A 124,989-nucleotide genomic window follows, 5' to 3' on the forward strand; every position below is an offset into this window, starting at 1 on the left:
CCTAATTTTTTTGTTATTGATATTCTTAGATTTTAGTTTGATTATTTAGTCAATTCTTTCAAAAACAGTTTTAATTAGAGGTGAAATGTTATAAAGCATCCAAAATATGACTGAGTTTTTTAAATGCATGAACTTCCATTCTTTCCTACTTTATAGTTCTACTGCTCTTAATTTCAAGAGGGAGTATTGCTTACATATTACAAACTGTATTTCCATTCAGGTGTACTCATGTCTTGCCTGGCGGAATGAATTACAGTGCACTGGGTTCATGTTAAAGGGATAGTTATACATTTTGTGAGACGCACATTGGTCTGCTTGAATCAAGAAAGCGGTCAGCTGGATCATTTTATTTTTGCACAGACTGGAAATAGGGGGTCGATTACCCTGGTTCTGTGTGTAGCTAATAAAATACCCGTACCACAACCATTCAAATCCATTATTAAAAATGTCTTTCTGAATCATTGAAACCGCAGGAAAACAATAGGAATATAAATGACAGGATGTGGTTTCACTGGGTTATTTACTGGGTTATGTGGTGCTGCTGCATTGTTACTGCAGGACAGAGGGATAGCTGTTTCTTCCAGCGTCCAGTGTTTATACTAAGAGAAATCATGTGATACAAACACAGCTCTAACAATCTTCTTCACAGTCCAATCTGCTCATTAGAGTTTCAGGAAAACCTCTTAACATATCAACTTAATGTTTGCTTGTTTTTGCAATATTCACATGGGAGTGATCGCGGTGTGATGACTGGAGAGCACGTGTTAGGGTGATTATTAGGTTCAGGAAATAAAAAGGGGAAACACAGATAACCGCTTTAATAATAATAATAATAATAATAAGGCAAGTAGCATCGCTCCTCCAGTTAGGGTTTTATTTTGGCCTCCCGCCCGCTCATTCAAGTTTGTCCCTCGCCGCCATCCGTCGGCCATCCGTCGAAGAAGAAGAGGAAAAAAAAAAAAAAATCAGAAAGCGACGCCGGAGAGCGACGCTTGCCTGCAGCTGATGTACCGTCGGCTCAAAAATGGAAAGCGACACCGCTGTCAGGAGAATAAAACCGTCAGGGACGCAAAATTATGTAGCGCAAGATAACAGCGACGGACACCGGGACCGGGACCGGTGCGGGGATAACGGCTACAGCGGCGACCCGAAGAGGAAACCCGAAGTGAAGCTGTACCTGCTGAGGGAAGGGCTGGCAGCCTCCCTGCTGTCCGTGTTTATTCTGGTGCTGTGGGGACTCGTTCATCTGTCCTTACAGCAGCTCGTCATCGGAAAACCCTGCGGAGACTTCAACGCGGTGAGAGCCAGGTGAGACTTAGTCCCCGCCATCCCTCTTCTCGGGCTTCATGTTAGCTAACCGTCTCGTAGCAGCGGAGCTCCGGCTAACCTTTCTTCCAGTTTAACAACAGACCCGCCTAGAAACCACTACCGGGTGTCACCTCCACCTCCGAGGAAACCCTGCGGTGACTGTCAGGTGTTCAAGCCGGGGAGAGAGGAGGCACAGCAGCCTCCAGCAGCCGGTGATTCCTAACTGATGAGATCTCTGAACGGTGACCGATCTCCTGTCACAAGTCCTGCTGAAATGACCCCGACATCCATAAACAATGAGGTTACCTCATAAATCTGAGATCCAAACTTTAAATATTTTACTTTCATTCAGATTTGGGAATGTTGTTTATATTGTACACCTCCCTCCCTTTTTTTTTTAAATGAATGAAAAAAATGCTTTAAAAGGCCATTTCTGTGCCTTTCTGACAAGCCAGCACAAGGCAAAGTTAGTTGAAAGTGCATTTTGTGATTTATCAGAGCATTGAATGAGGAAACACAGCACACTGACATGTGTACAAAAAACAGGGACCAAGATAATAGATGCAGACTAAAATGGATAAAAATGAATATTTTCCTTTTTATATACATGAAATCAGAATATCTTTGGGTTGTTGAAGACCTCTCTTACAGTTCAGAGCAGTTATTCTGGGTATTTCTCTTATTATATTGTGTAGCAGTGCAGTTGTAAACCTTAATATACAGTTAATGAAGAAATGAGGAAATTCAAGGTAATGGTTGCTGAAAATATATTCCCCAAAAAGACAAAAAAGAAAGAAATTGTAATATTGTATTGTATATTTTAACAGGGTATCCACAAGAATTCTGAAATATGTATTGACATTGTTAATGAATCCTTGTCTTTTAAACTTGCATGAATTGCAAATTAATTTATTTAAAAATGCATCCTGTGCGACTATAGAAAACATCACCAACATAAAAAAGGAACATTTTCAGATAATTGAACAACTTAGTTCCACAGTGCAACAGTCCGTCACTTTTTCACTCCCTGTGTGAGGAGGAGATGTAGGGATTATGGCACTGAGTCTGAGGTCAGCAGGGCTGGGGTTGAGCTCTTGAAAGTGCTGGTTGATGGGATTTACCATCATTTGGCTTGTTGGGCCATAAATGAACGAGGCATGCTGCTTTTGTACTGATTAAGGCTCTGAGCTTTTTTGGTCACAATTATGGCTTTCATGACTCCATGCTTTATAAAACCAGTTTTGGGATAGAAGCATACAATTTTGCCTCATATGTTTCTGTAAAAATGAAGTGAAAGCAGCATCTTTAATGTCATCTGGTAATGCTTTTTCACTTAAAGAAAAAAATACACGCAGCAATGCACTTTGTGATTTGTAAAAGCAGCAAATCAGACAAAATCTTTAATGTCATCTGTTAGTGCTTTTTCATTGCAAAAGAAATTCGATGCAGCAACAGACTTTGAGAGTTTGGGTTTTTGAACAAAAGCAAAGAAAAAAAATTTAACCATTTAAAAGTTGCAATACAAGACATGACTTTGTTGTAGCTTAATGACATGAATTATGAATGAATGCATTATTATTCTCACCACTTCTAAAATTCACTTGCTGGCGGCTATAAACATCATTTAACACAGCAGCCTTTCTACTGTGTGGGCATTGGAACCAGCACTGGTTGAAGAGCTGCAGCAAACCCTGTAAGCAGCTCAAAAAACAATTAAGATAGTATGGGATAAAGCATCTGGTTTTTCTTTTTCAGTACTGTATGAGCTCCTTAGTTTTATTTGCCGTTCTTCTCTTAAAGGAATTTGCAGTGAATAAGAAGATAAAATCAAATTTATGCGGAAAGGCTCACAATCACCTGAGTGCATCTGGGCAGTAGTGGAAACAAGGCTGGGCTGTAAACTCGTTTTGCATGAAAATTTAAATCGCTTTCTCAGTTGCTTAGCCAAACAATTGACTGTGTCAGCTCCAGCTGATGGGTAGCAATCAGAGATTCTTTAATTTACAGTTTATGGGCAGAGTTTATTTGAGCCACCAGTAAAACATTAAGTCATGGATACCATATATACAGGCACACTGTCAGCGAGTCATTGTTTATAACACAAACATTGCATTGAAGGAAATGATTAAAATATGATGTAATGTTGTATAAACAAGCAGACTTGGTGTAGTGCCCATTCAGTTTCACATCAATACAATATATTCTTCTTTTCTTTTCCCTCCTGCTTCACCTCACAATCTAGACGGCACTTGGAGCAGATCACCAGCGTTGGCCCACGGCCAGTGGGTAGTCAGGAGAATGAAGTCTTGACAGTGGGTTACTTGTTGGAGCAGATTGAGAACATCCGGGTTGAGACTGCAGCAGGCCCCCATCAGCTCATGGTGGATGTGCAGCGTCCCACTGGATCTTTCTCCATTGACTTTCTTGGAGGCTTCACCAGCTTCTATGACCATGTCACCAACATCGCTGTCAGACTAGAGCCCAAAGGAGGTGCAAACCATCTCATGCTCGCCAACTGCCACTTTGACACTGTAGCCAACAGCCCAGGTACAAAAAACATTGATCCTTCTATGTGATAAATCTGCAGTTTACATATTCGCTCACATCGAGAAAAATTGAAATGACCAAAAAGCAGAGGACCTTCAAATATTAGCAGCTGAACAGAATATTAATTATTTCCTGTTTATTGTATCATCATATCATTGTAATTCATCAGTTCATATTCTGTAGTCTGCTGTTCCACTTGCCACCATGTACATTGACTTTAATTGCGTGTTGAATGTTGATGAAAAGGTGATAATGGATTTATTGTATTCTCCAAATACTGTAAGGATAGAAGTAGAGCAGTGTGGGAGCTTATGACTGATGATGACTGATAACATTTAATACCATCACAATTTTTTTTCATTCAGCTCTGCTCCTAAATGTGTTGAAGTCATCCAATTTGTCCCCAGGTATTGGTGATGATGATAATGCTCTCATTTGTGTCCCCTGTTATGAACTGTGGTCATGTGGGCAGCAAATAGGGCAGTTTAGAATTAGAAAACTATCCAGCAGATTTGAACCTCAGGTACTTTTTTGTAAATTAGTACAAACAGCTACCTCGTGCTTTTAATAAGGAGTCACTTAGGATGAACAGAGGATATCCAGACTGCATAGTTAAGACATATTCTGTTGATGATAGGCTGCCCAAAGCCATTTTTTTATTGCTCTTGTTTTAATCAAGAAATATTTAGCTTTTTTAGCTTCAACTCTGCCCTATAGAGCACATTGGAGAGAGAGCATAAGTCACACACACGCACCCACACACACCCACACCCACACACACACACACGCACCCACACACACACACACACACACACACACACACACACACACACACACACACACGCACGCACCCACGCACCCACACCCACACAGCTGCACCGCAAAAGGAAATTGACCCAAGAGGTGTGGACCAGGAAGATACACAGGTTTTTATGTCCTCTGCTGCCTGCAGGACTTTGATTTCTTGGAATTACAAACATTTGAAAGTGAAAAATAATAATAAAGAGGAGCAGTGCACTGTCTCGCACATATTTTTGGTAAAATAGTTTGAATGTGCAGCTTGTGTCTGGAGACAGTTTCCCACAGTTTTGAATGTCCAGATTTTTCACTGTTCTACTGTATGTAGAACATCACAGCCAACAATGTTTGTCAAATTAGCCGTAATTACTTCTAAAGCTTGAATTCAAACAAGCTATCTTGTGAACTCTCACTGAGCATTTTAAGAATTAGTGTGTTGCCAACATAAGTGGTTGTGACAGGGGCATGAATGGTGGCCAGGCAGACAGTGAACAGGCTTGCACCCTCACGAAAAAATGCATGCAGTTCAGAAAGCTGGAGCACATGAGTTTGGCTCACTAAGGCTCTGATCTTTAGGCTGTTTTTCCCCTTTCATTACATGTATTCTCAGTCAATTGTGTTCCTTTCCACCAACCTGTCTAATCTCTGCACCACGTGCCCTATTCACATGCTCTTTTCTTTTTCTTCTCTTTGTGCGATTACCACTTTGTGCTGATACAATCGAACAAGCAGCGGGAGATTGGTCATGTTGCATTCTTCGCATGTTTGCACACACAGCCTACTCCCTTCACTCTCATGATCTTTGTGTTATTCTGGTGAACTTCGGAGTTTTCAGCTCAATCATCTATGGTTTTAATTTAACACAGAGCCATTCAGTTAGGACAAATGTGTGATATGAATGTATTTTTCTGTAAACAGCTGATTTTTTTTTTTTTTTTTGGACCGAAATGTGACTGTGTAACTATGAGCTCAGATCGCCTGTATTTTACATGTTTGTATAATTTAACATGCAGACACCGGCTTGCTTGTTTTAGGTGCCAGTGATGATGCAGTGAGCTGTGCAGTAATGCTGGAAGTCCTCCATTCTCTGGCCAACCAGTCCTCTCCTCTCCACCATGGAGTTATCTTCCTATTTAATGGGGCAGAGGAAAATATCCTGCAGGTAAAATGAAGTGACAAGAAGACATCATTCAGACTTAGAGGCTAAACTATTGCACAGATAGATTGTCAGTTTTCTCTTGTCTTTATGGTGTCCACATTTTGTTCGTTTCTCCATCAGGCCAGTCATGGTTTCATTACCCAGCATCCATGGGCCAAACAGGTGCGAGCCTTTATTAATTTGGAAGCTGCAGGTGTTGGTGGAAAGGAAGTTGTTTTCCAGACAGGTAAAGCATTTTGTTAGTGTGCTCTGGTTTTTGTTCCACATGGGTATGTGTTTGTGAAATTTCCAAAATTATAAAAAACTAAATCAATGCAAGTTTGCAGTTATAGACATATCTACATTTTAAAAACTTTGTAGTCCTTAAAGTCACTATTAAATGTCGTACCTACAGTTTCTGCCCTTATGTGACCATTTCTCAGCAGCTTTTCCTTCCTTTTACTCTTTAGGCCCAGAGAATCCATGGCTGGTTCAGGCCTATGTCCATGCAGCTAAACACCCTTTTGCCTCTGTGGTTGGTCAGGAAGTCTTTCAGAGTGGTGTCATCCCGTCTGACACCGACTTCCGCATCTACAGGGACTTTGGGAACATCCCAGGTAAGGCCTGACAATATGAGTACTCTCCAGAAATAAATATGATGATAGTTTCAAATATGAAAACAAAAGTCCAGTGGCTTAGGGATCTGCAAAGCAAAGATGTTTTTATTCAGTCTTTTTCAGTGATTTATGTTTTTAATGTGTTTTATTTACAGGCATTGATTTGGCTTTCATTGAAAATGGTTTCATTTACCATACCAAGTATGACACTGCTGACAGGATCCTGACAGACTCCATACAGAGAGCTGGTACGTAAATAGCCACTTTTGCATTCATACATCACAGGTATAGTGTTCTGCTTTTATTTAGCAGTCATTGCTGATAGATTATGAGAACTAGTGGGTGTGTCTGTCTGTGTGGCTGTGAAGGGCAGAATGGTCACTGCAGCAGGAGACTGTTGTGGAACTGGTGACCCACAATTTTTTTTGGGGTAATTTTCACATTTTTCACAATTTTCACAAAAATCATGCAGGGCATTTGTGCGCTTTCCCCCAATTTCAGACTGCACAGCAGTCTGCTAATCATTTTTTCCCATGGGAACCTGGACATGCATGCATACCAGTCCCAGATTTTTACTGTTGCACTTGCCACTATTTATGCAGAGTCGCCATGTTGCAAAATTATTTTGCTTTGCTTAGCAGAGAATCCAGTCAGTCAGCACTAAAAACCAGTTGGCATCGTTCCTCTCCTCCTCAGCAGCTACTGGACACCTCCCTCTTCTTCTTCTGTTAAAGCAAGCTACCATGAAAGGCATGAATTATTACAGAGAGAAAGCGAGGTTTTAGAGGGAGAAGGTATTTTTAGTCTGTTAAGAAGGAGGCAGTTTGTCCAGGCGAAGAGTAGATACAACCCATGGATAGTGTAGGAGGAAGATAGACTACCAGTTCTGAACTGTCAATTGCTGTGATACATAACCATGTAATAATGCATTGCATGCTACTTTTAAAAACTATTCTTCTGTCTACTGTCATTGTGAAACTCGCAAATATTGAATGCCACATGAACTAGTGTTGCACACTCAGTTGTTTACACTTTTAGTCCACAGTCAAACTACCAGGCGGAAGAACAATGGAGCTTTGTTTGGGGGTGGGGTGTGTGTGTGTGTGTGTGTGTGTGTGTGTGTGTGTGTGTGTGTGTGTGTGTGTGTGTGTGTGTGTGTGTGTGTGTGTGTGTGTGTGTGTGTGTGTGTGTGTGTGTGTGTGTGTGTGTGTGTGTGTGTGTGTGTGTGTGTGTACACACCCTACTAACAGTAGAGACATAGAGGCAACAGCACAGATAAAAGAAACCTCTCACTGATCCTTCGCGTATCCACATTTCTCATCTATATTCAATATCACGATGGTAGCCAATTTCACAGCATGTCCTCTATGTGCCCCCATACACTGGTGTTCAACTATTATGCATGCACACAAATGTTTGATGCCATTCAGGCTATAAATCAGACTTGTTCTCACATACACATCCACCACCAGTCTTTCCTGGAAATGTATGTGAGTCTTTCATCTTTGATGTTGTTTCTTTAAGCATTTATGATTTATGGCCTCGTCTTTCATACATATACTACGTCAGTGTAGTCTGTTCTGCTGAGCAGAGTTTATCTGCTAAGGTGTGTCCACTTTGCAAAGGATAAGGCTTTTTGTCATATTTCCCATTTCCACTTCCTCTCACTGTGGGGGTTAAATTACAAATGCAGAAACCAAAACCCACAATAGAGTAATTTCAGCATTAGTTAATGTAGGTTTCCATAAATTCTCTCTGTCAGACCTGGTTATAAGTCTGGATCATGGTCATCTTATATCCTCTAGCTATCCAGTTAATGTGCTCATATTGAATAAAGCTGAATTCAGTTATTTCTGCTTCATCTCTAAACAATTTCCCTCTGTTTAGGCGACAATATCCTGGCAGTCCTGAAGTACCTGCTAACGTCAGAGAAGTTGGCTGATTCCTCAGAGTATCGTCATGGGAACATGGTATTTTTTGACTTGTTAGGGGTGGTTGTGGTGGCGTACCCTGCTCGTGTTGGCACCATTCTCAACTACTTGGTAGCCACAGCCACCTTCCTCTATCTGGCAAAGAAAGCCTCCCTGCCTGGAAATAGGGGTAGGTCCTTCCCATTTGCTGTGGTGACTGTAATATGATATCATTTCCTGTAATTTTATAGTCTAGTAGCACTTTGTGGGAACCATCCAAAAACGTACACTTTTTTACAATTTAGGGTCTTTAAGAGTCTTCAATCAGCATCCATCTCCCTGTCTTTCAGGCGGTCGCTATGTGTGGGATCTGGCATGTGCCACTGGTGTAGCAGTACTGAGCTGGTTCGTCACCCTGCTGTCGGTGCTGATTGTAGCTCTTCTTGTGACTCTGCTGGGTCGCTCCATGTTTTGGTACAACCATTTCTACTCCTCCATCTGCCTGTATGGGGCTGCAGCCACCGGCAAGATGATCTTCATCCACACGCTCGCCAAGAATCTTTACTATGGGGTAACCAAAGATCAGACCTTTGTGTACATGCAGAACTTTAACAACCTTTCATCCTGTAAAGGGAAATAATTTTACTACAGATGAGGAAAAACTGAAGATGAAGTCTTAAAATTTTAGAATTGCTCAGTGTTACCAGATGTTTTTAAGGCTTGTTTTTAGTTTAAACTGTGCAGCTACACAAAAAATCACGTATGCTGAAGATGACTGCAGAAAGTATGCATATTTTAAACAAAAACCTCGGTTAACCTTGGTCAGTATTGTTTGAATCCTCAGAACTTTATGTATCACTTTCGAGGATGCCACTTCCTGCTGACATACACTTAAACCACACCTAGAAAATAATGTGTGTAACCATAAATCTAGGCTAAAGGTGAGTGTTAGAGAAATATCTGACTGAAGGTGAAACTGAAAAATGTTGATGAGTTTCTATATATCTTCATATCTTGTTTAGTATTTTTTGTTCCGCAAAACTGGTTTCAAATTTTGGTGGAGTTCAGTTAGTTGGATATGATGCTGACTTTGTTTTTATATTTTGGTCAAAGTGCTTTTTTGAGCCTAATATCTCCTGATGTCTCACTCAATCCACATTTAGTGGGCGACTAGAGTGCAAAGAGAAGAAAGGCGGGCAGTTTCTCTTCCTCCTTGGTGATTACAGAACAGCAGCTCTTTGTGTATGTTTGTGTGCGCGCATCATTATAAAACTGTAGAGGTGTCAGACATGCTGTCATCTTCCAGTCACATGTACATACTTATTTGCCTCACAGTGGTTTTTAAATGTTCTTCTCTATTGATTGTTCGTTCGAGGCAGTGTACCAACAGTCGCCTGCACACTGTAGGAAGAGCTAGTTGCAGAAATATCGTCTGCTTGATATTTCATAAATATAAATGGTTTATTTAAAGTTAGGAACTTTACAGACAGTTGTTTTATGTCTGGAGCTGCAGATAAACACACCATGAACTCCATCTGCTCTTGGCCATTTTCCAGGAAGTACACAGACCAACCTTTGTCCCATCCTACATATGACTTCATGTCTCTTGGACTGAAAAACAATAAAATTACTGATGTCTGCAGGAGAACTGCAGATTCCTACAAATTGTTTGGTTGGGGATGATTTGGTATTCTGGGTAGTTTGTTCCTCTTTCCAACCTTTTGCCTTATTTACTCCATCACCAGATAAGTTCATGTGACACAATTTAAATGTTGATGTCCCTATTGGGCTTGTCATGTAGAACCAGGGTTGGCAGCAATGTGATACCACACACTGTATTACTGTATTACTGTTTTTTTTGTGTGTGTGTGTGTGTGTGTGTGTGTGTGTGTGTGTGTGTGTGTGTGTGTGTGTGTGCGTGCGTGCGCATGTGTGTGTGCGCGTGTGTGTGTGTGTGTGTGTGCGTGCGCGCGCAGGGGGTTTCAGTGAAACAGCTGCTTTTTTTAAAATTACTCAACCAAAAAGCATTGTGGGAAACAGGCTTGGAAAGTATCAATAAGTATCTTATTGAGATCTTCCTTGTTTGCTGGTGGGATGGGGAGCTTTATAAATTATTACAGTAAGACTCTTAATCCTAAAGTAATACACGCACAGGAAAAGTTAGTCATAGAGGATTTCCACAAATCCTTGTCATTGGTTTTGTGTTCCTTTTTAGGTAAAATGTTGTTTTTAGGATGCAACAGCTGTCATTGAAAAGTTCCCAGTGCAGTAACTGGGAAGTATCAAGTCACCTCAGTACTTTTTAGTTCCTGGTATCATATCATTATCATCCACATCTCATCTCATGACTTGCCAAAGCAACAGTCAGATTTTTGCTGAGCATATCAGCTGATTCCTTCATCCAAGTGACATAAACAAGTAAGAATTGAAATCACTTCAAAATAATTACAGGAGTAAACAATCCCAGGTTAAGTCAGGAAACCTCACAGTTTGATTTGAGATGAAGAATATTATAAAATCAGAAGCAAATATGAAGAAAAACCTTTGCCAGTTCCTGACGCATTGATGTGTTGCGTGTGTTTGCTATGCAGGGTGTCCGTCTCATCGAGCTGGGCGATCTCTACTTTGATGTGAGCTTGCTCCTGTGGTGCTGCAGCCTGGTGTGGTTGACCCAGCAGGGCTTATGCTCTGCGTATGTGCCCATGCTAATGGTGTCCTTCCCCCTGGCCACCAGACTGCTGCTAGCTAAGGAATTTAAACACAGAGGTAAACACTCAGCATCAGCTACAGAACATGTTTTACGAGTCAGATTTTCACTCCGATGCGAGTGAGAATATGTTATGAAAACTGTGATTTGTAGGACCACAGTAGTAATCAAACCAACACGGTCTCTGTGTTTGACAAACCATTCAGGACAAAAAGGCTAAACTGTCAGATATTATTTAGTAGGTAGCAAAAGTCTTTTTCAAATAAATCATGAAATGGTGAGAAAATGTATCTGAGGAGCATCAAGAGGATCTTAAATTAAGGTGTTATTAGCAAAGTAGAGTTTCAAATCCATTTGCAATGCATTCTTCATTTGATTGCTGTAAATTTATATTACCAAATATTTTAGGCTCTGTGGAGGTGAAGAGGTCATGTCAGGTCTGGATAAAGCCGTCAACATTCACAGGATTTCTCACCAAGAGATTCCACTTCTGTTTCTCTGCAGGAGCATCAGTGAAGTACAGCGTGCTCTATCTGCTGGGCCTGGCATTGCCGTATGTCCACTTCATGTTCCTCATCTGGGTGGTGTTTGAGATTTTCACGCCCATCATGGGACGCAGTGGCACAGAGATACCTCCCGAGGTGGTGCTGGCCTCGCTCGTCACCCTCACGACCATCTTCCTCTCTTCTTTTTTTGTGAGCTTTCTCAGATTATGTACAACAATGAGCAACGCATCTGTAAATATTATTTTTTCCAAGTAGAATTACCTTGAAATCACTTACAGGTAGGACAGAATACACAATTTAAAATTTCTTTGCGGCACCTTTTTTGTTTTACTTACATTAATTTACTTTAGATAAAGCAAGCCAATAGATGTGCATTGGGTCATCAATAAAAATGTATTTCTATGTAAAATTAGCATGTATGCTATCCCTCAAATTTTAAGAAGACCACAGTGAATATTTTTACTAATATTTACTACCTTCTTGTCTCTCAGCTACATTTCATTTACTTAGTACGGAGCACAAAGTGGATCTTAGCTGGTCTTGCCTCAATATTCATCATCATGTTCCTGTTGGTGTCCAGTGGCCTCTTCTTTCCTTATTCAGGAAGTCCAGACAGCCCTCGGCCTAAACGTGTCTTCCTGCAGGTTCAGTCTCACACACACACACAGAAGCACAAGCATCTACACAAACACAACGGAAAAAAATCTCTTGCACATTTAACTGTTGGATGTCATCTGTTTAGTTGTAAAAACGTTTCTTTTCCTCTTTTGCTTTTGAGGACATTGTAGTGGCTGTGTGTGTACTGAATGAGAGGGAAAATGCCTTAATTGAAATGAACTTATCATTTATGACTAACATGGAGCTAGAGACAGTTAGAGGATGGTTTAAAGAATGTGATTAATCCAGCCCTCTACATGCAGCATACGACGAGGACCTTCCACAATCTCCAGGGCCAAGTGGAGAGCCACGACTCGGGCCTTTGGATAAACAGCTTCGACTACACAGGCATACAGCACATCACACCCAACATCCCCGAGATCAATGACAGCGTCCGCACACACTGCCGGGAGGACCGGCCTTTCTGCGGTTACCCCTGGTTCCTGCCGGTGAAGTTCCTCAGCAAGTCAGTAACAGCTTTATAGAGGCTATTTGTTTTTATGAAGGTTATTGTCTTCTTCCTCACCTTGAGTATCTGTTGTGTTTGCAGGAAGAACTGGTATCTTCCTGCCCCAGAGGTGTCTCCCAGCTCTCCACTGGAATTCAGGCTTCTGTCCAAAGAGGAGACCAGCTGGGGGACAATCAAGATGGCCTTCAGTGCTAAAGGTCAGGGGCATGATATATAAACAACAAGCTCTTAAAATTTGCTCTAAAGCAGTTGCTCTCTTTAGAAACTTCAAAGTCGAAACGGATTTCTGACCTGACTCAGTCTGACACTTCAGTTGGACCTGCAATCATAATGCCTCCAGTCTAAACTACTTTGAATTAGGTTGAAAACGTAGTAACTTGCAGCTACTCATCAGTCAGGACTGCAGTTTGGCGTGTTAATTAGCATTAACACTGTGCTCAAGGACTTCAGACTTACATCAAGAACAAATATTTAGGAGTATTTATCATTAATCCCTTGAATCCTTTGAGAGTTGGATTGGAAGTAGTACATGTCCACAGCCAATACAGTACAGAAACTATCTGAAAGCATGTGTTTGTCCTGTCCTGTCTCACACAGGGCCCAGCCACATGTCTCTGTATCTGATGCCTCACCGAGGAGCCAGCCTCTCCACCTGGTCCTTCGGGGACGGGACACCTCAGTTTGACCTGAGCGGAGAATATTTTGTCTTCTATTCCCATGGCCTTGATGCTCCCACATGGAACTTCTGGTTTGAAATACAGGTACTTATTTATAATCAAACAGGCATCCTCACATTTTTTTACTTACTAATAATAACTAACACATATTTTTAGTGTGTTGTTATTCACATGAATTATTTACGCCGTCTTCTGTGTCTGTGGACTGGAAGTAACTCTGTGAAAGCATCAGTGTTTCTCTATGTGACCCTTGAGTTCTAGCTTTGATTCTAGTTTTACCGTCATTCTTTTCATTCCTCACATTTCTCATCCTCTGCCAACATCACCTGCAGCAGATTAGCCTTTGCCTTTGGCAGGACACAGTTGGTCTGTGCTCTGTGTTTGAGTGCATAGTCTGGCTGTCAGGCAAAAACCTTTAATCTCCTCTTTTAGAGGTTTCAATTTCCAAATTGCTTTGAAGATTGCATTAAAACAAAGTCCAAGACTCTTCATCGAGGTAAAGACAAAGACTGGAGAAACCGCTGTTGTCTCAGATAGCTGACTGCACTCTCTTTCTCTCTGTCAGCCTCCCAGGGACCCAGATCCATCAGGCCCTGAAGGGATTATCTCTGTCGCCATTTCCTCCCACTATTTCTTTGGGGATGACCAGAGGACTGCTCAGCTGGAGGAACTCCTCCACAGGTTTCCGACATGGGCTTTTCCTTCATTTTGGGTCAGTACCTACGACATGTACCGTTACTGAGGATAGCACACATCATGGAGGCTGAGACCGAACAGAGCTGGGGGCTGCAGGGACCCCCGAGACAACCAGAGAAAAGTGATATCAAGGAACATTACTGAGGACTAGCCCTGCTGCCTTCTCACTCTGGCACAAACACACACTCTAACACACACTCACTCTCTCCCGACCTGCCTGAGAGACCCCCATCACTGTGCCAGTAGGCTTAGTAGCTAACCGAGCAGGGAGATGTGTGAAGGGATGGCAGAGGTAAGCTGGCCAAAGAGCTTAGAGACTGAACAGCTCACCAACCGACACACTGGCCACCACAAGCCTTGTGCTCTCTCCTGGGTTAGTGAAACAGATTTTCTTTTTGTACTCGATCTGTTGTGCCTTTGCTTTACTCAGTCCCCTCTCACTTTCCCTTTTGCTCGCTCACTTCCTCCTGCTTTCTTTCCTGTGTCACGTTAACGCTCTTGGTGAATGAATAACGTTGCATGGCCTCCTGCTCCCTCCATCTTCATCAGCAAACCACTCAGGCTGCTGCAAAAATAACACCACTACTACTCTCTGCACTGTAGGCGTAGTCACATACTGATGGATCAGTTTGGGAAGGGAAACAAAAGCCTGTTTTTGTTGGACCCCTCTTCCAACTTTAACTGGAAACTTTGACACATTGAAAGTCACTTTTCATCAGCCTGCATTTGTTATATTATGTGCAAGCAGTTTTCGTATTTCGCTAAGCAAGCTGTGAAATGATTTGCAGCAGGTTGTATCTGTGCGTTTGAACAGACCATGCCAGTGATCTGCTCTCACTATCAGAGCCTGGCAGGGAGCACAACACTGTGCCTGTTTGACGAAAACTGCTGGCTGAAATCAAAATGTCAAGGTTTAAGCTTGATAAGACCAGGACTCTCAAGGAAGCGCAGCCTTGCGGTGGTAAATGTAAAGTCCTGTGTTTAAAAATCAACCTTGAGGGAGACTTGGTGGGAAACCAGCAATGCAACTCTATATTTATTAACTGCACCAGTGTCCGTTTGTTCTGTCTCACATGGAAAAGTTGATTAGCTCCATTGACTGTAAGAGTATTTGTGTTCTCTGTGCTACGAGTTGTCTCCACAGCTCTCCTGAATATGTTTTTTTTTTTTTTTTTTTGAGGGGGGGGGGTGATTGTTTTGTGCAACTTTTTATTAATTAATAATCAGTCAATAGAAAAGCTAATTATTCTTTTCTCATCATGAATGATTAGGTGCTTTTATTTCAGCAAAAAATGCCATTTAATTTCCTTCGTGGTACCTCTGGAGACAGCTCATAGTGCTTTCTGCTCATTTTTGTGGCGTTTCTCATTTTTCCTCATCTTTAAAACGAGTATATAACACAAGTATCACAACTACAATCCAGTGAGTATGGCCTGTTCTACACTGTGGGCTCCATAGTTAATGTTATAAGTAACTGTCATCACTACCTCCATCATGAAAAGCTGCCGTCTGACACCACGGAGAAGCGTTTTCACTGGTTGAATGTTATTGTGGGAAAGATTCAGATAACATCTGAGCTTACTGAGTGACGGTTGTTTAAGTGATTAGTGTGTTTGTGGGTTCGCTGGGTCTTCAGTTTTGACATATATTGTGTGGCTGTACTAAAGGACTAGGACGGCCCCTCCCCTGCCTCTAGTTTTACACACTGACAACGTTTGCTCAAACACGAAAACGTCACATAGCTGCTTGTTGGTCTTCCTGACATCATGGCTTCCTCCATATGTGGAATGAGTTTTTATTGAATTTATTTTTCCAGAACTTTGTGAGATTATTTGCACTTACAAGATCAACAGTTACCGCCTTTTGTCCACTTTGTGTGCGATGTGCGCTTTGCGTTGTCATTGTTGTCCGTGTGGCTTCAGTTACTCAAAAATAAGAAATACTGACATGACGGAGGCCTTAAAATTTTGCTTCCAAAGACACACACAAAATGTCTACCGTTGTGGACACAAACATCTCACTGGTCTTAAATGGTGTGAAGTGCCACACTGTACAGCATTTCTTAAAGTCCATCACAGCCTTCAACAGCATTGTTTGGAAACTGATTGTCTGACTATGCTCTTTCTTTCTTTTATGCATTTTGTGTTTTGGTGAATGAGCAAAACACAAAAATCACAGCAAGTGACAAAGTTGGCACAAACTTCGGGATCATACAGGCATCTCGCACAATCTTCTTCTCTGATAAAACTTTCTAATTGTCTCGTCCACGTTGGTGTTACAGTTGAAATTTAACACTCCAGCTGTTTTCCACAGCAAGGAGACAACTAAATGTAGATGAAAATCTTTAAAGGAGGGAAGCTGAAATGAAAAGTCCACCTGCTGAGGAATCTCACGCCAGATGAGCTACTGAATAGCCATAGTGTTGACTATTTTTCCTTAAAAAGCTGAATGATGTTATCAGCAGCCTGCAGTATAATGACCCGTCTTTGAAAAAAGAAAACATAAAATCTGTCACTTTCCTGCTGTCTGTGAGATTTTCAAAGAGATATTTTGCACTTCTGAAGTTTTTTCCATCTCATTAAAAAGGACCACAGCTGTTTTTTTTCCCTCTCTCTTATAACCTTTACCAAAAGTCATACATACATCAAGAATGTCAGTGAGTCATGTTTCAGTTTGATGAACAGAGATCGAAAGAAAAAAATTGGCTTTAATCTTCATGTGCTAAAAACAGCAGAGTGGCCCTGAAATATTTAACGCGTTCCTCCTTTGTGCCAGATGTGCTGCTCTGTAGCTGGACACAGTTTCTGCAGCAAAAACAGAAACACTGAAGAGCTTCTGCTTCATATTTCTGCTGCACAGCTGGCCAGATGTGTCCCATAAGAGATCAATAGATGACGGCTCATCAGTAAACAGGAAGCAATGCATTTCTCAGACATGTCACTAATTAGAGGCGCCTCAAAATAACAGGTATTAGAGTTAAGTGTTGTTGAATGTTGAAAAGGACCTCCAGCTAAACCACACATCCACATATCGGTGTGTGCACGCACGTCTGAGGAAGCATTTATTCTGTAGTATAAAGTATTTCAACCGGAATAGAGTGTCTATGGGAGAAACAAAAGCTTTACTCACAAATTAAAATGACTATTTTTCTAAAAGTCTGTTGGCTGAAAAGCTACCAGTTAGTGATTTCAAACTGTGACAGAAATGTGACAATTTTACTTTGATTTTAGTTTGCAGTTGTAACATTAAGCCTGATGATAGTTGAAGTGAAAATGCTCCTACGCTGTTGGTGCTCCCTCTTCTGAAGACTTCACTGAACACCGATCACTGCAGGACAACTCAACATTGAGAGTAAAGATGTTACTTTTATGGGTAAATTTAATTGAAGATGGTAACTTCTGACACTCTAATGTATTAATACAGTTTGGTTTGAACCAAGAAGCTGAGTAGGCACTCGATAGTGTTTTGTTGTTGAGCGTGGTTTTATCTTAATCACATTTAACAGTCAGTCTAAATTGTTCGCACATATCAACTTAAAAAATAATCTGAAGAGCTTAGATCTATTCCAGCGTGCAAGCTAGAATGTCTTAATGCCTTTTGATGAAGGATGTTTTTTTTTGATAACGGTTTTCTTTTTAACTACACTATTCCAGTTTTCAACAAATTGTTCTTTCGTTCATGATTATTTCTTTGTTTTTTTTAAAGACTGATCATTTTGTTCCACTTGTTTTGACTGATGTGACTGTAACGGTAAGATTTCTCCTCTGAACTGCTGTTTTTGCTTTCTTATTTGTCTGTTAATTGGAATCAAGTGATTGATTTGACTGTTGTGACTGTGATCTGTGGGGTCTTTGTCTCTTGAATTGATGGGATGGTTTTACATTATGCAAAAAGCTTGAATTAAATTAGCAGCTGTACAGCAATTAAAAAGGTTATTCCATTAACATTGTTTGCATTGCCTTCTGTTTACAGCATAGGTTAGAAAGTGTAAAAGAACAACACAAAGCATTTTTAAAAATAATTTATTGGTCTTTATGTACAAGGAAAACAAAATGAAGTAGAAAATCAAACATGAGTAGAAAAGGCAAATGTACAAGAGAGTATCTTTACACTGCATTGAGGATGTCTGCTGCTCTGTCTCAGGAATAACACTACTCCAAGTCAGGAAGCAGGCAATACTTTAAACTGTACAGAGGAGGGAGGGAGCGCTGTCCACCTCTGGGTGAACGTGACACCCAAGTACCACGAGAGACACCTGACTGAACGCTCCTCATCTGCGGAGAAGGAAACCGTAAAATATCTGCAATATTCATTTCCGTAGGAAATTGTCTTATATGCTGTCAGCATTAGTTTGAGCGTTGATGGTTAGGTTTTTAATGAGAGGGAGGGGTAGTGTGTGCGTGTGTGTTTTCCCTCTGCATAATGACTCAATCTCTTAAAACACAAGGCCTCTGGACGTAAAAGTCTTTGGTTCATCAAGTTACCGTGTTCAAGTAAAGCTTACAGCGGAGCAGCGTAGTGTGGCTGTATGCTTGGTCAGAGGAGATGGCTGCATTTACATCGAGTGACAACAGTACATCGCTGACAGCAGCACTCAGCCGCAAAGTCATTCTGCCCTTTTGTGAAAGAGTTTTCTGTTGATACAGGCAATTCATTAAAACACAAACTGTTAAAGAATCTAAATTTTAACAGACATCACGCCCAATTCATCTTGTACACGCTAACAAGAGAGCACAAAAAAAAAAAAAGGATCTCTAAAATATGATTTGGTCTATTGTGGAAAAAGTAAAAGCAAAAAGATGGGGAGAAAAGAAATAGTGAACTTAAAAAATAAAGCTGAGTAACATTTCAATACATTGCACAATATAATACTGGCATATCTGGAAATAAACCTATAGTGCAGTCATGCTCGAGCCAATGCACTTTCTGATTAACTAAAGGGGGAAAGATGACTTATCAGTCAAAAACAAACCAAGCACGCCTCAAGTCAGCAATGATCGTTCAGCTACAATGCCAATAAATAATAACAATAATGATGACTAACACAATAAAACCAATTCCATGTGACGAGAGTCACCAAACATGTCGACACATTATCAAATGGATGTGGTACACACATTTAGAAATACAAAAGGAGGCACCAAAACGCATGCAGAGAAATGGGTCATCATTGTCTCAAGCCGTTCAGGGGTTTGATATGTATGCTGGACTGCACGAAATGTTAAGTCTTTATCAGGTGATGAAGGTTACGTTACACGACAGCTTTTCCATTACACAACCACAACCACGGTGACGACAACATCGGTTTCATCCCCTTCTTTCAGAGTGGTAAATGGATCAGTGATAACACAACTGATGAGGGAATCAAATGGGATGAAACCTACCAAGAGTGAGGATTTGAAAAAACACAAGACTCTTGACCTGCCTCAAAAAGAAACAACAAATGTCTCAGATGGACTCAGACTGTGTGTGTTAAAAGCTGGATAACGTATCTTATGATTTGGTTTTTATAGCACATGTTTTTTCCTCCACAACTGTGACTCTGTTCATGCAATAAATACTGATCTGCTTCGCTTGTTATCTAAAACCTGGACCACATGGAGAAGAGCAGATGCTGATCTAGCTCAGACTCACTCTTTGTGAGACTTGTGGACCTGGACTTCAGCATGTCGGGGCTGGTGGTCAGTGGAGAATACATGAAGGGGTAGTGATTAGTGGTCAGGAACTAGTCAGCGCTCACTTTCTTTAAAATGGGGAGACTCAGGAGGGACGAAGTGTAAGTGATAGAAAAATAATGCTATCTTATACACTTTTACATTATTGAAAAGAGTATCACAAAATATTTTCAAATCGCATGAGGTATGAGAGTATGAAACACCTCTTGAGCACACAAACACAACTGAACACTCACTGTACGCTCAGACACGTGTGACTGAATCTTGTAAATGGTTCAGGACTAACTTTTGTTTGACATGATGCTTTGTAGCTCGGTAACGTGATCGAATACATTCAGGTTGTTTTTGTGTTTGCGTTAAGGAATAGGATGGAGCTTCTTTTTTTCCCATCTGGACAGTGAGGGAAAAAGTGACACAGAAAGCACTGATGCCTTCCTGTGCTGCTGTGCGGCTCAACAATCTGACACAGGTAACCTCATTCTATCAGCAGCTGTCGGACTGAACACTGTCAGATTGTGCTGCCGTGTGCTTCTGCTGGTTGGGCTGTATGTTGCTCTCTTGCTAGCTCGGTATCCACAGGGGGCTCCGGTCAACACAAAGGGCAAATCCTAAGAGTGAATAATACTGACTGTAAGGACCTGCAGGGGAGGTACTACCTGTGCAAACAATCACACACGCTCACACAGTCACACAGTTACACACACACCCTCAAAAATAAAGTCTATTTCCAGTCAGCCGCTGTAGCTCCTCCTCGCTTTCTCTCCAGTGGCCAAAGTTCACAGGTTAGAGTCCAGAGGAGGCCCCTGGCTTCAGGACAAGGTGCAGTCGTAGGTTCCCTCCTCCTCTCCCTGCTCCTCTGTCTGCTCGGGAGGACAGTCCTCAGAGGGTGGACGAGGAAAACCTCCTGCAGGCTCGATGGAGGGCAGGCCCAGGCCCAGGGGAGCTGCTACCCCTCTGCTGTCCTCAGGGCGGGGCACTGCGGCACCTCCCAGCCCTTCGGCGACACCCAGTTTGGAGCTCTGGCTGGCAGGCTGGAAAGCCTCTGGCTGGACCTGCTCACTGGAAGAGTCCAGCAGCTGCTGCAGCTGCGGCTGGATCAGGTTGAGAAATGGTTTGTATCCCAGGCTGAAAAAAGATGAGCAAGTGAAGACAAAGAGTTACTGTGACATGACTTTAGCATCACATTTCCTTTTTATTATAATAAGCACAATGTAGAAACAGTCCAAATAGAATAATAGAAAGAAAGAAACTGAAGCAGCAAATATCCATCTAGACAGGCCTTGTTATACCCACCAGTCAGAGGAAGCCCATGTGTCAACAGCCAATAAACCATTTTGGACACTCTGCACAGTTTCTGGTGGAACTTCTGGACTGTCCAAGAAGGCGATCACCTGCTTGATCACGTTCGCGTCCCGCAAGATCAAACCAATCACTATGCACCACTCCAGACAGCCTGCCTCCATGAAGACGTGGAGGAGGTACCTGATGGACGCAGAGAGGCCCAGCCATCAAATACCTGCCTGAATTAAATCAAATAACTCAGCAGAGGGTGAGCTCACCTGAGCTGGACCTGCGACTTGTGCGGGCCTTTGTTGGCCAGCTCCATGGAGATGTGCTCCAGCTCGGCCTGGCTCAGGCTCAGGGTGGACGAGTTCTCATCCACCATCGTCCAATCACCATCTACCACTGAGCTGGTCTCTGTCAGGTCTGTGGCTGAGCCGATGCTGTACTCCTCCACTAGAGGGCAAGAAGGCGAAGAAAAGCTGATGAATAATTCACTCAATAAAATAGCAGACACAGAACTGTGAGTGAACCTTGCAGATAGAAGAGAGAGTCTTTCATCTGGGAGGGTCTACTGGTTCGGGTTTTTGGGTTGTGTTACCTTTGCTGGTGAGCAATGACAGGAAGGCATCGTGTGTCTGTGGCGAGTGCTGGTTGGAGTGAGCAGACGATGCTGTGTCCATTTCTTTGGCCCTTTGCCCAAGCCTGTCCAGCCAGGTTTGGTTGGTAGGCCCTGTCTGGGGGGGTGCTGTGTCCATGTCACTGTTCAACAGGCTGTCAGCCGACTGTGACTTCAACAGCCGAGTGCTCAGCACTTAGAGAGAGAAAAAGCAGCACGAAACACTTGCATTGAGTCCAAAGTGCGATAAAATGGAACTCAAAATTTATTTAATGTTTGAACTACTTCAGAAATAATTTCATATTATTGTTCTTGACGTCCTTATTGGTATAAATAGTAGTATTTAGAACAAGTGAGTCTTTCTGAGGATCCTTGAGAGCTTGTGAATAAATTAAGACGATCAGGCAGTTAATAGGCTTAACTTCAAGGTTCAACGTGCTTTCAGTAGTTTCCTAGAAGGCTGCTATGCTATGCGTATCCTGTGACTCACCTGTGCGACACCGTCCGTTCTTCAGCGGCGAGTTGAAGCTTCCCACAGGAATAACAGGGAATGGCCAAAGAAAATCCTTATGGAGCTTCTTCAGCGCCGAAACGAAATCATCAATGTGGGCCACACGATTTCGCTCGCGACACAACCAGCCAATGAGTTCAAAGCCCAGCTGCGCCGAGAAGCATCCTAAGTCACGGAGGCGCACCTGCTCCAGAAGATGGCGGGCGTGGCGCCAGAGCATCATATCGATATACATGTTCTCTGCACACTCCACATCCCGACTGTGTGGAATGGAAACACATGGGGAAGGAGAGACGGAGACAAGAAAACATGAAAACAATCAGATGAAAAGTGAAATGTCATAACTCACAATCCCCATTATGTGAGCGTGTGCGTTCATACACTTTAGCAGAGGATCCGGTGGGCATACTGAAGGTCTTCTGCAGGTTGAACTTCCCTGTTGTGATGGAATCTGCTGACTGAGACAAACTTATGCTGCGATTTCTGAAGAACTCAAACCCTCCAGTTGAGCTGGGTTCCTGATAGAAATACACAGACTTTGTTTGATTTTTACCATTTTTATAATAAAAAGTCAAATGTGCTGCATTTTCATGAGTCGCATGTTTGTGATAAATTGTTATTAAATGTTCAAACACACTAGTCATATTATGTTTTTTAACAAAAGGAGGCATAAAGAAATAGGTATTTTTTTGTCTGCAAATGAACAGGAACTCACTTTCCTGAGATGGCAGCTCTGGACATTTAGTGAAAAATTCCACTTGTGTTATTTCTGTGGCCAGGGTCAAAACCAAAAAAAAAAAAAGCCTTGAGATGGGTTTAACTTTCTCACCTGAGTTGTTGGTGTTGGGGGTGGAGTCTCCATCTCCCCTGAGCCAATGGCCTTGAGGAATCGGATCATGTGCCGACAGAGGTCCCACTTCCCCTGTTCCAACGCCGTGTTGAAGAGAAGAGTGGCGTGCTGTCTGCTCACTGCTGGAACCTCCATGTTCTTTATGGGGAGGGAACAGAGGAGGAGACAGAAGGATGGAGATGGTGAAATAAAACTTTTTCAAATTTCTGTCCTTACCTGGAAATGCTTGAGAATCGTATTGAGAAAAGCATGTACCTGTAGTATAATCAGATAAGAGGCTGCTGTGTCCAGGTCTTGAGCCATGAGACATTCCTCGAACAGATCTTTGGGGTTTCCCACAGCAGCAAACAGGTAGTTCCACAGGGCATACTCTGTCTTCCTGGCGCAGTGGACAATGGTTTGAAGGAAGAGAGGGAACTCTGTGATGAATTTGGCCACAGTGGGCAGCAGAGGGTCGGGGATAGGCTCCCGTGATGTCGCCTCTTCTTCCAGAACCACATGCACCATCAGCTCCATGACATGGGGGAAGTAGGGGAGGGAGGCACATGACTGAGCAAGCATCAAAGCCTGTGGGAAGAGTGAAAAAAACAGGGCTCGGGTTATCTGCAGACTGTAAACGAGCTGTACTTTTTTGGTTCAACAGTGCTCAGTTAGTAAGCTGGTTCATCATACCTGCTCACCCAGGTTGCGAACCAGCAGCTGCCTGAGGATGTGGTGGAGGTAGATCTGGGAGGTCCTCTCTACGGTGCAGTAGGGAAACAGTGCCTCCAGTGGCTCTGATGACCCCTGAAGCCCATCATAGAGCACAGTCTCATTGGTTGCCCCGAGTACCAGGGCATCTTCAAACAGCACAGCCAGCGGGTAGATGTTGATGTGGAAGGGCAGCATGATGCGTCTGGAGAGGAAGGAGTGGGGCTTGCGATGGTCTCGGGGGAACAGTGGCAGCCAGACTTTCATGCCAGCTTCACCACATGACAACCACAGGGCCTCCAGCAGGTGGCGCTTCTTCCTGTTGGAGCGACAGGTGGTCCACACATTCTCTACACACTGGGCCAACACGACAGGAGGACAAAATGGTAGCTGGGGGAAAAAGAAAATGATTATCATTAAAAACGTGTAATCAGATTTATTTAATATGCTGCTGTTTAATGAAAACGTGAGGGGAGAAATTATACACGAGAACTACAGAATATTAATGTTCTGACATGCAGTTTCTGAATATGTAAAAGCTGTTGTGGTGTTAAAATGTTTTAACTCACCAGCTTCTTGTTATTAGCAGGTGTCTCCTTCTCTCGTACCTGTGGGCCTGAACGGTCCCTCTGCAGCATGATCAACTGGCCGGCCAGATTCAACATGATGCTTTCAGCCATGCAGGCCTGAAAAGTACACACACATAAAACCTGAATGGACATTCAATATTCAATCTATAGAGACTTTTTGTTTGTGTGTGTGTTTTATGTATGTAACTGCTCCTCTTGTGTTACCTGCTGCGGGGCTTTCAACGTGATGCCAGTCTCAGTGCGCACAGATGTGAGTGTGACTGAGACCACAAGGGCGGGGTGAGGAATGTAGCGAGACATCGACACCTCCTGCAGCAACTCTACAATGGCTGAAGGGTTTGGACTGGGAGAACAAATATGAGTGCACACAGCAGTTGTCAGAATCATTTATGATAAAAGACATAAATCAATCAAGTCGACATGAAAACATCGATTTGTAACCCTAACCCTATTTTATTCACAAGGTGCTTTAAATCTTTGTCTAAGTCAATGCATTCAAAGGTGAATCTCTTTATTTAGGTTGGTTTCCTGGTTCAATATGCTTGATGCACCTGACTGGAAAGTAATTGAAATAGAATAAAAGGTGAGTACAAATATTGAACCAAGCTAAACTCTTAATAAAATTATGGTATAGACAAAGAACTGTGTCTCGTTGGCCAGGGTTAGGGTTAACAAATCTCAGATGTAAAGCTGTCGCCCACCTCTGCCGTGTGATGGATTTTAAGGCAGTGGCTTCAATAAGAAGCTTTTCCCAAGGGAAAATGCAGCTGGTAACACTATTACTAATAATATTTTCACTGCTGGCCGTGGAGTGTGTGAATGAAAGAAAATATGTTGAATGTGCGGGAAAAAAATCCAATCAGCTCTGAGCAGTATGAGCATTTGTTTTGAGTAAGTTTGACATCACAGTTGTGAAGAACTTGAATGAATATCAGACATACTTAAAGATGGAAGTTTTGGAATTAAGACTGTAGATCAAAAAGGCCCACCTGTCATTCCTCTTCTCAATGCTATAAAGGCAGATAGAGCAGTCAGCTCTAAACAGGATGACCATGTCTCTAAAGACATTGAGCAGCAGAGTGTCAGCATGCAGCTTAGTGACTGATGCAAAAGCATTGTCCAGGTTGGATGAGCGTTGATACAGTCTCAACTAAAGTCAACATAGAGAGACATGAAAATCAGACTGAAATACGACTCAATCACAAATAGAAAGTAGCAAATTGAAAGATGTGTGATAAACAAAGACAGACAGCAAGTGCTGTTTCAGGCTCACCTGCTCTTGCTGGTCTGTAAAATTGTAGCAGGCCACCACCACAAAGTCATTCCACCAAGCCAGACCTCCAGTCACCATCATGTTCTGCTCCTACACAACAATACGAACACATTGTTCAACTGGACACAAAAAACCCACACCTGGAAATATTTTTTTTAATTACATCTCTACATGTATTATTTTATATTGGGTTACAAATGACGTGTGCTACAGAAATAGTGGAGATATTTACTGACATGTTCACTGAACACCAAGAACTGGTGTCTTTCCGGTGACCAGTTCTTCACTGAAAACTGTCCTCATGCCACTCACAGTTAATTTTTATTCAGCATCACAAACCTGAGTGATATTTCCAAACAGCTTCCATTTCCTTGTGAATAAGGAGTAGTGTGCAAAGCCCCGCCTCCCTGCTACAGCCATGCATTGGCCTGTTGTGTCTATGGCTGAAAACTGTGGAGACACACACACAGAAAGGAGACAATGTGACTTCCAAGTGTTACAAAGTGTGATGAGTAAAGAAGTGTATTGCTTTAAATCATGTAAATTGGGCTTTATATGTTCACGGCAGCATCCAATTTTCCAATTTCTCCAAGAGTAAAAGGAACATTTAACTCCGTTTTAACTGCATCTTTTTCTCCAGATCAAATACACTATTTAAAAATATATCAAATCAAATTGATAATTCTGCTTATTGGCACACACTTGTGCTTGCAGCATAATTGGCTTACTGAGTAAACATTATTGCTACTGTAAACGCACAAATTTTACTGCTTGTAAAGACTGAGTACACATGTGGCCTGAGAGAGATAACTGTTAATTAATGTTTGGTTTAACCTGTTTGTGTTTTACACACATCAAATTCAAAGCCAGAAATTTGAGAAGGTCAGTGTTGATGGGAAAGGATTTTGATGATTTATCATGTTTACCACAACAACTCTCCTGACACCTGAGCTGGTGTATGAGCCATATCAAAAACACATTCCCAAACTTACCCGTATAGGCCAGTTGCTCTCTAGGTATGTGCTGTGAATCTAGAGGGAAACAAAAAACGTTAAGCAAAATGTGAGTCAAGCCAAACAAGGGCCAAGGCCCCCCACACAATATATTAGATTCGTCAACACTGCATTCTCACCTGGACCACGTGCCAGTGCCTGTGTCCCAGTAAAGTGCTGAGTCCCTGAGAGAGAGAGGAATCGGGGTTGGGAGGGTGGTGCAGTGGACTGCCATCATGAGGGTGTGGGTGTAGGTGTGTGTGCGGGTGCGAGTCAGAGGTGCTGTGGACCTGCGTGGGGTCGCCACAGGTCAGGTAGAGGCGGTCTTCACCATGAAGTAACACCTGCTCCTGGTTACTCTGCACAGTTGAGAGAGCAGCAAATAGAGCATGAATGTTTAGTATGTCTGCATGCGTGTTTATTACTCTGTGTGTGTGTGTGTGTGAGAATGGTTCCCCTAACCGTGCAGGGATTGACTGTGAGGGCACTCTTTATGAAGTGGAACTGCAAAATCCCAGCCTGCAAACAGGAGTGAGGAGGCTCCACCATTTCTACCTCCTGCTGCTCTTCCTGCCTCTTCCTGTCTTGTTTATAAGGGAGCACCCATAGGTGGTACCCCTCTGCTCCCCAGCTCTGGAAAGGATGTCGTTTAAATTTCAGTTTGAGCAATGGCAAGAAAAGTAACAGAGAAACCTTTAACCTAAAAAATATTTTCATATGCAAAACATGTAACGATGAAAAACTCATTATTCTAATTTGAGTGGATGCAATTAATTAATGTTACTCAGGCTGTGTTATTTGTTCTATTTCAATGAACAGCCATTTACTTTAATTAATAAGAGAGTCGAGTGGGGAATTAATTTTAGCGACAAAACATACCCAATACCCAATGCGGTTATTATTTAGGATTTTGATTTGGATATGTTTTATTTTCATTTCTCGTATTCATACACAGACAGTTGGACAGTATTAAAGTTCCACTAACCATAGAGCTGATTTTAATGGGGTCCTTCTTGGTGCCATCAGAGCGATACCTGAGGGAGGGACACAAATAACAGAATTTTAAACCGGAAAAAGGGCAGAATTGCATTAATTACAAATGTGTGTGTATGTCCACCCACGCAAAGTCCTCTCCGAGAGTGCAGATGAGGTGAGCTCCAAAAACACTCCACAGCGATAACCCGCCACACTCCCATGTAACCATGGCAACGCTGTAGTCAGGTGACCAACAGATGAACTTGACTGGGCCTGTCTTGTTATAGATGTCTGAGTAGATAAAGAGTTCAGAAAAGTCAGAACAACTCCACTATTGTTGCACTACAGAAATAAATTAAATACTTTTTTTACTACAATTTAGTAATAACAATAATGAATTTAGTTTTCAATGAACAGCTGATTTCATTAATGTTTCATTACTATGTTATCAGAAAAAAAAACTTTGAATAACATCAAATCGATTACATTTTAGAACATTATTCCTCTCTCATACTAGAGCATGACTTTCAAATAAAACATAATTTAAATCACACAGACAAAGAAATGACGGGTAATAAAACAGACGGAGATCATCCCTGGTAGAGAAAGCTTCTTAAGCTTCTTAAGCACTGATGGAGAACACTATATATATATATATATATATATATATATATATATATACACAACTTTACTGCCTATAGTAGGCAAGAAAAAATGTAAACCGGAGCTTTTGTTCAGAGTGCCTGGGAGACTTGGTGATGGGCCTGTGTCAGCTCAAACCACTAGGTGGAGCTATGGCTTTGTCAACTAACCTGGATGCCCATGAGGAACCCAGCTGAAGGAATGCAAGTTATCTCACAGAGGAATTTGTGTAGGAGGAGTGACATCGTGAGACAGACAAAGAGAGGTGGGAGACATATGGGTGATACCTGGGTAATGTTTTGGGGTCAGCTCCAGTTTGTGGGAAAGCTGCATGGATCCCGTTGTTGTGTCTATCATGTACACCAGCACTGAGCCACTGTAATGAGAGCAGGCACACCTTGTCAACTACAGCACGACTGTAATTTGACCCAATACCTCCAAGTTACACTTCTGTGGTTTGAACCACATCCAGTATTTCCAGGACATTTATTTGGACATGCATGCATGCACATACCTCTATACTAACAACAAGCTTGCAGCATGCATTTGCACTACTGTATGTGTGACTTGCAGAGGCTTATATCTACTTCCTACAGCTGCTGCCAACATATGTGCTAGTTAAATTAACTCATCCACCTCAGTGTTTGAAATCACATCAATCTGAATGAGAGTGACTCGCCTTTATATTTGGATGTGAAATTTTAAAAAGGTCTATGTTCATGTTGTTTTAACAAAGTAAAAAACAACAAAAATGAAAAAGACGAGGAAAGTAAGTGTGGAGCTGTGAGGAAGAGGACTTCCTGCCAAGTTGGCAGATGCAACAATCCATGTGGAGTTTCTGACAAGCACACACTAGGTAGCCTCTGCATACACAAACTGACAGATTCTCACAGTGGACACAGACCACATGGACAATAATTAATCTCTCCAACACACATATGCAAACAAACACACCCATGTTTACTTCCCAACACTATATTGTAAAGATGCAGACAGACAGTTATCCAGACACATACCTGGCGCAGCCAAAGGCCATCAGTCTGTACTTGTTGTTGACAGCCACACAAGTCCCATCAGTGACATCTGCAGCCCACACGCCCTGCAGTGGCTGTACACACACAATGTTTATGAATTTAAAGTAGCTAATTGTGTATATATACAAGCTGGAGATCGGAAGTTTCCTAACTAGAGTCTCCACTAAACATATCAGTTGTGTTTTAATATTCTACACTATGTCTAAAGGAAACTATCAGCAAACAGCTTGGTCAATTTATTATTAATATCCAGACACACATATCTTCATGGTAAGCTCAATACCCACTTTCCAATATCAAGAAAATATTTTGAGACAAAATATTAGAATAACTTGTCCTACAGATACAGTCATTACTACTCAAATCATGCCAAGATAAAGTATTAGCTCCAGGTCTGGTATGGAATAGTCTTAAAATATGAATAACTAACTTGTCTACATGAGAAGCTATTGACTTGAACAATTTTCATTGCCAGTAAGGATATTATTTCTTTGAAAATGGTTATATACACAAGTTCCCTGAGGAAATTAGTGCTGTGGTCATCGACTCAAACTTAACTGAAACAGTCTCTTACTGCTCTTAAAACTTGCACTCAATCAAGTGATACTCCAAATGAATTACATTTTCCCCACACAATATTCTTGAATATGGCTACATAATAGTTCCACATCAGAACATTCAGTTTCTTAGCAGAAACATATACAGTGCAGGCCAAAAGTTTGGACACATTTTCCTATTCATTTGAATGAGAAGGTGCGTCCAAAGTTTTGGCCTGTACTGTACCTGTGTTAGGGTTATTACAAAAAACAAGAAAATGTTATTGCACCAATGATTTCTGTGATTAAAAAACATCTTTGAGATCTTATGTTGTGTCGTGTCGATTTACATAATTAAAAACATAAGCCAAGACATTTATGAGCTTATCAATAAAAAAAATATTTTTCCTTCTGGAAACTGTCCATTTCTAACATCCACAGTGAGTGAGAGTTCTTACATCTGCAGTGATGGTGCTACTGAGCGGTGTGATAAAACCCAGACGTCCATCACTCAGAACCACAGCGAATCCATCAAGGGTCACACAGTATTCCATGCAATGGATATAGACTCCCTCCAGGTCCAGAGAAGGACCACCTACACACACATACAAATTCTGATGCATTCAATGCAACAACTAGACCTAACCAAAAACTGCATTTAGTGATGAGATGATAAAACAACAGTAAAGCAGTTCATCAACATTCAAATTGGTCATAATTTATTTCTTAACAAAAATAAGTCAGTTGTAGTAGACTTGAATCAGTTCTTGTGTCTTCTACAGTTTTTGTCTGCATTCACATGTCTAACCTCGAGCTGACTGCAGGTCCAGTGAGAAGGGGATTGTAGTGAGGCAGATGGCCTTGCGTCCATTGCTGCCTATCCCATCCCAGTGCAGCACATGGAGGTAACCGTCTGCTGTGCAGACCAGCAAATCCTCCTGGAGGGACTGCAAACTGAGGGGATGAACAAAAAAACACGGAAATGTAAATATTGACTGGAAGAAAAGGAATAAGAATTGCGGAATAAGTAGAGAAAGCTATTTTTAAAAAGCAAGGGCGTTATGTAGGACAAGTGGGAGGAGGATAACAAACAGCAGAGTGTTAGAAAACAGTAGACTAGTCATCCCCCAGCTGTGCCCTCTGAGCAAAGCCTGAAGGTTTTACTGGTCAGTTGTGATGGGGCTTAATAGCTGACCATGCCAAGTCTTACTGTCTTCAAAACAGAACAAACTGTGATTGTGTGTGTGTGTGTGTGTGTGTGTGTGTGTGTGTGTGTGTGTGTATAAGTGCTTCATTGTCTTTCAAAAAGTATGAGGTCAAAGACTGTAGATGACACAATAGGAGAACCTAGAGGAGAAAAGTAGGAGTCAGAGAAGAGACATACAGAGAGAAAAAGGGTGTCAGGAAAAGTGGAGGAGGCAACGGCAACGACAGTAGTTTCACAGCAGGAGACACCCACTTATCTCCTGCACAATCAAGCTGTGGCTGTGAATTACTGACAGAGTGCTCTCATTCAGATGACTACTCCGTAATCTACTCTCTCTGCCTACTGCAGACAGCCAAGGAGATGTGACAGATGAACAGGGGGCAAACAATACAAGAACAAGAAGAAAAATATGAACTAGAAAGTGGAGCTGAAAACTGGCAGCATGACAGCTCCTGTCATTCAATGAACAAAGACATCAAGTTATAAGATGTGGAGGAGATAACAGGGTAGGTGTAAAACAAGAATAAAGACACTCAAGAACTGAAACTTGCAAAGACTGAAACCACCACAGAGGAGGGAATTAAGAGACAGTGGACTATCTATCGGGACTCAAGCTTAATTTTTTCTAAATTTTATTCTATTTTGAGAACATCATTTAAAATCATGTACTTCTATGGTAAGGTGCATAAAGAGTCTTTGACCAAAGCGCAGTGTTAGAATGGGAGAACACTTGATATTGATCTATTTTTCTACAGCAAAAGTGATGAAATGCTTTAATCAGGATGATGGCATTTTTTTCTGATCAAATTATTCAATTCAAAGCAGTTTTAAACCTTCTGAGAAAATTGGAAAGGTACAAGTTGATTTTGTTAATGTTTTCTTTTGACTTTAATTGAGACAGAGAGAAAAACCGGAGCACCAGACAAAACAGAAATAAGTCATTGAGTGTAATAAGCGTCTTAGTTCCATTAAACTGATGAAACTGATATAAAGTGAGAATTAGTTCTAAATTCTCAAAATTCGTTCAGAAACTATATGAGGCTGATTTGAATAATTGATGCTGCAGGTTCATGTATATTTCTCTGCAGTATACAACTAAGAATAAAGAGCGTAGTTTCTTGCTGCACTTCAGTTATGAGAAAAAGAGGACATGTTTTCAAATCATTACTCTGATCCAAGTCACACTCTCACACACATGCACAAAATGGAAAAAAAACAAAAAATCAACACATATATATATTTATTTGCATAAAAAGGGAAAGTGAGATCTAATCACAGATGGTCACTCGAGACACGTAGAGATGCATTTTAAAGTGTGAACTGACCACAGTCCACTTGTGATCACATCAACAGATAAGGATATTAACTGCAAGTCTAAACAGGACGAATGAATCAGACACATGATAATAACAGATTATCTACCTGGTGATGGGGGCCTCAAGGTCCACAGGCTTCTTCATCTCTAAAGATAAGGCAGGGGCACATTGTTCCTCCTTAAAACCTGGGGTAACCTTCACACGAGGACTTCCTCTGTGCAAACATAGAAATTTAGCTTTACTGATACAGGAGTAAAAGTGCTGAACACCCAAAATGCAACTACTAAGGCTGAAAGAAAGTTTCCTTGATCGGCCCAGACTTGTCAACCTTTGCTGGTATGCTCTCTAGGAATGTGAGAGGCACACAACCAAAAAGACAGAAAATACAAAGCAACACAGATACCATACACATAGGAATACAACATGGATGCCGGACAGTTAAGAGCATGCTTTCTAATTTGTCAGCCTTACACAAAGAGAGGTGAATAAATAAATTATTTTCTTAATTTAGTTTGGAAGAACTTCAATGGCCTGCACAAAGCTCTGACCTCAGCCCAATAAACACCTTCAGGATAGACTTCTGCAGTCAAGTGGCTTTTGGAATTAGCAATTAGCTTTTAAAATTTCACTACTTGTTATGATTAACTGACCACAGCAAATTACATAGACATCCATAGAAAACTGTCGCAAACCAAAAGATAGGATTTAAAGCTGAAGTGTTTGTATATATTAATCCTGAGTATGTTTAACATCAGTGTCATTTTAATTTGTCACTGGCAACCATAACAGTAGCAAGCTAACAAGGCCAGAATCTACTGTTCAGCTGTAATGGATTCAAACAGCAAATCATTCATGTTGTTAGGTAGCTTTTGCATATAGCAAACCACCAGTTTGCACAAGTATTATAACACAATAATGATGGTTCAATTGCTCTTTGAGGCACAAATTTAGTTGGCTCACTTTAAATAAGCATCTGTTTAGGAATGTATATGTGCTGCACTCACTTTGGATAGACAGGCTCATAGAGGTACTTGTCATCCCCTCCACCCAGCACATCAAAAAGGAGGATGTAGCCTTTGGCAGTCTGAAAACAGAAAGAGAAGACCGTCACAAAAGTAACATATCAGTATATTTGCTCTCAAATTATTGTTTTATAAGACAGGGAGGACGAAAAGAAGAGCATCTCCCAAGAAAGTGTAAGAAAAATGTATTTAAAAAAGTAAAAAAACATTTTATCAAAAGCTCGGAAAATTGTTGAATTCCTTTTTGAGCAAATAAAGAGAGAATCAATGCAAAGACTAGATAGAGTCTTCTCAGTATATTTTAAAATACATTTTTAAATTTTGGTCAATACTATATATTTCCAGTAGTTATATGAACATTATAAAAGTCACAGAAAAACTGCCAACCATGCTCACAACCGATGTCTGGACCCAAAAACTTCTGAAACTTCTGACATAGAAAAATCTATAATTTGGCAAACCACATTTGGAGCACTGCACTACAAACCAAAGATCAGTAAATGGTCTATCAGTACTTTAAGTTATTTCACAGTAAAATTGTTTTTTTTTTTTTTTTTTTATATCTTCTCAATATCATCATATGAGGGATAGTATTTGCAACACAACTGTCATAGTTAAAACATTTGTAGTAACTGGAGATGCTGCTTGACATTCTCCAGTAGCACAGTTTTGAACAGGTTGAGTTGCCTGCTCATTAATTCTGAAGACTGAATTTACTTTGGTTATAAAACAGCACTTACATACAACTGTTAGCCTATTATTATGTACTGTATCTACTCATTGTCTTTATGTGCAGATTTAAACTGCTGCTTTCACTGATGATATCCAAAAGCAAATGTTTTATCATCTTACCACAAATGCTCCAATCTGTGGAGGCGCTCACATGTGAAAATAATTGTAACATCTATATTTGCATGTGGGTACAATTGTGCAGAGGAGTTTTTCCACAACATACACAAAATAAAGCACACAATGATTTCAGGGATACAGCTGAAATTGAGCCTCTAGACTGTAATATGACACGAAACCTGATCTAGATCTAGACTCCCCTGTCAGCGATTACATGCCATGGTTTTGCAGTGGCTGTGCATAAAAAGACTTAACAAAAACACCTAAACTCAGCGTGAGTTCAACACACAAACCATAATTTTAGGATTGACACTGTTCTATTCAGTTGTGCTTCACTTTAAGCTGCTGTTTCTGTTCAGATTTTGTGGCAGGCGCACTGAAGTAACCCTTGACTTTTATAATGCAGTGACAGCGCTGTTGGTAGCAGGCCAACACATCACCACAGCAATGACAAACCCCAAGTCAGAAAGAGGATAAAGCCAGCAGCAACATGAAGCTCGACTAGAAAAGAACCACCGCAGCCAGAGACAGGAGAGGGAGCCAAGACTGAAGCCTGATATAACCATCAGCAGCCCTGGAGAGTCACAAAGCTGCTAATGCACAGACCAAAATGCTTAACTACACAAGTCAATCTTTTTCATAACCCTAACATACTTAAGTGATCTGAATATTGATAATGATAATGATACAACAGTAATGGTAACTGGCACAGTGGTCATTTTGATGAATCATGTAATAGTTGTGGTACAATATTCAAATCTGTCTTTAGCTAACATTATTGTTCACATATTTGTTGAGGCAGACTGATAAAAGGGTCAACATATATGTCAAACATTGGCCCACGGGCAGGGAAGTGAGCTCTGAATATGAACTTTACACTGTATGATTGTTCTTTACAAACAAAGATTTAAAACTTCTAAACACAGTGATGTGTATAAACATGTGAAGATAGAATCACTTCCTTCAAGAAACAATATTTACCCTTATTATACCCTAGATACTCTTCAAACATGTAATGTATGTGCTATACAAACCCCCTCTTAAGAGAGACCCACAGGTTATTTGCAGAAATGTACATATTAATTCCTGAAGGCTTGTGATAGTCTGGTTGGCATTTGGGGTTACTTGGTATTTTGGGAGATGAAGGAAATAAAAACTGGGGGAAAAAAATAAATAAATAAATTGAAATAAAATCAATAAAATTCCAGGGCTGATGCTCTTCAAGCGATAAAAACCTGTACACTGACGTATTAAGTTGAAAAGTCACTGAGGTAGCAAAAATATCGTACCAACTTCATCATCTTCATGCTAGCACTATCATAGATGAAATGATCACAGTGGGACACACATTCTTTACAATGACCTACTTAGCTATTATAGCATAATTCTCTCAAGTACTCTGCATACAAGTATGAGTTAGGACTCAGGAAGCGGCAAACTCAGATAAAACTGAATTTGTTAACTCAACAGGAAATGCTCAGAAGTTTTAAACTGCATTCATTTCCAGATCTGGCTCAAAACAGACAGAAAAGTTAATGGGACATTCACAAAAACAGCAACTTCTCACGTATGAAAACACATTTTTCATCGCTTCACTGCAAAAAAATCACTGGGGGGAGGGAAGTAGGAACCAGGCTGTAAAGATAATTGCATATCGGCCAGTAGAAACTATACATTGTGTACAACTAGTTGTTACGGCCCTAGTGCTGAGGTGTGTGTGTGTGTTAGTGCTGCTCGCTCTCTCTCTCTCTCTCTCTCTCCCCCTTTCCACCCCCACCTCTCCCTCCCCAGCCCAGGTGGAGGCTCCACCCTGGATGCAGATGCTTTGCATTCACCTGGGGAGTGGCTACAGGACGAAATGGGAAGAGAGGTGACATAGTTAAAAGTTAGGAAGAGGTCTTCAATCCCGGGAGCCCCCCTCTGATCTGTACTTGTATACTCGCACATCCTGACAAAACTTCTGTCCCAAAGGAGGGGGCAGGTGGGCTCAGAAAGGAATTGTGAGTGTGAAGCTATAATACCTCAAAAGCACGGCAATTACAGAAGGCAGGGAATCTAGGTGGAGTATCAAAGGTGGGTGAGGGAGGGGTGGGAAAAATTTGAGTGGTGTCTCTCAGCATCTTGTATCTTTCATCTGAACTTTGATCACACAACATACATGAAAGCATTTACACATCCATTCATCTTTTCATGAGACTATGATTAGGTTTACTTGATCATCTCAGATAAGTAAAGAACTGTGGATGAAAGAGATGGGACATAAAGCCGGAAGGCCCCAAGTGAAAGACATCCCCTATCTCTGGGACTTGATCCTGGTGTGTTTACACATGCAGAGATAATGATGCAATAAGTTGTTCATTGTCAACAGAAGCCCAATAAACTCACAGGCATAGAGGTTCAAAATGCCTAAAGGCATAGAGTAAAGTAGAAGTAAAAGAAAGAAAAAAAAAAAAAAAAAGATCCTTTTTGTGTCCAACGCATGAATTTCAAGAGTAAGATGCAATGGTAAGAGTCACAACCAGCTCAGTTTCTACTGCTTGTACATAACCACAATACTAGACAAAGATCTTGCTTCACAAAACATCAAAACAAGTGGCTAGTTTGCTGATTTATGAAGGGCCAGTAAAGCCTGAGATGGCCAGTTCTTCATACTGGACTCATTTATATGAAAATTGTGTTATACATGGCCAGGGAATTACAGTAACCAGATTCTTTAAATGTTATGTAATCAATAACCCTTGCCTTCTTACATCAGAGAGCAAAGAAAAAAAATTCTGCCTTGGTTAAAAATAAAGTAAGGGCAGAGGAGAAATTGACTTCGGTCCAAGTGTACGTACATGTGACTTCTACGTTAATGCAGAAGATGAATATACATGTAAATATGTTCTAGTTTAACCTGATTTCTATTAATAACTTGTGGGAGCAGACAATACTTCTGTAATTATCATCATTTAATGATGCTACAATTACTGACTTTCAGGTGGGGCTTTAGTTGTTGTCATGCAACACTTCCTATTCTTCACTTTGTATTTAAACACCGTTTCGACCAACTGTCACCATTGATGTTTCTTTTGACAGAGGGGCAGATCAAGGAACCAACTTCATGCTTCTGTAAAACACAAATAAATACAACTGAAGAGGGGAAATGCTGACTGGTGGTAACCAATGTAGTTCAGACTTGTAATACTATGAAAGTCTAAAAACATGGTGGTTTCTACTGCATGTTTAAACACACTCGAAAGGTCTACACACAAGGACTTGAAGATATATATGCTATGAATTCTGAAGTGAAGCACACTTTTACAAAATTGTGATCATACACTTCAAAGGCATGAGCAGATGCCAGTGGCTCTTGTAAAAAAACAAAACAGTTTGACAGACATAATTGCAGTATTTCAATTAGGAATATTGCTGTGGGATAGCAGCTACAATACCGCTAATAAGTACAAACAGTGCACTAGCATATTATGGTAGAGCAGAAATGTGTATGTGTGATGTGTATCAGTTGCTACAGTTCTACTGAAAGTGGTCTGGAGGCGCACAGCTGTAGGGAGTCTTAACTGAATGAGCAGACAAGTGATGCATTTCATTACCTACAATTTACTTACTTTCAGTGTGGATTACATAGGTGGGGAAGAATCCCATACAAATAAATTAATTAAAGAAGAAAAAAAAAAAAAACACTCAGTTGAGTGGAATACTTCAGAGTGATACATTGTCTTACACAACAGCGAGGAAATTTTCTGTCAGGTGTTAAATGTTGTTGATCCCATTTGGATGAATTGGTGTTACTGAGAGCAGAAAAGTAAAAGCACCACCCCAAGGTAAAAAAAATATATAAATGATATTACAGAAAGAACAATTAGTAATGTTAGTAGTATAAACATAGATGTTTAGAACTGGTTTAGATCAGAGACAAAAAGTCAGAAGATAGAAAACTGTAAGCTTTCCTTAGTGCTGCTGTGTGACAGTCTAAAAGCAGAGAGGGAACATTTTGGCCTCAGACAGATCCCAAAAGACGCACACGAAGAGCTATATACTAAAAACTATTTCCCTTGTTTGAAGAACTTCATCCTGTCTTGAGTCTCGCCACACAAAAACATCCATCCATCTCATTCGGTCAATTGCTTTCACTCCGTCCTCCTCTCAGTCTCATACACACTCACACTCTGCTAAAGATAGTCATAGCCATGGTTAAGGAGGGTGATTACGTTAGCCTCAAGGTCTGCAGGGTGTGTGAGCAGCCAAACATCTGGGAAACAGCTGGTAATGACTACTGCCTGGGCAATGGTGGTCTTTTTTGTTCTGCAGCCCTGGCTTCTTAAAGTCTGCTCAATCTATAATTAAACCACAATACTAACGAGGGTGTGAAGCGTCATGGGTTCTTGAAAAAGTTCAGCTACCACAGACATGTGCTTTATACACTATGCACTTGGATAGAAAAACTCAGAATCCTTTAACACATGAATTTGCCAGCACCTTACAGAGTTTCCAGTTGCCTTGTGAGACAGACTGAGAGTGATTGTGATACAGTGTGAATGGTTTGTACAGTGATGAGTTCTAAGTTCAAAACATTCACACTGGGAATATTTGTTATTTAGTATTCAAAGACGTCCTGTTTTCCTGCAATTCAGTTATAAACAGAATACTAAAAAGTACTGTTTGGTAATTGATTTGGTGTCAATAAAATGTGTTGACAAAAACAATTAACTATATAAATCATAATATAATGATCCCCTTTTTACAACACTACTCCAGCTGCTGTAAAAAAAAAGGCACCAATATCACTCATGAAATAAGGCCTTCTAGAGCTGGTATTATTTGGTAATGATCAAGACCAAGTTTTGTTGTATTGCTAATACATAATGCATTTTAATGGAGGAGGAGACATCTAGGCTTCATTACAGTTAGTGCTGCAGCTTAGACTTACACAGCAACAATGTTGGCAAAAGGCAGCTTTTTATTTGACAGTTTTTTGAGTCAATACATTTTTTTGACGCACAGCACTGTTTGAATACACTTCACCCATGGACATTAACACAGGGTGAGCCCATAGTTCCAAATATGGACTTTTACTAGTTTTCAGTCAGAGCCTAACACTGTATATTAGGTGCCCTCTTAAGTGAACAAGTATGGCCTGGTATTTTTGGCATCTCCTGCACCTGCTACTTGTTGTGTTTGGCTGAGTGGGCCTGGGATCAGGCCCTTCTTTCCCAGACACATTCATGGCATTCGCTCATGTATTTTGGCATCATTACAACAGAAGGGGATGAAAGCACTTAGACAGAGAGGGGAGAGGGGGAGGCAGATATAAAGGCTCAGAGGTTATCCCCCTATTAATTTCTAATAAATTATGTTGTCTTCCACTTCTTCAGATCAGTCTGTGGATTCTATATTGACATGAACTGGCATCAAAGCATTTGGTCAACACCATAAGAGACCATAAAAAAGTATCCACTGGACATGAAAATTTTGACAAAAAATACTTTTTTCACAGTACTATAATGGAAATATTCTGCTTTATCTTGCTATTTTCCCTTTTTCACAAACTACAGCCAACAAAATGGCTCCAAGGACAAGTGGTGATGTGTTGGGACAAACATGTAGTGCCGCTTGACACAACAACTTCTTTACGTCTATGTCTGTAAAAAGTAATCTTGATAACCCAGCACATCATAGGTGTGGAAAGGAGAAGTCAAATAACATGATATGTTCCAAGGAGAAGCTGCATAACCACAGAGCATTTATTTATAGACTTATGCAGTACAGGAGGTTTGGTTAAAATTTTGCAATCAGAACTAGGTCATTGACCTTTCTTAACAACACTTATCTGTGTCAGAGTGCTCTTTCTAAGATATTCTTTATCAAGGCTGTAACACTGGAGCGTGGTACAACTTTGTTTTCTGGTGAAGGTGAGAGTGAAATGATAATTGGTACAGGATTTACAGCACTTAGACCACAAGCGAAACCAACCAGCTAAATCTGTGAGTCTATTACACACACATGCATAAACTCTTTGTTTATTTAAAAATGTATCCAAAGATAAACTGACTGAATTCGCTAGAAAATCTCAGACTTCTTCATGTTTGACATAGGAAATGAAGCATCCACCCTCATGCTCTGAACTTACAATATGTATTCAAAACAGTAGCTGAACAGGGTTTATTAACAGGGATTACATATGATAAGGGAGAATTACATTCCACCATGAAAATAATTAACATGACATCCTGAAAAAAAGAGAACAGAATCTCAACTAATCCAACCCTGATGTACTCATCTGCTTAAGGAACACTCTGCTGCCTGTAGCCATCAAAACCTGCTGTCTTTCCATGAAAACAACCTATGTTTATGCACTAATATTTTGTGCAAATAGCAAGGCTTTTCCTCTTGACCTGAGTAGAACCTGGAACCTATAAATGTCAATGGATAGTGGAATTTCACTCTTCAAAGCAGGTATGTTCATTTTTTTCCTATACTGTGCTGAAAAATCAACAGCAGATTGATAACAATAATAATAACAGTGGAGATATTCCTGCATCCATAACCCTAGTCAAAATCATTAAGTGGATTTGAACAGCCACAGAGATGATGATCCAACTGGGGGCTGATTGCAGAGGAGAGATCTGGCTACATTAATATCAATAAGCTTGTGTGGGCTTACATGCAGCAACATGCTGGTGAGAACGTCCTCAGTTCATCTTCATGGACGTGAGCATGAATTTTTAAGCTTTGTGGGCTGATAATTTACATATTTTTTTGGTTTTGGCTGCATTTCCAGAGTTTACCCAAGCCCTTCGTTTGTAATGATAGGAAGGAAAATAGGAGGAGAATGTTCATCATTTAAACAGAGCAGGGAAAAAAAAACACACAAAAATGAGGCCCACTTTATCTCCAAATAAGCTGAGATAGCTAGATCTTTTTACAAGTCTGTTGCCAACAGCCTGCCCACAAATCTGACTTTTCAAAAATGAGTTCATGATTCAGGGCAAAGTTGACAGACACCCACCTTACTACTACTTTGTACATCAAACAGACTATCTGGTTTCATTAACAGTACATTTATAACCACAGAATAAAAACAGCCTGTGTGAACATCTGTTTCACTTTGATTAACTCAGTGTCTGACAGAAAGTACTGGGATCAGCTGAGGACCAAGTGTGACACAACAGCGTTGTTTCGAAATGTAACACTGAAGTGTAGGTGCCTTTATTCATTTATCTCAGATAGATCACTGTTATTCAGCGATTTCAGGATGTTACAGGATGGTACAATTTAAAAATTTATCTAAATATAAGTATCTGCACTGGTAAAAAAAAACAACAAACAAACAAATAAAACCAAAAACAACCAACAACTATATACTGATGATGTTTTGTCAAATGCACACTTTAGATGATGGCAATGCATGTCTAAGCATGTCTACCTTCAGGTATCACATTCCTTTTTTTGCTGTCCCACTGCTGCTCACTGTGATCTGAGTATTGTCGGAAAAACAGTTGTGAGCTCCGAGACTGCGTTGCAGTTCTGCTTTCACTACTCCAGTAATACCTTCCTTGTATCAGGAGCAGAACATTAATAAACTGCTGCTAGAGATGTGAAGCCAACACTTCCATTTTTTTTCTTTAAAGCATTTGTCATGCTGTTCTACTTTAATACAGCATAAAAAGAAGATACCTGTGTGCTTTTCTATAACGGAACGATTTTTAAAACAGTGATTGATTACTGATGCCTCTTTCACCCACTGACAGAAGCTAATGATGCAATAAAACAAAGTGTGTGCAAAATGTAAGAGGACTGGTTCATATGACTGAGTGTGGAATGAAAAAGGAAGTGAATAAGAGGTGAGGCACACAATTAGTACCTAGCCAGTCAAAGCCCTTAGATAACACCTGCAATGAGACAGCTTCTTATGTAGTTGCTTTATTTTAACTGTTTTCCCAACTAACATCATCATACTGTGTGTGGACTACTAAGATAATGGAATTTACACTTGAGTTAAAAATGGCCATTAACTCACTGACCCCATACAGAAATGATGTGGGTGATCAACAACTCTTTCTTCCATTTAAACAAGTGGGATGGTGCACCATAGTTTAGCTTGCTGTTCTCGCAAACACTCAACAGTGCAGGGATTATCTTGGGCATAATTTATTAAAAAAAACAAAAAACAAAAAAACAAAAACTGCTTGATTATTATTTTTTTTTAAGTAAAAGAAATTAATAAATTGAGTGCTGAACAAAACCAAAAACCAAATTTTGAGAATCACCCATCATTAATATTATGGAACATATTCATACCGTTTTTGACACCTTGTGACTTCATCGCACTGCAACTGATTTACAACATTTGATGGGTAAAACTTATGATTTCCAAAGGATAACGACTAAACAGCAAACATGAGATAAGACAGTAGTTTGGTATACTTACTGCCACAGCTATCATGGAATCGTCCGATTTCCATTCTGCCTTCTGGTAGAAGCCAAACTGGGCCGCCGCCTTTGCAGACTCGATATAGCTGACTATCAAAACACTGGGCTGTAGGAGGGGAACATGGATATGGGAAAGAAATGAATACTTTAAACATCCTGCTAGTCATAGTCATCCAACTGCCACATCAGAAACCACTTAGCCACATTTCAGTATATTATCACATGAAAATGTAGCATGAGGGCTGTAACGTAAACTTTTTGCCCACAGATTTGGAATGAAATTTCTCTGTTATTGGTCACAGCGACACACAACCGTTTACAAAAACAAAATACATACTCCAATATAGTATCTTCAGTAGAATCGATAAAAGAGCATTATTAGAAACAATGATAACATTTACAGTGACAATTGACATTTGACATTTAGGAATGATGTGCTGAAAGGAGAAGGATACCTTTAACAATTTAACTGGTCAAAGGTAGGTTCACTGACGAAGAAATACTACATATAAGAGCATGTTTTAAAAAATTATGAGACGGCTTTGATAAACTGCTGCTACTAAACTGGAAAATGTTACCTTGCAAGGCTCATTTAGTCGGAAAAGTATTTTTCAAACGCATGTTCAGGCGGCTGTTTATGCCATACAACACAGACAGACAGATGAACACACTTTGCCTGGGGCTGCTGTCCTTAATTTGCCTCTACCCTTGAATCACTATATCAGATATTTCTTTGAATCACAGAACATCATCACAAGTTCATTCCCAGCCCGCAGGCTTGCATTTCACTGCTTGTTCTGTGTAAATCTCATGTTTATGATCAACAGAAAAATAAGAAATGAGAGAAAGTGTCATTTATGATTTATATAAATGTGTAACTTCAACCAGCAAAACGCAGCATCAGTGGATGTTTGAATGAATGTTGAGAAATATTTTATGTAATGTCTGCTGTGCAACATTAGACCTTGCACATAGTCACTGTAATGGGAGAATGGGTTTTAATTATTTCTATCCTTCAGTGTCCCCTTCATAGAATTAAAATTTAATAACGCCAATGATATTTACACTCACTCACTTTTAGACAGAAAGAGATGCTCTTCCTCAAGCCAAGCGAAGAATCACAAACATTTTCCACATTTGGTGGCACTAATTGGAGTGTCATCGTGTAGTTTCGCATTTTAACTTTCTGTTTTGCTTTTTGTTTATACATCTACATCTAATAATGGTATGTTTGCAAGTCCTTCTTCCCCAAAGCACTTTATTTGTTATGATTTTTTACAATAAATGTTTCCATTCATGGATAAGTTGCTGTAATATAAGTATAATGTGATAATGTACTTGCTAATGTTGTGTTCACATTTGGTAAAGTCACAGCATCACTCAGTTCTGCAGATAGGCAGGTTTTTTGCCTATGAATACACAAAAAAACTGACCCAGAAGGACCTGACTTTGTATCACATCTTCACTATAGTAGAAATACTGCCTCATACTTCTGTACTTCTGCTAATCAGTCAAGTTTTAAGAAATATCATTGCAATGTCACCTTCCTGGATTACAGTGTTGAATGATAGTCTGACATTATTTTGCAGAATGTGTAAGAGTGAAGGTGAACTTTGACCATTTTAAATGTCACCACTTAGCTTTAAAATTGCCTGGGCAGACTGACGCAAAGACCTCCCTGGAACGGAGACATAAAAACTAAAGCACATTATTCTAACAGAGCTAAAACTGAAATGGTTTGCAGGGTAAAGGAGGCCCAAGCTCATGCATTTCCCCTGTATTGCCATTTTTTATTCTCAAGCACAATTCCATAGAGGAACAAATTACTCTTAAACAACAATGTGCAAACCATACATTCACATACACCCACAGAACTGCTAGTTTTGACAGAGCCAACTGTGATTATACTGTTGTAAAATATTTTCCCAAACCAGCAAATTTCATCCCTCTATCCCTACACATCTTTAACATTTCACGCTCGGCCCCCCAATATAGGTGTAGCAGGTTGACAGAACAGAACACCTGCAAAGGCTGGGCTGTTTCAGGGATTAGTAATAATGCCATGACTAAACTGAATGCCACTAACCATGAAAGACAGAATATATGATTTTCTTTCACATGCACTTGACCTAGGTATATTAGTAAAGTAAGTAGAGACCAGTATTGACTGTACATTCTGAAACGGCAGTTACCTGCGGGCCGTGACCTAAATGAAATCCAATGCCACAAGACTGACATTATACTGAAATGTGGTGAAATTTGAAATATACTTGTATTGACAATGTATTTCAATGCATTTAGGACAAGAGAGCTTGAGGAAGTGGCACCCCTTTGTTTAGCATTGAGATGGCGAACAGAAACAACTAAATGGATACAACATATGTGAATTGTGCATTATGGGAGGAAGGGGCCATCCAATCAACATTCCTGAAATTACCCTTTCCCTGGACACCTGGCATTCACAGGCAGGTAGAGTTCTTAAAAAAGAAGGGAAACAAAACATGGTCACATCCTGTGTGGACCTCAGGAAATGACATCCATTGTGACTACATCTCAACAATATACAAACCATGTGGAATGCAGACTGCATACAATGTGCTCAACTTGGTTTTCAAATGAAATACCCCCTCCTGCTCACCCTGGCATACAACATTATTGTGTGGATTTTAAAATATCTTGTGAGCAAATAAATACAGTCAGGAGCTGGAGATACTCCTGTCATGTAAATCACCTAAAAGCTGATGTCAGTTGACAGTATGTAATCACAACACTAAAACAAGTCGGGATTTTCTGCACCATCATGCAGAAAAAGCACATTTTAAGTGCATTACTTCTTAAATTGTGTGTCACATTGTCTATAATTTGTTCATATATATATGTGTTACATCTGGCTTTTCTTTAACTTTTCCAGTGTCTCACCTTTTAATTCAGTGGTCACACAAAGATTGTGGCCAGCTACTTCGTGCTAAAGGTTTAAGATATGTTACATCACAGTAACCTCCAGGCCAGCAAGTACAGCAGCTATTGGGGTCTGATGTTCCCGTGGCTGAGCATGAAAGAGTTCAAGATTTTTGATAAAAATCGGCTTTATCTGCCATATCAACTGAACTGATGAGTGGCCAAGGTCTTGGCTCCAAAATTGATACATAGAGCCAAGGTAAAACCCAGTTTATTATAAAATATGTCATTAAAAAAAGTGAATAAGTCAAGAGTGACCTTCAACTACACAGAAGCTTAATTTGGTGAGTTACTGTGAAATATTCTGTCCGTTTTGTGATTCTATGGAGGAAAGAATGAAAATGAAACGATGAAATGTTGTTGCTGGATCAACTAGTTATGAATCATTTTACTAGAGCAGCCTACTGAGCTGCTGCCTGACAGAACAGACCACAGCATGGCCTAAAGACCACTGGTATCAAACACCATTGGGAATCTGACACTAATAATGATAAATACCTAAACTTTGACCTCAAACAACCTTTTGAAGTGGTGTCATGACACATGGAAACGTTTGCCTATAGTAAGTTACTGAATGTACCCGAGAAGATGTACTTTAGATGCCCACGGGAGGTGTGAATCGCCCTCTGACTGAAATCAAAGCATTAATCATGTAAACTTAAATCCCTGACGATCAGGATAAAAGTCCACCAACCCTTTATCATGAGTAACAGGGATAAATTCACGTGAACTGTAGTGATGAATTGTATCAGTCCGTCTATGAGGAAGGCACACGTATACGGATACACTGAACCTGTTGGGAGTAGCAAGATCACCTGTCATCTGTGCTTTATGCGTGTGTGAAGCAGCGTTTGTCGATACACCAGAGTGAACGATTCCAGGATGCTCCTCGCTAATGACACTATTATATTCCGTCCCTGTAAACTAACAATCCTTTCAATCAGACAGATTGCCAAGCAGTCTGTTAATAAAATAATGGCGGTTCTAGCGCGCGCGCGTGTGTGTGTGTGTGTGTGTGTGTGTGTGTGGCAGGTTTAATTCACCGCTCTCACCTTTGCTAAACTGAAAGTGGTGATAAGCGCACTGTTTTTATGTGAGCAGCTTAGTTCGGCAGCACGTCTGAAGCCACAGCTGGTCGACTTACCCGACTGAACCAGATGCTGAGCTGAGTCTCTGACAGCACGGCGAAGTAAAACCTTTGGAAGCTGGGTTGGATGTAGAACGGCTCCTCTTCGCTCCTCAGCGGACAAAGCAGCCTCCGGGGCCAGCCGGTTAGAAAATACATGACGGCAAAAACTCTCCGGTCCTCGACACCGCGGACAGTGTAGCAATGCCCAGATCTTCGGTGCCCTGATTCCACCTCAAGTATTTTTTCAGTCCAAGGGAGTCATGGACGACTCTTTCCGTTAAAACAAAAAACTTTAAACAGATATAGACAGTCCAGTCCAGGCTATCGCTCCATCGATGCCATGCAGAAATTTCAAAGCAGCCGACGGAGCTACACGGCTAACCCCGGGCTAGCTCTGGCTTTCCAACTTGAAGCTAATAAGCTGTCCAAAGCAACGGCACTGTAACCGAAAACAAAAGCAGCCAGGCCCGCTGCGACGCCACACAGCCACAAACGGCAGGCCGTAGCTGACAAACGGGTCGATTAACTTTCACTCCCGCTGTCGTATTATTCCTTACGATGTCTGGTCCACCGGTGTTTAATAACAGCAAAGCGTCCAGTTTTCACTTCTCTGTGCCTCACTGTCGCCATCTTTCCAAGAGTCGGCGATAGTCGCAGCTGATTGGCTGCGGACGAGAACTTTGCGTCCTGTTGACATGTGACGTCATCCATCCGTTAGCTGAAACCACAGGCCAACATGGCGCTGCGCTGACATCTGGTGGCGTCAGAGTAAAATGTCTTCAAAACCTGAAAGAAAAAACATTTTCACCATTATTTTAATAATAGTAATAAAAATAAAACGTGAAATGGCCAAAAAACAAACAAACACCAAAATTTGCAACTATCAGTGTCCCATATCCTGGGGCATGAAATAGTGTGGTGCGTATGTGACTTTAACACGAAGTACTTGTATTATTTCAATTTAAAATCAAATACATGCCTAGAAAATGCGAACAAAAAATTGTTCGCGATGTTTAATTCTTAGTTACAGCCAGGACGTTAGTTTTTCGGGGATTACAAATGGACAAATGGGGACAAAGAGAAGGGACTGATCAGGACATCATACATTAGATAATTATTAGTGTATTAAGTTGGAATAAACTCATCCTGGAGTAGAAATTCTGATTGCAAGAAATCCCACCACTGAGAAGATCACAAAGACCGAGATCTAAAATAGTGCGAGGGGAGACAACACGTAATACCACTGAGGGGAAGCTGGGCCAACAAAGTGGCTTGGATCGTGTGCAGGAACATCTATGCTGGACATGGATTAGAAATCCCCAAATCCCAAATGTAGCACACCAAAGATTTTCTCCCTCTAGATATGAATCGTGACACTTTTGTTGGAACTTGATGGAAAAAGGAAAAAAAGGAAAAAGTAGAAACTTGGTAGAGTGAGTTTAATGTTTCAAATGAGTTGCCTGAACTTTGATTTAACTGCCTAATCCATTTAGAGAGAAAACGATTCAATTAAGGCTGGCAGAAACAAACACACAAACAAAAACAAAACAAAACAAAAAACAAAAAAACAAAAAAACCATTGAGACCATTTCCTCAGTAGGTGGCGGTAGCTTACTTGCAGCTGTCTGCCAACAGCCAGAGAGGAAAGGAGGCGCAGAAGAAGAGCACAGTAAGAAGCATGGCAGCTGACATGAGATTACCAACTCTTCGGAAACCAGTTTCTATTTCTACTTTTGACCGTAAAGATCTAGTCGTCCCCGGCGATGTGATCACTTCAGACACTGGATTCATGAGGTTTGTCCCGGCTGGAGTACCGGTGATGGGTCGGTAGTTCACCGTATCATTGATTGCCCCATGATCTTCTCCTGAAGCAAAATCAAGCTAAATAACTTGGCGGTTTTTGCCACTGCATGTTGTCTTGGCACCTCGATTTTGAAGACAAAAGATCGCTTGCTTGACTTCCAAAATGATTTTAGCAGCTAAAACCTGTAAAAGGCATCAGTTTGATTTGCATACGTGTTTTGCTCCTTCCATTATGCTCCTAGTTTAGCCAGTGACAAGTTCATTAGCTTTGTTCAAAACACAGGCTGTCTGCTTTACCATGAGCTATGAATATAAAAATCCTAAACACTATAAAATATAATAATGATAAATAAATTCAAGGCCGGGTGTACAAAATCTGATCTAAGATAAATGGTGAAGTGGGCATATACCAAGGCTAAACCTTTATCACAGTCATGTTTGACCGATTAACAGTGATTGACATCATATTTCCTCAGGGGCCATGGTACCTATGTTGAAGAAGACAAGTTAACGGCTTCAGTCGCTGGAGAGGTGCAGAGAGTCGACAAACTAATCTGTGTTCGACCACTCAAGACCCGGTAAATTATTAAATTGGTGTCAAAAAGTCGGTTAGTTTAAGAAGGAAGTGAGCTAATGTGTGAACAGGTTTTAATTGGTTAATTTAGTTAGTTTGCAGAACTGATGAGATTGTTTTTGTCATGTATTTGATTGAATTGCAGGTTCAATGGTGAGGTTGGAGATGTGGTGGTTGGAAGAATTACAGAGGTAAGGTGCTCCTTCTATGCCTCTTGTCCTACCTTTGACATTTCCAACATGTTATTCATATTCATAAGACACTTCTATCAAATGTTTTTACTGTGATATGTTCAGGTACAACAAAAACGGTGGAAGGTGGAGACAAACTCCCGATTGGACTCTGTCCTTTTGCTGTCTTCTGTCAATCTGCCTGGAGGAGAGCTGGTGAGATGCAAAAGATTGTGATTCACTGAGAAAAGTAGCCATTGTATTGTATATTATAATAAATAACAGCCAACTGTTTTATTGGTCAAATATTTAATTTGTTTTTCCATTTTAGAGGCGAAGATCTGCAGAAGATGAGCTCACTATGAGGGAATACCTTCAGGAGGGAGATCTCATCAGTGTAATACATATTTCTTTTTCTTTTCTTTTCTTTTCTTTTTTTTTGCAATTTTTAAATAAATGATCTTATTCCTTTATCAATAATGTCTTTGTTGCTTTTGTCCTGTCCTTATAGGCAGAGGTGCAGTCTGTCTTCTCAGATGGGGCCCTATCACTTCACACCCGTAGTTTAAAGTATGGAAAAGTAAGTGTACCCAATTATGTGTGTATATACAACCACTGCTATTTTTGGTCCAGTGACAAATTAATGCATAATTGAGTTAAAAATATCACATTACTATTACGAAGAAATAATTTTGCCGACTGAATACACTAAATTGTAAATGTTTAAATATACAGTGTGGATTTCTGCCAAATGAGTAGTTGTAAAACTATATTACTTGAAATACTGTGCGCTAGTTACTAAATATACTGCTTATTTTTTCTCTGACAATTAGTTGGGTCAAGGAGTGCTGGTACAGCTTTCACCTTCTCTGATCAAGAGGCAGAAAACACATTTCCATAATTTGCCTTGTGGTGCATCAATCATCCTGGGAAATAATGGTTTTGTGTGGTTGTATCCCACGCCGGGACAACAGGAGGAGGAGGCTGGGGGCTTCTACACCAGTTTGGAGGTATGTATAGGATGTAGAAAGTTATTTTTTCTATAAACTGTGAAACTAATAGTGAACCAGTTTCAAAGTGTGGGTGGAATGATTTTTATTGATTTTCACAGTTTGTTTATCTGGTCTTATTTGAATACTGATATATTCCAGTATTTAGGTGAAACACAAACATGATTAGTATTCATCATGAATTTACTCTATCTATATTTCTATTTCCCTCACCTCTGTAATTTAGCCTGTTACTCTGTCAGATCGAGAAGTGATTTCACGGTTGAGAAACTGTCTGTTTGCACTGGCTGCGCACAAGATCCTTTTGTATGACACCAGTGTTCTCTATTGCTATGAGTCTTCACTTCAGCATCAGGTAAGTAGCACTGTAATGACAATAATTCTGCAATCCTGCTGTATTGCATATAAAAAAAAACGACAATGGACAGACAAATTGAACTTTTACTATGCCATCTGGTGGCCATATTGGAAACTCACAGTAATGGGGGGAAATAAAAAGTTGATTCTCATCTTTGACCCTGCTGTTCTACACTGTGAACCAGACATGATTTCCATAATTACTCTTCGAAGTGGGAAAATAATGGCATAATAGCAATTGCTTCTCATAAATGTTCCTCTGATGTAATAAAACATCAGCATATCAGCTCATCTCCTATAATCATGTAATAAACTTAAATTGCAAACATTGTATTGGTAATAGTTGATTAGTTATCAATGTAGATATTAATCTGCAAAGTTTTCATGGTTGCCAATTACAGTTGCTAACCAAAAATAAGCCTGTGCTATAAATTACTGAGCAGTTGACTCATAGTGCATTGGAGGAGCTGTTTTTGCTGTTTCCTGTTGGCCCTAGAAGCAAAATACAAGAATAAGTTTACTAATATTAAGAAGTAAAGCTCCTGGTATGTATATGTTATTAATCAGAATCAGTACGATTTGGTGGTGTTTCAATTACCAGTTTCTTTCAGTGCAGCAGCTCTAAAATTCTCCACTTTGTGCTTTCTGCAGGTCAAGGATATTTTGAAACCAGAAGTGATGGAAGAGATTGTAATGCTGACACAACAAAAGCTGTTGGAGCAGGAGGGTTAGACAACACAAAGCCAAATTTTGACCTTGTCACAAAATCAAGACCACATCAAGCATTTTATGTTAAGGATCTGCATCTTGTCTGAAGACCAACCCAGCCTTTTTTCAGGGAAACTCCAGTTGGATGTTCAACAGTTTTTCGATAAACTGCTGAATGTTGTTTAACTGCTCATGATAAGTATGAATAACTTTTATAATCCTTCAGAAATCACTGGAACAGCTATCATTGAGTTATATAGAGGTATAGTGGAACATTTTTGATACAGTGTATGGTTATCTGAAAACTGCAATAAATTTTCTATAATTTTCAGTATGTCACAATGTGGTCTGTGTTATTGAATCATGAAGAAACATAGGGGAAGAACTTTAGAATAATTTAAACTTAACAGTGGGCTTTAAGTATATTTTATGCAAACTTTTTTCATCACAAGTAACAATTATGCAGCAGGCGGTGCTCTTGATGTGCACTTTCACATATATTATATGCACAAGTGCACTAATTTTTCACTAACAAACAGTGGATGAAGCAAAGCACCAACCAGAGCAACAGCTTGTATTAGTATCAGCGCACATAATGCCGACCAGAAATCACAATCTTTGAAAGATCACACATGCTTGCAAATTACACATCCTCGAAAACCTCTGAATATCAGTAGTGAGTAAATGTATTTCTTATAACAAAGACAGTAAACCAGGCTTTGGTAGCTGTGCCGTTACCTGGCTGTCCCCTGCAGTGCCCTCTCGGCCTCCCAGCAAAATAAAACCTCCGCTCTGATCCCATGTACTAGCCCACGCACGCACGTGACGTCACACGTTACCCCACCCACATATTTCTGTAAACCACCTTGCGTATGAAGTATGGCGGCCCCAGCCACACAACTACTACTCGGCCAAAGTTTATTGCTCAGGTTTTCACGTGAGAGCGATGAATAAGTACGCGGACCGAGGCGTCGGTAACGAAGAGCACGGCGACTGTAAACGGAGGAAAGGGCTTGCAGGAAGAGTCGTCGGTCCGTCGCCGGCTAACTTTCCTCGATTTGTCTTCGCCTCCTTGATTGAAGTGCCTGTAGTCCGGGTACCACAGGGGAAGGAGCTCCGCAAGACGGGAACAGTGGACACGGAAGTTTGAAACAAAACTGATTTATGTGGCTTTGGCTTGCACGTTTGTAAACGTGTTGGACTGCGGCGGCCAGAGATGCTTTTGTGGGGCTTTAAACTGGACTTGAGCGACTTTTAGCCCCGGCGTGTTCACAGGCGACCCAGCAACAGTCAACTGTTGACTGCTCGATGTGCTCACTACCAGCTAACGATAGTTAGCCTCCATGGCTACCTTCAACACAAGCCCGAGGTCGCCAGCTAACAATCAAAATAAACCTTTCCTTGGATGTGTAAGTGTCGGTGCACACTCAACCTTACTCAATAAGTTTGTGACTACCGTAAAAGTTTGAAATAAGTAGCCTAAAGCGCTGCCCTTTGTATGTGTTTTAGAGCTTATTACTCATCATTTAATGTTTTTTGACATTTCCATTGTAATAAAAATCGCACAGGAGCAATTGGATGAAGCGTAACAATAATTAACGCTCTGCTGCTTTTAAATGACCTCCTTTTTTATGTGCACAGTGTAATTGTTTTGACATCGACTACTTTATTGTTTCTTTTATTAGCACTAAATGTCTTCGCTTTTACGTGTGCAACCTTCTGTACTCGGAGGTTTATCGGTGTCATTTATTGTTAGTTATACTATGGGCGCTCATCCTGCAAGCATCGGAGGGAAATGAGGTTGTATACACAACGAAGCATGTGTTGTGTAGTGGCGCACAATACAGATGTACTGACAATGCAGGCTACTCTCAAGTAATAGAATTAATAATCAAACAATAACACACTTATAAAGTTTAGCATATAATGAGTTATTTTACACATTTGAAATTTTTTCGTTTTTTTTTTTTTTTTTATGTTTATCACAACATTGCCATTTTTACTTCACCATCCACCTTTAATTCACTGTGAGGGTTACGTGCAGTTTAAATGTAATTCAGAATCACTTGTGCACTTTCAGCAGTTTCCTAATGCACTTTTTTGTCACTGAAAGTGTCCCCCTTGACGAACTCATCAGTGAATCATTATTGTGTTTTTTGTTTGTTTGTTTGTTTGTTTTTTATTTTTTATTTTACTAGGTTCCTGTGAAATGCTATTCTTTGACCTCTGAAGCACCCCGGCTCCATTGATGCAAGACAAACAGAGGCATACTGGAGTGACACAGATCTGCGCTGGTGGCCCCTATCACCCATACCTCAGGAGAGGACATAGTTAGGGAAAGGGGCTCCCCTCACTGCCTGGGGGGCCAACTGTTGGACGGTGAGCAACTGAGTCCAGCTTGGAGAATCCCGGCTGTGGCCTGGCACCCTGCCCTTATGGGGCAGCAGCCGGGGAAGTTTGTCGGGGACCAGAGGAGACCCAGTTTGCCAGCCTTCATAAAGGGTGGGAAGAGAGAGTCATCACGCCATGGGACCCAGCCCTGTAATGTTTTTGCAGTGCATGGTAAGGACAGCGTTTGCAATTGGAACCAATCCTTTTGACTTGCACCTCTCTTAGTTTTTCAGCCCCTGTTTTCAACAAAGTAAATTACATAATGACTACGAGTACACTGGACTGATCATCAGCTTATAGGGAAAAGTTGATAGTGTTCCACATATAAAAATAGCAAGAATATACAGGCAGGAATGCAACTTAGTGGCTGAATATCAGATTTGCAATCGCACAGTCTGGAGAAGATAAAATATTCACTTTTGTGATTATTTTGATAGCTCATTATCCAACCTATCATATGCCAATAACACAAGAATCGCACAACCCACCTCTTTTCTATCCAGCTTGCCTGGGCCTGGAGACCTTGATTTTTGTCAGCAATGCAAGTTGGTCACTTGACCAAACCAAAATGAAATTTATTTTGTAATACTGCTAAGATTGTGACTTTTTGTGTTGTTAGTAAGGTAGATTAATTGATCTCATGATGCAGGATGCAATAGATGTGGTTCATTCAGACTTTGTATTTGTGTTGTGTAGTCCTGTAATGGTACATCCTCTATAATGTTTTTTAGAATATTTTGCCCTTACAACAACAACCCATTATGGCAATTGACTAATTTCTGATATCAACTAAAAATTACTTAATTTCAAGGTAAATAGGCATGAACAGAGCAGCACTTATTGGAGAGGAAAGTGCATTGAGACTCTGCTTTGTGAAGCCACTATCACTGATGATCTGGAAAAAGAAAGAGAAAGATGAGATGGCTTTGAGCATAGCAAGCAAAGCAAAAGATAAGTCTTTCCCAGTTCTTACCCCTACTCTTTCTAAGTTTGTCTTGACTAAGGAACAGATGGAGAAGAGTTCAGAAGCATTCATTAAAGAATACCTCCACATCTGTAGTATACTGCTGTAGTATGTGGCGTAGCTCTGAAGTGCCTCCTCCTGTGTTTGTGTAGGATGGTGTGTGGTGTGGTAATACAGAGTGCTATAAGATATCCTGAACTTGGCAGAAAATACACAGGCTGTGTGTGAAATCGTTCACCATCGACTATGTAGGTCATTATATAGTGTTTCTGGCAATTTGTGTCGTCTGAATGTCTAGCGAATATTATTAAACCCTGCATTGTGGATTCAAATAATCACACAATACAAAGGCAAAAGAAGAGGCCATGTGGTCACTGTGTCCCACTGTATCAAGGAAACCTCTTTGAAAATGAAAAACTGATCACAGCAAGCAAAAGATTTTTTATTTTTTTTTTAAACTTGGCAAGCCTTGAGAAAAAATTAGTTAAAATGCAGATCGGCTTTGACATTACTGGAGTGCTGTCATCTTGAGACAGTAAAATCTGATTGCTTACACCTGGTAGTCTCTAAGGACAACCCATAGGAAATAATAACATTGCAAAACATAATAAAACAATATGACATTACAATAAAATTCAATAAAATCCAAACAGGATAGTTTAAAAGAGAAATAGATAATGACAACATTGCAAATCATATAATATAGAATAGCATGGTTAATGGAAGAGATGATTTTGAAAGTAGTTTACAAAACTACATTTTATATAAATTTTGATGGATTTGGTAAGCAGATTTTTTTCCCCCTCCCCCATAAATGCACACTATAATTTCTAACAAAAAATGTTAAACATTTTGACACATTTGAAACATCCATTACAAATCCCACTGTCCTGTTTATTTGTTTATATTATATCATTTATATTATATTAAGTATGAAACGGCATGTATAGAACACTGCTAAACTATAATAGAGCCAAAATTGATTGAAAATGATTTCGGAAAATGAAGATCGTTGTCACTGCACTCCTCAGGGAGCCTCATATGACAATGGGCAAAGCTTGCATGCAGCTTAATGTGCCAGGCAAAATAGTGATCCCTTATCCAATGCATGATATTGGCAATGGTGTCTATTTCTCACAGACAACTATCTTGGATGTCTATGACCATGCTCCATACATATTCTAGAAGCCCATCATATTGCAATTTCTGGGCATGGCGAAAAGCCCGCTGTAGCTTCAAACGTGACTTTTAAAATCAGCAGTGACATAATCGTGTATTTTCAGAAGTTTATTTACCAGGCTCAGCTTATGAAATTACTTAGTAGTTCCAAAATAGCATGATGCACAATAGGTTCAGTGAGGACTACTTTTTATCAATTAATAATGACACGAGTGAAAATATTGAGCTTTGTTTTAGCCTTTCTAACTTGCCATTGAAACAGATGCATGCCATGCATCTAGCTAAACTGATAAGTTTACCAAATGTGTCTGTAGAGCTGTGATTGCCTTGGCAGGAGTACTTTCCACTGACTCTAAGTCTTGCATAACACAGAGGGGGGACAGGACAGGGAAGGTCAGAAAAACAGAATGAAAGCCTTTGCCGGTAAATGGATCGAATCTGGCGAAGGGTCAGTGGCATGGGGCATATTTGTTTTCCCTTTCTGCCCGTCTCCTCCTGTGATGAGCAGGTTTGACCATGAGAGGGGATGTGAGTCATAGTGCAAGAGCAGGGTAATATCAACACATGACTTTACATGTGCTTTTTTTTTTTTTAACTTCCTGGTGAGCCCCAGCTAGTTAACACTCAGCTAGCTAGCGTCATGCTGCACATCAACAGTCAGGTTCAGACATCTGCATGCAGCTGACTGGGAGAGAGCAGAGGCAGTGAAGGGCAAGCAAAGACCTGTCTCTGCTCTTGGCACCTCTGTGTACTGTACAGTGGGGGAGGTATGATCTCACTGGCTAGCTAGCACAGATTGTAAGGAGAGAGCAGGGTAGTAGCTCTCCATGCAGAACCGACCACGCAGCTTGATGGATTATGGAGTAAATTACAAGCTACAGTAGGTTACCAAGCCTGGTCTGAGGACAGCTGTGTATTATGTTTACTTCTTGGCATAACAATACATCCTGGGCTTGACTATAAGTGTTCACCTTGGGTAATTGCTGATTCTCAATTATTAATAGCAACTAAAAACTGACATCAGTTTCATACTTTAGCAGCCGTCAATCATTAGTATAACTGCTTTCTTGAAACCTTTCTCTTGTCTCTGCCACATCAGGGCCATTTTGGAAAGGAAAGTTCCAAAGTAATTGAACTGAGTTTAAAAAAAATTCCCACCAAGATGGTGTACCCATGATTGGTGTTGGCATAAACTTTATATTAGTTGGAGAATTTTTCAGTGGCCAGTATTATTTCACTCAGTGAAACAAAACTTTCTACACTTTTGTCAAATATGTGCCCTCCTCGTTTTTCCCTACATTCTGATGTAAACTACGTAGTACAACAGTATGTGACAACTGGCAAGATGAAATAGATGCAGGAAGTGGGGCTGTGCTGAAAGTGTTTCATGAAAGAATAATGCGTTTCATTTGTTTTCCTGCCATTTCAGTGAAAATGGAAAGAGGAAGTAGGAAAACTGAGCAGGATTTGGAAGTTCTAGAGTTGAAAGGAAAGAGGATCTACTTTTAACATCTCTTTTTGTGTAAGTTAGTAAATGATGTCCTGACATTTAAAGAGAAAAAAATTCCATTGCTTCTGTGATACATTTTCATTCAAAAAGAAGAGGGGTTTTTAAAATAAATGTTTCATTTCTCATTAATTCTCTGTGTATATAATCCTTATATGTTGTGCGCCTGTATGATTGGCATTCATGGTAGGAGACAGAAACCTTTTGACTTATCCACTGATTGATGGAATTGATTGTCCTTTGTTCAGTATATAATTGTTTAGATCTAGAGCAAACATCAAACAGCTAACATGCAATAAAAATCTCTGCATCTATTTCTGTGCCATTCCTGTGCCATGGAAGACACCATTATAGGCTTTGGTTGTGGTTTCATATTATATATAACCTCTGCTGAACAAATGGTTATTTTTCATAAAAAGGATGCATTCTGATAGAATAGTCTAACGAAGTCTAACTCCCCTAAGCAAATTCAATCCTATCATGTATCAGTAATATAACACTTGGATGAAAAGAAACCATATCCCAGGGTTCTAACAGTTGATGTATGATTACAGATTTTTTTAAATAATTTTGTTCATGATGCCATTGTATGGGACCAATGGGACCAATTAGCTATAAATCGCCCTGAAACGATATTACTAGTGGAAAGCAATGACACATGGAAATGATGTAAGGTGGCAGTTGTGGCATGTGATGGGCTACTGATTCACTGCATTCTCTCACTTTTTAGTTTTACTCACCAACAACAAAGAGAGAACACTGTCTACCTATGGTTGTCAGCCAGCTGAGTTGTGTTGGAGGAAATGTAGGAACCTCTGGCATGTTGCTTCTTGCTTGGATAGGTATCAGTATGGGCACAACAGGGCTTTTCTTCTTACTCATAAGCTTCACCCCACAATTTTTATCTGGTTGACGCCTGCCGGCTGGCCTGGCAAAGCTTCAAGTATGTTCAAGGCACATTAAGATGTGTGGACGAAGGAAGGTGACACCCCACTAATCCATTGTTTTTATTTGCTGATATCTATTCAGGGTCACGGGGTACAAGAGTAATGTGTACAACAGAAAACAGGAAAACGTATGAAACTTGTTAAAATAAATGGGCATTTATGAATAAATGAAAGTAATAAACCATTTGACTTGCAAATCCGTGGTCGATGTTAAAAAGAGAGGAACATTTTACCTCTTTCTTCATATCTCCTTAGCAACACTTGTATGAAATCTGGAACTTGAAGCTATGATGTCATGTTCAATGAAACTACAATCAACACCAGCAGCCGAGCTTGGAGATGTGTGAACATGAGTGAACATGAATGCATTTTTATCATTATAAGTATCTTAATTTTTGAATGATGGCAGTTAATGTTCTTTGACTTTTTAAGGTAGTGTTCAGGGCAGAGGGTAGACAGTCTGACCCCTCCTCTAATATAGTCTTTCAGTGACATCATTTGATTTGTGTATGTGTGTGTTTCTTGCAGCATCTGTGTTCAACGTGCATGCTGTAAGGGAATCCATTTCTCTTTTAGTCTGTAACTGGCTCTTTCTTGGCTGGAACTTGAGGAATCTATACAGTCTAGACACCAAATCTCCTCCCATGATCCCTGTGGGTCCTGAAGATTGAAGGAGGGGGGGGGCTTTGTGTGTGTGTGTGTGTGTGTGTGTGTGTGTGCGCGTGTGGTGCGAACACCAATGCACATGCCCACGCAGCAGACGCCTCACAGTAATGCTCATTCAGGCCAGCTGTTAGGTCCTTGGTGTCTTGTCCCTCACCATGCCTGGCCATGTGGCCAGGTTAGCGGGTACACACGCGCACCAAGGGCAAGATCCAACTGAAAGGACTTCTGTCTTATCTACTCTACTCCTTAGTCTTGATAGAGAATGGCTAGTCTCTTGTGTTGCCAACCCTGAAGAGTAGAGCACAAGTATCTTAATCCTGTGTTGTGTGTGCGTCTGTGAGACATTTGTCCCTTGCCGCATGACACCTTGGTGATTAGTACTTGTTTCCCCCCTCTCATCAGTTCTTGTCCACCTGGAAAAGAGTCCACTTTATTACCATGCTAGGTGATGACTGGCCAAAACAGCTGTATGAAGGTAGTGGTTCAAAAGTTCCCTCTTTTTTTAACGACTAAAACTTTTGAAACTCTTTCATCATCATCATCATTATAAGTTATATTTGCTGTGTTGAAGCATGCTATGAACTAGATTAATCTATATATTAATTTATACTTGTTTCTTCATTGGAGGATATTATTATGGTTGTAGACCTGTGCTAATGAGCAAAGTCATGCTGTCACAGTTGATAGGAACATTTCAATGTTGAGTGTCTTTGGAATTTACTCTGTTTTAACAAGTTACATTTTGTTGTGGTGTTGTAGCATAAGACTGACCCACTTAGCCATGACAGTAAGTTAGCATGTACCAATACTGAAGCTGCTACATGTGTTTCAACTAATGTTAATTAATACAGTTGCATGTCACAATGCTGTGCATGCAAAAGGCCTGTTAAAGTGTTATGTAATCTGATTAGTATGAAGAGATTACTGTCAGATAATGGACGACTCTTCATATTTCTTGGTGAATCACTTATGTGTGCATGTGATCTGTTTCACCAGAGGTGTATTGAGTAATATTGTCTATTTTGCACTGATGAAAAAAGAGAGTTGAACATAGGGCAAGCCACAGCAGTGGAGTGAAGAATGTGACCTCTTGTGCATTCCTCTCTCAAATAACTGGTGCAACCCCCCCCTTACCTCCTTTGTTTCTTTTCTTTTCTCTCTCTTCGTTCTTTGTGTCTTTCTCATTTTTTGTTATTGTCTCTTTGTTTCTCTGCCCTACTCTTAGTAGTTATTAAACAGATTTTACATTGCTAAGAATAATTCTATAGCCATGGCGAAAAATGGCAAAATTGATCAACTGGCTAAATGAATGAGCTGACAGTAATAGGGCACTCAAAACAGTACAGTTTAAAATGATGAACAGGCAAACACCAGATGTAGCAAAGGTAGATTAGCATGTGGAAGGTGACTATGGATATATCTTTGCTCTCAAGCTGGCTCGCAATTTACAAAAAAACAAAAAAAAAAACAACAAACCTTCCCTCAATCCACACCTGAAACTGGGAAATTAATAGCTACATAGGATTAAGTCAATTTAAAAGAAAAAAATCTTGACTCTAAACAATGGGACTAAGCCACAAACCAAAGCTTTTTCCATATACATATACACAGTGTGTTGCACAGAACAATTGAAAGTGTAGCAGTTGGTTAAGGACAAACAGTCTTGTTGAGTTATTGACTTGTCATCGTGGTTTTTGTTACTTGAATTCATTTAAGCATCTGCAACTGTATATGCTATGAAATCTAGGCCCAGAATCACCCAGTTTTAAAGCTTATTTATCATCCATAATTTTGATTTTCTGTACTTATACATTACAAGTTCATTGCCTTGTTTTAATGTTATCTATGTGTGTATCCTCATTCTTTCCAGTCACTGGGCAGGCATTTTTTATGTTCTACTTAATTGAGATTAAGATAATTATTCATGTAAGTCCCACACTGTGAGGGGACTTAGTTGTGTACACGCACATAAACATACAGTACATACAATGTTAACATGCATGCCGAAAACCTCCAAGTTGTCTTAGGAATGTAGTGTGGGAGCTTTTTGCCACCCAGGTCCATACTCATAGACACACACAACTCACACATGTGCAGGCAAAAAACACCCCCTGGTACCCTACTCCATACCTGAGCAGACAGCCCGCACTTCAGACACAGCTGTTGCTTTTGCTGCAGACAACCTGCTACCTACGATGTAATCTCTGCATTTCTGGAAACGTAGCAGCATTTTTTTGGCCTCTTTGTTCAGAAAGCCTTTGTCCCCTTGTAGATTATAGGATAAAAGTCCATGGGGCATTTAGTTGACCTTACTTCACTTATCGCAGTTCCTCATTTATTTTTTTCTCCATTTATATTGAGCAAAAATAAATGAAATCCTGTCCACCTAGGCATTGTCGGTCCATTACATTATTGTCTGTGTCCCCCCCCCTTTACCAGTCCAGACCATGCTGTACTGGTATGCTCTCCTGTCCCTTTGTGTTGTGTTAAGCTCCTCTTCATGGCGCTATACAAGGGTGCCTGCTCTGCTTGCTGCATCTGGATTCACTTAGACACAAAGAGGAGCCCAAGCAGCTCCACTGCTGCACTTCGAGAGCCTTATAGCCAGAGTCCTCTGTGTGAATCTGTTTCTGTTTTTACCCCAGTGGGCATATGGACAAATGGGGTCTTTCTCTAGGCATCTAGATAGCATCAGAGACACTGATATCTGTAAAAGCAGACATTACATTTACATGGCTCTCTCTGCCCTATTAACTTTGTTAATCTGCTATTTTTTTTTATGGTTAATCAGTAAATTATGACAAAATATTAGTAGAGATTTTAGCGCTAGTTCCCTCTCAATTGTAGAAATGCAAACCTCCCACTCACATATACACATACTTTCTTTGCTTCTTTCCCTCCTGAAAGAGTTTGGCTCTCCCAGTCCACACTCTCATAAAACAATGGAATATAAAAAGATGTGCTATTATGCCAGCACTCTGGGTCAAATTGAGTAGTTAAAATTCTGAAATTACTGCATTAGTACCCACCCACCCTCCATTTAGTTGGTATTCAAGCATACAGCACATTAGTCTGGCCTATCTCTTTTTCTCCTCTTTGTTTTCTCAGAGCTTTTCAAGCAGATGATTAATACAGCATTGTATCCCTGAGTGATTAATAGTCATGTGCATCGGAGCCTCCTGTCTGTTTTCCCAAATTATGAAGTTTGGTTAACATCAATACATCTACGTTTTCTGAAGGTTTGCAGATTATTACGCACCAGGTTTGTCTGAGCCTTCAGCAGTCTATCATGTGGAGAAATTAGAAAAGGTTCTGCTTAGTCACCTGGTTTGTGTTGCCCTATTTTGTGTCTTTCATCGTGGTAGAATGGTTCTTTCAGTCCTGTTCCAATAAGTCGGCTGTGTTTAACGCCGCTCTGTCTCAGCTCTGCGTGCTAGAAGGCCTGCCCGACCCGTCTGTATTAAAGATTGTTGTAAAACTGAGCTGACACTGTAGACTGTTAATAGGTCGCCTCAAATGAGAGGGATTTGGCTAGAGAGAGATTGTGTGTGAGCAGATACACAAGAGCATGCCCATAAAATGGATTTTTATCACAAAATGTGCTTAATGACCTACGGGTCAGTTTCACTATTTCCATGTAAAGCACATTGGGAAAACTGTTTTTGAAAAATTGCAAGGAGAATCAAGATCATGAAAATTGTTTGCCTTTTGCTCTTTATGTATTTGCCATTTATTTCTGCACATCAGCTGGATTAGAAAATATATATATTTTTTTTTTTTTTTTTTTATTTTTTTTAATTATGCATGTTCAGTTTCACTGTTGCCCACATTGGGAGCTTATTACCACTGAAGGCTGATGCCAAAGCTTTTAACCTTGAACCGGGTCAGCCACTGTTTTGTTCTTAAGTGTCTGTGTCTTTTCTCCCTGTGGACAACACTGAGTGGAGAATTATGTGGAACCCTAAACCCTAAACTTCATCTGCTGGTCTGCATGCCCCAGACATTCTGGCTGCATTCTCCAGAGGGCCCTGAATAAACAACCAGATACACATATATCCATGCACCAAATACATGGTACCTGAGTCTTAAATGTCTGAAATTTAAATACACATTGCTGTATCAACTGCTGAGTGAGGCACACTAAACTGTGTAGTGCAGAATCTCTAATAGGAACCTAATGCAGCTTTTTATCTATCTCCCCATCTCCACAAATTTTCTTCCTCTGTAATTTAAAAGCTTTCTCAGTGTAAAAGTGTAATGGTTTTTCTTTTCACTACTTAGATGAACAGAACTTATGCCAAATGTTGGCCAGCTCACATTTCTTAAATTGTTAGACAGTGTGATTATATTTGTTAGCATGCCCGTGTGCATGGAGGAAGTAAAAGATCAAGTAGTGCTCAGACACACTCAAAGACAACATCCTTTTAGCATTTTCGTCATTTGTTATTCCAGCATTAACATGACCATATATTAATTTGTCATACACGATAATAGTTTTTTATGCTTTCAATGCCTTGCCACAAGTCAAAATGTTAATAGCAGATGTCAGTAGCAGTTAATCACATAATAGTATGAATTACTGAGATGCATTCTTGCTCTGTGCTCACTGGTTAAAAAAGAAGGTAATAGGGTGGTTTTTAAGTGATAGTTGGGATCGGAAATATGATGCATAAATTTGTCTTAACATTATCGGCAACATTAGTATAGTTTGAGTCATGACAGTGTTGTTACCCTCTGCTTGAAGGGTTGGAGAACGTAATCAAGAAAGCAGGAAGGGGGTACATGAGAGCAAAAGGGCCAAAAATCATCCCGTGGGTGGATGTACGTCAGCTAACTCTTAACATACTAGGTCCGGATTATAAAACGCAAGCGAGTGATTCTCCTATGAGCTCACTTCCAAACAATGTGCTTCATGTTTCTCCATCTGCAACCTTTTTTCCTCTTCCCTCCTCAGTTTTTATAGCCAGTCTCCTCTTCCCCTCATCCTCTCATCTCTTCAACACTTTGCGACTGCGGTAAGTTAATGGGTCTTTCTCGGAGTTCGAGCAAGCCTGCGTTTCTTCTTAATTGGTGCTTGGGGTGGCGCGTGAGAGGAGCACAAATGTTTGCCATACCAGCACTGCAGCGATGATGTAGGGCCTGGTGCCATGTGACTGGATGTCAGGGTACTGAGGTCATTACTTACAAAGCCACTGAGACTGAGCCATGATGAAGAATGCCCATAGATGCTAACAAAAGCACCACTGCATGCACCAAATATACAAACGACTCATATATACACACGACTAATATAGATATAAATAAGTAGCATTAGGCCACTCCCTGTACAATCCTTGATATTGATATTTATTTTCCTCTGACTTATTCAGTCACCTCTTCCTGCATGTCAGGTCATCTCCATTGGCCTGATTTGACCCAGTCTGGCCAGGCTAAGTACTTTTAAAATTGACCTCCAAACATGCGCTAAATTTTATTTGTTGCAATTTGGTACACCTATGAGGTGTTAAAGGTAGGCAGTCAACCAAGAAATGAGCTTGCCAGGTATTGTGTAAAGAAGAATTTCTGTGTAGTTCCACCTTTTGAAAACTGAATGCCTTCTCGCATTCAAAGTATTTTCCCAAGTATCACTGTTGTAGCTATGCAAATAATACAGGCTATCATAATCATTAGAACAGCTAATCTAAACAAGAGCTATGGCTGAGTGACAGTTTCTACATAAGAGTTCTTTCTTTCATCAACCAGTCCATGAATTCACAGGTTTATATCTATCTTTTTTTTTTTTAATCATGCATGTTTAAAACTCTCTATACATTCTTATATTTTGATCCTGAACAATCTTAAGAGCTCTTAATGAAACTGGTTTGTAAGAGCAGCCCACTGCTCAGATGACTTAATATTAGTATTATTCATTCTCTTTTCTGCTTTCTTATTTCCCCTGCATTTCTACTTATTTCCCAAGAATTTGGATCACCCATCAAAGCTTGACATTTTCTTTACCAGGTGAAGTTGTTTAAAAGTCTCTGTGGAGTTTAGTCCAGTGAATGTTCTTAAGCAGCAACTAGATTTGATGGGCTTGAGTCCCCTTTTGTCTTGTCCTTTTCTTGATTTCAAATGACTCTAAAAGTCAGTATGCTCAGTTTATTAGTAGGTCTGCCAAACCAACAACAGTTGATTAAACCTTATCCGCACGATCTGTGAATGAGAGGTGTTGATTCAACTGTATGGTTAATTATATTGTTAAAGAATGAGGTCTTTTCATACTGTCTTTGCCCTCACTGGTATAAAAGAAATAGGGGCAATATTTGATTTCACTTTCATATTGCATTCTAAACACTTTGCACGTTGAAGTTATTTATCTGAGCCACAGGGAAAAATAAACTTGACACTGGTTTCATTTTTTGTTGTAGAACCTCCCTGGGTTCTAAAGTTGGGTGCTTTTGCTCCCTGATTGGAAACTCCAATGGTCAGCCAGTAAACTGGACTAGCACTCATGCTATTTGCATGGTGTCATCAAAACTAGCCTCCCACCGGAGTGTAATTACCTACTTGACTGGACTTCTTATCTCTGAAGTCAAACATGGACAGACAGACAAGGATGTTTGTCATTTAAATAGAAAAATATTTGCCAGACAGAGTCGGCAGATTACAGCTGCTCTCTGTCCTTCCTGGTTTCAGTCTTGCATGCTGTTAGAAGCTTTTAGCCCTTTTAGCCCATATAACAGGGATGGACAAAATAACAGAAACACACAATAGCATCCTGCAATAAAATGCAGTACACCTCATAAATTATTAAAATGGTTGCCTAATGTATTCGACCGAAAAAGAACGATTACCTACTATAATTTAATTAACAACAATTACTAGTAATTTTTGTCTGTGTGTGGCTCTAAGAGGTCCTTTATCTTTTTGTGGATATATCTGAGTTTCATTAAGTTCCTGTAGTCAATTATAACTTTAAAGTGACACCCATCCTGCTCGCTTATCTCAATTTCAAACCTTTAAATGGATTTTCTTTTCAGTGAATTTAGTTCAGAGCTATGACCAAACATCAGAAAAGTTGTATATCCCAAAACCTGGAGTCAGTTTATAACAGACAGAAGAAAAGTTAAAAAGTGTCTCACAAGTGATTTCCAGTTTATAGATTCCCTCCAAATATGAAAACCCACTGCTACTGCATAATCACACGGTCGCATATGTTTCTCTCAAAAAATAAATACTCTCATTTTGTTGAATTAAAATATAATGCTTACTTCATTCACATTGGAAAAAGCCTGTGGCAAATGAGCCTTGTGCAAAGAGGGGGACTGGCAAAGGTTATACTTTGCTCCTTGTTAGTTGCCAATGATTGAGAGTTTCAGCTATGTCTTTAACATCCAAGGTCTGTTTCCAGAAATGATTCTTTAACCTGTAAACATTTCAGATTGGAGAGAGGGAAAAAGCATGGCTGAGGAGAAGAGAGAGCCGCAGAGAGACAGTTAGAGGGGGGAAGGGGGGGTTAAAAAAGTTAGGAGGAGGAGCTTCTTGTAATCATCTCATGACTTCAGCAGCAGATGAGAAGAACTGATTCAAGTCCATACTAAATCTTAACTTCAAAGTCTTAAAAGAGACCTGGAAATTTTATCCTGTACATTGACATGATGGTTGGGTTGTGCTGTTGTGTGTATCCTCACTGGCAAATGCTTGTGTGTGTGTGTGGTAGCGGTCTCCCTCTCATTGTGTGTTTGCTGCTGGAGGTGGGACGGCTCAGCTGATGTCATTGAGTGCAGCAGGCTGAGCCTGAAAGAGGCCCTTTGTTGGCAGCTGTAGCACGAGTAGTCCCTGTGCCTCAGATACACACTCACACAGGGGACAGGAGAGAGGAATGGCACCGTTCAGACTGCTCTGCTGCCCACTCAACTGACACATCTATAAGTCCAGCAAGCTTTTGGACCAAACCTACGCTTTTGGATAGTTGTTGTGTCTTACAGAGGTGGAACTAACCCAAAGCCAAAGAGGGGGAAAAAAACATGGAGACGCTCAGAAGAGAGAGTTGGTAGACCGGACAGCGGACTCTGCTTTTTGTTTCAGAAAGGAGCGAGGAGTAGAAGAGGTTTTAGAGCAAGTGAAACGACCGTGGAAAAGACAACTAGTATTTTTCTTCACCTCTTTTGGTTTTGTGCTGTTTCTCCTCTTCTCGTTTTTTTCCCCCTCGTTTGAGTTTTTCTTCCGTTGGACACATGTAGAGGGGAAACGTTGGAGGGACATCTCATTAGAACAAACAACATTTTCAAGCGGGAAGGGAAAGAAAACAAATGAAAATGTTGGAGATATGCCTGAAATTGGTGGGGTGTAAATCTAAAAAAGGCCTCTCGTCCTCCTCCAGCTGTTACCTTGAAGGTAAGTGTGCTTCATTCTCTTTCATTTTCACTAAGCTCGTGTGATTTATTTATTTTTGTTTTTATTATTTTATTACGTTTAGTTAGAGGGAATCTAAACAACAGAGAGGGGGGAAAAAAAATCAAAGTGTTAAGAGACAAAAGAAGAAGAATAAGAGATGAAATATCAAGTACAGTCTGGACAATGATTTCTGGACTGTGGAAACTAAAGAATGGGGAGGAGAAAGTAGAGAGTAAGCACGGGGGAGGGCAAGGGAAGCCAGACACACTGGCTAGCTGCAGAGGAAAGAAGTGGAAAAAGAGACGGAGAAGAGAATACTAGGAAATCTGACTCCTGGCTGTGTCCCACTTAACTCTTGTTTATGAGGGATCTAATCTCAGGCTGCACTCTCCTTTTCATTTCTCTTCCATGATCTAGTATTTTGTTTATGTGTATTTTTCCTATATTGAATTTGGATGTGTAATCTATATACACTCGTTAATGTTTCTTTGTACTATGACAACTTGTTTTCTATGACTTCTAATTAGACTGTCCATGCCTCAGATAGGATAATTGATTTGCCCATGGTGTAAGAAACACAAGGGGAATTCTAAGAAACCCTGTGCAAGTTGTACTCAATCAACACAGTGAAGTGAAGTCTTATGTTTTCCAAAGATTGTGCAACCAAATGATTTAATAGAGGTGATTGTTATGGTATTCTTTCCATTGTAGTGGAAGATGATTATGAAGAGTATCTAATTTTAAGACTATGTGTTAAAAGGCATCGACAATCTTGATGAATGCTGAAATAATGTCCCACTTCATATGTAACCTTCTGTCCTGAAATAATTTCCTAGACCTGGATGCCTTATATGTAAGTGGTTACAAAAGCTAAGGTATTTGAATAAACGTGTATTCATAGTAGTAGGGAAATACTATTTGAAAGCACCTGATTCTTTTACACATTGTCAAGCTTGCTTGTTTTCACCTGCCCCTCCATGGCTGCTTCCTGTTCTGTGTAACATCCTCCCAACAACATTTTAGAACCATATCATCTGATCTGATCTGATCTGTTTACCTTGTTCTCAACCACCTCCCACTCAGATGGCAGCAGGTGATGCAGGATAAATATGTAGGTAAAGGTTTTGTTCTCTCAACCCTGAGCAATGTATGATTTGGGATTATATTGTGTGAAGTTGTTTAATAGCATCTTGGTTTGCTGCCATTTTCTCTTGTGGTTGCATTTGACCTTTTGACTAAGATAAGACAAATCATTATTGTCTTTTCGCACTGACATTTGTCTTGCATCAAAAACACAGCAATCCTAATTTGCATCAAATATTTAAAAACATGCTAAAGATAACACCACATACAATTTAACTTTACTGCAACATACACAGAAGAGAAGTATGGTCTGTGCAGTATGGGATTTTCACACAAGTGAATTTGTCCATGAGGTGGAAATGAGGTCATTTAAGATGAGAGGAATCAAAACCTGCCAGGCTCTCTTGGTATGAGCACCATCACCCAGTAAAACCAGACATAATGTTTGTTTTTTCAATACGCTGGTTTGGAAGAATTTTCTGTGTTGCATCACTGTGTGACTTTTATTGTAGCCATTCCTATGAATTTTGTGGATTCTCACATATTTAATCACTTTGAGTGTCGCCTCACTACTGCCAGGACAAGGTGTAATTTCTCCCTCTGTACATCTCTGGAGAACTGCAGTTCGATAAAGGGTCACACTGATTATTTCTCAACATACCTCCTGAATTTCCTTTCTCACATGACCCCCCCCCCCATCCTCCCCTCTCTCTGAGTGTGTGTTTTTTGGCCCATGTGTCAGTGTGCTGTCACCCTCTCACAAAGAGCTGTGGTATTTGTGGCCTGTAAAGTGGACATTTGTGGCATGGGCCGTTCAAATGCTCTCTCCACTCACTTAAACTCTGGACATATGGTCGAGTATCTAGCTTGCTCTCAGGTCTGGGTCTGCAGTATCACTGATTTGATTCTCTACATCTTGCTTAATCTCTTTTCTCAGTCTCAGCCCAAATCTGACAAAACACAGCTGTGTTTTTGACTTGAATCATGATGTTATTTGTGTTATTGTCTATCTAAAATATTCATTGGGAACATACTACTCTTGCTTATGTAACTAATGGATAAACTGAAGTGGAAATCTTTGGCTGCTATTTTACAACCCAGTGTGAGCTTATCCTAAGCCTCTGTACAATGTCAGCCAAATCTAACTTTGTTTACAATTCTAGACACATTTTCATTATTCATTTTTGGGAAATTTGAATCTTCATAGTAACGAAAAAATTGCTGCTCATACTGCATATCTTTTTATTCTACATCATACAAGGATCACAAGAAGGTGCTGTGAGTTTTTCACAAGTATCTGCATTCAACTATGAATTTTACCATTGGATGTCTGCATGATCTCAATTTCAAAACAGGACACAAACAAGACAAATACCATGTTTTTGTCTGGTGATACTGACTCAGTTAGCACAACGAGATGATGCAGAACTTTGTCAGACAACTTAAGATGCCATTAAACTGAATATTAATTGGCAGGCTTTCAGATGTTAAACAGATAGAGTAATGGCCTTGCTGCATGACTACATCCTCAGGCAAAAATCTAAATCTGAATGAAACTGGCTAGTGTACGTTTGGGACCGCAGTCTCTGTTTATTTCTGTATGACAACAGTATTTTTGCCTGCTGTGTTGAAAAGGCCTGATTATTGCTCAAAATATGCAACAAGTCTTTCTTTAGTCTCAGTCTGAGCTGGGCAGTATGCTACAAACAAAACGGAGCCTGGTGTTTTCTCACAGGCAAAGTGGCAAATGTGGGACCTAAAAGATTCACATTTGTCTCCTATTGTCTCACTGTGCTAAGGCTGGGAAGCCTGGCCTGGCAGAAGTTGCAGTGCGAAAGTGATGATGCCTGCAATTTGTCAACAGTGTCATCTGACTGTGGTTGTGGGCCACATATGTTCTGTTCACTTCTTTGGGATTATGCTAATTCATTTATTCATTCATTCATCCATTTTTCTACCACTTTACCGTTTCTGGGTCACACGGGATGCTGGAGCCAATCACAGCTCATATAGGGCAAGGGCAGGGTACACCCTGGACAGGTCACCAGTCCGTCACAGGGCCAACACACTCGCACTCCACAATAAGACCTACGGGCAATTAAAAGTCACCACTTAACCTAGACATGCATGTCTTTGGACGGTGGGAGGAAACCCACGCAGAAATGAGGAGAACATGAAAACTAGAAAGGTCCCAGGAACTGAACCTGCAACCTTCCTATTGTGGCAACAACGCTAACAACTATGACACTGTGTTTCCCAGGATTATGCTCATTTTAATAAATTACAATTTTGACAAGGCTCCCTGAAAGTTGGGGTTATTCTGGGGACACTGGCAGGAGCTTGTAGCTCTGTGTTGGACAGCAGTCAAACGTCATCATCAGAGGTTGCTTGTGGCTTCTGTACATGTTCAATCAGTCCCCTGCTCTGTTTACTGCCAGTCCAGCTCTGTTTCTATCCCTTAGTACAGATTGTACTTTTCCTCAAGGTTCAATCAAGGTTTTGAAAATCCTGGCTGTATTTACTTCTGAACAAAATATGTCTCTCAAGATAATCTAACTGTTTTTTTTTTTTGTCTTCTGACGATGAACAAATGTGTAAATCAGCTTTGATAGGAACGTATTTTAGAGATATCAGGTGAATCCAATAGGTTTTATGAGTTTAAGAGGAAGAAGAAAACACAAGAGATGGTTTTCAGTACAGAGATGATATAATGAATTGCTTTTGCATTGTATTTTGGGAGAAATTTGTAGTGTTTTTCCTGCCTTTGGTACCAGTGGTATGATATAAAGTAGCTGATCAAAGCTGTTATTGACAGCTATGTTTCAGACATATTAACAAGCTTAAAATGTTTCAATATATCTATGAGACAGTTAAGCTTGATTTAGATCACAGCCAGTTATCTGTGTGTTATCTGTGGATAGAAATCTATAGAAACAAATTTGTGTAGGGGCATGTTCCTGTTGTATAAATTAGAATTTGTCTTCTAAAATTTGCCCTCAAACATCAGCTTGTGGTTGAATAATTGGGAATTATCTTTTTGGCCCAGTTTATATTCTGTGGTAAGATAAAATGTATTTGAAAATATAATCTTTTATACTACATGAGAAAATATATTTACAAGTTAATATTTTCTGTCAGTACAGTGTCAGAAAATCCATAGGATGTATCTTCTGTTACTCGTCTGTCTGACTGTTTTTGGTGTTGAAGCAAATTTTAAAAAGAGCATTTGGCTGCATTTCCTAAAATGACTCATGCATACGTGAAATATAATTGCAACAAAATTTAAACCCAAGGAATCCAATGGTTTAATGCATTATTGGGATATGTTTAGATATTTGTTGCTATGTCTGGCCAATAATGCTCGGGTTTGCCAAATGTTAGTAAGCAGCCTCTAAATTTTCCTGTATTAAATGTAATTGTCCAGAATTGGGGGGGGGGGGGGTGTCACTGTTTTTTAGACTCTAGTGGTGTTTCTTATTACCTTTGACTAGGTTGCCACATAAATTAAATATATGATGCCTGGGGGCTGAAATGTAAGCTGCCTCCTGCATGTATGATAACAGGTGACACACTCAAGCACAGTGAAACTCATATATATATACTTAACTAAACTCTTAAATGCTCTCCTCACATCTCACTAGTTTTTAACACGGCCTTTACTCCTTCCACTCATTCTTTCCTCCTCTACCATTTTATAATTTAGTTCTTTCTACTGCTGTCTGTAATTAACTACGCGTTAAAGCACTTAAAACTCAATATGTTTGAGTGCAAACACATCCATTTTAAACTTGGACAGAAGATTTGCACCAAAATGCATTTCCATGGTCTGATGTGCCATAGATGTCAGTGTATTTAAGAAAGGAAAACTAACCAGGGATAATCCAGGACACGAAAAGTTGTAGAGACAGCAGGAGCATGGCAGGTCACATGATCAGGTTTATTACTCTAATCCCATGGTGGGATCACAGCTGAAGACCTGCAGAAGAAAGTAAATGACACTGAGTTGACAATAATGCTGAATCAGTCAGCTTCTGTGAAGCTGTTTGGGGAAAAGTACTCCACAATGTCACTGCATACCAAATACACCCACACATCTCCTTCAGTTTCCCTTCAGAATTGCATTATTTGATGTTTTCCCTCATATTCTAGTCACCTACACGTGCTCTGGTTTTTCTGATTTTTGTGATTCCCTTTTCCTTTTTTCCAGAAGCTCTCCAAAGACCAGACTTTGAGGGTCAGGGTCTGACAGAAGCGGCCCGTTGGAACTCAAAAGAGAACCTGTTGGCTGGACCCAGCGAGAATGACCCCAACCTGTTTGTTGCACTGTATGACTTTGTGGCCAGTGGTGACAACACACTCAGCATTACCAAAGGTAGGAACGTAGAAAAATTTTTAAGATTTATTTTTTTTATACCTTTTTTTAATTTTAGTCAATCAATTACAGATATGCCTTTAGAAAAAAGGGAGAAAGAGAGGGGAATGACCTGAAGCATAGGTCTCTGGCCAGATTTCAAACCAACCAGACGATTTTCCAGACAATTACGCCACAGGTTTTTATTGTATAGAGAATCAGTATGATAGTAATTCCAAATGGAGAAAAAACTTGTACAGCTATCACTAACGGTGGGTGTCCCTGCAGAGAACCTGATAAGGTTATGAATATGCTTGTTTGTTTCCCATCCTGTGTCTTTCCCTCTCTGCCTTCATCCACGTCTGGCTCTCACTTCCTGGCAATGGTCTCACCCGTGGGCCCCCTGACTGTAAAACAATACCACAGATGGATCACGCAGACAAACAGAGGAAGGAAGGAGAGAACATATGCACCGGAATAAACAAGAAAACGACCTGTGCGAAATTAGGTTTCAGTTTATGATGGCCTCTCCACACTAAAGGTGTATTATAAGTTTTGGTCAATATCAATATTGTCCAAAATAAGCCAAAACAAAAAACTTGACTATTTGATTTTTGCTTCAAAGTTTGTCCCAAAAAAGGTTGCCACTTTGAATTTTAGATTCATCATTTAGCATTTTCAGCTGCTTTTTTTTTTTTTTTTTTTATCCATTCTAGACTAAAGGAAAGAAAATTTCCTGAGCTGAGGTCACCAAATGACCAGTGGAAAAGAAAAGCCCCAGAGTTCCTGTCCTTAAGGAAAGCTGACATGAGATACAGGGGATTCCTGCATGTTTGACTCAAAACAAGCTGGAACGTAAAAAATATGAAAGCTTTATTACAGACCCAGCAGTGGAAATATTATATTGAAAATCCCAAGAATGTGTCAAAGCTATTAAAAATAGTATAGAAGTATGCCTATACGGCCAACCAGCATCTTTAGCTGCAATTATTTATTTTGATCTCATCTGTTAACTAGGAGAGAAGCTGCGTGTGCTGGGCTACAACCACAATGGTGAGTGGTGTGAGGCGCAGACCAAGAATGGCCAGGGTTGGGTGCCATCCAACTACATCACGCCAGTCAACAGCTTGGAGAAACACAGCTGGTACCACGGACCGGTATCGCGAAATGCTGCAGAGTACCTGCTCAGTTCGGGCATCAACGGAAGCTTTCTGGTCCGTGAGAGTGAGAGCAGCCCTGGCCAGAGGTCCATTTCTCTGCGGTATGAGGGGAGAGTCTACCATTACAGGATTAACACTGCGTCTGATGGCAAGGTAAGCTCCAGTGGAAACACAGACAATTTTTACCCATAAAATGATGAAGACATCTGAAAAAGTACTGGTAACCTTTTGTCTAAGTATGCACTAATTTAAATTCAAGACTTTCCCAGCAGTTTTATACAGTTTTCATGTTCATGCATGACAGAAAATTTTGCAAGGACAGAAGGCCCACTATCTTCCCTGCATTTTATGACATTTATTGGCTTAGTTTATGGTTTGTTTGTTTCATAAAGTCAGGAAGTGAAATCCTCCACATTGTTCTGTAGCTGCTCCAGTTGATTTACAGTTAAGTTTTACTAGGCACAGTAATTTAGAGGAGTAATTGCAGTTGATGCAAAACCTTAAGAAGAGTAAAAAACAAAATGTATGTAAGAGCCAAACTGGCATATACCTGCAGAAACAGAACAGTGCAATGTTGTCTTCTGTCATAAAGCTGACTAGGGCAGATGTTTTCATTACACTTAAATTTGTCATCCAGAGAGAGAGAAGTAGTGCAGTACAGGTCATATTTCACTATAGCTGATGTTTTTGGTGCAGGACTCCCCCAAATTGAAAATCTCATTCATAAAGCTGCTGCCATTTTGCTGGGTCACCCTTCTCTGTGATGCAGCAGGGTGAGCTAGCTCCAGGAAATTTAGCTATGACAGGAATGCCTCTAACCACCATTGAACTGCTCATAATGGCCAGCAGACACGAGGCCAGCCAGACACTGACGACCATGCTACAACATGCATTAGCACACACATTTGCAGCCAAGTACAGTATGCAGGCACACAAACTGATGAATGCACATCCAGAGAGCGACATCACATGCAAACTGGTTCCCCATGGTCCCCCTCTCATACTGTTTCCCATTCCTTCAGTGGAACTGCAACTTAAGAGTCTAGTATGGTAGGCTTCCTGGATAATGTGACATTACGTCAGCACTCCCTCGAGCTGCAGCTTTGTCTCACGCCGACTCACTCGTCAACACTGTTCTTAATAACTTTAGTTTGTTTGAAAGAAGAAAAAAAAAACTGACCATTAAATCCTCTTTGGATCTCAAAGCTCTTTTCACTACAGTCAAGGTTGTTCTTTTCCCTCCACATACCTTCAGCTTGCGTAAAGCAATGCAAAGTACAGATTGTAGAGCAAATGATTTTTTTGGGTTATGTAACACTTGGACAATGAAAAAGATTGTCCACTGAGCCCTGACCAGTATCCTCCCTTCCACCAGCTTCTTGATGAATGCCTTGTGGGTTTTTTTAGATCACTTTGTATGACTTAAATACTGTATCTTGTTTAATGGTGTAGCAGTGACTCCTTCAATGAGCTTATACATACTACAGGTTACTGTAAATTTTGGAAAATTAGCACACATTAGTTGATTGGGCTTAATATAATCTTATCTCAGTTCTGTTGATGCAGACATGTTGACAAATGTCTTTCTCCTCCAGCTGTATGTCTCGTCAGAAAGCCGCTTCAACACACTGGCAGAGCTGGTGCACCACCACTCCACAGTGGCCGACGGCCTCATCACCACACTGCACTACCCGGCGCCAAAGCGCAACAAGCCCACCATCTACGGAGTTTCTCCTAACTACGACAAGTGGGAGATGGAGCGCACTGACATTACCATGAAGCACAAGCTGGGAGGGGGCCAATATGGGGAGGTGTATGAAGGCGTTTGGAAGAAGTACAACCTCACTGTGGCAGTGAAGACACTAAAGGTACGGAAACAAGAAGAAAATAAGATTTACCTCTACGTGCTGACTGCTCTTAAAAGTAGAGGATCTGAGTGTATGAAGAAAGCCTGTTGTCACAAATTAACACTGCCAGCTATAAATCTTGAATGCAGCTGAATTATGCCACCATCTGCTGCGATGTGGATGCAACTGCAACCAGTCTGTGGGTTTGCTCACTATTTTGCCATCAACTGTGTACAGGAGGATACAATGGAGGTGGAGGAGTTTCTCAAGGAGGCTGCTGTCATGAAAGAAATTAAACACCCCAACCTAGTACAACTGTTAGGTGTGTGAGCTTCTTTTTTTAAAGGCATTTGTTTGTATAAATAGACTGAAATCTCTCTCTCAGGAATTAAATGATGATGATGATGAGGAAAAAAATGTATTTATTATATTTAGTTCTCTGTTTTATCATAGAAGAAATTCTTTTGGTTAAAGATAAAGGCATTTTTTTCTCTTTTTGCTGTTGTTTTTGTGTTGGTAGGTAAGAAAAAAAAACACTATTTCTGTATAAAAGCTGTAACCAGATTTTCAGATTTTTAGAAACAAACAGACATACAGAAAATATTTGGTAAGTAACAACCCTTTTACAACTTTTTTCCCATGGCAGGTGTGTGCACACGGGAGCCCCCTTTCTACATCATCACAGAGTTCATGACCCACGGTAACCTACTAGACTACCTGAGAGAGTGCAACAGAGAGGAGGTCAACGCTGTGGTACTGCTTCACATGGCCACACAGATCTCCTCTGCCATGGAGTACCTGGAGAAAAAAAACTTCATACACAGGTTAGTGTAAAGATCTCATAATTCCTTTTTGTCCTTATATATAATTTCTTTTGTTCCTCTAATCTTCACCATCAAAGGTTTCCTGACTTTGAGCCTGATCTTCACAGATTCACAGAGAAAAGACACTGTTCTGAATAGTTCTTCTCTTACCCTCACTGTATCACAAACAAGTTGATTTTGTAATATTGCTCATTTGTTCTGGCAGGTTTAACTGGGTCCTTTCGAGACAACAAGATGATTTATGTCCTTCATCTTTGCCAAGTTCCATTTTCATTTTTAAAACTAACAGGATTCGGCTTGTGACTCTGTTCCTCACCAAACATCTGTAGAAATTCAAAGCTATGGTGAATGTGAATTTTGTGTTTTGTTTTGTTTGTTTTTTTTTATTTTGTTTTGGGGTCTTAGCAGAATAAAATTGCTCATGTTTTTTTTCCCTTTTATATGTTTATAGAAAGTCAGGATTTCACTTTGCCTCCTGTCATCTCTCACCCTCTTCTTTGTAATTTCTCCTGCAGGGACCTAGCTGCACGAAACTGTCTGGTTGGGGAGAACCACCTGGTGAAGGTTGCAGACTTTGGTCTGAGCAGGTTAATGACAGGGGACACCTACACAGCTCACGCTGGAGCCAAGTTCCCCATCAAATGGACTGCTCCAGAGAGTCTGGCCTACAACAAGTTCTCTATTAAGTCTGATGTCTGGGGTGAGTTTGATTTGCTTTAGGTGATCCAAAAATGTATTCCTAATGTTCCTTCCCAATAAGCTATTTCCCCACCATTTAGTCTACAAGGGGAAACAATTTTATTTATAAAAATATTGCACATATATCTTCCAGGACTTTAGATTCAAGTCATTTAGTTTTTCACATCTTTATGTTTTGTCCCATCAGCATTTGGTGTGCTGCTGTGGGAGATCGCCACCTATGGCATGTCTCCATACCCTGGCATTGACCTGTCTCAGGTCTATGAGCTGCTGGAGAAGGACTACCGTATGGACCGGCCAGAGGGCTGCCCTGAGAAAGTCTATGAGCTTATGAGGGCCTGTGAGTAATAACATACATCTGTCCAGAATCAGAATAACTTTTCTATTGCAAGGATGGTTTTTTCCTCTGTTCTTTTTTTTTTTTGAACATCACTCTTGTTTTGTCTTCCTGTCAGGTTGGAGGTGGACCCCTTCAGAACGTCCCTCTTTTGCTGAAACGCACCAAGCCTTTGAGACCATGTTCCAGGAGTCCAGCATCTCTGATGGTCGGTGCTGCATTCTTTTCTGATGCAATTTTTTGTTTTTGTGGCCAATAACCACAGATCTTTTCCTCCTGTCATGTGTTCTTCTGTCACATGTTGCATTGTCATGTTTGCTAAGTTTTGTGTATTTTTAGAGGTGGAAAAAGAGCTGGGCAAGAAAGGAAAGAAGGCAACATTAGGCTCCATCCAGCAGGCTCCAGAGCTGCCCACCAAGACCAGAACCCTCCGTAAGAACATGGACGCCAGGGATGGAGACAGTCCAGGTGAGACAAACTCCCAGTCCCGCTGTCATTCAGTCAAAATATGTTAAATGAATAATGTGTGCAGGGGGATTACACTTGAACTGTGCTGTAAAGATTTAAAAAGTAAAAGAAGGAAGAAATTTCTTAATTTGCTCAGGTTGTACTTTACTCTATACTCTTAACTGTAAGATTACCTTTAGTTAAAAGATTATCAATGTCAAGTGATGTCAGAGTTCTGTGGCTGTAACTTCAGAACATGTGAAGGCCGGTGGATTTACATGCTCAGGTTTCTTTCAGTGAACATCAGTCTCCTCTTCAATATCCTGTCACTTGTCTTGAACAATACTTCCCGGTGTTTTTTGTTTTGTTTTTCCCAGCTTGGTTCCCAGCAGTATAGATGTTTCATTTTTCATTTCATTTTTTTAAGGGCTATTCCTTCATTATTTTGTTTACCTTCTCAGATCCAGTGGAGCCAGAGGCTGCTGTGTCTTCACCCATGCTTCCAAGAAAAGAGCGCCCCCTATTGGACAGTAACCTGAATGAGGACGACCGCTTGATTCCCAAAGACAAGACTCGCAGTTTCCTCAGCCTCATTAAGATAAAGAAAAAGAATGCACCCGCTCCGCCCAAACGCAGCTCCTCTTTCAGAGAAATGGACGTCCACCCTGACAGGAGGGGCGTGACTCCAGAGCCTCGTGATAGTGACAGCTTCAACAATGGTGCATCTTTGGCCATTAATGAAAACACACATGGCCTTGACTCTTCCAAGTTCCTGAGTAGTAACAATAACGGAGCAGGAGGCATTGCTAACGGAGCTCCCACCTATCCAGGACCATTATTTCCCAGGAAGAAGGGAGCTCCTGCTGTGCCTGGCCCTGGTGGCAAAGCAGCTACCACACCACCCAGTGAAGAGGAATCCATGTCCAACTCAAAGCGTTTTCTCTGGTCCTCAAGCATGCCCAGCGGCTCAGATGGCAACGAATGGAGGTCTGTCACTCTGCCACGAGACTTGGGCCAGCGCCACTTTGACTCAGGTACCTTCGGGGGCAAGCCAGCTCTGCCACGCAAGAGAACCAGTGAGCAGAAGGGGGAGAGCACCCCTCGGATGGGCACCCTGACACCCCCACCACGCCTAAACACCTCATCAGATGTCTGCTCTTCTTTCTTAGGTAAAGATACTGATCCTAGTCCTGGGTCCAGTCCGCAGGCTTTAACACCTAAGACGGTCAGGAGACCGGGTGTGCCAGGGCTAGAGAACTCCAAAACCAGTGCTCTCCACGCTGAGCTTCTCAAGCCCAACGTGTTTCCTGCTTTGGGGGCAGCTGGTGATGAGTGCAGGGCACGCAGACACAAGCACCCTGTGGAAAGGGAAAGAGGAAAGTTACAGAAACCCAAGCCAGCCCCACCTCCGCCACCCAGCAATACCAAGACAGGCAAGGTTTCCCGCAGCCCAACTCAAGAACTCCCCGCTCCCTCCACCACCACCCCGGACATCAAAGCTAAGGGTCTCCCCTCCATCTCAGAGCCCCACCACACAACCACTGCCAGTGATCAAGGCCGCTCACCAATCAGTGAGGGCACCAAGAAGCTGCCCCTCAGCTCCACCTCCAAACCTCAACCACTGAAGACCTCCAGCTCCTCCACTTCGATGACCAGCTCCCTGTCCAGCCAGAGTGTAGGGGGCTTCTCCTCCTCCCTCACTTCCCCTGGCGATCAGAGCTCGCCAACTGCTTTCATCCCCTTAGTGAACACTCGACGCTCCCTCCGCAAAACTACTACTCGGCAAGCCTCTGAGCGCACCCCCAACTCAGCGGTGACACGCGAGATGGTGCTGGAGGGCACTGAGCTCCTGCGCGCAGCCATTTACCGCAACTCGGAGCAGACAGGCAGCCACAGCGCTGTGCTGGAGGCTGGCAAGAACCTGTCCAAATACTGCATGAGCTACGTGGACTCCATCCAACAGATGAGGAACAAGTTTGCCTTCCGCGAGGCCATCAACAAGCTCGAGAATAGCCTGCGCGAGCTGCAAATTTGTCCCACTGCCACAGGGGGGGCCAATGCACAGCAAGACTTTACCAAGCTGCTGTCCTCTGTCAAAGAAATAAGTGACATTGTTCAGAGGTAGCGTCCTAAAAGCTTAAAAAAAAACAAAAAGCAAATGTAGAACTGATACTGTACCTTACACTACCCCTTTTTTTCAGAGCATGTGGGCGAACTCTGGATCATTCTGAGCTCGTGGTGAAAAGCTGAGGGTAACACCTGCTGGAGAGCAGCAGTGTGTAGGTTCACACCACAGTCCATTGAAAAACAGCCTGTGGTTATTGTAGATGGAATCAAAGGAATCTGTCTGTCGGACAGAATTTGCAATATTGAAAAGCCTTAACTATGAATGAACAGTGTCTTTTGGCCTTAATGACCTCTCACTAGGGGCCAACTTTTGATCGTGACTTTTCACCAATCATTTTTGAGATGATCATGTCTTGTGTATTCTGGTTGTTTTCCCCCTTTTCTAAATGACACTAGTAGAAAAAAAGCTCTGTGATATTTGTTTCCATCACTGTTTTGTTTTGTTGTGTTTTTTTTTTTTTTGTTGTTTTTTTTTACCCCCCATCGGTGCCGATGACAATGAGGAAAACAAAACGTGTCACCTCATTTTGTTTTGGGATACTTTCTAACACTCATTTCTTATTTGCTTATAATAACTAGGGCGTTTCTGAAAAGCAGCGTTTTTAACCTGATGCCTTCATCCAATGCATCCCATCATTTCCATGGCTTTGTACTGTCAGCAATGACTGGTTGTGTGCTGAGTGATGAAAATGTGTTTGTTCTATATGAATGCTTTTTTCTTTTTTGCAGTATTTGCAACCGTGTGCCATAAAATAATAATAATGGGAAAAAGCAAATGAGGGAGGATAGGCCTTCAGCTTCCCCCTTTTTTTTGCCTCACTGCACACTTTGGTAACAAATAGTGCCTTAAACACTTGGCAGAGCTGCTTATAACTTCTCACTTTACAAGTGCAGAACTGTGGCTTTGGCTGAATTGTGCCAAGTGTCCAAGAATAGCTGTGTTGATTTGTTTATTGGAATTCAATGTTGGCCATACCAAAAACCTTTGTCTCCAGTGTGCTGGAGAGGGACCAGGGTGATCTGCAACTCAGTGGATCTGTTTTATGTTGTTCTTAGACTGGACCTTTTTTTTCTTTTTTAGTTTAATTGAACTTTCTCTACATGCCAGTCACAAAAGCCATCAGTAGCAGCTTGGCCTTGCAGCAGCGTGGTGTTTGATCTAAAGAGGGATCACGGACGGTGTTTCTTTGACCGCTGAAAGGCCTCCTTGCCACAGAGAATTAGCTTTGATGGAGATTTTGTCACACGGTCTAAATGCTGTTTCAGAGGCCTTTCCACCCCAGTAACAAAGTATATATCCTGGGGGAAACACTGGACTGAAAATGTTTATTAATCTTTCACTTGCTGTCTTACAAAAAGTGTTTAAGTGAGAACATGACCATAATGGACTTAAAAAACAAAACAAAAAAAAAAAAATCATGAGATTCCACTGTAACTTTCACGTTTTTGTATTCTTGTCTGCATCTCTTGGACACAAAGTATTTGTGCTGTAGTCGTGTCACCCCAGCCCTGTCTGACTGCGATGCCTGAGGACACAAGTCACCTGCAAGCTGCCTTGACTTCAACACGGTACTGTCAGTGGTGGCTTTTTTTTTTTTTTTTTTTTTTTGGTGTAATTCCTCCCAATTACCAACCTTACCACTACACTTTGTGACTAAGCCTCCTCACCAATTTTGTAGAAAAACTTTGCTTTCCTTTGTAAATATGTTTTCTTTTTCCTGTTCCCCTTGTGCAATTTTTGTTGCAATAAAATACAAAGCAGTTGTGCTACTTGAAATACATTAATGACTCTTGTTTTTTTTCCTCCATCTCAAATTCTTAATGAAAATTGTTTTTTTTCTTAACAGATCAAAAACGAGACGCACAGAAACAGGTTATGTATAATTTATTTTTTTCTGTCTAGAGTATTTTGTCATTAAAATCAAAATGTCAACATTTTAAAATCATATACACGCAAGAACGCATTTAAATGTTAGCACAGCTCCTTAAAAATTTATACATATGTACTTTTTTTTTGTACTTGTGGACAGACAAAAGCAGGAAGTGGTCACTTAGACTGCAAAGAGGTGGGACACAGGAAAAAGGAAGACCCAGCCCACCAACTTCCCACAATAATAAACCAATCCCCACTCCCCAAAAGTTAAGACAGCGATGCAAGCCCCTCCCCCGTGGAGGAGCTGTAATGGGGTGGAAAAAGAAAACAGAATATAAACATGAAAGTGTCCCATTCTCCACTCCATACAGAAATGACAGGAATCAAAGTTTGCTGACATAAATACTACTTTGCACATCATCTCAATCCACTTCCTCTCCTCTCAACCAATCAGCAGGTTCAGTAGTGTGCAGATGGGGTGGTTGGGGTTGTTTAAGTGTCTGTCCTTTACATACATTTATTAATAGAAACTATGTTACAGAATTTTCCCAAGCATGAATTACAGGCAACCCACTAGCACATCGACTGTACAGATCTTGGCAGAGCCAGCAAATAAATTTCTAAATCCCGAGTAGCGAGGTAATCACCAATAGTTAAGAAGCAATATATACAGCTGTCCAATCAGGGAATCAATATGATACAGAATTTTACTAAAAAAATTGATTTTGATCATTTTAATGTATTTTGGGGAATGGGCATGCTGCTTGGTGTTGGACTATGTAAGAGGACCAACTGTCCATATAAACAGATCAGCTCTTCAGTGCAGCTACGCTTGGAAGTTAAGAGGGTTTTTATTTTTCCTACATCTGGCTAGTCAAATTGTGAGTTTCAGACCATGCTGCTGATACTCCACTGAGTTATTTTCACACAGCCACCACTTGTGTGTTTACATTATTCTCCAGTAAAATGTAATAATTACCCTAAAAAGAGATAAATTATTGAATCAGGCTGAGTCCAACAGCAGTGAGAGGAGCAAGTGCAGCAAAACCACAAAGATTAAAGAGTAATAACATATTAATTATAATAAGGCAACAAACAATGACAAAGACAATGCTGGTAAAGACAGAATCTGTTGATATGAACTGGGGGGAGAGTTTTGGGGTCAGGCAGGTGAGGAGAGGGAGAGCTGGTGCAAAAAAAAAAAAAAAAAAAAAAAAAAAAAAACCTGATGTAAATTAATCTTCAAAAAAAAAAAAAAAAAAAAAAAAAAAACTGTTTACTTGTCAAAATAAACCTCCATTCAATTTCTTAAAGCAGACCCACACAAACAGACGAACTGGAAAACATCCAATATTCCTTCCTATGGTATCTCACAGGAGAGACTGAGGAATAACCCACAAAGAATTTGAGGGCAATTTCTGCCTTTCTAAATGTTTTCCTCTCTCTTCTGAGAATATCAGTGTGGCCACATCTGGCTAAAGAATTTGCTTTTTGCCGAGCAACGGGAATAGAATTAAAAGCCACAAGCTGGGGTGAAACTCACTCACTGGGCTACACATTCTCTGACACTGAGGAGCTTCTACCTATACTTCTCTATGACACACCATTTTTCTGCCTTCACTGCCTGATCCCCCAAACGTGAAGCGCGGGCGAGTTCTTGCACCCAAAGGTTTCGATAAAATGCAGGATTGTAACCATGCAGGAGAAGCGCTGGGAGACTCAGAAAATAATTTAGATCTGATCCATTTAGAACTGAATCGGTGGTGGATGAAAGTTAATGCAGCGTTTACATGTCATATATAGCTATAAAACCAAACATAAAAAAACTGTCTGTTTATCATTATCGTATGAATATTACATCTATCTAAATTGTCAGTAACCCGTGTAATGAGTGTTGGTGTCTACGATACTATGATGGAGGGAGGGGACTAGACTGAATGGTGCAAGAGAAGCAGTGGGGAGCAGAATAAGAGCATTATGGGATGACAACACACTGACAGTTTAAAGAGGGGGAGTGAGACAGCAACAGAGGGAGACAGGCAGAGAGGAGGAGGAGGAGGAGAGAGATGTAGTCCACACAGCCCAGCTCAGTCTGGTCCAAGCCAATATCCGTCCCTCGTTCTTTCCCTCTGCAGCCCTGCTCTCATGCAGATCCTGGTGCAGTGAGGGTGGATGAACATACGGAGGTGAAGGAATGGTTGGTAAGGGGGGGGGGGTCGGTTGGGGAGGGTGGGAAGGACACAGAAGAAGAGAGAGAAGGAGGGAAAGAAAAAGAGGGCAAAGGGGGTTTGCTTGGTCATTAGCAGCCACAGCCTTCCCTTTGGGGCTGTGGTTCGCTGGTTAGCCGGCCACCCTGAGGGGCTGAGGGCTTGTGCTGGACCCCTGACTCTGCGGCATTCAGATCCAGGCTGCCATCTTGGATGTTCTGGTAGATCTTCTTAGCAGCTTCCAGGAAGGCGTCTTCGACGTTTTCACCTCTGAACAGGGAGCACAGACAACCGTGTGAGAAAGCAGTCAAAGGGATATTTCGTCTTCTGCAGTGACACTGCAGTTGTGCAGACTTACGTTTTTGCACTAGCTTCGAGAAACAACAGACCTGCAGAACATAAAACAGACACAATGATGTCAGTTAAACTTTGTTCCAAACTCACATACTTCAAATACCAAGTCCTCATTTGCCCCCTCTTGCAATTAATATCTCGGCTCACTGAATCTTTCCGAATGTCACCTTAACTTAGTTTATGTCTCAGTAACATAAACAGATGTTAACAGATGTTAATCGTCCCCTTTTTCTGTAGAAATCAACCACAAGGGCTTTCATTACAAACATTCAGGAAAGAACAGTGAGGCTAAATCTTATTTAGTTTCTAAATATTTGGACATTTTGTTGGGATTCTTCAGATGATTATTTTGTTGAAATTGAGGCTGGAACAGTTGGACTTTTGGATGATGCAATTGCAGAAAACAATATTTGCTAACATTTAATTAGTTTCCTCCACCTAAAATGAGCACTGTTGTGTGTCTGGCTCACCATTTTCCTCAGCAAACTGCTTTGCTTCCTCGTACGTGACGTCCCTCTGGGCCTCCAAGTCTGCTTTGTTTCCTATGAGAATGATCACCTGAACACAAACAGGAGGAGTGAGACAATCTGATGTTAGAGAGAGAGATGTGGTTTCTGAACGTCTAAGAGAGGAGAGCCAGACACAGTGTAGCAGACTTCCTAAGTCAGCTGTGAAAGCAGTGACTTGTCTATTAAGAGACCAGTAAACACACTAAGGGACTGACAGCCACATAGAAACGCAGCATTCGGCGCCCCCAGCAACTGTGATGCAATTACACCTGTAATGTACTTGTTTAATGAACTTTCTTGTGACAGAGAGATTCTTCTCCACTAAACTGCCGTATGCTTTAAAAAAAATAAAAAAAATAAAACACAACCAAACAAACAAAAAAACACAATAAAGCGCCACCCATGTTGAAAAAAATTTCCACACCATTTACACTGAATGGGAATCCACAACAATGAGGAAAACCAAAACAATAACATACAACAAATTAAACATCGAACTGTCTTTTTTGTTGGCCATCTAAACTAAATAATTTGACATTACACAGTTTTTATTCCACTGACAACCGCTGCATGAACTGAAGCTGGACAGCTACTATGAAAATCACATGCAAATGTTGACAATTGTGCCATGACTGAACTACAACAGCGCCACCACATGGATGTTAAGGAAAAACAACAACACAAACTTCTAACAGGCTGCACTGGACGAGTCTGATTGGAAGGTGAAGTTCATCATTAAAACAATATTGATACTTTGCAGTCTTATGTATCCATTAGTTAAGCAAAAGAAAACATGTTTTTACAAGACACCTTTATATAAGACAAGTGGAAATTTTCGATTTGAAATGGAAGTGGGATGTTATAGAAGCCCACGTCTCTGAAGGAACACAGAGCTGAATAAATATGATTAGGTCTCAATCATCCTGGCTTCATTTTCTAAGAAATCTAATTTAAGAGAGGTACAGGCCACCATGGCTTCAAACCATCCGAGGGAAAGGGAACAGTGAGGGAGAGAGGAAATAAAGCAACGGAAGTGAAAAAGGGGTTGAACTGGGAAAATAAAAATAGAGAGATGGATGTCACGGGCATGAAACTGCACGGGTGAGGCTGATATGCAGAGAGATATCAGAGCAATTCTAGTGTGCGATGACAATAATGATTTCTTACAGTATTGGGGTTGGTGAGGTTTCTAGCATCAGTCAGCCAGCTGCTGAGGTGGTTGTATGTGCTTCTCCTGCATGACATCAACAGAGCAAAGGTTACCATGGCGACATGTGGAATGATAACAGAACATCATGACCAGAAAAGAGTTGGTGGCTGCTGCTTCATAAGGGAGTGGGACACCACCATTATGGAGAGCGTCTGGGGGTTACTAATACATGATTACTACTGTATACATTAATATTTCAGCAGCAATAAATCATTACAGGCACATATTTTCAAATAACCCTAACAACAGTTGTCAAGTTTATACAGCAAAGTAACAGGAGAACTGGTTAGAGAGCATAAATCCTTTTAACTAAACTGGTTGTCCAATGTTTTTCAGCAATTTTCTAGCAGAAGGGCAACACCCTGAAACAAAATACCCTCTTAACAGGACTGGCCCCTATAAACGTTGAACCACAGGGAACATTTCAAATGCAAAATCCAGTTTTTAAAGCCATACCCTTTAATTACAGGACACGGCTAAAGAATTATTAGTTATGTGTTTAGTCTCCTGGGCTTATCCTTTTAGACCAGCTGAAGCTGCGGTCAGCCAAATTCACACTAATAAAAGATAAATCATAAAAGTTTTTCCAGTAAACTGTTTCTGGGACCCTAGGGGGCCTTCGTGTATTTTGGGTGTGGTGCGGACAGACATTCCACATGTTGAACTGTGTTTATTTGGCACGCTGCTGATACCATCTAACAGTTTGTACATGAAGGTTGGACGCAAGCCGTAAACCTGTTCGTGTTTGTTCAGGGAGTCTACGAGCTGCAGTTGTCAGATGCTTTTGTTTTTGTGGAATGGAGCAGGCAATTATCACACACTAAGTTCTGGTGTAAAATGGAGACCATGTAGTTAATGTGCACCCACACAAAATGATCGCGCCTTTACCTGGTGATGTCGTAGACCATGAGTGCTCCTGCAGCTCCACGGTAGTAGGAGCGGGTGACGGCCCTGAAGCGTTCTTGTCCTGCTGTATCCCAAATCTGCAGCTTGATCTTCTGGCCACTCACCTCGATGATTCTTGTACCAAACTCCACACCAATTGTGTGGGGGCAGTCTGCCATGACTGGGGAGAGACATCGAGGAAATCAGTCTCACTGTTCTTAGCTTTTCACATCCTCCATGCCCATTTTCCCCTCAATGACCCCCCCAAATCTAATCCTTATCATAGCCCTAAAACCAAGTCTCAACCCACACACACACACCATCTCTATTATAAGCCAGCAGCAGGTGCATCAATAATTAACCACATTCATTATAATCACAGAAGATTTAAAAAAAAATCAAAAGCCAGAAAATGAAAAATGTGTGATGTTAGAGCTAACACAGAAAACCTTTTCTCAAATCACCCGTGTGTGTGTGTGTGTGTGTGTGTGTGTGTGTGTGCAGGATGTGATCGTGGCTGAGTGAATAAAGAACACAGCATCTGGCTTGTTCATAGTAGCACCAAACAAAATAGAGCTGAATGTTAAAGGGAGGCTGCAGCTGACTCACGCACTGAAGAAGAGTCTCACTGCTGAGCTCACACTCGACTTCTTTGCTACTGACTTCCGCCGCCATACAAAGAAATCTAAAGTGATCTTGGCGCTCTAGTTGAACCTGGCAAGCATGCAAACTGAGGCACACAGACATATGAAAAGGAGTCAAAAATCAGGGCAGCACTTACATTTCTTTTCTGTGAACTGGTGAAGCAAACATGACTTCCCCACCCCCATGTCCCCTGTGGAGGGAGAGAGAGAAAAACTCAGGTCAGCCAAGGAAATAACCAAACAATTCTCTATTCAGGCCTGCAGTGTTGCCCCCATGCATGACGCAGCAGCCCCCCTGTGACAATCAGTGACAATACTTAAAATTTCATGTGGAGTAGTGGGAGACTGAGAAAAAGACCTTAATGTGCCGTGTCATACTGAGTTTATGAATGCTTTTTCATGACCATTTTCCTGTGCTTCAATCCTGTTTAAGGATTATCCATAATCTCTAAGAATCTGTCAATTTTGCAGCTCAACATAATAAGGACAACAATGCTCTTATTCTTCTGTCTGAGTGTCGGATGAAACAAACAAAATCAATGGCTTTGACATATCTTGGCATTTAAATTGTGCCAATATTCCCAAAGTGTTTTCAGGAGATACTCTCACAAAAGGAAATGCGGAGAAACACCAAACAGCGTTATTTACTCAGCCAAAACAATCAAAAGTAGCGTTTGGGTGAACATGATCATAAGAACTTCGCAGTTTGAAAATGAACAGGTCATGTTGAAATAATGTGGAAACAAAAAGTTAAGTGAGCAACTAACCCTCCAGGCTGCTCTTTTAACCTCATTCAAACAACTGCATAAGTGTTCAGGCAGGGTGTCGTGTTTGAGGACGATAAATAGCCTAAAGCTGTGGGTGTGTGTAATAAATCTATCTATAAGTCACAACTGTGATGCGTTTACTTTGAGGCCTCGTGTTAAGGAACATGTCACTGAAGCATGGACAACATTGGCAAAAGAGGAGAGGTATTAAAAAACTCCTCACACATTAGTAAATGGATCCTAGACTGTTAAATGCTAAGCAGCATCTGCCAATTGATTTTGGAAAGAAAGCTAAGAAATATAAATATTACCATTGCATTAAAACTTTGTAAGAAGATTTCGCTGACAAATGTAAATGTATTTGTTAATTTCACAGAAACATATATTTAAGTGACTGCCCCTCAGCAGACAAAAACACATGTCCATTTCTTAAAATTTGGTGCTTTAAATGAGACAATAAGAAAATGTCAATATGTTAGATTCACTCAGACTGCAGGGTGTCATCACATATACTATAATGTAGGTTTTTGGTGATTCTTCTTTGCTCCCAAATCCTCATCAACATAGCTTAAAAACACTTGACACTGGTTGTTGCAGCATTGTTCACTTACCAATAATGATGTATTTGAAAATATAGGAGTAGTTGTACGGTGCAGTGGCCATTATGGCTCTGTAAAAGACAAAAACACAGAGGATATTGAGACATTTAAATGGTCAGTAAGGACAATTTGTTTTCAACTTAAGGAGTTCCAGGTAATAATTCAATTTGGCTTACAATTTTTAAAAAGGAGCTTTTATTTTGCAACCTTACAAAAAAAAAAAAACAACAACATTGTTATATTAACATAGACTACAGTCACTCTGCATGCGGGGTTAAAGCAGTTATTTTGTTCAAGTGTAGGGAGAAATTTGTTTCAATTAAAACATAATGAATAAGTTATGAACAATAGCAGAAAGGAAATAGCAGTTACTCAAATGGACGTCAAAATTACAAAAAAAATAAAAATAAAAAAATATTACAATGGTAGAGGATAGGCTAAAACTTCATCTGAGGAGGCAAAGATGCAAATAAAACCGGTATTGTACACGCTTGCATTAAACTAGTTATGTAAGGGTCAGTGTTGTTCTCCAAACCCATAATCCTACATGACCAATAAGACCATAATGTGGACAGAGAAGGCCAGATCCATCAACAATACACACAAGTGGTAAAACAGAAACTTCTAAACTTGCCCATGGTGTGCGTATATGTTTATCATTATCATTTAAGTCGCAGACAGTATCAAAGACTGTAAATCAAAACCAGAACACAAATACTTTTTCAGCTGAAGAAAATAAGGAGGTGCTGTAAGTGCACTTCCCACACGCTTAACATTTCTACTTACAGAAAAGAAAGCAGAAAACAACAGCCTTGTGACCAGTGACAAACCGGTTGGCGTTTGGTGTATAAAATTCTTCCATATCGTTGTCATCCAACCTGATTGTTCATCCACAGACTTGTTGTGCCCACATACCCACGCAGTATAAGCTGTGATCACTGCAGCTAAAGTTGTCTTCATAGTCAACTGTTAAAAAGAAAAACTCATGCGGCCTTTCGCATGCAGCCCAAGTGTTCAAATTTCTCCTGGGGATTAATTAAGTGTTTTTTATTCTGACTAGAATATTCACAATATTATTCAAGTCTGTCCTACTACAGCCTAGTTACTTGGGAGTCAGGGTTTGTTTTTCTTTGCTTCATAGTAACCTGCACATCAAACATTAGTCTAAATTAAAATTTTTTTAAATCAAACACTTTGACATGTATTTATTAAACATACTCTCTAAAGCTACAGCCTCCCTTAAGAGACTGGTGTAGAAATATTAATAGAGTACAGATTTCGGCATGCAGACGATTGTGGATCATTTTTAGCACAGGGGTAAAGAACGCTCCACAGTGGTCAGTCAGCCACAAATCTACAGCACCAACCACACTGTCCTGCCATCTCCAGTGCGACTGTGACATTGGCTACTTTGATGCCACTAGACACACTCAATCTACACGTAAACAGTGCGGCACTTCCATTTAAACAAGAACACCTCCAGCCTCATAGGCTCGAAGCTAAAAATAGCCATGACACCTATCTGATATCCACTGACGCTTCATTGCTCGCACTCCACTTACAGCACATAGACAAAGAAAGGCCATCAAAATAATCACATAATATCACCACCTCTACTGGTAAATGAAGTGAATTCAGAAAAATACACTGGTTAGACAGCTGAGGGAAGATGCTCTTCTGGAACATGCTCAGATTTATTCGTAATTAAATGATCTTGTCATGTATGACATCAGTGAAGCTGCTCTAGAAATTTTCACCAGTCAATTTCCTGACATCACATCTTTTTCAAGTTGTGCTACATAAATGCTGCTTCATAATTTTATACTGATGTGCTTCTTTACAAAGTAACTGCTGTAAAGAGGTAAATAATTCAAGTTTAACAACACAGAAAATAATAATTCGGTAGCCTGATGATTTTTACATCTCTGGAAAGAAAGTGTGCTTTAAACCAGCACTCTCATCTCAACATCCATGAGAACTACGCTGCAGTCAGAGCAGTTCCTGGAAGCTGAAATCACTGGGCCACATTAGAGCCTAGTGCTAGTGGTATGCTCATACTTTCTGACCATTCTTGACTGGCCAGATAAAGCTGACACAACCAGAAGAAATGGGGAAGGGCTGTGATAAGAGAATCAGAGGACCAACTGAAATATAGCAAGCAAGTGAAAAAGAAAAGTAATTTAGAAAAGCGAATGGAAAAGGCTGATAAAATTAGTAAACTAAGTAGCAGAAGAAAATGGAGCTCGCAATATAAAGGATTGGAGACACAAATTCGTTCTGAGACAAGGCTACAGAGCTGAGGCTAATTCAGGTCAATATTGTAAATGTTTTTTACAGTCAAAGTGTTGGCTCAGGTACTAAAACGGTGGCAAATGCTGACATTCATATTGACTCCAGGTAAAAGTTTATATAAAAATAAACTAGATTAAAAATTTAAATAGCTAAAAATGCGTTTTTCTCATTTCCTGGCAAAATATGACTTTAGAAGAGAAGCTGCTGAATTTCAAACTATGTCAACAACTTGCAGGGCTGCCAGCACAGCTCTGCATGTTTTCTAGTGTGTGGCTTTAGGAAAGACTTGGCTCACACTTGTAGTCCTCCACTAACTGCAACTTGACCTGACGTTTGAAAACTAGTCAGGCTGACAACAACAACCACTCTATTAGAGTTTGTTACTTGCATTACCTAGATAAATACTACCTAACTATAAAAAATAAATAAAAAATACAGCAATGCAATATTGGCACAAGTATATGTGCAATCAAAAACCTAGTTACATTACTAAATACTTTCTGGTGAAGTGAAGGATGGACACTGATATTATCATTTTACCAATATGCACCAATTTGCAATATCTAATTTCATTGAAATGACCAAAGGAAATCACAGAAATTTCACTGGGCAGCTTAGACACACAGATCAGGTTTCCAAAGATTCAAAATGAAACATGGACCATAAACCAGTCATTCACACCATTAATATTCTTCAAAAACCTGATGCAACGTTAAAGGTTTTTTTCTTGGCTGCCTCCTGTCACATGACCCTCATGTGGCATCTTCATCCCCAATGTGACAGTTTACAGTGGTGTGGAAGGTAAAGCGTAACAGAGTATCCCAAACCCATCGTGACTCAGCTGTAATAACTTTGAGCTCAATATGTAGAATCAAACCACATGAGGTTTTAACAAAGAGAAAGCAAGTTAAGCCCATGTGATCAGACTGCAGTCTCAGCACTTTTCTGTTACTTCCGAACTAACTCAATCTTTCTCCACAGACACACTGTCAAAGCTTTTGCTCCTCCACAGCCACCTCCCATAGAGAGCAGGGTGTATGACTTTTGTATATCTCAAATCTGGGCTATGAGGAAATCCTGACACAGTCATGGTGCCTCCATCATGTTCAGGCCCACTATTCAAATCATATGACTCCTTTCAAAGAAAAAAAAAACAAAAACCCCACAACATAATCAACATTACCGTTGACATTAAAGGCCTAGCAGGGCATATAAATTGGATTTACAACGAGTTATAACACTTACATTTCGAAAATCAATACAACAGCACAATAAGTAACGCTGTTTCACTTCAAGCCTGCAAATATGCAGAGCACTGCCCCAAGAAAGAGAGGTGATGCAGCATTTTACGGCAGAAAGAGGTGGATCTATCCAACTGTGCAACACCTTCAGACATTATTGCTGTCACTGTGGCCAAAATCTATTTTTAAAGCATGCACGCCTGTTTTCTGGGAAAATAACGCCGGAGAGGAGGCTAACATAATAATGGCTAGGGAATTAGCATCGGAACTTCAGCGCAGGGCTTCATCGAAAATGAAAACGGAACAATCAACGCTTTCATGGAGGGAAAATGAATTAAAGGCAGATACAAATCCAAACAAACCGGGCAGGAGTGTCTCGTGTTTACTCCTTCATTTGATTCTGTAACGTCACGCCTGCTCCCCGACGACGGAGGTTAGCTTTAGCTCAACAACCGGCGAAATGACAGCGTCGGTTCGGTCGATTAGCCGCTTTGTTTGTACACAAAGGGACCCAAATGTGACCGAGCTGAGGAAAAACTGCAACCTGACATCTGAGTGGTCAGCTCGCTGGTCGATCGTGACTAATAAATATCACGGCCCTACGTTAGCCGTTTTTGACAGCTAAGTTGCAGCTAGCTGCATTCGTGTTATGTGCTTGATGGCATCAGTGGATGTATCTTGACAACAAATCACATAAATCACAACATGTGCGTCGGTGTCTTCTTTCGCCCACACGGAGAACCGAGCCAATATCACGTGATGAGAATAACCAGGTCAGCTCAACGCACTGGCCTCAGCATAATTTATCAAAAGCTGCCAGAGACTAAACTAACGACAGCTAGCGAAGGGCTTTAGCATGCTAGTTCGCTAGCTAGCTGCGATGGTTGGATTATAGCAAGTGGTAAATACGTAGCTCCGATGGCTTGTCACCCTTTAGGAAGTCATCACCGAGCAAGTCCCCCCTTCGTCCACAACAGCAACATCTACCACTTCAATAGGGCATATCTCGTATTCTTGTCATTGAACGAGAAACAATCTGGTATTAGGCAAGTGTAGCTTCGTTAGCTTTCCAATTAGCTGACTCTTGGGAAGCACAGGCTGGCTAAAGCAGCTCCGGCGGTCTCACACTGGAAATATCAGCGTTTCTACGTTCATTACACACAACGTAGGCATGTATGTGTGTGCAGGGGCGTTCAGGGGTGTGCTCGTTTTCAGCGCTTACCAGGAGGAAAAATCTTCAGAGCGATGTGTTCTTGATCTGCTCAGATGAGGTCTGCAGGTTATCCTGGCTCAAGTGTGATCTGTCTATCCAAGATGGCTGCTCGCGGCACAGGGTTTCCTCCGCTGTGCACAATGGGCTTCTGGGACAAAGAGCATCGTATGCGGCGCTTTGCGCGGTGTGCACCAATGGCGAGCACCCTTTGGTGCAAGGCAGTCTCACCTGCACAGGTGCACCCATGCACGCTGTCCTGGGAGGGCACCTAAGTGGAGCACCAGGCTATGAATTCAACACTTAGGTGAATTAATGGTCATCTGTCTGAGCTGAGTTCAGCTACTGTTTCAGCTTCCTTTAACCAAACACCTGCATCAAACTGACCCCCAAACCAGAAAGGTTTTCATGTGTCTGTAATATTATAGGATATACACAAAAACAAAAAATATGAATCTACACTGCATACAATAAATTAATATACAATTTAACAGTAGTACCCATTTGTAAAATTGGGTACTACTGTTATGTTGCTTCACAAATGCAAACCATTAAAATGGGCTAACCATTATTATTGACTGTAATGGGTTGGCAAATACATTAAATTCATTTACCTGCCATCTAGTTAATTTATCATCATTGTTGTTGTTTCTTCTACTTTTTAACATTTATATAAGAAAACAAACAAAAGGGAAAAATACTTTCCAGCACCATTAATATGTCTCTTTTGTGGATTTTTAAAAATATAAAGCATCCCATAGTCTTTCACTAAGTTTGTTTCTACATATTACTGCTGACATCTGTTAATGCCTTAGCCAGAATAAAAAGTCCTTTGTCAGCTATTCCTCAGACAAGTGCACATTTGCCACATGCTGACAATGAGCATAAGGAAAAAAGGTAAATTAACTGTAAACATTAAGAGTTGGACAGCATCTAGTCATCCTTGTGTACAGAATTTCTTTCATGCACATTTTTTATTATGTGTTCTCCATGTAACATTTGTAATCGACATATTATGTAATCTGAGGACATGCTAATAAATTAGTTAAGACCCCCAATATTAGCCAACCTGAACAATGTCTACACTGTTTTTTTCCTCTATTTCATATATATATATATGTATATATGATTTAGTCTGATTTGCATATATTTGCATTATCTCACATGAAATCATGTAAATTATCAGTCATTTTGTTTTTTTTGCCATCGCAAGTTGTATGTGACTTTAAAATAAATTAATGGACATTTTGTTTTGAAAAATATGAAATCATTTAATACAACAAGTCACAACATTACATGCTTTCACTGTACAATATTTTTCACAGTCATACATTGAACCACATGCAGTGTGCTTTTCCCAAGCTCAGCTGGAGAACTGGAGAGCAAACTAAAAAAATATCTTTCATTTTAAAAAGTAAAGAATTCTTGAAAGAACATAGCCCACACAAAGACTTGATCGCAAGAAAGATAATGAAGATAATGTAAGAGGATTTATGTATAAGTGGATCTTAGCCATTATACAACTTAACTCAATGATTTTGGGGTTTTTTTGTTTTGTTTTTTTTTTTTTTTTGCTCATATGAATGTCTTTACTGAAAGTTTTTTTTAATGAACTGATGTGTGACTCTAAATATTCTATTATTTTCTTACCCCCCAAAAAAATGTATTATCTACTTCAAGCTACATGTTGAGAAAGTGGATGTGCACAAAAATTCACCAATGAATGCAAGATCCTTCATCGTTAATCTGTTCAAATATATTCACAGGATTATTTTTGCCATTTCTTTGACTGTAAATCCAAACTACAGTATGGCCAAAACTACTATTTGAAGGTGCTCACTAGTCACACCACACTGGCTCAAACCATCATTCAGCCCTGGACATCAGCAGCAAAGAGAATAGATGAGCTTCTCATCCAAAATGTTTCTTCAAAAGTCCACTTGTGTTATTTTCTTCTCTGGACTGACTCCATATCACAAACACATCCTCAGCAGCAAGAGGCTGAACGCTGGCAAGATGTAGTGGAGTGTGCTGGGAAGCCAAGAGGGGGCACTGTTACATAGGTCTGAGGCACAGCAGTGGATGCGCACTCCTGGCAGCTCTTGTTGCTGGCAGTGTCTGGATGTGGCACAACCGCTGGTCAGGACAATACCCAGTGCCGCTGAAAGAATGGAAGAGAGACACAGTCAGTCGGTGGAGATTGACAAGCTGGTGTTTGGCTCAGCAAGAAAAAAGCACAAGTAAGCACCAAATACTGCAAGTGTGTAATGAGAAAGCTACTTAAGGGTTTTAAAGGTACACTCCGCAGGATGTTTGCTCACAGCTGAAAAAGCAATCCAAACAGTTTACACACATGCACACAAGATCTGAATACCTTGCAATGAAAATGTGTGATTTTTTTAAACGGGGAAAATACAGGAAACCTACAAAAACAGTTAAGCATTATAATGAAACATGTCACCACATAATCCATCAGAGCTGTCAGAGCTGCAAATCCACTGGAATTCATTTGTGGTTGTCAAGTAGTCTTGAAAAAAGCTCTGGATTAATAACTGACATCCAATAATTACTGTATTACAGTTTGCGTGATATTATGAATAATCTGAGACTCTGCAGCAAAAAACATAGTTCACAGTTTAATTTTGCTGTCAATCTAATTGATAAGCACTTTACAACATTGACCAGGTCTTTTAGGCGAGGGCAGCAGGCCCAACCAAAGAATATCACATCACCTCTACCAAGGAGGTTATGTTTTCATCCTATATGTATGTTTGTTATACATTTGTCAGCAGGATGATGGAAAAAATAGACCAAACTTGCCAGAGTTATTTGAATCAGTTTGCAATAAGATGGATCATTTTTTAACACACACAGACAGATCTGGATAATAATCCAGGTCTAATGGAAGAAAATGTTTGGCTTGTTCAAAGCATGTGCTAGTTTATACTACAATAAAGATTCTTCGGCCGATCAATTTTAACCACATAATGTGTTGATGAATAAAGACTTTTTTTTTTTTGTTTGCTTGTTTGCCAGGAACCCTCTATTAAATTTAGACAGGAGGCCATGAAGAAGTAAAAGGATCTCATTTGGGAGTGAACGATTCAAGATGGACTAAGAACAGATGTTTTGTATCTGAGCACAAAGGAAACTAAAACTCTTAATGGACCTTTACCGGCATCTGTCTGATTTGGGTTTGGCAGGGTCACATGAAGATTAACAGGCTGACTGGCCACAGATTACTACCAAGACACTCCATCAAGATTTTGTCAAAGTGTCCGTCATATTGTGTCAGACAGGTGCTGACAGTCCTTGTCTGACCTCATTGTTTCTTTGCAAATGGGAAAAGGTGCATCATCAGCCCTTTCAATGTGAGCAGAGCCCTGAGACATCACACAAACAGCTGGATTGTCCACGCTCCCATGGATATCAGCAGAACTACTCATCTGACCATCACCATCCTGTCATAGATGTCCACATCCTCCATTTGCTTCAACATCAAACAATGGCTGACTTATAATTTACTCAGCAAAGCACACCAAAGTAGGGTTATGTAACTATTGTCGGTGCAGGGAGACATAGAATATTCACGCCAGCGAACCAAAGAACATTTACATGGAAGCATGATTAAAAATGATTATGCCAATGTCTAGTGGCATGCCAGAGTGAATTCATCATTTAATAATCTGCTAGCCCATAAATATTTTCCAAATAAGTATCACACATAGATGCTTTAGTTAACTGAATTGGAGAAGAGAAGAAATGACCAATATGATTTCAGTTTATTAGTTATTTAATGCTATTCACAGAGGTTTACTCACTGCTCTCTGTCTTAATGCAGAAACGGTGTTTGAAGCCCTTGTGTGAGTGGGTGCAGGTGATGACCTCTGGGTTGGAGCAGCCCACATCCACGTATCTCTGGCCCTGGATGATGTTACAGCCATAGCACTGCAGCCCCTGGACTGCCGGGGACACACAGTACAGACAATGTGTTTTTGGGTCAAATTTAACTTGGCGTGTCATCTTAATTCTGTGTTGAGATGAAAATACATGCAGATGACTGTAGTAGGGTAACTATTATGCCAAAAATTTTATGTGCATAAATGATGCAGCTACACCAAGTATGAATCTTATCAACACAGAGACAACACATACTTTACCTGCCTATGCACTGTATGCATGTGATCCTGAAAGACAATGCCACAGTGAGCACACTGTAATGGCTCGTATTTGGTTGTATGCCAGTTACTTTATAAGGCCTTTCTGAGCCTTATCCCAGTTTCAGTTCATGATTGCACTGCAAGTAATTAGCTGCCATTGATTTTCCAGCTATTCTAATTATATACGCATTGACACAACTGCTGCATTTGAATATTTGACAGCACATATGCTGGTCTTTTTCCATTTGTTTTAATTGCACAGTATGTTAAAATTGTTCTAAAAAAAAAAGAAGAACTTTTGCTGTTTGCACATATCCAGCCTAATGACCTAGTTTTGTGGCACTGTTGGTGATGATGATTTTGTTACTGCGGTTTTTCTAGTGCTGACTTACACCCATAAAACTATGACTCAAAATGTACACCATTTGCATTCACTCTGATTCCATTTTGAATAATCTCCTTTGAAGGCTTAGAATTTGACTTAAATCATATCATCATAGCCTGTACTGAAACTATATAAATGGTGCAAATTAGGCAACCCTTCAAACAAAATATCGCCTTCAACTGAAGCCAGTATCTTCTGTCGTACTGCTCATCTTATCACATTTAACTTTTCATTGTTCAAACAAGGAACACTATTCTGGAGTTTGATATTTGCTCTCATCTTGACATATAACCCCAAAATAATCTTTTATTCTTCTCTCCTCTCTTCTACTTAAGGGTGACTCACTCTCGGTAGTACACCCCATCCCCAACTGTCTGTCTGCCAGCACTGGCTTGTGATCTCAAAGCTGTGTCTCCACCGCTCAACGGCCTTCAAGTGGTAGAAGCTACGGCAAAGAGGAGGACGTGAGGGCGACTAGACCAACATGCATCCAGATAATGCTGTTTACTTTTCCCTCTCAACTAATGCTTAAAAATAATAGACACAGTTAACATGATTGTTTGCCAAAATAGGTTTCACTCCCTTTGCTGCTTAAGGAAGAGCCGGTATGCACTGGATCACAGCACAATGGATTTTGAAAGCATATTTTGACAGAGATAAAATGCGTTAAAGAATTCTTTCATCTTGAGTTCCCTCCATCCCATGCCTCTCACTTCCCGAATATATAACTCGCTCAAGAAAGTAAAGCTAAGCCTAAACAGAACAAATCCACCAGAGCTTAAAGGGATTATCTGTAAATTCAGACCCCTCACACACCTGTGCCTGACCTCCAAAATCCCACACGAGATCGACGATCAGCTTTGGCTGAAACCAATCCTCTCTCTCTTTATCTGTGCAGCCCTGTGTGGACTCAGAACGAGGGCAGAGAGTGGACGCGAGCCTCTCGCTGCCACTGCTCGGTTAAATAGCCCACCAAAAGCTCTGATGGAGCTTTCAGGAGCAAACTAATCCGAGGCAAATGCTCTTACAAAAATCACTTTAGAAATCTGCTGGAATCAATGTAAAGCCTCACAGGGACAGAGAGCACATGCCAGCCTTTAGGAGTTGTGTCATGGTACCCTGATGGTCCCCAGTTGATGATACACTATGCAGTGAAAGCTCTCATAAATATGGGAGCATTTCATTAGAGCTGGGTAATGGCAATGGAAATGAAAAGCAGCAGAATGGCCATTTACATCCGGCGAACAACTTGATGTAACATTTCACCGAGATGGAATGCTGTTACACATATGAAACATTGATGAGCTGCCTGCTATGAGCATTTGTCAACATAATGAGGACATATTGGAACGACATTCCACTCCTATGGTACAATGCAATCAATTACTACCCTCTCCCATTATGCATTACAAACTTTGATTAGTTCTAAAATATAAAAATATATTGTGACCTAAATTTTATTTAGTATTTAGCATTTAATGCTATTAGTTCTGGCCTCAGTTTTACCTTATCTAAATTTCAACTTGGGGTTAGTTATGTTCATAGTATTATGCATTATTGGTTTTCTTTAGGAAGCCATTTAATAAAGGAACTCCAAACACCACCAACAGAAAAACAATAATGACTTAATTATCATAAGAACATTAAGATTTAATATGAAAGGTGATACGGTTTGTCTGTTTATGTTTTGCTTTCTCAGTAGCACTAAAGTCTGAATCTGATTACTGTATGATTACTATAATCAATAATGGTATAATACCTACTATGGCATAAAGCTTGTGCAATTATGGCTGCTGTCCTTCGGGTTGTTTTTCTTTTCATTACAATTCATTAAAAAATAAAGTCATTAGAATCCTATTGAATATTGCATTATATAAATCACAGAAACTGGATCACATTCAGATGGATTACTATAATGACTATAATATATCTTCCAATGAAATACAACACAACCACAAGACATTTTAAACAAAAATAAAATGGAAACCTGATACAGTTTCTAATCCACTGTAAAATATCTAGCCAGTTATTTGTTGCCTCGCCTACTGCATTTAACGGCTGTTGCCTTATTGGTAAACAGTATATCATTAATCTGCCCTGAAGCTCATTTCAGCCTCTGGTTTGGAGCTTGGATCAGAGGTGATCTGACTTCAACCAAACACCGAGATACAAATCAAACAAAGCAGCATCTCAGCACATAACATCACCCCATTTTCCTACTGTTTGGCCCTCAATGAAAAAAAGGTTGTCGACAAGCCAGTCAGGTCAATTGTTATTGCTCTATAGGGAAATTTAGCTTGCCACCTACGGATTTCACCTATTGTTAGGAGGCCTAGATTTTAACTCTCAGGTCAATTACATGCATAACAAAGGCATATTTATTGAAGTCACCTTTGAAGATAGTCATTTATAATAATAATGCCAATTCATACTGTTGGTTTTGTTGTGTGACATCCACAAGCCTTTTGTGTTAACATTTTGAAAGTGGATTTTTAACAATGCACTGTTTATACCAATATTGTATTTATCCCTTGTGGTATGGTTCAGGACTCTGAATTTATTACTGCCCCCAAAAGACTGTTGTATTTGTGCTATCATTAGTGCTCAGCTGCAAATCTGCACATGCATATTCACACACAACACAAAAGCATAGTCTGTTCATATGCCTAAATTTTCCACACATTTTACTTGCACATCAAGATACATCCTACTCACCTCGTGTCAAGCTGAGTGCCCAAACCAAGATAAATCCAAGCCCGTACACCAGCCAGGTATGTAAAGTCATGGATGCAGTACAGTGGTGATGGTCAGTGCTGGAGGAGAGAGTGCCAAAGAGATCTTCTGCTCTCATCTAATAGTCCAACAAAACAGACAGAGGGAGAAATCTAGTAGAGATCCTACTTTCCAAAACCTGATCAGCCCAACTGTGTCTCTCCACCCCAGTCTCAGTGAAGCTCATGCAGCGTGTGAGTGAACTGCCAGTGAGAGTCCAGTGAAAGAGGGAGCCAACCATCCAGACAGTCAGTCAGCTCAGCAGCCAGTCAGGCAAAGAGGCGTGGGGGAGGAAGATAAGCGAGCAAAGGAACTAAATAAATGAATGTCTTCCTCAGTGGTCGCCACACGTCCCGAGAAGGAGAAACTGGTAAACCTGGGGGTTTAAAAAAAGATCTATCATGTCACCTCCTGGAGGGAAAAAAAATCTTCTCTCGTTATTACAGTGATGAAAACAAGTGTGGTCCTTTTCCAGTCAAGGCAAACACATCATTCAGGATTAATTCCTGATTGATAATCCATTGCTTCTAATAATAGCCCTATCACAATGTGTTAAAAGCCTAGGCACTAAATAGGATGGTGCACCAGGGGGGCAGGTTAGTGTCTATCCCAGTGTGTGCTTGTGCGTGTCCCTGAGAGGGAGTAATGCCAGGACACGCACAACACACAAACGCATTCAAACACTTTCCAAATAGGCAGGTTATGTGCGCTTGGTGTATCACTGTGCTCACACACTGGGGAGAAAATTCTATCTAATCAAGAATTAAAGAGTAAATCCTTTCTTAGAGACTGTAATGCCAGAGGATAAGGCAGGCTTTGCAGTAAGCTCCCATTCCCTCCCCACCCAAAGCAACATATGGTCCAGCCCGGTAGATGGCTGCCAATGATCGCTGTCATTCATATTAAGACATATTTACAGAAGAAGCGCAGATTTTTCCACATAGGCTTTGATCATATAGGAACATAGATAAGGTTTTTATTTATTAGCACTCGTTCATAAAACAAGCAATGTCTTCTTGAACCATGGCCTGCAATTTGTCTTTTTATGTTGCTGCGTGCACATATATGTGCCTCTTTTTATTTGTAAGTGTGTGCAGCTGTGTGTGAGTTGCCTCTCCTCTCTGTGCTTTTTATTCATGAGTCATTGCTTGTGTGTGAGTGTGTCTGAAAGAAAAACAGGGCGAGAAAAAAGAAATGCCAGCTGTGTGTACTATCTGTGCGAGGCATATGGTAACTGGAGAGGGCCATGTGGACAGCTATGTGTGTGTGCACGAATGGGGGCTGAGAGAAGAAAAGATGCTGTTTTAAGCTTTGCTGAAATCAATATTCCTGTTTGTGTGGAAATTGTAAGCCTAAAGGAGTAGTTTGACATTTTGTGGAATAGATTTGTTCATTTTCTTTCAACTCTCATGTCTGGCCATTAAATATGAAGCTGTAGCCAAAGGATTTAAATTCCAACCAAAATTTAAGGTTGGATCCGCACAAACTACAAGCTTACTAGAAAATACATTCCATCTCAGGTCATGTTTTAACATCCAGAGAATCCCATTTTTCATGGGCAGTGATGATGAATCTGTAATACCAAATTGTTATATTGAATCAATACGATATAAGTGAGTGGTACGAAGCGTGAAAGAGAAAGTACTAGCCCCAGTGCTGATGTTCACATCTAATTTTTGCCTCGACCTTTTCGTCTTTCCACATCTTACAGCCCTTATTCATTTATATTCAGCTGAGCTGCTTGAGCCTTTGAATGATAAAGCCATGAAAGAGGGAATGAGAGAAGGACAGCTTCGAAGGGGGACGTGGAGGTCCGACAGTAGTACAATGATGAAAGTGAGTGTTCTCCAAGCTCCTCCTGACTTATCTTATGACACACAATAGCTGCTTTAAATACCCTTGAAGTCCCCTGCAGTGGCTAGTTTAGAGTGACAGTGACAAGAATAGTGATGCCTACTTGGCTTTAAATTTTTGATGAAATTGCAATTAAGACACCAAAAGAAGAAATGAGCCTGAGGCCACGCAAGCAGCAACTAAAGAGAAAAACAAAAAGGATGTGAGGAGGAAATACATGAAAAGTTAATTCTGCTCTCTGGGCTTTCATTTTGGGCAACTGTCACTGCATATAACCCTCCCCTAAAGGGTAGAGGCAATGAAACTGAAAATGGCCACTAAGTCTGGTGTATTAACCGCAGCCCGGCGGGTTCTCTGTGGTGTTAATGAGAACTAACCCAGCAGTGTATGACCACAATACTTGACAACAGGGAAACTATCCAGGCTATGAACCAAAGTCTAAAGATGTGGAGCAGTGAGGTTTGAGATTTTGACACCCTTCTGGCTGGTTGGAGAGATCCTTAGGGGTCTCTTTTGCTTCCCTCTAGGGACAGTTTTTGTGCTTTTGTCACACGTCCCATGATTATTGCCTTAATGCTGGCACTTGCTGTGAGATTAACTGCTGGAGCCTTGAAGGGAAACTGCCTTTTAGCACCCAGAATGTCAAGTAATTGAAAGTTTGACCGAATGTATGCGCCTCTGCAGTTTTACACTAAGGGGAGAGCAAAGCCGGCTTCTCCTTATACAGCAAAGGAGAAGTCTCAGCAAAAGGCTTAGCATCAGTTGTGGAAATGTAAGCACTTCAGAATTTTGCTTTATTGCCTTTTGAATCATGGCCACCAGCATTTTAAATGTGTAATATGAGTATTGAAACCCAGGAACTAGGAAACTCTGTGCTGAGTGGATAGTCCCAATCATTGTGGATAGCCCGGTCAGAACTCTGCCATTGTTTTCTATTCCGACCACCAGTCTGGTGAGAGTGAAGGGTCCTTATTTTCTCTTGTTCAGGCACAGTGGATTAGATGTGTGTGGTCCTAAACAAATACAAATACAAACAGATTTAAATGCTCATACAGATTCTCTGCGGGAGGGATTGGAGGGATCTGGTCTACTCTCCAGTCTCTGTGGATGGATCTGTCTATGGTTCTCTCTTGAGTCTCTGGGGGGTGTCCGGTCTCTGAGGAGGAGTCTGGTCTCTCTAGTCTCTGCCTCCTTTTATGATAGTACTTCTTGTCATAGATGCAGGATGATGGCAGAAATGGAGGCGAGAATTAGTGCGTTAGAGTCACAGCTCGACCTTAGCTGCTGTAGCTACCTGCCCCCCTGTAGCCGGTGCGGGCCGACCTAAAGTAGGGCGTTGGCTAAAACTTGCCCCTAAAGTTGAAATGACTGATTACTTCATTTGCCAGTAGGAGAGCCTACCTGGTCACTGAAGGCGTGAACAAATCTGAGCCTGTGGCGTGCATGCACGAACCAGACAAGGCTATGGAAGGAGGGACTGCATAAACTGGGAGTGGGAGGTCATTTGGTGATTTTTAGGATATCCAGTAGCTGCTTTCCTCACCGAGGAGTTAGCAACACTGTACAGTAACAATATAACAAGAAATTTCTCCAAACCAGAATATGATCTAGGTGAATTTTGAACACTGGAAATAAATCCTGTACTCAGCAGCACCCTGAGGCACTCTCAAAACTTCTGCAAAGAAATTTTCTAGTATAATATTGCTGTAAATGCAAAGTACAGAAGTAGGTTGCTGATCTACCGGTTTTCTGCCTGATGAGCCACAATGGATGGTGGTGGGTCCAAAAGCAAGTACAGGGTTAACATAATTATGTCTTCTCAAGCTGCTCATCTCAGCCTCTAATCATCCCGTGGCATCTTAAGAGGCACGGTCCAATCAAGTGGCTGGGTATTTTGTGCATGGCTGCGCTGCCTCTGTGCCCAAGAACCTGGGGGCAAAGCCTGGGGCCTTCTCACCATCTGCTGCTGTCACTGAGGGTGGCACCACCTCACAGTGCCATGCCAGCCCTGAGAGTCCAAGATCCGGCTGTGGTGGTCGTCACCAGCTTAACGCCGGGCTGTGTGAAGCAAACTGCCTGTAAACTAGAGGTGTACTCTGAAATGTAATAATTAAAATATTCAGATTTGCCTCACAGTGTAGTAGATCATCACAGTTTTCACACTTTGACCATTCACAGTAAATCTCACATTTCCAGATTCTGATGTAATTATTTGATGAGACACAACACTGAAGCTGCTATTTCCTCTCACGTGGGCTCTCCAAACTTTTTGAGGAGCTGCTATCAGATTTTCTGAGATTAATTTGCTCTTTGGATGTACAGTGTCTGGCATTGAGGGCATTCTGGAGCGACATGCTTCCCTGATATGCTGCAGCACATCCCTGGCAATACTAACTGGATGTTTGGACTATTTTTAAAAGGTCTGCTGAACCCAAGTTCAGCCTTTAAAGAGCGAGTTGATAAATAATTAAATTGACACAGATAGGATGGAAGAATATTTAACTGCTACCCCCATTTAAAGGCTTAGCTTTACAAACCATCAGCTCAATAATCTCTTAATTTAAACATTCCTTTCAATCTCAGAGATTTAGACGAAGCATCTGCCACACACACAGACACACACAAACATGCTGCTTGAAAACGTCTTTATAAAATTCCAACCTGAGACAAGCGGACATCTGTTTCCCTGATGACTTTCATTTAGAGCCCATTCAGTCCCTGATTGCCTGGTGAACCAGTGTATATGTCATCAGTGACACAAGTTATGCTACAAATTACTTAAAGTTCAGACGCTGATGTAAATTTCCTATAGCACAGAAGGCAGCTTATGTCGGTCTAAATAAATCTTTTTCTATTTGTCATTTGTAAAACTTGTCATTATACTTAACAAAATCAATGGTAGGACTGTCAGGGGATTTGTAAGTGGAGGGGGTATTATTTACCCATGCTCCCAACAGAGAGAATCAAATCATGCTACTTTATTTTCTTTCATATGTAATTCATGACATACAAAAATGTCAACATTAAAAGCTCTGTCACTTGAATAATTAGCAATGTGAGAAAATAAGTAGCCTGATCTGCATCATGTGGAGATGAGAATTCTGCAGCATTTCTTCACACCATGAAAAGACACTGCCAGGAGCTTTAAGGCTGACCTGATCACATACTGATGCCAACACCCTGCTTATTTGGACGCCAAGTCGAAACCAACACAATCGTCTCATCCCTGCCAGCTTCATATCTTAATCCCTGCAGGATTTATCACTTAAATCATCTTTACGATTAAAAGAGGATCCTATAGGTGGCTTTGGGCACCTATTGCGCCTAAGTGTTGAACTCCTACATCCCTCTTTGCTCCTTGAACGGATTTGGCTCCAGGCCACCGCAGAAAGGCTCTGTAAGGGAATATGAATGGCATTAGCTCCAGGCTGTTGCCATGGAGTTGACTTATTTACTGATCTTCAGCCCACTGACTTCAAACAGCACTGCACACGTTTTGGCTGCCATATTAATGTCAGCGTTATCATCCAAAGGACACATTTCCACTTGGTGGTTTGAAAAATTAAACTATGGCTGATTAGAGCCTGGAAGTATCAAGAAAGTCCTGTAAACTGAAGACATACTGACCAGCAGCCCAGTTTGCATTATTATCTCCTTTTTTAACAACAAATCCATATTTTATCCACATATTACTTTTTATTAATGGTATACTAAATAAAATAAGTGTGTTCAAGTGTGCTCAAAACAGAAAGGATGTTTATTTGAGAACAGGAAAGTTAAAATAAGATTGGATTTTAGTTGGCGTTTTTCTCAAGTAACAGCTGTCCTCATGTTTCAATGAAATCCCATGCACCATATATGCCTCACAGTTACATTTACCCAATAATCAATGTGTGCAAGCGGTTAAAGGACAGCTTACTGGAATCTGTCAGAGGATGGATAAGAGGTAGAAAATAAATGAATGGCCTACTGGGGTCGAAATAGGTCACAAACTGTCTGCTGGCTAGTTTAGTCGTGTTGGCTTCAGTTGCGTCAATGTGAAGATCAGTCCTACAGGACAAGTATGAATAAATGCAGATTAACGCTAAAGAGGGAAATATCCAACGGTTTAGCTCACTTCATAGACAGCTAGGACAGGACAAACTGAGCTTAACATGTTATTTCCTTGACTGACTGTTTCAAAAGGCTCAGTTTGTATCATTCATATGAAACAGAGACGATTTTCGTGACAAATACAAAACCTTTGAATTAATTTACAAGAGGAAGAAAAGTAAAGCAAACATGGCTGTGGGAAATAAGAGATCATTGAGAGCTGTTCGTGTCTCTGTCTAAATCTAAGGATGCAAAAATAATATAGAAAAAACAGGGTTACATCTCTACAACAGAAAATGTGTTGCAAGGAGAGATTAAACATGTAACTATCCGCGGCAATAGGTGGCAGCATCGAGCTTAAACCGACATATCTCACTGATCGGCAGTAGAAGAAGACCCAGAAGGCGTCCACACGTGTTTCCAACATGGCTGCCCACCGTGTTGTTGTGTGCTGAGATGCCAGCAGATGTTTTTACCCCCATAATCTGCTCGATAAAGTTACCGACCGTAGACTGAAAGGAGCGCCGAGGCTTCAGGATCAGGATGGCGCAGAGGAAGAAGAAAGTGACGAAGAAGAAGAGACACACAGCCGGCAGGGAGCCGGAGGCTGAATCCGACAGCGGAGACTTTGAACTGGCTGCTGAGGTTAAAGACGATGATTCTGTAAGAAACCTAAACCCACCTTCACTCACCAGCTGCTGTGTGTGATCATAGGAATAATAATATATTATCACCAGTACCTGATGAATAAAATACAACAGGTACTGACCACAGGATGGTCAGATGGGGGTATAGCTCAGTGGTAGAGCATTTGACTGCAGATCAAGAGGTCTCCGGTTCAAATCCGGATGCCCCCTTCAAGTGTTTTACCAAACTGAGTACAAACATGTTATATATGTTGGATTACAACTGAAAAGATACTTAATATGTTATCATCACACACACCGTTGTTGTCTAAGATACTCTCTGGCTCCACTTTATTTTCTCTGCACAAGACAGGACATCATTTTTATTTCCACTCTTAGTGTCTGATGCCCCCCATAAATATATCTTTATGTTGAGTTTTGTTGGCAATGTTGGACTGCTGTTTGGATCAAACTCTGTGGTGAGAGTATGTTATTTTACTGGAGTGGATCAAACTGAAAGGGGTTTTTAATATTTGTCCCATCTGATGTATTTAAATATGGAAGATACAATTTTAAACTCAACACCTGTTATCCAAGGACAAATCGACAATGATGGCGGCAATAAATACAATATAGACTATTTTGGTCAAAGCTCTAAAGCAATTAAACCAAGCAGAAGAAAATTCTTTGTGGTATGTATGTACTTAATTTATTGTGCAGGGTTTTACATTTTACATTGCACAATGCAAAATTCTTCTAGACTGACATCATAATAACAAACGCACTGCCATGAAATAAAACATTCACCTCCAAGGATCAAGAGCCAACAGCAATGAGTTTCATTGTTGTTTTTGCCACCTTGGCTTAACTGTTTTCCCCACATTATTGTCAAGATCTTGCACACTTCATGATATTTTCACTAAAGCAATAATTCAAAACTCTTCTTTATCCCAAAATGATCACAATTTCTCAATTTAAGTAGAAATTAAGATTCTGCAGGATTTCTTAACGCACTGTGCGATACCTCTGTTATGTTCTTAAGAAGCTGTATGTTTTGTCATTGATCTCACAGCCAGGGAGGAAATTGCCGCGGTTCCCTACTTCATCAGACTACACGTCAGATGTGGAGCCTGACACCAGAGAGCTGGTCAGAGCCCAAAACAAGAAGAAAAAGAAGTCTGGAGGCTTCCAGTCTATGGGTAAGAGCCAAAGAAGAGGATCTAGTTACTCACTGAATGTAAAAGTGTCTGTATACATCCACTTAGTAGAGGAAAAATAATTTAAAATAAAGCCACATCTCCCCTCTCTCGCTCTAGCAGCAACATTATACTATTTTACTCCATTATGATTTCAGGTCTCAGTTACCCTGTATACAAAGGAGTCATGAAGAAGGGTTACAAAGTCCCAACTCCAATCCAAAGAAAGGTGAGTCAGTCCAATGGTCAATTATTCTCACTGCTGGAGTGAAAATATTTCATGTCCAACCCCTCTTTCCCTCAACCTCAGACTATCCCGGTGATTTTGGATGGAAAGGACATAGTAGCCATGGCCAGGACTGGCAGCGGTAAGACAGCGGCCTTCCTCGTTCCTATGTTTGAGAAACTGAAGGCCCCTCAAGCCCAAACAGGAGCCAGGGCCCTCATCTTGACTCCTACCAGAGAGTTGGCCTTGCAGACCATGAAGTTCACAAAAGAGGTGAGACTGAGCAGACGCATTACTATTGTGCTTCTTCATTTAGGAGTTCAAAGTGGGTGATTAAAGCTGAATTAACTAGGTATGTCTTGTTTAGTTGGGAAAATTCACTGGCCTCAAGACTGCTTTGATCCTCGGTGGAGACAGGTACGTCCCTCCTCACCTACCGGCTCAGTTTTATAGTTGCCTTTTAGATGGATTTCTAGCTAACACCCATGTTCTTTTCCAGAATGGATGATCAGTTTGCCGCTCTTCATGAAAACCCTGACATGTGAGTCTTTTGTTTTACTCCTGGCTCTTGTTGTCTGTCCTCAACCTGTGAACGGTATAATGAACTTGTGGTCTCTTTCATTTTCCCATAGAATCATCGGTACACCTGGTCGTCTCATGCACGTCATCAAGGAGATGAATCTGAAGCTGCAGAGTGTGGAGTATGTTGTGTTTGATGAGGCTGACAGGTGAGAAGCTAAACACTGCATTTACATCTTTCATTATTTTAATAACGCAAAACAGATTCTTTTGCAACTATGAGCTACATTTCTATGCTTTTTCTCCACTCAGGTTATTTGAAATGGGTTTTGCTGAGCAGCTTCAGGAGATCATCCAGAGGCTTCCAGATACCAGACAGACTCTGCTGTTCTCTGCCACTCTGCCCAAACTGCTGGTGGAGTTCGCCAGAGCTGGTAAGATCAGCTTTACACCGCCCCCGTTGCCACTCCTGTTTAACATGCATCCAACATGATGGAGGAGGTCGACTCGGGTAGTTAGTTGGTGTCTGAGGGCCCAGCTAACTAAATTAACCTTTTCCCAGGGCTGACAGAACCAGTGCTGATTCGTTTGGATGTGGATTCTAAGCTCAGTGACCAAATTAAGGTAAAGCAGGACTTTGCTTATTAAATATGACTGATTGTATATTTCTAAGAGGAAAACATGCTTTTATTATTTTTTTCATGGAAAATTAAGTGCATTAAAACAAAAGTTAAGATTGGAATAACATCTGATTGCAGTGCTGTGCTGTGAGAAATTTTGACTTGATATGTTTATTTTTGTATTTATTAATGGAACATTTGCATGTTTAGACTCTTGAGACTTTCTCACTTCAAACCTTTTCAAACGTTTCCATTTCTCCTGTCCTTCATCAGCTGTCATTTTTCCATCTGCGTGTGGACAATAAGCCAGCAATGCTGCTTCACCTCCTGAGGAACGTTGTGAAGCCTCAGGAGCAGACAGTTGTCTTTGTAGCCACCAAACATCATGTAGAGTACCTTAAGGAGGTGAGTTACAACGGGAGGATAATTTGGTCACCTTTCTCTCTCTGTGTATTTAAGCTCAGCGAACTCTCACACTGTGTCTCTTATTGTGACATCTAGCTGCTTTCCTCAGAAGGGTTGGACTGTGCCTACATCTACAGTGCCCTTGATCAGACAGCCAGAAAGATCAACATAGGGAAGTTTGTGCATCGGAAAGCCATGGTGCTCATTGTGACCGATGTTGCCGCTCGTGGTATAGACATCCCCCTGCTGGACAATGTCATCAACTACAACTTCCCTCCTAAGGCCAAGCTCTTCTTGCACAGAGTTGGTGTGTGGCTTATACACAGAAATATTATTTGATTTGTCTTGTAGGTAATTTAACAAGTGAAAAGGCTGTTTTATTTGTAAATCTTATAATTGCTCACCTGTCACTTATTCCCATCAGGCCGTGTGGGACGTGCGGGTCGCAGTGGCACAGCCTACAGTATGGTGTGTCCCGATGAGATGCCATTTGTCTACGACCTTCACCTCTTCCTTGGAAGGCCTGTTCAGTTCGCCATGCCTGAACACACTCAAGGTAGGCCTTGTAGAACGCCCACCAGGTCTACTGAGGAAAACACTATGTAAATAAGGCTGCAAGTATTATAAAAATGTGTTTACCACTGTCTCATGTGTTACTGTCTTCCATCCAAACCTCTCCTCTTCACCAGATTCAGAGGGCGTGTTTGGTCGGGTCCCTCAGAGCATCCTGGATGACGAAGGCTCTCATCTTGTCACGTCTCACGAAAACTCGCTGGACCTGCAAAACCTGCACCGGGTCTCGGAGAATGCCTACAAGCAATACCTCAAATCCCGACCAAATCCCTCACCAGAGTCCATCAGACGGGTCAAAAACACTGATCTGTCTGTTATGGCTGTGCACCCATTATTAGGTCAGTTTGTAGGAGGATGAACAGTGAAGGGCTCAGTGATGATGATAATGATGCTCAGACCGTAACTGATAGCAGCATATCGTTTTTGTTGTTTCAGGGTCAGGTTTGGAGAAAATGGAATTGGAGCGCCTTCAAATAGTTGATGCCATCAAGGGCTACAAATCCAAATCGGTGAGTTACAGCAGCAGATGTCCACTGATGCTGTTCCTGCTGTTCAGTGATAAAAGCTAAAAAGAAAATCTCCTTTGATATTCTTTTAGACTATATTTGAAATCAACTCCAACAGTAAGACAACAGCCAGCGAGGTGATGCGAGCTAAACGCTCCAAGGACTCAAGATTAGTGGACAAGTTCAGCAAACAGAGAGAGGGCCTGGCCACAGACAGCCGCCTGCATCAGCCCGCCAACCCCACAGCTGCTGACGGTGATCTAACACACAGCGATGGCGAGGAGGAGGGCTCTCTAAAGGTGGGAGACGTTAATGCATGTGTGCCATTTTGATTTTAAACCCAACAATTTTTTTGATGATTTTTATGAGTTCTATGTGTGTATTTTCTTTTTTATCATTGTATGTTGAGGATGTTTGTCACCAGGTGAAAGAAATGCCATTTTCCACAGTCCTACATTAAGTAGAATGAGAGAAAGCAGATCAAATGAAATATTCCATATCAAAAGCATTACATAGACTGATTTTTATTATTATTTAATTTGCTGATTATTTACTTGATCAGTCGTTTTGTTTTTAAAATACCAGAAAACCCATATTTCCTAAAAATGTCTTCAAACCAAAAATAATCTATTTAGCTCATAACATAACAATGGAGTGAATATTTTGGGATTTATAAATTGAAAATTTACTTAAATAATTAGGCGTATAATAAAATAATGTATTATTTTCCGGCAAATAAAGAATTTGACTTTTTAATCAATGACCAAAAAGTTCACTCGCTCAACATTGTCTACAAACTTTAATAAGACAGAGCAGGATCCCTGCTAAGTGTTAATTATTGCAAATCCTCCTTTTTAATAACTGATTGTGTAATTCTTCATGGTCCCACCAGGAGGTGTTCTCTGCCGTGGTGGGTGGAAAGAGGAGAGATTTTCAGCAAGAGGCAGAAGATCGGCCAAAGAAGAAGAAAAGCAGACAGGCGGGTAAAGATGAGGAGTATTACATCCCCTACAGACCCAAAGACTTCAACTCTGAGAGAGGGTGAGGAATGAAACTTTTTACAACTTATTTAAAATGTGAGTCAAATCTGATGTGTTCTCACCTGTGACGTTCTGCGGCGTTAGGTTGAGTCTCAGTGGAGAGGGCAGTGCGTTCGAACAGCAGGCGTCCTCAGCTGTCATGGATCTCATGGGAGATGAAGGAGACCAGTTCAACAAAAATCAAAAAATAATGAAATGGTGAAAAATTTCAGTTCATTCACACACTGAAACTGTGCCTATGCTCCTCTTCAATTACATTGTGCCCTTTATGTGGTTATCTGCAAATCCCACCTGTAATCTGTTGTCTTGCTGTCACTTCTAGGGACCGTAAGAGGAAACGATTTGTAAGAGACACAGGGAAGGAAGACCAGAGAAAAAAGATAAAAACAGACGGAGGCAAAGTTATCAGCAACAAGAAGAACAAGAAGAACTTGTATCCTTCCAACAAAATGTCTGTGTAGTTATTTGCCGTTATTACTGCTTTTCTCTCTCACACTCACAATATTTGGCTGTTTCACCTTAATGACCTGACAGCTATGAGGAGTGGAAGAAAAAATACAAGGTCGATGACGGAGGATCTGGCTCAGATGGAGAAATGGGAGGAGGAAGAGGAGTAGGAGGGAGGAGGCCAGGAGGAGGTACAATTTGAACATTAATAATCAACTAATAAATATCAGCTGATGGACTATGGGGAAAATATTGACAGCTAACTGTTAAATTTAAGTCAACAGCTTTGGTTAGCTCATCTTCATGCTGTGCTAACCAAACATACATGTATGCTTTTGTGAATCATCCAAAATGATAAGTAATCGTTCTTTTTTTCTCCTTTTATTTGCCACTTCTGTCAAATGTGCATCAGGTCGTGGCCGTGGCCGTCGTGGTCCTAATTTCCAGAGTCCTGTGAGGCGACAACAAGGGGCCGGTGGCCACAGTGTGCGCTCAGAGCTGAAGACACGCGAGCAGATCCTGAAGCAGCGTAAGAAAACACAGAAGCAGCAGTTTCTGCAGAGCGGGGGACTGAAGAAGCTCCGGGCCAAGAAAAAACAGTGGGTCAATGATTTTAAGAAGTCAGGGTTTGGAAGGGGCTCACAAAAGAAAGGTAAGATGAAGAAGAGACTGTGAGAAAAGACGCAGAGGGATGATTCTGTGAGAGACTGGAGGTCAAGGACACCACAAGGGACTTAATGATGAATACAAGTTTGTCCCAGTTCACCTTTAGTTTCATACTGACATGTATAATTGTGACTTGAAGGAGCATTTCTCGAGGTGCACTTCATCTTTTCCCCTCATCACTCAGTGACTCACTGTATACTTGTCACAGAGTAAACTGAGAATGATTGAGGTGAACTGGATTTTTTTTTAAGCGTGTTTGGCAGAAATAACTGCCTAAATGAGTTTGAGTACTGAAATATGTCTATACACGTTATTAACTAATGGCCAAATACAAAATGCAAAAAGCAATATCCTGTGTCATATCTTCATTTAGTTACATGTTGTTCCAGTAGACAACCACATACAGAATGATAAGACAGCTCATTTAAATTGGGTTACATTGCCAGAGGAGCTGCGGTCTCTGTGGTGCTCTGGTACCCAGTCTGTATAACCCTAAAGTCTGGATTGCTCTTGAACTGTTTGGCCTCTCGTTATTCATCTGCCCTTTAAATGTATGTTATTGCCCACTGAGTTAATGGTTTTGGTAAAAAGTCTCAAAACCACTGGTTCTATAAAATACAGGCCAGGAATTTACCATAACCATAACCATAACCATAATTACAGGTTTGAAATTGGAAATCAATCTTAAAAGGTGCAATGCTGCACTCGTTTGGTGAAAAGCAGTACTGCAAACGAGTGTCCAGGACTGCTGTTGTTACGTTTGGTTACTTTCATAAGGCAGAGGAAGAAAAAAATCACGTGACTCATACGTTACATTTTGGTCACCCCATCTTTTCTCTCTTCAGCACATTAAGTTCATTATTTAAATTTAAGCAAGATTACATAAATCTTAAAAGAACTGCGTTTAAGATATTTATCCTTCAACACATAGTGCCCAAATATTTGGAATTCAAGAGTAATTGTAAGACAAAGAGTAAAATAAGTTTATTTTATTGATGAACCTGTAGATTTATTAATTTTGTGACAAGTCTAAGCCTCACAAAAGAACGTGGGGAAAAAACATTGTCACGCTGATTTACAGAAGTTTTTAGTCATTAATAATGTTATCTCTCATCTGAGAAGCATCCCATTGAAGTGCCCTCTCTGGCCACGAGTCAAATGATCGTGTAATTTATTTCCTGCAGAAGATACAGCAGTTGATCATCCAAGAAAGGAGACTTCTCTTATTTCCTCAGCTGCTGAGAAGGTGCAAAATATGACCACATGCACAGCAGCCTCTGAGGAAAGAGCAGCACTGCAGCAACCAAAGGGAGAGACTAAGTGGCTCAGTCCATCTGGATGTGGTTAAGTTGCTGACTGTTTTTCGATGATGTGCGTATATGCTATCAAAGGTTATTCATGGCTGCAGTTATTCATGGGCGAGAGCTCTTCCATGAAGATTTGTGCCTTCAGCTGTCTGTGTGAATGCTGCTACAGATGGAAGAAAATGGGTGGTAGGTGGGTAATGTATTTAGTCCAAACACAGCAGTGTCACCATGGAGATTGTCACAGGACAAAAACCAGAGCACTGTCATATTTCATAGAAGGGGGGATCTTCCTAATGACACGCATTCATAAAAAACACCAGCTAGTCTATTTAGGGGGTAAAGTGAATAAAGTTTCAGTTCAATAAAAGGCCTGAATATTGTGCAATATTCACAATATTTATAAACCCAAACTCCCTTCAGGTTTCACTGTTTGCTTAATGAGCAACTATAAAAGACAATTTATGAGACTTACTCAAGAGCCCTAAAGGATATGTGAAGAAAGCACTTGACTTTATCAAAACAAAAATTTCCTGCTGATTAATCCTAACTGTCAGGAGTCTAATGCCAGGAACAGGCTTTTCTGTGAGTGAAGGGGGCTAGTGGTGTGGGGGGGGGGTAACATTCAGAGAAAGATTTCTACTGTCTGTCCCTGAACTATCTGGAACCAGAGCAACCTGAAGTGTAGGAGGTTATGTTCCCTATGATATCAGCTAATCCTCATGCAGAGATACCAAGCCACAGTCCTAACTTACTTCATATCCCATCGTCTGTGAGCCCTCCCTGTCCCCCCCCCCCCCCGCCCCCCCCTTCCGTCTTTCTGATGGCTCCTCTCCCCACCCCGCTGCTCTCCAGCGCTACAGCAGCTCTCCAATCACCAGGAACTGCAACTTTATCTTTGTTTAGGGTTCCCAGGACGAACACAGCATCCACTTGAGATATACTGAAGAGCCTGAGCATCAGAGAACTGCTGCTCGGGGTAACAGTGAAACATAAATGATGGGCTGCAGTGTGCATATGGCAATACAATTTGGTAGGTCTGAAAAATTGTGCAGCTTCGTCATTGAGACAAAGAAAAAAACTTCAGATTTCTGAAAATTGAGTTTCATAATATTGTAGATTGAATCGTAGACAGTCACCCCCCAAAGAACTGAAAAATGTAGGTAAAGAGTAAAACAGAATGATAAATGAATAGATGAAAAACAAATAACATAAGAAGTTTGATCCAACAGCCCAAACAAACCTCCTCCTGATAATATTTTGGTAAGAACTGGTCCTTTTAATCTAGTTTCAATGCTTTTACTCCAATAAATTACTAGCACAGTTACTCTGTAGTCAGTGTGTATAAACAAAATATGGAGATTATCTCCTTGTTGTTAATCTGAATTTATTATCCACCATTTTATCTGTTTGCGTGTGTTTTGTCTTTTCTAGGGCTTCTTTCCTTTCCTCTGTTTGCTCCTGTCCGGCGATAAGACTGCTGCCCTTTCTCAGGCTATCACTTTTGAGGCAAAAGGCCACTTGAGGAATGACAGGGTCACCATGACATTAGCTGCTCTTGCCTCAGCAATTCTCATTCTAACATGTAGAAACCTGCTGACACCTAATTACTGCTGAAAATCCTTTTTTTTTTTTTAAATTGATTTAGCTGTTTATTTTTTTACAGAGGACTTTTAGTGCTGCTTAGACTGGGTGGAGCTGAGACGACTTTGGATCAAATGCTGGCCTGCTTGGTTTATTGTCATATTGTAATGACAGTGTTGTGGCTGTGTTTTGGAAACAACCAGCTCATGATGATGTTTGGAACAACCTACTATGAAGACGCTTTAAAGAAATTTTAAATTAGCTTGATCACAAGGGAAGGACTATAGTCACTGGGCCTGCCTTGGGCCAGAAATCTCCTAATTAGAAATAAAAACGTCTGTCGGGGTTGTGTGGGCAGTCGGCCACTTACAGTAAAGTGAATGGGAACCAGACCGGGGAAAAAGATCACACTGATCTGAATTCCTTTGAAAATTTTACATTTCTATGATGAGGTGTGACAAACTGGAGCTCAAAAATGGCAGTTAAGATGTATCCCTGGTGGTGTTGAAAATACATTTTTTGAAACGCTATCTTCTAGTTTTTTCCAATAATACTTTACACTTTTTTTTAGAACTTACCTTTACAGGCCTCTCCTTTTTTAAACCTGGCAAAACAAACTGTGCACTGCTTCAGATGCCCTCTACCTCTATGATTTAAGACACTTATTTTTTAATCATTACTTCTAATATTAAGTGCCAAAGAAACATTTTATTGACACCTGGTAATGATCATATTAATATGTCACCAATGTCCTGTGGATTTCCTGCGTCAGGGTCAATTTAAGATGATAATTCACAGATGTTTGACAAGATGTTTTTTTTCTGGTTCACTGCAATCCCCTTCAAGTACTTCAATTCTCTGTCTTCTAATTAAACAGAAAAAAAAAGAAAACTTTCTTCCTGAAACCACAACTTGCCAACTGTGATGTAAAGAACGTCTTTCACGGCTTGAAAGCTATGTACTCCACAATGATCTGTTGCGGCTGTCAAACTGTAAATCTGGATGCACCCTCTGAAAGAGGAAAGAGGCTTTTCAGCAGGGACTATTACATTTAAAACAAGCTGCAAGACAGTGTTTCCGCTGCTTGCTTTTGTGCCATGAGAGTGAAATACAGTCAGCACACCAAGACCCCCTTTTTTCTGTTTTGCACCTCTTCTCTTTTTTGGTCTTGGCCCCATTCGCTGGATTAAAGGTTGTAGAAAAAGTGGAAAAACTGACCCATTCATAGAATTGCACAGGAATTTATGTTGACATCCAAAGGGCAGAGTTCAACAATGTCTCATGCAAATTGAAAATGTCATCCTAAATATTGATTAAAAACACCAGCGCCATTAGATGAGACGGCATGTGTGTATGAATGGGTGAGACAACAGGAGAGCCGGCTGTGTGTTGTTCTGTTAGGGGAAACATGCTGGCGTGGAGCCATGGACCATTGGACTCAGAGAGGGTTATTTTTGGGGATGTTCAGGTGCCTGGGGCCCCTGCAGAAAGCCCTTATAAAGAGGTTCTCTCTGGGTGGGTGGAAAGTGGGTTATCAGTTTCACTGTCGCTCCTCGATGAGGCCAACTCGTTTGCATCTAGTCAACACCTTCCACCCCTCTCTGGCACAGATCTGACCCCGGCTTCCTAAAGCGACCCTTGGCCTTACCAGGTACTTTTAAGACATTTCCCTCTACCGCATTTCCGCTTGTGCTCCGCTTCTTTTTATCCCAGTTTGTTCACTTCCACACAAAATGCAACTCTAATCGTTTCTCCAAAAATAATTAACTAACATCCTTGTTCTATTTTAATCATAAGTGTTCAGACTCATGTGATATTGAACGATGTGAAACCTCTGAATGAACCCATCAGCCATCACAATTAATGTCATACTCAAAAGAAGTGTCGAACAAGGTTTCAGACTATATTCCCTTAAAAAAAAAAAATCTGAGTAGTTTCATTGAATCCTAATCTGCTTTATAAAATTTGATAATAATTAATTTGATATTTTCAAGTGCACATTGGAAAATGTTATTACCACAGCTTTGGGTTCCTTGTCTTTTCTTTGGGGGGGTATGTATATATATACCCTTCTCTCCTTTCCTTGTCTAAGGAATGTTTTCCCAGACTCTCTTTTCACCCTCTGTGAGCGCTCTGTCTCTCTGTGGTTAGGCACTTCATTTGTCTTCTCCAGGATCAGAGAAACACAGAAAATCAAAATAATCACTGGACAGTGAAGTAGTAGAACTTTCAAGACAAAGTCCGGATAACGAGATGACAAAGCCTGTTAAAACAGAGCAAGTGAGAAGCTTTCCCTGCCAAAAACCTATTTTATTTCTTCATAGTCAAGCACTTAACGTTTATTACTTTCACTATACCAGTAATTATCATTAAACTATAAACTATTATTACTGCCTGTAAAAGACTGTGAACTGTGGAAAAAAAGATATTTCATTTAATAATCTCTTACATATAAATAGTTGAAACCATCTTATTTCTTCTGCCTTAATATTTCTGTGATAAAATACAAGTCCTGTTTCTTTATTTTTATATTTTATACTTGGAGTATTTTTTTAGTTTCTTCATCAGTATAGTATTTCATTTTTCTTTTAAATGTCTTTTTTCACAATGTTTCGAGTGTAAGCCCAAAGAAAAGGTGTTCCACTCGTCTACAGTTACTGCTGCACTTTTCATACTTACCAAAAGATGGAGCTATAGCCATTGTCCAAGGTCAGACCGGCAGGCCTGAAGGCCAGACAGCAAATTCAGGCCTCCCATCAAGGTTTGGATTCTAAATGTTTGCTAGCGGTCTTGAAACCATTGTAATGTCAGAACTGACCGATAAGGAAACGTTTATGTAGAGACCCATTTTAACACAGATCGATCTAAATGACCAACATGCAGCATCTTTGAGAAGTGGCCATTTGTTTTCAGTCACATCATGTTGCTTTGATTGATTGGGCCATGTATATACAGACCTACAGCCAGGTGCACATTTAACAGGTTATCTGCTTTACATGTGTGCGTTAAGTAATGGATGTGGGGCAGAATGACCTAAAATTTCTGTTAAAGTGCCTGAAGAGGGGGGAGGAGTGCTGTAACCTTTTCCATAAGGAGAATCGAGGATTGTGATTGGTCGAAGACTATTTTCCCATCACTCTCTCTTTCTCTGGCTTCCTGCCCTCCCCCTCACAACAGACCCTGGATGGCACGCAAGGCCCTGACCAGCATCGCAGCGTGGCGCCGAGGGGGTACAGAGTTTGTGTGTGTGTGTGTTTTCGTGTGAGTGTACGGTGTGTGCGTCAGCCAGCTTGGAGGGCCGAGACCCCGGATATGTTGTGGAAGTGTGCAGTGGACAGGGGCCAGACAGGACGTGACCTTCTGGAGGAAGCCCAGCCAGGCCTATGGGCCAAGTGGCTATCAATCAACACCCTTTGTCCCGCCCCCAACTGACCACTTCAAACACACGGGAGGATTAGACCCATGACCAGCTCTTTTAATTTATCTTTATGGAAGTTACCAAATTAATTTAGGTGTCGCTACCAAGAAGAATCTGAGTCTTAATGAACTAAAGTGTTCCTCAAATACAAAAGGAGACAAACAAAAATGATCTTTTATTTCATTATGATTAAACCTTGTAAAGAAACATGACTTTCTCAAATTTGATAACAGAGCAGTTTGAAGCGGTGTTGGTCTCACAGCTGGATTGTCATGATAAATTTGACCCATTAGCAATCTTTTCCATCTAATTACAGAACGTGACCTAGATCAGTACCAGTCACTTGTGACCGGTGGACATGATTATTTATTTCTCTTTTGAACCCCACTGTAATTTAGCAAGGGCACTTTCATGACTCTCAATCCGTTTTAATACAAGATCAAAGCTCTGGGCTGATGTTCCTCCTCTGCAGGCTGTCCAGGGTCGAACCTCCACTTTGGACAAATGACCAACAGGTCAGGAATTCAGTTCCGCTGAGGGTAGAGGCCAAGGGGTCCGGGACTGACCCTGGACTGATGCCACTTTGTTGGAAATTGTGTCTTATGGTTTTCAGTTTCAGAGCGAACATTTGGCCTTTTGGATGTTTAGTTCAGCGGTCCTGAGCAGACAGTGGCGGTGGTGATGCTAATGATGAGGAGATGGATTTACAGTCACTCATCTTTAGCTTATTATGGTCTGTGATATGTTAGTGTTAGGAACGAGTGCTGTGACAATTATCTGATTCTTAATGTTGACAGCTGCAGGGCCAAATTGAAAACTGTGTTGCAAAATGTTGCCATGTCAATGTTTTCATTTATTGTGGATATCTGAATCACAACAAACAGCAAACATCTGGAAGCAATGGAAAGTTAATTTCAAGTTTGCTAAGAAACTCATTTGTACAAGCATTTCTGTTGGAGAAATAACTTCTTTTTTTCTCACATCAAAATAGAACAAATCATCAGTTCCATAACTAATTTCCTTTTTTTGGCCAAACTTTTATTATACATAGTGATTTTTATTTGATCTCCTCTCCTCATCTTTTTATTTCTTACATTCAATTCTGACTTGAGAATAGAAATAGGCTATAATAAATGGGCTAAGATTATTGTCAAATCCATTTATTTAGGAATTTATAAGGCTACTTGGACAAATAAGCTAAAGATCTGGAAGGAGGACAAGAGTTTAAAAAAAAAAACAACAACAACAAAAACCATAACAATGTCTTGGTGTTCTCTGTGACTGGGAAAAATGGCTAAAGGTGCTAATTAACAGAGCTGTCAGTGGTTCCTTGAAGTGAAGTGAACTTGCCGATAAGCAGAGTGGCTGATGGGGGGAAACTGACGGGGCCCCGAGCCATCTGGACCTTGTTGTCCCAGAGAGTATGGCTGTGGCACAAAAAAGGGTATCATCCGTGAGGTTTGAGGAAAAATTGACAAAAGTATGACTTGATTATGTTTTGGAAACCAAGAAAACCAATGTTAGTTAACAGTGTTGAAAGATTTTGATGGTAAACTGGCAGTAAAGTTTGGCAAAGTAAAATTTTGCTTCAAACATTCCTATTTATGTGCCAATTCATGAACAAACTCCAGAAAAAAACCCTTCATATATATATTTATGTATAATTCCTTGGTCATCTAATTTCCTGGCAATATGTTGGGAATACTACAAATTTATTGTTTGTGTCACATTTGTTCAAAAATGATTTCCAAAACAGATATACATGTACTCAGATGCATAGTTAATAAATTAGAAAATGTGAGCTCATGCTCTAAATCAAATAAGATATGATATGAGCTCATTACATGTGTGAGGTCTGATTTTCCAGATGAATCCACAAAGAAACTAAGTCATATCAACAAATAGGACAAAGATGTATTTTATCTCTGCCTTTCTAAGTCGTCTCTAGCGGCGTAACTAAAGTGCTATCCTGTGACTCCGGAGGGTCCACGTAGCTCATCTCATGCAGGTAATCAAACATCATTCTTTCATGAAGCTGTGAGTGTTCAGGAGAGACTGTGGAGCTCCCCTGCTGCTTCTGCCAGCAATACATCCTGCTACACGTTAGGGAACATGACAACTGCACTCCCTCCCAGCTCATTGCACCTGAACACACTCCTCTATCTCATGACATGATAGGTCAGATTAGAGCTCTCACTGCCACGGTTTGGTAAGTAAGCCCGCTTCGAGACAAGGGATCTGAGGTAGTTGTGTAGATTACTGATTTTAATCAAACCGCACTTTTGTACCTAATCATTCTTAAGTATGTTTTTAATTCTGCTTTCCCACTCAGTACCATTGTGTGTGTAACTGGTTGTGCTCTGACTTGTGAAAATCCTTAATGGTTGTGAAATGGAAAAAGTTCCAAAAAGACAAAAATAATTTTAGATTTGAATGCAGATACGAATGTTATGTGAAGGACAGCCTAAAATTGACAGCAAAATTAAAGAGGACTTCTTAACCATCTCAACTTGATAACTTTGCTTTCCCATCATATGAAGAGAATATTAGGACTTTCTCAAAGCTTAGCAACAACCTCAGTAAATCCCCACAGCACCCAGAGTTTGATATGTATCCTTATTTGTGGTTGTAGCTCTAAAGGTGTCGCAGTTGCTCCAAACACCTTCACAGATGAATATGTTTGCACCGTGCTGCCAGAAAACAGCTCTCAACCCCGCTTCCTGGTGTTTGGCAGGGATCCGTGCCTGTGATTTGGAAAGTTCAACATTGTTTATTGGCTAAAGTTCAGCGCCACATACCAGCTAACGTTCTATTAGCATCATACACACAGTGCCGGCCCACAAAATGTGATGACAGACGACAACATGGCACCAGAGATGTGCCAAAACAACAACTGACAAAAAAAGAATTGAACATTGAAAAACATTTATTAGCAAATACTCATACATAAATATCAATAACTTTAGAATTATTATTATTTTTTTATTTTTAAATTATCAGACTTGATGCTCCATAGAATTTAAATAGTCAACTATTACTAGTTAACAGTCAACAGTCAGGCCAATATTCTTCCTAAGAAGTAAATGATTTAAAGTATCTGTTCACACACATCAAATTTTTCAAAGAAAACGAAGCAGAAAAAATGGATTACCAGTGAACCTTTGTGGGCATTTCTCCATCACCTTAGACCCTCAGTTTCCTTTACAGCTCACATGATGTGAAGGGGGAATCTGAAAGTTGGATTTAGTGTTGTACAGAAGTGACACAGCTCTGCTTTTTTCTGCAAAGCTCATATCCCCTCGAGTGGTTCAGCATTTTGGCTAATTAACGTAATTTTTCTGCGTTAAAGTTGCGCCTTTTAACACATCACCTACTGCTTTCAGGCTTACTGGGTTTGAAGACAGACTCTCTTTCTTTTTCAGTCAGCTATTCCTTTTGTCTCAATAACTTAAAGTATGTGAATATACAATGTGTGTGCATTAACATCTGTGTGTGTGTATGCACACGTCATTTGCACGCCTGTGTGCGTGAGGCATGGTATTGTCAGAGTGGTTCCCTGTTTCAACAAAAATGGTTGAAATGATATCCAGAGCTCAGACATCAAACGGCAGAGGCCATGTGAGTTATAGTGCATCGATCGACTGCAAGAACAAAGGGAATGATGGTAAAAGGGATGGAACGCATGGAAAAAGAGATAGATGGAGCAGGCATAAGACAAGCAGCCCAGCGTCTGCAGCAAATTCTGTTTGGGGTCTGAACCTTTGGGGTTTATGTTAGTCAGCATCTGGAGGAAAATTTGCTCCCCTGAGAAAAAAAGTGGAGAGAAAAGGAGAGAGGGATGTAAGGGGATGTGTGGGGCACTAAGGGCCTGGATGATAGGTGACATTAACCAGGTGCCCCGCTGGCCCAGCTGTCAATCCATTGCTTTCCCTTCTGCTCCTCAATATATAGATATTTTTAAGTCAGGTGCTGTTTTCGAGTATGTATGGCTGGCAAGTTTCCGTCTGTATGCGCCTGTTTTTTCCAAGCCATTACAATTGTGTATGGGCACATGTCTGGATGTTGATGAATAACCAGACCCTCTTTGGTTATCTTGACTTCCTTTAGAGTTTCAAGTGAGAGCCAGATGTAGCTATTTATCTTAATCATTCCTCTCATTTAGTCTGGATGTAGTTGGAGGCCATTTCACTTTTCATTATGTTATCAAACATTAGAGCTACATGTCGCTATGAGAACATAATCAGGATGTGTTGAGTACATTGTCAGCAGTGAGAATAAAAATAAAAACAATGGAGAAAAAAAAAGGAAAATCTGTGCAGTAATAGCTCAATACTGAAACATCTAGACACACTGTATGACAAAAGATGTGTGACCCCAGACAGCCTCCTCATGTACTTGTAAAAATTTAATTTCCTGTAGTCATATTAGTGCTAATGCCTTTTAGATGTATTTGAATAAAAAGCTTTTCAGAGAAAGACTTCCTGAGTGTTGAGCCAGTCGACATGAGGCTCCTCACACCGGTGTAAATGTCATGCCTGCTATTTTCTTTTTAATCACAATACAGTACCTGATCAATTATTCAACACAGTCTACGCTGACTGATCTAAGGTTTCCTCACTCTTTTGTGACAAATTTAATTCTTTATCTTCAACAAACCTTGCTTTTT

The 124,989-nt window shown here is 40.6% G+C and overlaps 6 protein-coding genes and 1 non-coding gene across 15 annotated transcripts; 5 read left to right on the forward strand and 2 right to left on the reverse strand.

The window, feature by feature from the left end:
* Nucleotides 1-972: 972 nt before the first annotated feature.
* On the forward strand, nt 973-17,974 carry ermp1 (endoplasmic reticulum metallopeptidase 1). Of its 3 annotated transcripts, none has more exons than XM_029516046.1 (15): nt 973-1,308; nt 3,551-3,855; nt 5,688-5,815; nt 5,933-6,038; nt 6,262-6,408; nt 6,564-6,656; nt 8,296-8,508; nt 8,669-8,910; nt 10,928-11,084; nt 11,530-11,720; nt 12,023-12,175; nt 12,452-12,654; nt 12,739-12,854; nt 13,255-13,440; nt 13,925-14,076. In XM_029516046.1, the coding sequence occupies exons 1-15, from the start codon at nt 1,025-1,027 to the stop codon at nt 14,074-14,076; spliced, it is 2,676 nt and encodes an 891-aa protein (XP_029371906.1). In that variant the 5' UTR covers nt 973-1,024. The 3 variants fall into 3 exon arrangements, with proteins under 3 accessions (XP_029371906.1, XP_029371907.1, XP_029371905.1); XM_029516045.1 differs by having other exon boundaries at nt 1,025-1,308; nt 8,669-8,889; nt 10,910-11,084; nt 13,255-13,418; nt 13,900-17,974; XM_029516047.1 differs by lacking the exons at nt 12,452-12,654; nt 12,739-12,854; nt 13,255-13,440; nt 13,925-14,076 and having other exon boundaries at nt 8,669-8,889; nt 10,910-11,084; nt 12,023-12,439.
* Nucleotides 17,975-18,045: 71 nt separating this feature from the next.
* On the reverse strand, nt 18,046-47,245 carry ric1 (RIC1 homolog, RAB6A GEF complex partner 1). Of its 3 annotated transcripts, none has more exons than XM_029516418.1 (27): nt 46,628-47,245; nt 42,524-42,631; nt 33,226-33,305; nt 32,328-32,435; nt 30,507-30,652; nt 30,157-30,293; nt 29,145-29,236; nt 28,416-28,504; nt 27,633-27,777; nt 27,497-27,545; nt 26,974-27,144; nt 26,652-26,870; nt 26,512-26,550; nt 25,859-25,969; nt 25,520-25,609; nt 25,236-25,396; nt 24,451-24,589; nt 24,226-24,342; nt 23,639-24,046; nt 23,222-23,533; nt 22,946-23,104; nt 22,498-22,634; nt 22,096-22,376; nt 21,588-21,800; nt 21,265-21,442; nt 20,999-21,187; nt 18,046-20,830 (listed from the first exon to the last, which is right to left on the reverse strand). In XM_029516418.1, exons 1-27 carry the CDS (start codon nt 46,766-46,768, stop codon nt 20,515-20,517), a joined length of 4,335 nt encoding a protein of 1,444 aa, XP_029372278.1. In that variant the 5' UTR covers nt 46,769-47,245; the 3' UTR covers nt 18,046-20,514. The 3 variants fall into 3 exon arrangements, with proteins under 3 accessions (XP_029372278.1, XP_029372280.1, XP_029372281.1); XM_029516420.1 differs by having other exon boundaries at nt 21,588-21,793; nt 22,092-22,380; nt 22,496-22,634; XM_029516421.1 differs by lacking the exon at nt 25,859-25,969 and having other exon boundaries at nt 21,588-21,793; nt 22,092-22,380; nt 22,496-22,634.
* A 1,029-nt stretch (nt 47,246-48,274) lies between these two features.
* On the forward strand, nt 48,275-51,557 carry exosc2 (exosome component 2). Of its 3 annotated transcripts, XM_029516103.1 has the most exons (9): nt 48,275-48,406; nt 48,892-48,993; nt 49,135-49,180; nt 49,286-49,375; nt 49,491-49,556; nt 49,671-49,739; nt 49,993-50,169; nt 50,396-50,524; nt 51,178-51,557. In XM_029516103.1, the coding sequence occupies exons 1-9, from the start codon at nt 48,291-48,293 to the stop codon at nt 51,256-51,258; spliced, it is 876 nt and encodes a 291-aa protein (XP_029371963.1). In that variant the 5' UTR covers nt 48,275-48,290; the 3' UTR covers nt 51,259-51,557. The 3 variants fall into 3 exon arrangements, with proteins under 3 accessions (XP_029371963.1, XP_029371964.1, XP_029371965.1); XM_029516104.1 differs by lacking the exon at nt 49,671-49,739; XM_029516105.1 differs by lacking the exon at nt 49,286-49,375.
* A 548-nt stretch (nt 51,558-52,105) lies between these two features.
* Nucleotides 52,106-81,916, forward strand: abl1 (c-abl oncogene 1, non-receptor tyrosine kinase). Of its 3 annotated transcripts, XM_029515269.1 has the most exons (12): nt 52,106-52,643; nt 53,433-53,796; nt 72,555-72,719; nt 73,716-74,011; nt 75,454-75,726; nt 75,943-76,027; nt 76,352-76,529; nt 77,045-77,229; nt 77,416-77,568; nt 77,684-77,773; nt 77,905-78,033; nt 78,474-81,916. In XM_029515269.1, the coding sequence occupies exons 2-12, from the start codon at nt 53,670-53,672 to the stop codon at nt 80,135-80,137; spliced, it is 3,345 nt and encodes a 1,114-aa protein (XP_029371129.1). In that variant the 5' UTR covers nt 52,106-52,643; nt 53,433-53,669; the 3' UTR covers nt 80,138-81,916. The 3 variants fall into 3 exon arrangements, with proteins under 3 accessions (XP_029371129.1, XP_029371130.1, XP_029371131.1); XM_029515270.1 differs by lacking the exons at nt 52,106-52,643; nt 53,433-53,796 and adding an exon at nt 66,721-67,264; XM_029515271.1 differs by lacking the exons at nt 52,106-52,643; nt 53,433-53,796 and adding an exon at nt 66,721-67,264 and having other exon boundaries at nt 72,558-72,719; nt 77,905-78,075; nt 78,480-81,916.
* A 1,346-nt stretch (nt 81,917-83,262) lies between these two features.
* rab14l (RAB14, member RAS oncogene family, like) lies at nt 83,263-94,073 on the reverse strand. Its single transcript, XM_029515940.1, has 8 exons — nt 93,943-94,073; nt 89,200-89,258; nt 87,959-88,012; nt 87,181-87,358; nt 86,250-86,316; nt 85,044-85,131; nt 84,578-84,608; nt 83,263-84,489 (listed from the first exon to the last, which is right to left on the reverse strand). Exons 2-8 carry the CDS (start codon nt 89,249-89,251, stop codon nt 84,312-84,314), a joined length of 648 nt encoding a protein of 215 aa, XP_029371800.1. The 5' UTR covers nt 89,252-89,258; nt 93,943-94,073; the 3' UTR covers nt 83,263-84,311.
* A 13,540-nt stretch (nt 94,074-107,613) lies between these two features.
* On the forward strand, nt 107,614-114,359 carry ddx54 (DEAD (Asp-Glu-Ala-Asp) box polypeptide 54). Its single transcript, XM_029516062.1, has 20 exons — nt 107,614-107,856; nt 108,892-109,018; nt 109,174-109,244; nt 109,326-109,514; nt 109,609-109,658; nt 109,741-109,782; nt 109,874-109,969; nt 110,073-110,194; nt 110,323-110,384; nt 110,654-110,785; nt 110,882-111,092; nt 111,210-111,341; nt 111,475-111,696; nt 111,794-111,867; nt 111,957-112,163; nt 112,757-112,905; nt 112,989-113,102; nt 113,227-113,337; nt 113,439-113,542; nt 113,764-114,359. The coding sequence occupies exons 1-20, from the start codon at nt 107,737-107,739 to the stop codon at nt 114,024-114,026; spliced, it is 2,598 nt and encodes an 865-aa protein (XP_029371922.1). The 5' UTR covers nt 107,614-107,736; the 3' UTR covers nt 114,027-114,359.
* On the forward strand, nt 107,979-108,050 carry trnac-gca (transfer RNA cysteine (anticodon GCA)). Its single transcript has one exon. It is a non-coding gene; the product is annotated as a tRNA-Cys (tRNA).
* Nucleotides 114,360-124,989: the final 10,630 nt, after the last annotated feature.

This window comes from Echeneis naucrates, chromosome 12, assembly GCF_900963305.1.
Source record: "Echeneis naucrates chromosome 12, fEcheNa1.1, whole genome shotgun sequence".
In the NCBI taxonomy this organism is placed as follows: Eukaryota; Metazoa; Chordata; class Actinopteri; order Carangiformes; family Echeneidae; genus Echeneis; species Echeneis naucrates.

What these genes read in the sequence shown, in the direction of transcription:
- exosc2 (XM_029516103.1), top strand. Translation starts at nt 48,291, where the DNA reads ATGGCAGCTGACATGAGATTACCAACTCTTCGGAAACCAGTTTCTATT. An exon ending in AGGAGGGAGATCTCATCAGT is followed by an intron (nt 49,557 to 49,670) that starts GTAATACATATT and finishes CTGTCCTTATAG; the next exon opens with GCAGAGGTGCAGTCTGTCTT. An exon ending in GTAGTTTAAAGTATGGAAAA is followed by an intron (nt 49,740 to 49,992) that starts GTAAGTGTACCC and finishes TCTGACAATTAG; the next exon opens with TTGGGTCAAGGAGTGCTGGT.
- abl1 (XM_029515269.1), top strand. Translation starts at nt 53,670, where the DNA reads ATGGGGCAGCAGCCGGGGAAGTTTGTCGGGGACCAGAGGAGACCCAGT. An exon ending in AAAAAAAACTTCATACACAG is followed by an intron (nt 76,530 to 77,044) that starts GTTAGTGTAAAG and finishes TTTCTCCTGCAG; the next exon opens with GGACCTAGCTGCACGAAACT. An exon ending in TATTAAGTCTGATGTCTGGG is followed by an intron (nt 77,230 to 77,415) that starts GTGAGTTTGATT and finishes TTGTCCCATCAG; the next exon opens with CATTTGGTGTGCTGCTGTGG.
- ric1 (XM_029516420.1), bottom strand. Translation starts at nt 46,768, where the DNA reads ATGTATTTTCTAACCGGCTGGCCCCGGAGGCTGCTTTGTCCGCTGAGG. An exon ending in CTTGAGGCCCCCATCACCAG is followed by an intron (nt 30,653 to 32,327) that starts GTAGATAATCTG and finishes TCATCCCCTCAG; the next exon opens with TTTGCAGTCCCTCCAGGAGG. An exon ending in ATGGCCTTTGGCTGCGCCAG is followed by an intron (nt 28,505 to 29,144) that starts GTATGTGTCTGG and finishes CTCTCATTACAG; the next exon opens with TGGCTCAGTGCTGGTGTACA.
- ddx54 (XM_029516062.1), top strand. Translation starts at nt 107,737, where the DNA reads ATGGCGCAGAGGAAGAAGAAAGTGACGAAGAAGAAGAGACACACAGCC. An exon ending in TTGATCCTCGGTGGAGACAG is followed by an intron (nt 109,659 to 109,740) that starts GTACGTCCCTCC and finishes GTTCTTTTCCAG; the next exon opens with AATGGATGATCAGTTTGCCG. An exon ending in AGGGCTACAAATCCAAATCG is followed by an intron (nt 111,868 to 111,956) that starts GTGAGTTACAGC and finishes ATATTCTTTTAG; the next exon opens with ACTATATTTGAAATCAACTC.
- rab14l (XM_029515940.1), bottom strand. Translation starts at nt 89,251, where the DNA reads ATGGCCACTGCACCGTACAACTACTCCTATATTTTCAAATACATCATT. An exon ending in CCAGTTCACAGAAAAGAAAT is followed by an intron (nt 87,359 to 87,958) that starts GTAAGTGCTGCC and finishes GTCTCTCCCCAG; the next exon opens with TCATGGCAGACTGCCCCCAC. An exon ending in CTCGAAGCTAGTGCAAAAAC is followed by an intron (nt 84,490 to 84,577) that starts GTAAGTCTGCAC and finishes CTCCCTGTTCAG; the next exon opens with AGGTGAAAACGTCGAAGACG.
- ermp1 (XM_029516046.1), top strand. Translation starts at nt 1,025, where the DNA reads ATGGAAAGCGACACCGCTGTCAGGAGAATAAAACCGTCAGGGACGCAA. An exon ending in TTCAACGCGGTGAGAGCCAG is followed by an intron (nt 1,309 to 3,550) that starts GTGAGACTTAGT and finishes CTCACAATCTAG; the next exon opens with ACGGCACTTGGAGCAGATCA. An exon ending in CACTGTAGCCAACAGCCCAG is followed by an intron (nt 3,856 to 5,687) that starts GTACAAAAAACA and finishes TGCTTGTTTTAG; the next exon opens with GTGCCAGTGATGATGCAGTG.